Source organism: Nymphaea colorata, chromosome 1 (assembly GCF_008831285.2).
Source record: "Nymphaea colorata isolate Beijing-Zhang1983 chromosome 1, ASM883128v2, whole genome shotgun sequence".
Lineage (NCBI taxonomy): Eukaryota > Viridiplantae > Streptophyta > Magnoliopsida > Nymphaeales > Nymphaeaceae > Nymphaea > Nymphaea colorata.
Window position 1 is genome coordinate 9424438 of NC_045138.2, and position 123155 is coordinate 9547592.

The following is a 123155-nucleotide window of genomic DNA, read 5'->3' on the forward strand; positions in this document are numbered from 1 at the left end:
ACAACATGTTCAACACATTGATTAACTATAGGGATCGAATGAAAGACTTAAATCCTATTCGTATTGATACGAACTTGTGATTTCAATCCCTTAAATCAATCAATATAAATAAAACAAGTTCAACTCATGTTATTAACAATAAAGGAGCGAATCAATTGCTTAAATTTCATTCATATTCATACAAACGTTTCGTTTCAATACTTTTAACCGTTCAATATAAATGTAACAACAACTTAAAGTCATTGGATTAACGATAAGTAAGCAAATGAATGCATAACCCCCATTCATTTATATGAACTTGTGATTTCAATTCCTTAAATCGTTCTATGTAGACATAACAACAAGTTAAACGCATTCGATTACCTACAATAATACGTATATGTATAAAACACGTAATCTATGTATACGAGTGAAAGTATAGGATAATACTATAACTAATTAAACGCATTCAATTAACTTTACATGATCAAATGAATGACATTTATTTCATGCATATTCATTTGAACTTGTGATTTTGAAACCCTTAAATCATCAAATATAAGCGTAACATGTTCAACACATTGGATTAACTATAGTGAAGCAAATGTATTGATTAAAGTCTCATCTGTATTCATATAAACTTCTGATTTCAGTACATTAAATCAATCATTATAAATTAACAACATGTTCAACAATTGGATTAACTATAGGGGATCGAATGAAAGGCTTAAATAAATTCGTATTGATACGAACTTGTGATTTCAATCTCTTAAATCAATCAATATAAATAAAACAAGTTCAACTCATGTTATTAACAATAAAGGAGCGAATCAATTGCTTAAATTTCATTCATATTCATACAAACGTTTCGTTTCAATACTTTTAACCGTTCAATATAAATGTAACAACAACTTAAAGTCATTGGATTAAGGATAAGTAAGCAAATGAATGGCATAACCCCCATTCAATTATATGAACTTGTGATTTCAATTCTTTAAATCGTTCTATGTAGACATAACAACAAATTAAACGCATTCGATTGCCTACAATAATATGTATATGTATAAAACAAGTAATATATGTATACGATAATACATATAACTAATTAAACGCATTCAATTAACTTTACATGATCAAATGAATAACATTTATTTCAAGCATATTCATTTGAACTTGTGATTTTGAAACCCATAAATCTTCCAATATAAGCGTAACATGTTCAACACATTGGATTAACTATAGTTAAGCAAATGAACTGATTAAGGTCTCATCTGTATTCATACAAACTTGTGATTTCAGTACATTAAATCAATCGTTATAAATTAACAACATGTTGAACACATTGGATTAACTATAGGGGATCGAATGAAAGGCTTAAATCCTATTCGTATTGATACGAACTTGTGATTTCAATCCCTTATATCTATCAATATAAATAAAACAAGTTCAACTCATGTTATTAACAATAAAGGAGCGAATCAATTGCTTAAATTTCATTTATATTCATACAAACGTTTATTTGCATACTTTTAACCATTCAATGTAAATGTAACAACAACTTAAATCATTGATTAACGATAAGTAAGCAAATGAATGGCATAACCCCATTCATTTATATGAACTTGTGATTTCAATTCCTTAAATCGTTTTATGTAGACATAAAAACAAGTTAAACGCATTCGATTGCCTACAATAATATGTATATGTATAAAACAGTAATATATGTATACGAGTGATAAGTATACGATAATACATATAAGTAATTAAACGCGTTCAATTAACTTTACATATCAAATGAATAACATTTATTTCATGCATATTCATTTGAACTTGTGATTTTGAACCCTTAAATCATCCAATATAAGCGTAACATGTTCAACACATTGGATTAACTATAGTGAAGCAAATGAACTGATTAAAGTCTCATCTGTATTCATACAAACTTGTAATTTCAGTACATTAAATCAATCATTATAAATTAACAACATATTGAACACATTGGATTAACTATAGGGATCGAATGAAAGGCTTAAATCCTATTCGTATTGATACGAACTTGTGATTTCAATCCTTAAATCAATCAATATAAATAAAACAAGTTCAACTCATGTTATTAACAATAAAGGAGCGAATCAATTGCTTAAATTTCATTATATTCATACAAACGTTTATTTGCATACTTTTAACCGTTCAATGTAAATGTAACAACAACTTAAAGTCATTGGATTAACGATAAGTAAGCAAATGAATGGCGTAACCCATTCATTTATATGAACTTGTGATTTTAATTCTTACATCGTTCTATGTAGACATAACAACAAGTTAAACGTATTCGATTGCCTAAATAATATGTATATGTATAAAACACGTAATATATGTATACGAGAGTAAGTATACGATAATACATATGACTAATTAAACGCGTTCAATTAACTTTACATGATCAAATGAATAACATTTATTTCATGCATATTCATTTGAACTTGTGATTTTGAAACCCTTAAATCATCCAATATAAGCGTAACATGTTCAACACATTGGATTAACTATAGTGAAGCAAATGAATTGATTAAAGTCTCATCTGTATCATACAAACTTGTGATTTCTGTACATTAAATCAATCGTTATAAATTAACAAAATGTTGAACACATTGGATTAACTATAGGGGATCGAATGAAAGGCTTAAATCCTATTCGTATTGATACGAACTTGTGATTTCAATCCCTTAAATCAATCAATATAAATAAAACAAGTTCAACTCATGTTATTAACAATAAAGGAGCGAATCAATTGCTTAAATTTCATTTATATTCATACAAACGTTTCATTTCAATACTTTTAACCGTTCAATGTAAATGAACAACAACTTAAAGTCATTGGATTAACGATAAGTAAGCAAATGAATGGCATAACCCCCATTCATTTATATGAACTTATGATTTCAATTCCTTAAATCGTTCTATTTAGACATAACAACAAGTTAAACACATTCGATTACCTACAATAATACGTATATGTATAAAACACGTAATGTATGTATATGAGTGATAAGTATACGATAATACATATAACTAATTAAACGCGTTTAATTAACTTTACATGATCAAATGAATAACATTTATTTCATGCATATTCATTTAAACTTGTGATTTTGAAACCCTTAAATCATCAATATAAGCATAACATGTTCAACACATTGGATTAATATAGTGAATCAAATGAACTAATTAAAGTCTCATCGTATTCATACAAACTTTGATTTCAGTACATTAAATCAATCATTATAAATTAACAACAAGTTGAACACATTGGATTAACTATATGGGATCGAATGAAAGGCTTAAATCCTATTCGTATTGATACGACTTGTGATTTCAATCCCTTAAATCAATCAATATAAATAAAACAAGTCGAACTCATGTTATTAACAATAAAGGAGCGAATCAATTGCTTAAATTTCATTCATATTCATACAAACGTTTGTTTCAATACTTTTAACCGTTCAATATAAATGTAACAACAAGTTAAAGTCATTGGATTAACGATAAGTAAGCAAATGAATGGCATAACCCCCATTCAATTATATGAACTTGTGATTTCAATTCTTTAATTCGTTCTATGTAGACATAACAACAAGTTAAACGCATTCGATTGCCTACAATCATATGTATATGAATAAAACACGTAATATATGTATACGAGTGATAAGTATACGATAATACATATAACTAATTAAACGCGTTCAATTAACTTTACATGATCAAATGAATAACATTTATTTCATGCATATTCATTTGAACTTGTGATTTTGAAACCCTTAAATCATCCAATATAAGCGTAACATGTTCAACACATTGGATTAGTGAAGCAAATGAACTAATTAAAGTCTCATCCGTATTCATACAAACTTCTGATTTCAGTACATTAAATCAATCATTATAAATTAACAACATGTTGAACACATTGGATTAACTATAGGGGATCGAATGAAAGGCTTAAATCCTGTTCGTATTGATACGAACTTGTTATTTAATCCCTTAAATCAATCAATATAAGTAAAACAAGTTCAACTCATGTTATTAACAATAAAGGAGCGAATCAATTGCTTAAATTTCATTCATATTCATACAAACGTTTCGTTTCAATACTTTTAACCGTTCAATATAAATGTAACAAAACTTAAAGTCATTGGATTAACGATAAGTAAGCAAATGAATGGCATAACCCCCATTCAATTATATGAACTTGTGATTTCAATTCTTTAAATCGTTCTATGTAGACATAACAACAAGTTAAACGCATTCGATTGCCTACAATAATATGTATATGTATAAAACAAGTAATATATGTATACGGTGACAATATACGATAATACATATAACTAATTAAACGCGTTCAATTAACTTTACATGATCAAATGAATAACATTTATTTCATGCATATTCATTTGAACTTGTGATTTTGAAACCCTTAAATCATACAATATAAGCGTAACATGTTCAACACATTGGATTAACTATAGTGAAGCAAATGAATTGATTAAAGTCTCATCTGTATTCATATAAACTTGTGATTTCAGTACATTAAATCAATCGTTATAAATTAACAACATGTTGCACACATTCGATTAACTATATGGGATCGAATGAAAGGCTTAAATCTATTCGTATTGATACGAACTTGTGATTTCAATCCCTTAAATCAATCAATATAAATAAAACAAGTTCAACTCATGTTATTAACAATAAAGGAGCGAATCAATTGCTTAAATTTCATTCATATTCATACAAACGTTTCGTTTTAATACTTTTAACCGTTCAATATAAATGTAACAACAACTTAAAGTCATTGGATTAACGATAAGTAAGCAAATGAATTGCATAACCCCCATTTATTTATATGAACTTGTGATTTCAATTTTTAAATCGTTCTATTTAGACATAACAACAAGTTAAACACATTCGATTACCTACAATAATACGTATATGTATAAAACACGTTATGTATGTATATGAGTGATAAGTATACGATAATACATATAACTAATTAAACGCGTTCAATTAACTTTACATGATCAAATGAATAACATTTATTTCATGCATATTCATTTAAACTTGTGATTTTGAAACCCTTAAATCATCAAATATAAGCATAACATGTTCAACACATTGGATTAAATATAGTAATCAAATGAACTGATTAAAGTCTCATCCGTATTCACACAAACTTTTGATTTCAGTACATTAAATCAATCATTATAAATTAACAACAAGTTGAACACATTGGATTAACTATAGGGGATCGAATGAAAGGCTTAAATCCTATTCGTATTGATACGGACTTGTGATTTCAATCCCTTAAATCAATCAATATAAATAAAACAAGTCTAACTCATGTTATTAACAATAAAGGAGCGAATCAACTGCTTAAATTTCTTTCATATTCATACAAATGTTTCGTTTCAATACTTTTAACCGTTCAATATAAATGTAACAACAAGTTAAAGTCATTGGATTAACGATAAGTAAGCAAATGAATGGCATAACCCCCATTCAATTATATGAACTTGTGATTTCAATTCTTTAAATCGTTCTATGTAGACATAACAACAAGTTAAACGCATTCGATTGCCTACAATAAAATGTATATGTATAAAACAAGTAATATATGTATACGGGTGACAAATATACGATAATACATATAACTAATTAAACGCGTTCAATTAACTTTACATGATCAAATGAATAACATTTATTTCGTGCATATTCATTTGAACTTGTGATTTTGAAACCCTTAAATCATCCAATATAAGCGTAACATGTTCAACAGATTGGATTAACTATAGTGAAGCAAATGAATTGATTAAAGTCTCATCTGTATTCATATAAACTTGTTATTTCAGTACATTAAATCAATCGTTATAAATTAACAACATGTTGCACACATTGGATTAACTATAGGGGATCGAATGAAAGGCTTAAATCCTATTCGTATTGATACGAACTTGTGATTTCAATCCCTTAAATCAATCAATATAAATAAAACAAGTTCAACTCATGTTATTAACAATAAAGGAGCGAATCAATTGCTTAAATTTCATTCATATTCATACAAACGTTTCGTTTCAATACTTTTAATCGTTCAATATAAATGTAACAACAATTTAAAGTCATTGGATTAACGATAAGTAAGCAAATGAATTGCATAACCCCCATTCATTTATATGAACTCGTGATTTCAATTCCTTAAATCGTTCTATTTAGACATAACAACAAGTTAAACACATTTGATTACCTACAATAATACGTATATGTATAAAACACGTAATGTATGTATATGAGTGATAAGTATACGATAATACATATAACTAATTAAACGCGTTCAATTAACTTTACATGATCAAATGAATAACATTTATTTCATGCATATTCATTTAAACTTGTGATTTTGAAACCCTTAAATCATCAAATATAAGCATAACATGTTCAACACATTGGATTAAATATAGTGAATCAAATGAACTGATTAAAGTCTCATCCGTATTCATACAAACTTTTGATTTCAGTACATTAAATCAATCATTATAAATTAACAACAAGTTGAAGACATTGGATTAACTATAGGGGATTGAATGAAAGGCTTAAATCCTATTCGTATTGATACGGACTTGTGATTTCAATCCATTAAATCAATCAATATAAATAAAACAAGTCCAACTCATGTTATTAACAATAAAGGAGCGAATCAATTGCTTAAATTTCATTCATATTCATACAAACGTTTCGTTTCAATACTTTTAACCGTTCAATATCAATATAACAACAAGTTAAAGTCATTGGATTAACGATAAGTAAGCAAATTAATGGCATAACCCTCATTCATTTATATGAACTTTTGATTTCAATTCCTTAAATCATTCTATGTCGACATAACAACAAGTTAAACGCATTCGATTGCCTACAATAAAATGTATATGTATAAAACAAGTAATATATGTATACGGGTGACAAATATACGATAATACATATAACTAATTAAACGCGTTCAATTAACTTTACATGATCAAATGAATAACATTTATTTCGTGCATATTCATTTGAACTTGTGATTTTGAAACCCTTAAATCATCCAATATAAGCGTAACATGTTCAACACATTGGATTAACTATAGTGAAGCAAATGAATTGATTAAAGTCTCATCTGTATTCATATAAACTTGTTATTTCAGTACATTAAATCAATCGTTATAAATTAACAACATGTTGCACACATTGGATTAACTATAGGGGATCGAATGAAAGGCTTAAATCCTATTCGTATTGATACGAACTTGTGATTTCAATCCCTTAAATCAATCAATATAAATAAAACAAGTTCAACTCATGTTATTAACAATAAAGGAGCGAATCAATTGCTTAAATTTCATTCATATTCATACAAACGTTTCGTTTCAATACTTTTAATCGTTCAATATAAATGTAACAACAATTTAAAGTCATTGGATTAACGATAAGTAAGCAAATGAATTGCATAACCCCCATTCATTTATATGAACTCGTGATTTCAATTCCTTAAATCGTTCTATTTAGACATAACAACAAGTTAAACACATTTGATTACCTACAATAATACGTATATGTATAAAACACGTAATGTATGTATATGAGTGATAAGTATACGATAATACATATAACTAATTAAACGCGTTCAATTAACTTTACATGATCAAATGAATAACATTTATTTCATGCATATTCATTTAAACTTGTGATTTTGAAACCCTTAAATCATCAAATATAAGCATAACATGTTCAACACATTGGATTAAATATAGTGAATCAAATGAACTGATTAAAGTCTCATCCGTATTCATACAAACTTTTGATTTCAGTACATTAAATCAATCATTATAAATTAACAACAAGTTGAAGACATTGGATTAACTATAGGGGATTGAATGAAAGGCTTAAATCCTATTCGTATTGATACGGACTTGTGATTTCAATCCATTAAATCAATCAATATAAATAAAACAAGTCCAACTCATGTTATTAACAATAAAGGAGCGAATCAATTGCTTAAATTTCATTCATATTCATACAAACGTTTCGTTTCAATACTTTTAACCGTTCAATATCAATATAACAACAAGTTAAAGTCATTGGATTAACGATAAGTAAGCAAATGAATGGCATAACCCCCATTCAATTATATGAACTTGTGATTTCAATTCTTTAAATCGTTCTATGTAGACATAATAACAAGTTAAACGCATTTGATTGCCTACAATAATATGTATATGTATAAAACAAGTAATATATGTATACGATAATACATATAACTAATTAAACGCATTCAATTAACTTTACATTATCAAATGAATAACATTTATTTCATGCATATTCATTTGAACTTGTGATTTTGAAACTCATAAATCATCCAATATAAGCGTAACATGTTCAACACATTGGATTAACTATAGTGAAGCAAATGAATTTATTAAAGTCTCTTCTGTATTCATACAAACTTGTGATTTCAGTACATTAAATCAATCGTTATAAATTAACAACATGTTGAACACATTGGATTAACTATAGGGGATCGAATGAAAGGCTTAAATCCTATTCGTATTGATACGAACTTGTGATTTCAATCCCTTAAATCAATCAATATAAATAAAACAAGTTCAACTCATGTTATTAACAATAAAGGAGTGAATCAATTGCTTAAATTTCATTTATATTCATACAAACGTTTTATTTTGCATACTTTTAACCGTTCAATGTAAATGTTACAACAATTTAAAGTCATTGGATTAACGATAAGTAAGCAAATGAATGACGTAACCCCCATTCATTTATATGAACTTGTGATTTCAATTCCTTAAATCATTCTATGTAGACATAACAACAAGTTAAACGCATTCGATTGCCTACAATAATATGTATATGTATAAAACACGTAATATATGTATACGAGTGATAAGTATACGATAATACATATAACTAATTAAACACGTTCAATTAACTTTACATGATCAAATGAATAACATTTATTTCATGCATATTCATTTGAACTTGTGATTTTGAAACCCTTAAATCATCCAATATAAGCGTAACATGTTCAACACATTGGATTAACTATAGTGAAACAAATGAACTGATTGAAGTCTCATCTGTATTCATACAAACTTGTGATTTCAGTACATTAAATTAATCATTATAAATTAACAAAATGTTGAACACATTGGATTAACTATAGGTGATCAAATGAAAGTCCTAAATCATATTCGTATTGATACGAACTTGTGATTTCAATCCCTTAAATCAATCAATATAAATAAAACAAGTTCAACTCATGTTATTAACAATAAAGGAGCGAATCAATTGCTTAAATTTCATTCATATTCATACAAACGTTTCATTTCAATACTTTTAACCGTTCAATGTAAATGTAACAACAACTTAAAGTCATTGGATTAACGATAAGTAAGCAAATGAATGACATAACCATTCATTTATATGAACTTGTGATTTCAATTTCTTAAATCGTTTTATGTAGACATAACAACAAGTTAAACGCATTCGATTGCCTACAATAATATGTATATGTATAAAACACGTAATATATGTGTACGAGTGATAAGTATACGATAATACATATAACTAATTAAACGCGATCAGTTAACTTTACATGATCAAATGAATAACATTTATTTCATGTATATTCATTTGAACTTGTGATTTTGAAACCCTTAAATCATCCAATATAAGCGTAACATGTTCAACACATTGGATTAACTATAGTGAAGCAAATGAACTGATTAAAGTCTCATCTGTATTCATATAAACTTGTGATTTCAGTACATTAAATCAATCATTATAAATTAACAACATGTTGAACACATTGGATTAACTATAGGGGATCAAATGAATGACTTAAATCCTATTCGTATTGATACGAACTTGTAATTTCAATCCCTTAAATCAATCAATATAAATAAAACAAGCCCAACTCATCTTATTAACAATAAAGGAGCGAATCAATTGCTTAAATTTCATTCATATTCATACAAATGTTTCGTTTTAATACTTTTAACCGTTCAATATAAATGTAACAACAACTTAAAGTCATTGGATTAACGATAAGTAAGCAAATGAATTGCATAACCCCCATTCATTTATATGAACTTGTGATTTCAATTCCTTAAATATTCATCCATTGTCATATACACTATGTTTGTTTGAGGTGGACGTGAATCCATGATCGCACCAGCAAGACGATGCTTGGATTGTCATTCTAACTTAATCGATTCCCATCAAACAAGCCCAAGCAAACCTGCCTACAACTAAAGTTTGGATTTGATGTCCAACCCAATCAATTTCTCAGCTTCATATCCTGTTAGTACTTATGGTGGAACCATCACATAGAAAAATGTAACACGGATTATTTGAATCTTGAACTGTTAATTCCAAATCTGATTATGTACGATCTGGTAGTCTTCGACTCAAACCGGTTTCCACATGATCATTTCGGAAGCCGACTTCCCGATTCGATTATTGCCCGTGTCTTAGAGCCGTTTCAAAAGACAAAGGAAAAAGGGAGACCGGGCATTTAGTCATTTTCTTGTTCTTCAAGCTCTCTCTCATTCTCTTTCCCCTTCTCTTTGAGCTCATTCGCAGGGCGAAACCAGGAGCAGATGACGCAGGACATGGAGACCGCCTCTCTATCAATACTCGTTCACTTCTCCCGTTCGTCAGCGTAATCATCCCCTAATCCCCATTTCTTTGCTTCTTTCTTGGGTATCGATCTGGTTTTGAAGCCCTGTTTCTTGTTTTCCTGGGTGAAAAGATCTGAAAGAGATCGGGACCCTGATCGACACGGGGGCGTACACGAAGAAGGTACGCCGGATCGTTCGTGCCGTCTACCACACGATCACGCTGCACCGCAAGCTCACTGTGCCAGTCCTCTCGGCATTCCTTCACCACATCTTAGTGTCTGGGTCGGACGTCTTGGTTCAGTTATGTTCCTACCTTCCGAAAGTAAGTCGAATCCAGCACATTCTTTATTGGACTTTCAACTGGTTTCCTTGAGGTTGGGTTTTTAATATCTATGGGTTCTGTGTTTGATTAATTGGCTATTTCATTTGTTACTTGGGAATGATCTTGTTTCTTTTTCGTTTTTCCAGTAATCATTTATTTAGTTTAGTGAGGTAAAATCGATGTGTAGTTTCATGTGTCGACAGACGGGTATGGTTGCATTTGTTTGGGTTGTCTTTTATCATCGACCCTTGTTGTTATAGGTGTCAAATGTGACAATGGTTAGTTATGTGAACTTGGGTTAAATGTTTGCTTAACTAATGCTTGGTTTGATGGTTCGAAACATTGGATTGATTCTTTTACTAGTGTTTCCTCCAGATATCATAGAATTTTCAGATTTTCACAAAGCTTTTTGAATTGACGTTCGTAGTTCAGTTATCCCATGGATATGTGAGAGTGTCGTTCTGTGGATGTTTGAGTCTGTTGAAGTAGTAAACAGATGGATTTCTTGAGCAGTTGAGCAACCTTTTGGGCCTGTAATCTTTCTGTGTGCTTTGGTTCATATATTTTTTCGATCATGTCTGTAGAAAATGCGGAATGTAACCTTTTGGGCCTGTAACCTTTTGGCATGTAATCTTTCTGTGTGCTTTGGTTCATATATTTCTTGAGCAGTTGAGTTAAGTATTTTTGGGTAGTTTTTCTTTCAGATTTAATTGAATGCTTATCGATGTGTTTCACCCGAGTCTATTTGTTTAGTTGGAATGCTAACACTCGTGCTTATTGTGAGCAGTCTTCTGGGTCTTTTTCTGTTTCTTTTTTTTATTATTTTATTTGGATTGATTGGAATGAGGCATAGAATAACAGTCTTTGCACGATAGAGCTATTTATGTGATTTTAACTTTTTCTCACTTGTGTACGAGTGGCCTAAAGATGTAAGTATCTAGTGCTGTGGACCTAGAGCTCCTTTTCTCATGCTTTCAGTGCTCTTTGCCATGTTTGGACTTTTCCCCTTTGAATGGTATCTGCTTATGACGTTTCCTTGTTTCAACACCGGATAAGCTATTGTTTGTAATACTTCATAAAAGAATATGTTGTAAGGCAAAATGATCAAACAATGCATGGTAAGGCAAGGATGAGCTGTTTGAGGTTTTGCTGACATGGATAGTTCTTTACTTCTAAAGAAAACTGTTGGACCATGGTTCATAGCACCTGTGAACTTATCATCTATCTGTATTCTTTTGTTAATTATAAAGGCTTTATTATGAACAAAAACATGCTAAATAGTGGCTCTAGTAAGTTGCAGGAGCTTACACACATCAAGGCAAAAGCTTTCACATGTAAACACATTCCCATGATAGATAAACTGACTCTGTGTAAATCCACGATCCTTATTAACTTATATTATCACACAATTAACAGCGACTTTTATTAAAGCTGCCTATCTAGAGCAAAGGAATAAAATTAGATTGCCTATAGTGTGCTGACAAGCCTGACATATCATGCAAGCATGCTAGAGATAGTTTGGGTCTTGACCTAAATGGCTAAACCTGTTCAACTAAACAGAATCTGGACAAATATGGACAAAAGGAAAAGGCTCTGTTTCAGAAAGTAGATCCGAAGTGAATATGCAAATACTCAGTTTGAATTGGTTCTAACAAACGATCAATCCTGTATTCTTCTGATCCTGTATTCCTATGACTGATGAACTTAAAGAATCTACAAAGTTACCTAATGTTAGGTTGTGTATGATATTGACACAGTGGAAAGAGAACTGCTCCTCTACCCACGGTCAATGTCTAAATTAACTAGGAAAATCAAAAGAACTGCAAAAACAGAACAAAATAAGGAAACTCAAAAAAGATTAGTGTTTCATTGATTCCAAGACTACATACAGATGAGGCTCTAAACGTCTTTATATAACCTAAAATGGACCCCTGGATCTGGATCAAAACAAAGTAACAATCAATCAAACTCTGAAATTGAAACTAAATCTGTTTTTTATTCTCTGTTCCTGCATCAGATTTACCATAGATATGTTAGACATTATGGTCATTTGTACTTTGTGGAATTTGTCAAGAGTGGGATTTGTTTTTTGGTGCATTTGTCAGAACATGAACACAAGAAGGAAAATGGTGTTAGCCACTTCAAAATCTTGTTTGGAAAGTGGGAAGCAGGACAGGTTACTTTTTTGGGAAGTGATATGTGAGCTTGTTTTAGATGAAATAAGTTAATGCATTTGAGCAAAACCTTTAAGAATCAAATATGATAGTTAGAGGCCATAGTTAAGGCCTATAATCAAGATTTCACTTGGAATTGATATTCCTGAGGGGCTCCATTCTTCACTTCCTAAGGATCAAGAATAGTGCCAGTTCTGGACAGGCTTAGACCGGACCTACACTGTCATGTTTGTGTGTGTAAGTTTTTTTTTCTGGTTTCACCATGTCTTTGTATGCAGGATTTTGCCACTCAATGCAACCCCTTCCTCTCTTTCTCTCTACTAGGTTTTATATTTTCAAAGGAAAACAGTACTTCTGCTTAGCACTAAACAGTTAATTTGTTAGGCATTTGGGTCGATTGATTTTTTGTTTTAAAATAGAAAAATTATTATGTTTACTAAGCTGAGACATCTGTATCGACTAATGCATCTTGATGACACTCATAGGCCGGAATGCAAATATCATATCAATGTCAGTTGATCATTTGAATTCGCCACTTAGGAGTAAGTGTCAATCTGGACATGGTGCTGATGATAATGGGCTTGGTTAGGTTGATTTCTATTGGATCCAATGCTGATCCCTAGTTAGTTACTATGTTCTGATTGTTCCAAACCTAATCTAAAACATATATTATTCTTGTTTTAATTTTGTTTAACAAAATATCTAAAGATGAACAAGTTATAAAACACAAAAAATATGTTTTAGAAAAAGAAGAAGAAAAATAACCATAGCATGTCTGTCTTATTTGATTATTTATCAAATAATGGGCAGCATAAGTTTATGAGATATAGACACACACACACGCACACAAAAATACATCAATGCCTGCACCTATTCTCATCCTTTAGGATGGGTAGTACTTTAGTTTGTGGTTGGCACACATATATGTATGGATGGTGCAGAACTTGAGTACCTGAAAAAAGTTGATAATAGACCAACTCAGCATGTTTGTAATCAGCACCTGCCTCTTGTCAGGTCTTGCCTAATTTCTTACCCTGGACCAGGCCTAAGTGGGTTGGATAGCCAACTACCTGATGGTTACAACCCAATCCCCAAGCATATCCTCTCTGTCCTTAGGATGATCGTTGAATAGTCTTGCTTACTTGCTGTTAGTCTATAATAACTTTGACATGTTGACGTCTCTCTCCCTCTCTCTTTCTCTTGTTCTGCTAGAGTTCTTGCTTTACCTTGTTAATGTAATCCAGATATGCTGTTTTTTTTCCATAACTAATTTCTGAAATGATGCATACCAGCTTCTCTTTTTTTCTTTTATGGTGGAGGATTTACTGTGATTATCTTGTGATAGATGTTGTATGAAGAATTTTCTTTTTCCTGTTCTGAGGCTAAGTGAATCCGTGTGCTAGTAACCATGTAAATGGTCAACTTTGACATGGTAATTATATGTAGAGAAATTACTTGGACATTATGTTGCATAATGAGAGGCACATCTTTTATCTGTTGTCTACGAAATCCAAAATGTTGTACTTCATTATGTAGTTTTCTTGATAATTTATCTTTTATATGTTTTCTGCAGCTTGTAACTCGTTTGGTATTTGAAAGAAGCAATGCTGATGCAGACGTAAAAGTGGCTGATATCATGTCCACTGTTTTGGTTCACCAAGTGATACCAGCATGTGTACCACCAGTGTACCCTCCAAGATTTGGTCATGGTTGGGCTTGTATTCCCCTGATGCCATCTTCTGGGAGGGCCAGCCTTGACAGAAAATCCCGATCCAATGCTCCTGCAGAAGGCAAGGCTTCAATGCATGGTTTATCGGCCACATCACCTGTAACTCCAGCATATCCTCTTCAGCTCAATGTAGTCAAGCATCTTGCAACATTGTCTCCAGTGAGGGTTGTGCTGGCCTGTGTATTTGGAAGTAGCATATTATCCAGTGGCAGTATTTCTTTAGAATCAAAGTCCTCCAATGATTCAATAGCACAGTCTGTTGACAATGATAGACTGTTCTATGAGTTCGCTCTTGATCAGTCATACGGGTCTTAGGTTTAATATCAACTATTTTTGCCTATTCTTGTTCTTGTCTATGCTATTGTCATTTAAGTACATTTTTTCAATTTATTGCAGGTTCCCAACTTTAAATGGATGGATTCAGATGCAATCAAATCTCCATAGAGTCTGAATCCGCTGCCACCTGAAGATGCATAGCTGAAGTTGGAAAATCCAAAGCTGAGTCCAGATTTGCTATTAAGCGTTCTTTTGAGCCTGACAACGATACTGAGTCAGAAGAGGAAGACAAAGGCCATGTTGTAGTCAGAAGTCACGTATCTACATCTTTTTCAGAGCCTGATGCACAAAATCATGGCTCTTCAGAATCCTAACAAAGTGCTCAAAAGTTTGAAAATGTGGACCTGGAAAAGGCAGTTTTCTTTCATTGGATTGGGAGAACGAAGGACCATATGAAGAAGCTGTTGAAAGGTTTTTCTCCTTATTGTCTATCTTTTATAATGTTTTGGACCTACGCAACAGCTGACTTTATTCCACTGCAGTAGTATTTGTCTTGCTTTTCTCCTATCTTTTATGTTGGGAGGCTGGGCTGATTAGCATGACTGGATTATTATGGTGGACATTATTTGTTTCTCAAAATCTAATTATTATGATCTCTTGCCTGTTGTTGATATATGATAGAGGGTAAGCTAAAACTAGAGTCTACATGCTTGGTAGGTACAGTTTCTCATATATACTTAAAGAAAACCGAAAAATTCGTTCAAGTTTATACCATTTTCTCTTTGAATTTTTCCTTTTATGGAGACAAAAAAACTCATCAAAACTTTCAGATGAGTAGCCACATGAAGGTTATCACATAAACTATTTATAAAATTGAATTCAACACAAAACTCTTAGGAAGAAGCTCAAAATTATGCATGTTGTTTAGTTATCTATAAGCTTAGTTCTTAGGAGTAGGTAATGAATGTTCATCTTCCTCAACAAGACATATGTCCCATATGTGATTTTTTTTTTTTTTTTTGAAATAATCTTATATTTTGCAGAGAAGAATGCCCACATATACCTTTATAAAATGATGAAGCTAGCTGTTGTCTAGCCTCAAATGCTAGTTTCGACTAACCCAACTGTTGGACCTCTTCCTTCCTGTGTGCATGTTAGGGTCTCAACCCCCCTATTTTACGCATTCATTTTTCAACCCTTTGACTAATAAATTACTATATGTGTTTCCTAATTCGATTTATTGCTTCTCTGTAGAGATATTTTTCTTTACCATTGTCACAAATCCAACGGTTCTTCACCCTCCCCCCACCCCAACTCAAAAAATAAAAAAAGCAAAAGCAGGACAAAAAGAAGGTAAAAAAGAAAAATAGGAAAAAAATTATGATATTTGAAGAAAAATGAAAAACTAGAAGTATCATTTTTTTTGTTGTTTTCCCTTTTTTCAAAAAGAGTGTTTTTTATGTTTATTTAATATTTAATAATTATTTGAATGTTGATCAATCTTTTTGTAAGAAAATTAGTAAAAAAATCTAAAATATGTTATTTTTTTATATTTTTAATTGTTTGAATTCCCAAGAAAAACAAACTTCCCAATGCACACTTTAAAAGAAAATCTCGTTGTTAGGGACCCAAGAATTGTATCTGTAAGAACCTGGCCAGTGGATCCCAACCCACCCACAAGCAAGTCGGAAAAAGGCTAAGAACCAGGACAACTAATCATTTAACAATTCCCTTTATAAGTCTCGAACAATTATTTATAATTAAACTTTTGGGGAGTTACAATCTCCACCCTCCCCCTTTAAGGCACACGTCTTCGTGTGTATGCGACCTTAGGTTGAATGCTGAACCGACTTTGATACCACTATAACCACTTGGCTGGCATATTCCAACATACCCTCTAACAGTTTCGGTTCCACCTCAGAAAAGGTAGAATCAAGACAAAGTCACTTAATAACCCCCTTTATAAGTTTCCAAAGATTCTTTACAATATTGGATATGAGACTAAGGTGTTACAATATTAAATTTTTGAGTGTTACAATCCACACCCCTTAAGGCACATGAAACATCGTGAGATGAATTCAGCAATCTCTTTTTTCATCCACCAAAAAATTTCTTTTTATATTTGGATACATTTTGGTGCATCTTGGATATATGGTACATCTCGATACCTCTGATTAAACAATTTTCAAATATCAGGCCTTCTCATGTCCCAACTATTGTTTCATTCAAATTAGAACATAGAATACCCTCATGTATATGTGTCTACCCTAATAAAATCACAAAGTCTCTGTTATAACCTGATCACTTCATAGATCCCAAAACAAAACAAATATAACTAATATCTTTCAAACAATTTAATGCATTCTTATTACTGCTGGATTCTTGATGGTATAGTTTCTGTTTTAAGAAATACAGGTTGTTGTGATCTTGTTATATATCTCTAAATTTTGAGATTGCTTTGTTAGTTTTTGTTTAGTCATTTCTCATATTGTAAAGAATCTTGAGGGACTTACAAAGGAGGTTGTTATGTGATTGGTTGTCCTGGTTCTTAGCCTTATTTGGGCTGAAACCAAAATTGTTAGGGGGTGGATTGAGAACTGCTAGCCGTTTTCTTATAGTGGTATCAGAGCTGGTTCAATACTCAGACGTAGAGCCCCACAAAAAGCCGGCTTCTTATAGTGGTATCAGAGCTAGTTCAATACTCGGACCTAGAGTCCCACACAAGCAGACACGTGTGCTTCAAGAAAAGAAGGGGTGGTGGATTGTAACAACTCTAAAGTGTTAAAAATCTTAGGGGACTTATAAAGAGGGTTGTTAAGTGATTGGTTGTCTTGGTTCCTAGCCTTGTTCGGGGTGGAAAAAAAATTACTAGGGGTCAGATTGGATCTACCAAGTACCAACTAGGTCATTACAGTATTGGTGACAATGCTCTCTACCATTTGTTTATATGTTGATGTACTAACATATGAAGTAATTCTCGTTAGTGTATCTCAGTGAAATGGCTTATGTTATGTCTTATGCTGTTACTGTTGCTTTTTGGAAAAAATCTGTTCCTCAGTTTTAGCAATAATTTAGTAACATTGACATCTTCATTGTTTCACGTTTGGTTCCTTCAATTAGATGGGAAAGCTTGCTTTTGCTTCCAAAGTTTTCCCCCACGTCATCCTTTGTCTGATTAGAATTATAGGATGTTTATTTTAGATGATGGAAGTTAATACTGGACCAGATGAAGTATCTGAACTCTTAAGACATTCTGCTATTCAGATGATGCTGGTGAAAGTGCACTTTCTGTTAATGAGTTGAATAAGAACCATTCTAGTGTCAGTGTCCATCATATACTGTTCAGTACGTGGCCTCAGAATCCACTATCATATTCCAACATGCCCTCTAACAGTTTCGGTTCCACCTCAGAAAAGGTAGAATCAAGACAAAGTCACTTAATAACCCCCTTTATAAGTTTCCAAAGATTCTTTACAATATTGGATATGAGACTAAGGTGTTACAATATTAAATTTTTGAGTGTTACAATCCACACCCCTTAAGGCACATGAAACATCGTGAGATGAATTCAGCAATCTCTTTTTTCATCCACCAAAAAATTTCTTTTTATATTTGGATACATTTTGGTGCATCTTGGATATATGGTACATCTCGATACCTCTGATTAAACAATTTTCAAATATCAGGCCTTCTCATGTCCCAACTATTGTTTCATTCAAATTAGAACATAGAATACCCTCATGTATATGTGTCTACCCTAATAAAATCACAAAGTCTCTGTTATAACCTGATCACTTCATAGATCCCAAAACAAAACAAATATAACTAATATCTTTCAGACAATTTAATGCATTCTTATTACTGCTGGATTCTTGATGGTATAGTTTCTGTTTTAAGAAATACAGGTTGTTGTGATCTTGTTATATATCTCTAAATTTTGAGATTGCTTTGTTAGTTTTTGTTTAGTCATTTCTCATATTGTAAAGAATCTTGAGGGACTTACAAAGGAGGTTGTTATGTGATTGGTTGTCCTGGTTCTTAGCCTTATTTGGGCTGAAACCAAAATTGTTAGGGGGTGGATTGAGAACTGCTAGCCGTTTTCTTATAGTGGTATCAGAGCTGGTTCAATACTCAGACGTAGAGCCCCACAAAAAGCCGGCTTCTTATAGTGGTATCAGAGCTAGTTCAATACTCGGACCTAGAGTCCCACACAAGCAGACACGTGTGCTTCAAGAAAAGAAGGGGTGGTGGATTGTAACAACTCTAAAGTGTTAAAAATCTTAGGGGACTTATAAAGAGGGTTGTTAAGTGATTGGTTGTCTTGGTTCCTAGCCTTGTTCGGGGTGGAAAAAAAATTACTAGGGGTCAGATTGGATCTACCAAGTACCAACTAGGTCATTACAGTATTGGTGACAATGCTCTCTACCATTTGTTTATATGTTGATGTACTAACATATGAAGTAATTCTCGTTAGTGTATCTCAGTGAAATGGCTTATGTTATGTCTTATGCTGTTACTGTTGCTTTTTGGAAAAAATCTGTTCCTCAGTTTTAGCAATAATTTAGTAACATTGACATCTTCATTGTTTCACGTTTGGTTCCTTCAATTAGATGGGAAAGCTTGCTTTTGCTTCCAAAGTTTTCCCCCACGTCATCCTTTGTCTGATTAGAATTATAGGATGTTTATTTTAGATGATGGAAGTTAATACTGGACCAGATGAAGTATCTGAACTCTTAAGACATTCTGCTATTCAGATGATGCTGGTGAAAGTGCACTTTCTGTTAATGAGTTGAATAAGAACCATTCTAGTGTCAGTGTCCATCATATACTGTTCAGTACGTGGCCTCAGAATCCACTATCATATTCCAACATGCCCTCTAACAGTTTCGGTTCCACCTCAGAAAAGGTAGAATCAAGACAAAGTCACTTAATAACCCCCTTTATAAGTTTCCAAAGATTCTTTACAATATTGGATATGAGACTAAGGTGTTACAATATTAAATTTTTGAGTGTTACAATCCACACCCCTTAAGGCACATGAAACATCGTGAGATGAATTCAGCAATCTCTTTTTTCATCCACCAAAAAATTTCTTTTTATATTTGGATACATTTTGGTGCATCTTGGATATATGGTACATCTCGATACCTCTGATTAAACAATTTTCAAATATCAGGCCTTCTCATGTCCCAACTATTGTTTCATTCAAATTAGAACATAGAATACCCTCATGTATATGTGTCTACCCTAATAAAATCACAAAGTCTCTGTTATAACCTGATCACTTCATAGATCCCAAAACAAAACAAATATAACTAATATCTTTCAAACAATTTAATGCATTCTTATTACTGCTGGATTCTTGATGGTATAGTTTCTGTTTTAAGAAATACAGGTTGTTGTGATCTTGTTATGTATCTCTAAATTTTGAGATTGCTTTGTTAGTTTTTGTTTAGTCATTTCTCATATTGTAAAGAATCTTGAGGGACTTACAAAGGAGGTTGTTATGTGATTGGTTGTCCTGGTTCTTAGCCTTATTTGGGCTGAAACCAAAATTGTTAGGGGGTGGATTGAGAACTGCTAGCCGTTTTCTTATAGTGGTATCAGAGCTGGTTCAATACTCAGACGTAGAGCCCCACAAAAAGCTGGCTTCTTATAGTGGTATCAGAGCTAGTTCAATACTCGGACCTAGAGTCCCACACAAGCAGACACGTGTGCTTCAAGAAAAGAAGGGGTGGTGGATTGTAACAACTCTAAAGTGTTAAAAATCTTAGGGGACTTATAAAGAGGGTTGTTAAGTGATTGGTTGTCTTGGTTCCTAGCCTTGTTCGGGGTGGAAAAAAAATTACTAGGGGTCAGATTGGATCTACCAAGTACCAACTAGGTCATTACAGTATTGGTGACAATGCTCTCTACCATTTGTTTATATGTTGATGTACTAACATATGAAGTAATTCTCGTTAGTGTATCTCAGTGAAATGGCTTATGTTATGTCTTATGTTGTTACTGTTGCTTTTTGGAAAAAATCTGTTCCTCAGTTTTAGCAATAATTTAGTAACATTGACATCTTCATTGTTTCACGTTTGGTTCCTTCAATTAGATGGGAAAGCTTGCTTTTGCTTCCAAAGTTTTCCCCCACGTCATCCTTTGTCTGATTAGAATTATAGGATGTTTATTTTAGATGATGGAAGTTAATACTGGACCAGATGAAGTATCTGAACTCTTAAGACATTCTGCTATTCAGATGATGCTGGTGAAAGTGCACTTTCTGTTAATGAGTTGAATAAGAACCATTCTAGTGTCAGTGTCCATCATATACTGTTCAGTACGTGGCCTCAGAATCCACTATCATATTCCAACATGCCCTCTAACAGTTTCGGTTCCACCTCAGAAAAGGTAGAATCAAGACAAAGTCACTTAATAACCCCCTTTATAAGTTTCCAAAGATTCTTTACAATATTGGATATGAGACTAAGGTGTTACAATATTAAATTTTTGAGTGTTACAATCCACACCCCTTAAGGCACATGAAACATCGTGAGATGAATTCAGCAATCTCTTTTTTCATCCACCAAAAAATTTCTTTTTATATTTGGATACATTTTGGTGCATCTTGGATATATGGTACATCTCGATACCTCTGATTAAACAATTTTCAAATATCAGGCCTTCTCATGTCCCAACTATTGTTTCATTCAAATTAGAACATAGAATACCCTCATGTATATGTGTCTACCCTAATAAAATCACAAAGTCTCTGTTATAACCTGATCACTTCATAGATCCCAAAACAAAACAAATATAACTAATATCTTTCAAACAATTTAATGCATTCTTATTACTGCTGGATTCTTGATGGTATAGTTTCTGTTTTAAGAAATACAGGTTGTTGTGATCTTGTTATGTATCTCTAAATTTTGAGATTGCTTTGTTAGTTTTTGTTTAGTCATTTCTCATATTGTAAAGAATCTTGAGGGACTTACAAAGGAGGTTGTTATGTGATTGGTTGTCCTGGTTCTTAGCCTTATTTGGGCTGAAACCAAAATTGTTAGGGGGTGGATTGAGAACTGCTAGCCGTTTTCTTATAGTGGTATCAGAGCTGGTTCAATACTCAGACGTAGAGCCCCACAAAAAGCCGGCTTCTTATAGTGGTATCAGAGCTAGTTCAATACTCGGACCTAGAGTCCCACACAAGCAGACACGTGTGCTTCAAGAAAAGAAGGGGTGGTGGATTGTAACAACTCTAAAGTGTTAAAAATCTTAGGGGACTTATAAAGAGGGTTGTTAAGTGATTGGTTGTCTTGGTTCCTAGCCTTGTTCGGGGTGGAAAAAAAATTACTAGGGGTCAGATTGGATCTACCAAGTACCAACTAGGTCATTACAGTATTGGTGACAATGCTCTCTACCATTTGTTTATATGTTGATGTACTAACATATGAAGTAATTCTCGTTAGTGTATCTCAGTGAAATGGCTTATGTTATGTCTTATGCTGTTACTGTTACTTTTTGGAAAAAATCTGTTCCTCAGTTTTAGCAATAATTTAGTAACATTGACATCTTCATTGTTTCACGTTTGGTTCCTTCAATTAGATGGGAAAGCTTGCTTTTGCTTCCAAAGTTTTCCCCCACGTCATCCTTTGTCTGATTAGAATTATAGGATGTTTATTTTAGATGATGGAAGTTAATACTGGACCAGATGAAGTATCTGAACTCTTAAGACATTCTGCTATTCAGATGATGCTGGTGAAAGTGCACTTTCTGTTAATGAGTTGAATAAGAACCATTCTAGTGTCAGTGTCCATCATATACTGTTCAGTACGTGGCCTCAGAATCCACTGTCATTTTAATGATTTTCCACATATATTTGTTTACAGATTAATAGGTGAAGGAAAATATATAGATGCTCTTGCTTTATCTGATCGCTGTTTATGTGGTGGGGCTTCTGATCGGTTGCTACAATTGCTAGTTGAAAGAGGTGAAGAAAATCATTTACCCACTGACTTGCCACATGGTTATGGTATACATAGCGTATGGAGCAATAGTTGGCAATATTGTTTGAGATTGAAAGAAAAGCAACTGGCCGCCAGACTTGCTGTCAAGTATGCAGCAGCTACCCCTGTGTTACATTTCTCTTCTCCATGAATAACTTTTTACGCTTCACTTTTTTGTACAATAGATGAAGTCCTGGTGCACCTGATCACATTGGACTAATGAACTGATTTTTAAGAATGGATATTTGCTAATAGTTTTAAGTCGTGTAGATTCTCTGCTTGACTTAGGATTTGGTTCACTATCACTGCATAACCGTAATTCACCACTCAGCTCTATAGTTTCGTTGTTGGTACCACTTAAAGTCTCATAATTGTATGCATTACCTTCTGTACTTTACCAGCTTTGCTTCAAGTCTCATAATTTTTGTTCTAAACCATAATCCAGGCATTTAGACTTGTTTCTATTTGTGTATGTGCAGTGATTGATGCTGATTCATGGCATTCAGTACTTAATATTTTTTTAGTACTTGATCAATTTGCTCCATTAAAAGAAAAAAAAACAACTGATACTGCTGTATCTTTTACTGCATAAACCTCGTCATGCAAGTAATTTATCCTCTCCATTTCCCAAAGATGCAATTTTTATGCTTGAATCATTGTTACAGAAAATGTGTTTATTCAAAAAACACAAAAAAAACGTTGAAAACATGTCAGCCTGAAAAAGGGCAAAAAAACATTTTTTTTAAATGTCAAAATGAAAAACACAAAAAAAACATTTTCACGTTTTCTTTGCATTTTTTTTGTTTTTTTTTTGTTTTTTGCATTTTTGACATTTCGTATTACCAGATTTTTTTTACATGCTATTTTTAACAATTTTCCTTTTTAACTTTTTAAAACTTCCTGAGATTTCCTTATATTTTCCCAAGAAAAGCAACTCTACCCCCTTGCCATTTAATATCCGAAAACGATATTTGTGATAATGGCTTGAAATATTGGTTTACATGTGAGATGTATTAGCCACATTGAGACAGGACTAGTGGACAGTCCTTAGGGGTGCTTGAAGATTGCGAAGCATGCTGTTTTGCAGAGAAGGGGGATTCATTTCCAGTGGCTTGGAAAGGACATAGGACAAGGCCATGTTGAGAACTCTTTGACTACTTCAATAGGAAAACTATTGATAATTTAATTATAAATATCAATGGCTCTTCAGGTGCCAGCATGAAGGTCCATGTAAGCATTTAGCGAAGCTTTAAGCACTGTCTCTTTTGTTAATGGTATGCCCAATTCTTTTACTTTTTATTTCATATGATTTATTTGACATTAAAAAAATTGGAAGCTTTTTGTTATTTGAAATTATCACACATAACTAAAATCTTGTAGCTCTTCATCCTCAAATCCTTGATTAACTTGCTCAGGACTATAACCAATGATGGAGCAAATAAGTTCCAGTAATCATATCTAATTATGTAATTGTGACATAAGATATTTAAATTCAGTTCCAAGTCATGTTCCATGTATAACCTTCATAAAGAAGTAACATAAATGAGGCATCTCCATTTTCATTTTTGGTATCTTGCATTAACGTTTGCATGCATGAGAATAAATGTTTCGGCCTTCTGGATCATTAGTTCTTCATAATGGACTTTTCTTGATTTCTGAAATATCAATTGCAGATATCTTCATAGATGGGAGCTTAATGATGCGATGGATGTTCTCACCATGTGCATTTGCCATCTGCCGCACGGTGATCCTCTTAGGAGTGAGGTACAAAATCATTGATTGTTTATCTTGTCTTTCATCTTTCGAGTTATTTGTGTGGGAAAACCGTTTTAAGTCTCTTTGTTTCGGGTCTGTGTGAGTATCTTGATTATGTCTAGGCCACAACGAAATGGCTGCCTGATTTGTCCATCCACCTATATGAGGCCAGTCAGGCCATCAAGTTAGGGCATTGACACTTTATTTTCCTTCATTTCATAGGTTGGATGCTTCTTTCTCTAGGAGAGGACCTTACATAATACATTCCTCTAAATTCTATCATTTCTTTATTCTCTCTGTCTCTGTCTCTCTCTGTGAGAAGCTAGAAGATTGAGAAGCCATCGTATTCTCATGGGTTTCTGATTGCCTTTTCTTCCGTTTGGAAAACTATTGATTCTCTAAGCATTCACTTCCTTAGTGTATCATGTAAAAGTTATGATAATTCCAAAACAAAGATTTGTTTTTTCAAGCTTCATTTTTTTCTTCATTTTCTGCTCTTGTAATACTGCAGATCTTTCAAGAACTGATTTCTTCAGCTTTTCTGAAAATGACTCTGTCAGTGTGGTAGTAAGATCAAAATCCATGACGTGCATGTGCGTGTGTGCGCATGTTTGTTTACTCTCATCAAGAGTAAGGGGAACAACACAATGAGGTTGGTCAAAGAGGTCATCCAGGTTATCCTAATGAGGCTGAATATCCCTTTTGTGTCAGTAGCTTATAAGATGATTTAAGAGATTCCCTTAAATAGAGGAACATTGATAACACTGGATCCATAAATATTCAGTGTATCTTAAGTGCCTATAAGGACTTTTTTCGACATTTACCAAAATCGGGCCTTGCAGAGTTAGCACCGACTAAGAAACTTATTCAGAAGGTCTATTATTAATTTATTTGCTTATACTAATGGTTTGTCAATTTCTATCTGCTGGATCCTTTTATTTTAAATTAAATCCGAGAAAATGACTGGAGTACTTCTGGCTTATTATTTTACGTAACATTTTAATGAAAAACGAGAATACCATAATTGACTTCATTCCTACAGGATTCAAGCAGCAATTATGTCTCGATTCAATGAGTTGGTGATTGAGCTCCTGGCTTGGTAGTTGAACCTTTTAGGTTGTTCTATTCTATATCTGATTCCCAATGCCTGATTCTAGCATGCAAGCATGTACTTTGTGACTTTTTTACAGCTTTGAATGTGGGCTGAAACTGCACATACACATCAATCATTGTCTTCATGTATTAAAAAGGGAATTTGAACAATCTACAATTTTATGAAGAACATCATGGAGATTCTGGGACTTTTGTTAAGGTTGAAACTAATGCGGCCATGATCAGTTTCCATACTAGACTTTTCTGAAGAAATTAGGACCTTTGAGCAATGTTGTCAAAATATGATGAAGCTTTTAGTTAGCATAGCCTTTTTATGCCAATTTTTTCATACTTGTGAAAGCTGAAAATGTGCGTTGACATGGTGATAGCTATTTTTAGATTATCATTGAAGGAACCATATCGTAAGCGGAAAAGCTCAGGATTGTCTCCATCTGAAAATACTTCTTGGGAAGCAATGACCAATTTTTAAGAGGATCGTAGTTCAGTTAATGCACTTGATGGACAAGAAAGGTTTCCCTCTATTGCTACTTCTGAAAGATGGGTACTCGTAGGTGATAAAAATAAAATTGCTATACATTGGTTTTTAATGCTTTTCCAAAATATTGCATATTTTCCCCCCTTTTTTCTTTTTTTCATTTCTTTTTTTAATGTCATGATAATCTAAAAAATATCATGATATTTATGGATATAACTCCATGTAACACATGAAACCTTCAAGTTGGAATGGGATGATATCAGGTCCTCAGACAAGTTTTTCGCCCTTAAACCACTCTATTCATCCACCCGAAATACATGGAAGCATGTTGAGCATTTGAGGATGGAACATTCCAAGAACCATGATCAGTTATGGTCTTGGGGGATGTTTTTTTTCTTTGCTACCATTTTTATGATTAGTCAAAACAGTTGTCACAAATATCTCCATTTTTTAAGAATATAGTTTTAGCAACTGAAAATAAGAACAAAGTGGAAAACAAAAATATTGATTTCGTGAAAATATTGCTAGAACAAAAATTTATATGTTTTTGACACTTTCTTATTGCAATATTTTCATTTTTTCCCAAAAAAAGAAAATATTTTGAGATATATTTTAATATTTTGGGGGATCATTTTATCATTATATATTTTTGAATTTTTTCAATGGTTTCATAGGAAAATTAGTAGAAACTCAAATTTTTATATTTTTTCCATGATTTGCTTGATATTTTTAAAATTTTTAAATTCATTAGAAAATCGAACTTTCTAATTCGTACCCAAGAAAAACCTTGTTGAGAAACCCCAAGAATGGTGATTGAAAGTTGCAATCTCTATCTTGACAAACAACAAACAATGATGATGCAATGTGTTTGAATTCCAATGGTTTCTAGACATGACTTATATATGACAGTGCTTTGGAGGGCAGGGTTGGGAAGTTTTCATACCAGGGTATGCCATGTGAGACATGCCAGATGAACTCTTGACATCCTTTAACTTGAAGGCCCTTTTGGATGGCATGAGCTCCGTGTTTGTAATTCTTAGCTGGTAGTAGACCATAGTTTTACTTCACTTCAAGTGATATTTTTCTTGTGCTGTCTGTGCTTAGGGGACTACTTCGGCCTAAAATGTTATGTTTCTTTCTTCTTTCACACTATTTTTGTTTTTTTATGTTTTTTTATGTTTTTTTAACTTGATATATTATAGAACATGACTAAGCAAAATGATTATGTACTTTTGAACGATTATAAAAACTGGTTAAACAAATATGATTAATTAATTATAATTATATAATTGTTCAAATTAATGGCTTAAATCTCATTCGAATTCATAGAACTTGTGATTTCAATCCTTTAATTCATTTAATATCGATATAAAAATAAGTTAAACACATTGAATCAACTATAGGAGATCAAATGAATGACTGAAATTTCATTCATATTCATACGAAATTGTGATTTTAATCCCTTCAATCAATCAATATAAATGAAATGACAAGTTTAACAAATTGGCTTTGTAGAAATATGAACAAGAAGAAGATGAAGAGAAACAATGATTACGATGTAACGTGGAAAACCCTCAACACGAGGGAGAAAAAACCACGAATGAGGAGGAGTTGGTGCCCACTAGCAGCCAGACTCTCTCTCTCTTAAGATTATCATTAACACTTAAGGATTAGGGTTATAGAGCCCAAAAACGGGCTACAAGGTGGGTCGGGTATGGATCCGGACCCGAAACACACAATCTATCAACAGGCTTAACAATAGTGGATCGAATGAATGTTTTAAACCTCATTTGAGTTATTACAAACTAGTGGTTTTAATCCCTTAAATCATTGAATATAAATGTAACAACATGTTATACTCATTTGATTAATTATAAATATCAAATGAATGTATTAAATGTCGTACGAACTTGTGATTTTAATCCCTTAAACCTTTAAATATAGATAACAAGTTAAACCATTGGATTGACTATAAGAAAACAAAATGTCTTGGAATCTCATTCGAATTAATATGAACTTGTTATTTCAATATCTTAAATTATTCGATATAGATATAACTAGTTGAACACATTGAATTAACTCTAAGGGATCAAATGAATGTCTTAAATCTCATTTGTATTCATATGAGCTTTTGATTTCAATCTTTAACATCATTCAATATATATTAACAACAAATTAAACTCTTTCGATTAACTATAAGTGATCAAACAAATGGCTTAAGTCTCATTTGTATTCATACAAACTTGTGATTTGAATTCTTTAAGTGATTTAATATAAATATAAAAACAAGTTAAGCTCGTTACATTTACTATAATGGATCAAATGAATGACAAAACCCATTTGTATTCATGATTTCAAATCCTTTAATCATCAATATAAATATAACAAGAAGTTGGTCTCATTTGAATAAGTATAAAGGTGTGCATACGAACTTGTGATTTCATTCCCGTAATCATTCAATATAGATATAACAAGAAGTTAAAAACATTGAGTTAACTAGTGATGGATCAAGTCGATCATATTCATACGAACTTGTGATTTCAATCTCTTCAATTACTCAATATAGATAAAACAATATGTTAAACGCATTGGATTAAACATAAGGGATATAATAAATGACTTAAGTCCCATTCATATTCATATGAACATGTCCTTTTAATCCCATAAATCATTTAATCTAGAAATAATGACAAGTTAAACATGTGGTACTAACTATATCGGATCAAATGAATGTTTTAAATCTCATTCATATTCATGTGAACATGTGATTTAAATCTATTAAATCAATCAATATAGATATAACAATATGTTCAACTCATTGTGTTAACTATAATGGACGAAATGAATTACTTAAATCTCATTCATATTTGTACGATCTTATGGTCTCAATCTCTTAAATCAAATTTAACAAGTTCAACTCATTGGATTAACTATAATAGATCAAATGAATGACCTAAATCCTATTTGTATTCATATGAACTTGTGATTTCAATCTTCTAAACCAATCAATATAGACGTAACAACAAGTTGAACCCATTGACATAAGTATAAGGGATCCAAGGAATGACTTAAATCTCATCCGTATTCAAATAAACTTGTTATTTCAATCCCTTAAATCAGTCTCACAGCTTTGAATTGATGACTTGCAACCTCAATTTGCCATGCACGTTTGCAGTGTTCATAGCATATCAACAATCAACAATCAGGATCTAAAATCAACATAAACTTCAGGATTGAAAACCTAGGATCAACTATTAGTAAATTGAGAATTCGAGAATTCTAGTTTTGAATTTAGACCACCAAAAAAAAAAAGATGCACATGAAAATTCATCTAAGAAATAGATATATATATATATATATATAGATATATATATATATATATATCATTATTATATATGCACGTCATTGCTTCATTTTATGAGGCCTTCTTATGCATGGATTGAAAAAGAACCTGCTGCTACATTCCAAAAAGAAAATGTGCCCCCTCTCTCTCCTGCACATGTTTGCTCACTTACACGAACAGATGCAGGGAAAAATGACTCTCTTTTAAAGTCTAAACGTTTTAAAAGTTTTAGAGTTTGAGTAAGGTCTTGCCCAGGCACCGTCCACACTTTCCCAGGTTGTTACGGTGTACCCACGTAACAACACAGGTATCTGGCCATTCTTGCTTACTGATGTGACATAGAATGTAAAGTAAAAAATTTGGAAAGTTAGTTTTTAAGTTAATATACATAAAAAATCAGGGAATCAGAAAAAATAAATAAAAAAAAGAAAAGTCCAGAATATATAATTCCTACAAGATAAATCGTGTGACTATCAACGTAAACAAAGTTGCAACTTAACAATCATCAGTTTTGCATCTTTAGTCAATTAGTTTAACTTAAAAAGTTTTAACAGCAAAGGGAAAAGAGTCAAACCTCCAAAATATGATCAAGTATGCCCTTGCCATGTGATCCATGATCCATTTGCCACCTTTCCATCTCCCTAACCATCACATGCAAACGCAACAACACCCTGTGTAGAGAATAAAGTATTTTGAAAAGCAAGTGTGAAAGCTTTAATGGTTAAACATAAACCTTCATAACAGAACACGAAACTACCTTTCAGGCAGCTCTGCTGAACTGTGTTGTACATTGCTGCATAAATGGTGTTTCCAAGCAGACTCTGAGTACTATACAGAACTCCTTGAAATAGTCCACTAGGACTCTGCAGATGAAGCAAAATCTCAGGATCATACTAAGCATACCACAAAAGTGCTTGAACATTGAACAACAAAACAAAGTTACAAGTATCAGCACTTTTTGAAAACTTATTACAAAGGTTTCAATAATCAATACAATGCTAAGAAAGAGTGAAATCATGAGGGTACTGAAAATAAAACTTGTGTGTGCCTTCCTTGTGAAATGAGGCAGTCTTTTCCTGAAATCTGTTGGCTCCACCAAACTCATTAGGGCAACTCAACAGCCTGATAGGCAACTTGGGTAAGCTATGTTTTTTTTGTTTAGAAGAAGACAACTAAATGATGAAAAACTTAATTCATCATAGGTGACCATGGAAATTATAATGTAAATGAGTTCTAATCTAAGTCAAATGAACGCTTCATGTTTGCCGCCGCACCCTTTTATGTTCATTTTTTTACTGTTGTCAAATTTTTTTCCAGTTTTTTTTAACGTGTGTGATGACTGATGAATAATTATTTGCTCTTGCTGCAACCCTGTTTTTTTACATTGGATTTGTGACAATGGCAAAGAAAAATATCTCTATGGAGGAGCAATAAATTGAATTAGGAAACACATATAGTAATTTATTAGTCAAAGGGTTGAAAAATGAATGTGTAAAATAGGGGGGTTGAGTCCCTGACATGCACAAAGGAAGGAAGAGGTCCAGTAGTTGGGTTAGTCGAAACTAGCATTTGAGGCAAGACAACAGCTAGCTTCATCATTTTATAAAGGTATATGTGGGCATTCTTCTCTGCAAAATATAAAATTATTTCAAAAAAAAAAAAAAGAAAATCACATATGGGACATATGTCTTGTTGAGGAAGATGAACATTCATTACCTACTCCTAAGAACTAAGCTTATAGATAACTAAACAACATGCATAATTTTGAGCTTCTTCCTAAGAGTTTTGTGTTGAATTCAATTTTATAAATAGTTTATGTGATAAATTCAGTGTCTTTTTTTTTATGTTGTACACATAGCACACACACAAACACATATTAAACAAGTAACCTTCATGTGGCTACTCATCTGAAAGTTTTGATGACTTTTTCTGTCTCCATAAAAGGAAAAATTCAAAGAAAAAATGGTATAAACTTGAACGAATTTTTCCCTTTTCTTTAAGTATATATGAGAAACTGTACCTACCACTAATAAATAAATTTACTAAAAATAAAACCCTAAATTTCCAAACAGATGTTTTAGATGCATTCTTAGAACTCTATACTTTCGACAATGAATGAACGAGATTGTTACCACGATGGAAGTTCAAGGAAGGAAATCTAAATAAACAACGTTTCATATGTTCAAGATTCCCAAGTATGGAAAGCATGTGGAAATGTTATTAATGTCACAAAGAAATCTATAGACTTTGCTTAACCGTTTTAGAACCAAATGTTCATTTACCTATTCAAGAAAATACAAGACACAAAGAAAAAAAGAAGAAAGCGATTTAGAAAAAAGAATTAGCAGACTGGAAAACTATAAAGAAAAGATTGAAAAATTCATAACGAAAACTCAAGAACAAATTCAAGACTTACAAAAACAAATAAAAGAAACTCCCTCTTCCTATGCTTTAATGCATAAAGAAGTAAAACCGACGTACTTAATAAGTTTTCTTCATAAAGAAGAAACTTAAAAAAATTTCCACCAATATTAGTACAATGTAAAAATAACAATAGCAAACACTATTGTAGATACTCAAGCCTTAATTGACACAAGATGCACAAATACTATTTTAGATAAATCTCTAGTAGATCCAAAATACGTTAAACAAATGGAAAAACCTATCCTAGTAGAAACAATGGCAGGAATAAAAATATCCTATTCCGAATGCATTCCAAAACATATAGTTGAAAGTGCACTAAGTATGATGCATAACACAGATGTGCCCATGAATTTATGGACTGAAGCTTTTCATACTGTTGTTTATGTCATTAATCGTCTACCATTAACTCTACTTGAGGGAAAATCTCATTTCTTTGTTTTACATCAAGAACAACCAAATTATGATGAAATGCGTGTTTTTGGATGCATTTGTTATGTTCATATTGATGTTTTTATGATAATTAAGTTCTAAGATTGAGCTGTCGTATAGATTTGTGGGTTATGTAGAAAATTATAAAGGTTATCGCTGCTACAATCCAAAGACTGGACGTGTGCATATTTCATGACATGTTTTTTATGAGCTCAGGTTGAAGGATTTAAAGGGGACACAAGCAACACCCAATGCAAGAAATGATGTATATGATACATGGCTGAATGTTGAAATATTAAGCCAAGGAGCTGACACACACCACACACATGGTGAGAGGATTATTGATGAGTTTGAGACAGCCACAGACACTCAGATGAAAGACACATCTTCATCTACTCAGTCCAACAATATGACTTCAATCATTTTTCAAGAGTAGTGCATACTCGACGATTAGCTCCAGAAACTGACAGTACTTGTCCACGTAGATCAGAATGTGTGCGGCATCCCATTGATAGATGGGTAAGTTATGATAATTTCTCTTTGGATTTTAGCTTTTCATGACTGAATTAAGCAAAAAGGTAGAGCCAAAATGTTATGTGCACATGTGCAAAAGCAAATGTTGGGTCAAGGCCATGAATGAAGAAATGGCTGCCTTAAGTGAATGTCAAACTTAGGAGATTGTTCCTCGTCCACATGGTAAGAATGTAGTGAGCTCAAAATGAATTTACAAACTCAAGTATAATCCCAATGAATGCATTGATAGGCATAAGGTTAGACTTGTCGCTAGAGGTTTCACTCAGCAGTACGGAGAAGATTATGATGAGACTTTCAGTCCAGTCATTAATATGGAAACGATTAGGGTTATCATATCTCTTGCAGTCTCATATGGATGGACTTTGTATAAGCTAGATGTCAAAAATATTTTTCTTCATGGCTTTCTTAAGGAAGAGGTATACATGGAACAAAACCCTGGTTATGCTACAAATGATCCTGCTAAATAGGTGTGCAAGTTACAAAAATCGTTGTATGGACTTAAGCAAGTATCTCGTTCATGGTTTGATAGATTTTTCCTTTATATACAGCAAGTTGGTTTTCGCAGAAGTTCACTTGATCACTCCTTATTCATATATCATTCAGGTGAAGTTGCCACTTGGCTGCTCATATATGTAGATGATATAGTTCTTATTGGGAATTCTTCATCTCATATATCCCATGTAAAGGATGTATTGAAACGAGAATTCAAGATGAAAGACCTTGGCGAATTACGGTATTTCTTGGGCATAGAGCAGCTTGGTAGAAACGGCAACACATTAACTTTTACGCAACATAAATATACTCTTGATATTTTGGACAGAACAAGTATGACAAATTGCAAGCCCATAACTACACCTAGTGTTCGCAATACAAAATTGAATGCCTCTGATGAGAGTGATGCATACTCAAAACCTAGTTTCTATTGGAGTATAGTTAGCATGTTGAAATACCTCACTTTAAAACTCCAGACAGAGTATATGCAGTGAATCAAGTATCCCAATTTATGCATGCACCTACAGAAGGACGTATGGATGCTACCAAACACATTTTGCATTCCCTCAAGGCTACTCTTGGCGATGGACTTGTCTACACAAGACAATCATCTGTTTTACATGGCCACAACATTTCCACCTATGCTGATGCAGATTGGGCAGGTGATGCAGATGATAGACGATCAATTTCTGGTTATTGTCTCTTCCTTGATTCCAATCTTATTTATTGGAGTAGCAGGAAACAACGTGCAGTCGATAGATCTAGCACTGAGGTAGAATATAGGGCAATGGCTATAGGCACAGCTAAAGCTTCATGGTTATGTCATCTACTTGGGGAACTCTCACTTCCCATTGCTCAGTCATTTATATTTTGTAACAACTAAAGTGCGATAAAGATTGCTTTCAATCATGTTCTATATAATCACACTAAGCATATAGAGATTGATCAACACTTCATTCGTCAAAAGGTTGCAGAAGAGAAGATTGTTCTCACATAATCATGTCTCAACAAGTGGCTGATCTTTTTATCAAGGGACTTATAGGGCACCATTTATGGGAATTGAGGAACAAGTAGTATATATCAAACCTCATGCACAATTTGAGGAGAGCTGTTAAGTTTGTATGATATGGATTGGGTCACCCAAACCCGACTCATTTGATCCACATGGCCAACACATCATAGGAGGTGGCATACTTGTAAATCTTAATATTATTTTGTGTATTTTATGTTATATCCTAAATTATGATTAGTATATAATGATAACATGAGGCAGACGTCATTTGCTGTTGCTCTCTTTCATCTCTTTCTTACTTGGACGTGTAGCCTACTTCTCTCTTCCTCCTCTTACATCTAACTTCATCCGATGGTTTGGTATTAGATATCAAAATCTTACATCCAGACATGGTGACTAACACATATATGCCATAAAAAAAAAGTAGACATAGATGGATGCAGCCATATTGTATCATGGCAAAATATTATTTGCCTATATTTGCATGAGTATGCCTCTTTTTTTTAAATAAAAAAATAGTGATTGAACAAAGTCAAGTAAAATGTTCAATATTAATATTTAAAATTGAACACCCAATTTTGGACAAATACATAGTATTAAGATATAAGTCCAAAAAAGATTTTAGATCAAATCATAACATGAACAAGGATCCTACATAAAAGTTTATGAAATTGATCCATCAATGACTGCAATGAACTACTAGATCAAATAATGGATCAACAAAAAGAATCCTTAGCAAGGACCTCAAACATGGTACCATCATATCAAGAATGTATACATAATCCAGATTCTTAGATTGAGATCAATTTGATGTATTAAAATTGGATCCAAATCAACTATGATACCAAGTCAATTATCATATATATGAGCATTGAAGATCTGATCCAAAATCCAAATAGAAACTACATTAAATGTTGGGTCACCATGCATATTAGGAAAAAAAACAATTACATAAAAAATTTACATACAAATCTGGTCCAGAATCTAAAATAGAAATATACTTAAATTTATGTGTCCATTGATTCAACTGCTCAAGAGCATGACAGAAACATAAATGTTGCTAAACTGAAGTTGTACTAAAAGAGCATTTGAGAAAATTATGCATGATATCAGAGATCAAATCCTCATTTCAAATTAATCACAGCCACCAAGTTTTCTTAAAATGTTTGTTCCTGCAATGGCGGTTGGCCGACGGACATGGCCAAATGAGGTGCCATGTTTCTTGGTTAAGGATCAGCCAGGCCCGTCCAGTTGTTGCTTCAATAAGAAAAGAAATCATTAGCTCCACTAAGCAAATTGTCGCAGGGAGAGGAAGGAGATCAGATATGCAAGGAAGAATTGTCGACGAATTATTGGGAACTCTAGTTTCATTTCATGGTGATTCGTAAAAGGTTGGCCAATGTGGTTAAATTTTGTATAAAATGTGCCCTTTTCACGGATGATAAGTTAGGGAAAGAGAAGCCTTCGGATTGGGCTAAAGGTTATAAAAAAAAATGAAAACAAAGAAATGTAAACTAAAAGGTTGCAACCAACTACGAAAAAAACTAAGAAGGGACCCAAAATAAATTATAAAAAATCTAAGTGGACTCATTAGGGTCTTCTCCAACAGGGTCGGAGTTTCCACATGAAAAGTGCAGAATGGATTTAGATTTATGGCACCCCTTAAATCATCATACTTTTACCTACAACGGCTTTCCATCCTTTTAAGAAGAATCCGTTAGCAGCCCTACCATCAACTTCATTTCTCTATGCCCCTTAAATTTAATTTCTCTCCCTATTTGCATTAAATTTCAATATATGAATAGCCTCTTTGTTGAATTCTATCATACCTTTTCCATCTTAATTTTCTTCGAAATGAACAACTTGTCCCAATAATCGCAAGTGAACTGAAGTATGCCAATTGAATACCCACTTTTTGGCCCATAGTAACATTAGAATCTAAGAAAATTTTTTGCATCGAGTCACCTGTATGTTTATTACTTATTAAGGGGCGTAGACAAATCTTAAGATTTTGGTAACTTTGCCCAACGTCTTCGTTCACTTAATCAAATTTATTTAGAAAGCTGGCATTCCTACGTCTCCATATTTGCACAGTTCCAATTTTATCGGATGTCTCCAAAAGGCTACCTCCCTATTTGAAACATAGCAACTCAACGTTGAATAACTAGAAATCCATATTTCAGTGGTTTGATCATGTCCTCTATAGTGGTCATGTACATTTGGAAAATTTAATTACATTCTCGACTTCTTAGTACTTCTTAATAGTTGACGATAACAGATTGTTGATTATCAACTACGTTCACTCTTGTTTTCATGCACTTGCATGCTCCCACAAACACCAAATAATAAAATATGGTATGGATCTGATTCATTTAATATTAGATCCAAACCATAGGGCGTTCTAGAAAACATTATATTTTTCATACCAATTACTCTTCATGCACTTTTCTTATTATTAGTTTTTCAAAAGAACCGAACTCTAGCATTCAGAAGAATTCTTTAGCAGGAATATTATGTTAACTTGCATTCAATTTGCTTCCTGCAATTTACGTTTATAAGGCAATCTATCAATGTTTATTCCAGTCGCCTGGACACGAAGAGAACAGAAATTGATGGTAACTTTTTGTCTCAAATACGTGATTCTTGTTTCTATCAGAAACTTAAGGGAAATTCCCATAGTTGGGGGAGAATTATTAAAATTCCTCCCCCTACTCTCCTCTCCAGAAAAAAACGGCCAAACAAAAGAAACGAGGTTTACCATACTCAACTGAATAAACTTTCAGTCGAACAAGATCAATAGACCAACATAATGATTCAAAACTTTATCCACACAAAGACCGTTAGCTTTATCTCCCCATGAAAATATGATGTGATCCTTATTATTTGCTTACAAACAGTTATTAAAAGGACAAAAAAAGGCAAGTCTTCCAGTAATTTCTTATAGGTGAGTATCGAAACATCTTGTGTCATCAAGAAAAGTTGGCAAGAATTTCAGAAAGAATCACCCATGCCGCCCCGCCAGCAATGAGGCTGAGAGTTAATCTTCCTCCAGGAACTAAGGGGGAAGTGATCGGTGATGAAGAAGCTCTATTATACCTTTCCGACCATGACATGGCTGCAGGAAGAACTCCAAACAAAACCAAAACTAGTCGAATGCACCAAGTCAGTTACAAGACTAAAAATAAGGCTGACAACAATATTTAAATGTGCAGATTAGGCTACAAAGTAAACATGATCATGATGTCACAATGGCCATGAATGAGATGGTCTACATCATCAATCTGGTCACACACGCAATCATGTGGTATGTAAGAACGGTAGTTCAGTAAACACTGGAAAGATCATAAATAGATGAAAGCTCATACCTCCATACGTTCCCGCAAAGTCCAAAGCTCTGAAAAATATTTCTGGATCTAGAAAAGCTAAAACCAAGGGTGGGAATATAGTTAACAAATATGGAAGGGGTCTATTCTGTCCAGCAGGTTGCTTCAGTACTGGAAAAATAAACAAGATATATCTTCAGAAAATAGGCATTTCTGGAAGGTCAGGAAGCAGCAATAAGTAGTGAAAGCAGCATGCTGCAACTCTTATAAAGTGCAGTGAACACAAATCATAAAGAGATCACTGACGTTGACAGGTTGATGTCTTCCTTTTTTGGACTACTAGAGAGGAAAACTAGAAAAAATAAATTTCCTGAGAAAGTAGAGAAGTCACTGATTTGGTTTATGTTTGTTATGGAATACCAGTATAATTCAACCATCTAAAAAAGACCATAAGTTGAATTTGTCACATGATTTTTATCATTTTATGTTAAAATAGGAAATTATAGCATCAAAGAGAAGATAGTTCGAAAAGGCTAATTGCTACTCATTTACCATACAACAACATTAAAAAAGGATTCATTTCATAATCAGTTCAACAATAATTTAGTAACACTTTACTTTTGCAGTTTGTGGATATGTTCCCTTTTATTGGGGGAATTTGCTTCTTTTCAGTTGCAGTAAAAAACTGCTTTCTCTGTTCAGTCCACTTATAATACTGAATTCTCGGGTGTGATACAGTGGATCAAAATGCATGGTGCATGGTGTGATGAAGGATATAACTAGTCTATTCTAAATGTAAAAGGTCCACTTACAGTCAGACACAAAATCTGAAAGGCCCAATACAAATCCAATATATGAAGTTCCAATTGCAAGGAAGGAGAATAACTCAACAACCGGCTGTAGATAAAAATATCAGAATAGGTTATAAAGTGAGTGAACTTCCTAGACAAATTTTATGTAGGAACTCTGACAGCCATATATCAATTAATTAGGACTTACACCAATTAGACCGTTGTTGGACCTCAGTTGCTGCAAAGGATCCAGGACTCCACTGTTGCTTGCATCAAAATTTGGAACAGTTCCAAGAATGACAGCATCCCAGATAAGAAACAAAACAAGTGGAATAGCAGTTCCCAATATTATTGCTATCCTGGAACGCAAAGTGGAAATAGCCAACTTACTGCTTGAAATACTTAAAGGAGAAAAAGAAAAGCAAGAACTATTACCTTCAATTAGTTGGCTTTGCAAATAAAACAATTAGAATCTTGGGATGACCAGTCAATAGTATAAAAAAATGAACATGCAAACACAAATTACAAGCTAAAACATTATTTTGCTCCCAATGTAAACAAATTTTTTGTATTTGTTTTTTCATACACGTTCACAGATTTACCAATGTTGTTCCCCAAATGCAGTGTATCCCTCATTAAATCTGGAGACTAAGGATTGGACTGGTATGCTATATCTCTTGGTTAGTCAATAGGAATGTAAAGACACACAAGAAGTTATTCCTCCACAGTTTCACAAAATGTTATCAGTAGCACCAACTAAAGAACAAACTGCAAGGTCCTTCAAAAAATGCTCGAGGATAAAGAGGTTCAAATTGGCTTGAGAGGGGGAAAAAGGAATAAACAGATAACTGCAGAAGTGAATGATGTAATAGTACTAGGATATATATCATAAACATTTCACTTACTGACTTATAAATTGCTTTAAGGCCCTACCTAACCTTTGATAGGTTCCCCTCCAAGTTGGTGCAAAGAACTGGTACCACATTCTGAAACAATAAGCTAGTTTGGTCACTAAACAGGACGACCAATCAATCATTAACCTTGTAATGCTCACCTGGTAGACAAATGCAAGTGCTATAACCGGTATGCTTTGGGGTATAGCTTCCAGATGGAACTTCAAAAGAGAATTCAACTGAATATCACTACCAGCCAATACCTATAATTTAAAAGAAAATGATTTTTTTTATTTTTGCTAAATAGAAAATCTGGCACAAAATATACATTCAACACACCCAATGAGCCTTAAGAAAGGAAAGCAAAGAAGAACTTACTTGATTTAGGTACTTAAAGGAAAAAGACATTGAAATACAACAAAAAACTTTTAAAGATTTCAAAACATAGCATTGAATTAACCATATCAAGCGTGTGGCTTTTATTTTGTCAAGGCTTAGCATACTGCATAGTAAGAAAATGCTGAATACAATTTCAGATCATTTGCTCTGCAAATTGCAAAAACTTTTCTAACAACATTTCTGACACCAAGATGCTGAGCTGTAATGATGAGCCCACCTCCCATTTAGTACGATAGAAGAAAAGAGGGTTAGGAATTGGTGTGCACTGAAGATAATGGGTCAAACTTGTTGTTTAACCCCAGGAAAGGGGAACCCTCATCCTTATGCATTCTCTTAATAAGAGGCACAGCATTAGCCTTCTAGATTGTCTGAGCATTTCTCATTGCCTTTCCACTTTCCTTTGGTTTGAGTAATGAATATATATGGCATACCAAAATGGTTTCCATTTGATATAATGATCACTCTAATTCTCTTTTCCTAGTCAAATGCCATGACTCTCTGATTACTAATGATTGCCACAGAAGCACTATTAGTTGGCCAAAAAATTACAATTGCTACAGCTATGATTTATACCAACTACATGGGCAGAACATGCACAAAATTCTGAGGGATTCATGTGATCTGGTTTTGAATAAGATACGTATAAAAAATTTTAAATGTACCCATGTCAAACAACAAATGCTGACAAAACTCTTAAAAGGTGAACCTGGTTCTTAATGTTGAGAATGTCCAGTAAGTTGAATGGTGGTGATAGACTATAAGGGTTTAATAATCTTTTTCCAAAATGATGGTATATGAGATGGTCTATGCCAGGATAAAGAAACTCATAATGTTCTGAACTATGTAACTTACTGACAAGCAACAAGGACTCACAAAACAGTCACTGCACGTGAGCTGACACAATTCTGTCGAGGGTGTGCAAGTGAGGCTCCTGTGCAGCGATCAACAACAATTTGATTTCTTCTTTAGCGAATGTTTGATAGGGTGAAGGCTTGTTAATTGTTTACTTTGCTGTTTACGAACAATTTGTGTGTGTGTGTGTGTGTGTGTGTATATGCACCTGCATCCTGCACTTGTGTGAAATTGTCTATCACTACTTAACACTACGGTACCCAAATAATAAGCATCTATGCGACCAATTTATTAGACAATCATAAACTTACATACCCAACAAATTTAGTTAAAGGACTTCATTACTAGAAGAAGCTTACCACAAGAGTTGTAAAGGAAATCAGGATGCCGAAAACCAAGATCCCATTTACAGCCCCAATAAATCGCTGGCTGAGAAAAAAGGAAAAGGATAACTAAGATAACCTCGAATGGAACAAAGAAATCAGTCCCACCAAACTGATCACCTGCAGAAATTTTTCAGCATTTAGAAGACTGAAAAGTAGATGCCAGTTTTCTCTATTTAAATTTTAAACGCACAAGATTTAAAAGTGGCCTTTGTACACAAATATTGCAGCACCAGACAAACCTAGGGAATAGCTCTCCAAAAAGACCTGGGCAGCACCTAGGCTGGCCAAAAACAGTATATAAAAGGAAAAAGTAAGGAAGAAGAGGGAGGAGAAGAAGAAAATGAGGAAAAAATAAGAAAAGGAAAAAAATGAAAAGACGTACAAGTAGGAGGGAAAAAATTGAAACAATTTTCTGACTTAGGCATCTAAATGGCCTAGCCTAGTCAAAAAGGTGAGCCCACAGCTTAGGTGTGCTTTTGAGTACTAAGCCTTTTTATAATGACAGAATTTGCCGGAAAGGTTACATGTCAACTTGGAAAATGTAATTTCCTAACAAAGCAGAAAATGAAATACAAATAAAAACCATAGTCACAAAAAACATTCTCGCATTTTAAAGAGCGAGGTTTTTTTGGGGTATAATACAGCGAGCTTGAAAAAAATGGAAAAAATATGGTAAATTTTTAAGAATTTTATAAAATCCTAAAATTGGGAAAAAAATAAAATAAGTGAGAAAGTAATAGCAGACATCAAAAAGTAAGCAAATAAGCAACAAAAAAAAAGAAAAAAAGGCAGCTCAGAATTTAAAAACATGAAAAAAAACAACTAAAATGAAAAAAAAAAAGAAAAAAAACGTGCTCTTTTGTCACTTTTTTCAGTTTGGCTTTTTTTAAAAAAAAAGTGTTTCTTAAAGTTTTAAATGGTTGACTTATTTATTGTATTTTATATGCATTTTTTCTGAAAAAATGAGTTTTCTGTGACTATGACAAAAACCATTTGATGCAAAATCCAAGAGGTTAAAAAGGAATAGGCCAAATTCCTCAAATCTTGAAACACCAGAATGTTGAAACAAAGAAGCAAAGGGGTAGTATTCACCAGCTTTTGCTATATTTTTAATAAACTTAAAATCTAAGGTTTCTTTATTAGCCTAGACAAAAGCAAACAGATGCAACTAAATCAAAGGACGCCCATTATTAATATTATTATTATACTAATTGGTTTCATCTCCAAGGCATGGAAAGTAAGAGATAGAATCAATTTATGTGAGATAAACATCAAAAGGATTTGATTTTCCTTCAACTTAGATTGATATTATTCAGCGCAATTTTTTTATCAGCCTAAATTTCTCCTATGTAAAGATGTTAATTAGCTTCCACAATGAATTCTTGACCTTCTGCAAGTGCAATGCATTTGACTACTATTTCACAGTTCATTACATACGTGGAGCTTAAGAAGTGATTAACTGGTATATTTGCCACAGCTAGCCTAACCTCATAGATGACCTGGATATAAGTTTAGAGGGCATTCAAGGAAACATGTGATTCTCTTTAAGAATTAGACAGTAAATCAGTAATGAAGGACAGGCACAGTACCTTCCAAAATAACATATACTACCAAAAACTGATGTAAACAGCAGAGCGCTTTCCCATCTGCAATAAAATGTGCATCTCTGACTTAAATTCTGTCAATGGAAAACGAGAAGATGCACACACTGCATATTAATGTAGAATCCTTTGAGATGTAATGCTATCTACACTAGTCAAGTGAGAGAAATAATGTGCGGAAAAAAACCAAAAAGAAGAGAAAACAAAAGAATCTAAAAGAAAAAAAAAAGGAATGCCATATGCAACATGATGACCTTCCATTAGTCATTCCAATAAAGCACTTAAATCAGTACTAGAAATGTGTATATTTTTGAGCTTGTTTTGACGAATGACTGTAACAGACGGACCACCAACCTACTTAATCTGATACCTTTTTGTTCCTTAGAATATTTAACGTTTCAACAGAAAAAGGACAGTAAGAAAGACAAGATAATAAAATCACTGTCCTGATTATTTTCAATTTTTGCTTTGCATATCCCTACTGGTGAAACAAACAGTAATTTTTGTCCTCTCTGTGAGAGTTATATAATGTGACTGTTGAATAACATTTATGTTAGGTGGTGTTTTGAATATTTAATGGTTATAGAAACAACTCTTTATTAATAATTGCTTTAGTCTTGGACTTATTTTCTAATTTGTTGGTCTCACCCTAACATGAGATTAGGACAGATTAAGAAGTATCAAATTAGTTTCTCTCTCTCTCTCGACCTCTTCTCTTCTCCCTTCTGGCCTCACGCAACGTGGCATCAGAGCCCAATCCTTCTTGAGACTGACACCTATTCCTCTCCATCGCCATCCTTATCGTACCCATCTTCTTCCTCTTCTTCTATTCTATTTCTCGTTGTGGGTAAAATAGTTGAATCGTGCCTGTTGGGCTTGATCTAGGGTTTTCTTAACAAAAATAAATAAATCAATCAATCAATCAATCAAAAACCTAGATCGATGCCTTGTTGAAGTGGACGTGGATGCAATGTAGTTAATTGGTCTTCAAGTTGGATGGACGCCAAACTACATCAGTCGAGCAACATGGTTCGAAATTCCCACCAAACAGGTGTCTTCCTTTGATAAGTTTCGGCATGTCTCTTCTCTCCTTTCTTCCCCACCTGGTGTTCTCTATCGTGACTTCCAGCAGATTGTGGGAATAGCAGTAAGATTTAGAGGAGTCTAATCATGTCGATGTGGAATACGTGATCAAACCCTCACATGGTGGCGTGGCGTGGATGTTAGGTCTGTTATATGTGATCAGACTGTCGTGAACTACATGTGGAGTTAAAACGGAGAATGAAAATGAGTGAAGATGACAAGTTTTCTGTCTGCCGTGGACCAACCTTCTACGTTGTAAAGTGGTATTTTTTTTAATCAGCAGGAAGTTCTTAATTATTGCTGCCGCATGGTTCTTGTCAATCTGCGGGAAGTACTTATTTATTTTTGCATCTTCTAGTCAATCTGTGTAGTTCTGTTTTTTGTGTTTCACGAGGAACCTTGGACAGCAATTTAATATGGCAGACATCACTGAGATTGAGTCTCATAATGAATACAAAGTTGTTGAGAATTCCTTCTTTTATGGTTCTAGTGTGAAATTAGATGGTCACAACTATGAAATTTGGTGGAGTATGTTCATGATGCTTGTAGTAGGACATCAAAAAGACCACATCATTGAAGAAGAAGAACCAATTGTTAAAATAGGAAAGTATACCATATGAAAAGAAAATAATAGTATTGTTATGTCATGGATTATGAATAATGTGCAATCTGATATTGCTCCTACCCTTGCTTACTACACGACTGCCAACACATGTGGACATTCTTGAGGCAGACTTATGACAAGAATGTTTCAAAAATTTTACAATTTGAGGAGTTGTTCAATTATGTCACCTAAGTGTCGGGTGCCGGAGCGGCACATCTCAAAAAATTTAGGTGCGGCGGTGCGGCAAAGGTATTTTATTATTATTATTATTATTATTATTAAATTTATTATATATATAACAGAATAAGAATGTATATATTATTTTTACAATTTAGTTATTAATGTATATAACATACTTGCATAATGTATTGCATAGGAAAATATCATAACATATATTATATATAGTAATTGAGTAATAAGACATACTAACAGTCTAACATAAAACATAAAAAATTGATAGAATCATAGAAGCAGAAATTGAAAATTTGAAATTAAAACTTCAAAAGAACAAACACTAACCAAAACTGGTCGGCTGCATAATGCATATATAAAAAAGCTTATTTTATATATTATAAGTTTATAACATGATAATATATCACTATATTAGTTGCAAAGTATATATGCACGGCCGCTTATGTACAAGACTGACAATATATATTTGTTAGTTGAACTTTGAAACTTTTATAGTAGATTCAAGAACAACTGAACAAGCATCTAAAATGAAATGCTAAAATGTATACAACAATAATACCAAAAAATGGGACACATTTAGACCGGACGCGGGTTGACCGCACACGACTCGAGTTTGACGTGAGTCGGGTGCGTGTCAAAACTGGACAAATATAGTATGGTGCATCCGACTTCGTGTTGATTGGGCTCAGGTGCGAGTCGGAGCTGCACCCATGTCTGGTGCACCCGACTCGACACGACTTGGGTGCGACAGTAAAATAGAAGAGTCTGTGTGACTTAGTTGCTCAAACTGCAGGAAGGTGACTTGGAATTGTCTTAATAGTAATACTTTGCTTTGGTTAAAGCAACATACGAACGATTGAAGGCCCTTCGACCTCCTTGTCAGGCATGCTACAAGACTCATTTCGAGTTCGAGCAAACAATGGTGGCAAAGTTCTTGGCTGGTCTGCCACCTAAGTTTGAGATAGTTAAAGTGTTGTTGCTTAATGGAGCAAAGATTCCAAATCTTGCTGAGGCATATAACAGACAAATTGGTTGTTTGTCTCTCTCTCAGCCTCAGAGTGAGGCTCCTACTCCTACTGCTGCCATAGCTGTGTCTAAAAGGCATGGACAGGCCACAAGGGGAAGAGGCTCATGTCATGGTGTAGAGGGCAAAGAGCGATTTCAGTGTACATACTATTGAAAATTGGGACCTTTAGAAGATAGGTGTTGGGACAAACATGGTCGTCCTGTTTCCACTTCTCAGGGCAAAGGATTTAGTAGAGGGACCTTCACTTCTCAGGTTCCTGTATGTTTTGCCCAGGCCGCTACACCACTTGGAGAGACTCCTTCCAAGACGACTCCTGATAGCTCTATTATGACCATGAGCAAGGTAGAGTATGATCAACTTATGGCTCAGCGGTCTCTCCCTATCACGACATTTGCAGCTACCTCCATTGTTGTGATGGATTCTTCTTTATCTGTTGGTAATACTTCCCGTCAACTGTCTTCAAGTGAGCATCTGTTGGAGCATGCATGAACTGACTCATCACATTCACAACAAAGGTAATATTAGGTCTAGTGAGAGTAAGATAGATCAACTTTCCAACCAAGACATTGACACCTTCCCTTGGCCTCTTCACAGAGAGGTTCTCCATCTCTAATACTGAGCTTGTGTCCAGCATCCAGAGGAGTAGAGGCGGGTCTACATGCCAGTTTTCCAGTCTCTTTTAGTGAATCTAAAGTATACTTTCGTTGATTCAACACAAGGCTCCTGCCTGATCTAGGGATTTCAATACCAAGAAAATATCTTAACTTGCCAAGGTGCTTGAGATCAAACTCAACAACCAATAACTCCTTTAATTTTGTTATTTCATTTTCATCATCACGTGTAACAATCATATCAACATAAACTAACAAAAAGTAACTTTATGTTTCTTCCTCTTCACAAAGAGAGTATGATCTTTATTTCCTTGATTATAACCATGTTGTCTCATAACTAGTCTGAGACGCTCAAGCCATGCTTGGGGAGATTGCTTGAGCCCATACAACGCTTTCCTCAGTTTGCAGCATTTTCCCGGTTCCTCATATCCTGCGGGCATACACATATACACATCCTCTTCAAGGTCTCCATTGAGAAAACATTTTTAACGTCAAGTTGGTACATTTTCCACTCCTTTATCACTGCTAAAGAGATAATAACTCTAACAGTCTTCATCTTTGCAACAGGAGCAAAAGTCTCCAAATAGTCAATCTCATATTTTTTACTGAACCCCTTGGCAACAAGGCGAGCTTTGTACCTATCAATGCTCCCATCTGGTTTGTACTTAATGGTGTAAACCCACAGGATCCAATCAGGTAAGCCGCTTCATGGATCTTTACCACCTCCCACGTCTTGTTTCTGTTCAGAGCTTCCATCTCTTCTTGCATTGCATAAATCTACTTGGAATCACTCTGAACCTCTACGACAGTCCTGGGAATCACAACCAAAGAAAGCAATGATATAAAATACTTGTAGTCTTTGCTCAATTTAAAATATGATATGAAGTTACCAATAAGGTGTTGAGTACATGACCTGACACCCTTCTCAGGGCGATGGGTAGCTCTTTATTGGCAACATCTATCTAAAACTCTTTCTCAACTGACTCCTTCCGAGCACGACTTGCGTCATCCAGGGAAGGTATAGCATTGGGATTGAGAGTATAATTCTTCCCACCAGTCACTTCATCTATAGGCACTCTTCGCCTAAACTAAACCTGCCCAAAGAAGTGGTTACGTTCCTCCTCAATCCCAGTAGAACAACTTTCATCCTTCTCATAGTCAAGAACATATGTGACTGTACCTTGACTTTCTTCTCTTTTGTTTTCCAAAAAATCTGTGAATTGAATATCTTGACTATAAGAATACTCTTCTTGACATAGACTTCTCCCCCTGAAAAGAATTCTCACCAAAAATAGGAGACATGTTCCAGGAAAGTGACATCCTTGATAACATAGACACGACTAATGGAGGGATCAAGACACTTATATCCCTTTTGAGTGAGAGAATAGCCAACAAATACACTCTTAGTTGACCTTGGATTAATTTTTTTAACATTAGGATTGTGATTATGAATAAAGCAGACACATCCAAAGACATGAGGTGGGAGAGGAAATGGTTGACGACTCCCTGGTAGCATAGAATGGGGGTCCGTCCATTTAGCACACGAGTAGGCATACGATTAATCAAATATGCACTAGTGAGAACAACATCACCCCAATATTGTTTTAGAAGATTCCTTTGAAACAAGAGGGTCGTGGTGACATTAAACAACTTATGATTTTTCCTATCAGTCACCTCATTTTGGGGGGAGGAGTATAACTACAAGACATTTCATGAACAATCCCCCTTTTTCGAAAGAAATCATCAACAGATTGACACGCATACTCACGAGCATTGTTAGACCAAAATGACTTAACAGATCCTCCATATTGGGTCTCCACAAGAATAATGGAAGTATCTATGACATTAGGCATTTCACTGCGGTCTTTCAGTAAGTATACAAAAGTATTACAAGAGCAATTATCTATAAAGATCATAAAGTACTGAAAACCATGACGAGAATGAATTCCCGAAAGCCCCCACACATCAGAATGGATCAAGAAAAAAAACTTCATTAGTAAGATTGGTGGAAATAGGGTATGAAACCCTAAAATGTTTAGCAAACTTATATACATCACAAGATATCATAGTCATATCCTAATTAGAACATAAATCAAAGAATAACTATTTCAAAACTCGAAAAAGAAGATGCCCAAGATGTTCATGTCAATACAAAAACAACCGAAAGAAGTCCTCTCTTTTCTTCAGTTTTGCTGACTGTTGTCATGAGAGTTGTGGCAACACGCATGGGTAATCGATATAGGCCTTCAGACACCAAACCAATCTCAATCCTCTTCCCTGTCACCAAGTCTTGCAAAACACAACGATTGGTAGAAAATATAAGTTCACAATTCAACTTTTTTGTAATTTTGCTGACTGACAAGAGATTCAAGGGAAGATGAGGAACATGTAAAGTATCATGTACTAAAAATTTGTTTAAAAGTGAAAGACTCCATTTCCCAGCCACAGAGATAAAGGAACCATCTGCAAGGAAAACACATTCCTTCCCTGATGAGAGCTTATACTCATGAAAGAACTTCAGATTGCCAGTCATGTGATGGGTGGCACCACTGTCAACAATCCATTCAGTCATACAAGGATTACCTTTTTTCTCCAGAAATGGAGAGGAGACACGATTAATTTTCACATCATCTAATGTCTCAGCTTGGCAAGTTTCAACCTGGCTCAAGTATGCTCGGAGTGTAAATCAGGCCCAAAGAGACAAATACTTCAAGTAAATCAAACTTGAAGCTTCCACCAACAAGTCAAACTCACAAGCGCTCAAACAAGAGGTGAAGAACTTGAATTAATCACAATAAGAGATACATAAAGTAGGCTAAAAAGTCATGAAACAATAGAGAAGCTGCCCTATTTATAGAGGAGAGGGCCAAAGAGAAGAAGGAGGAGGCAGTCTTAACGGCTAGAAATCTAGCCGTTGGGACTAGTCTCCCTCTAGGTAAAACAGAAAAAGGAGAGGGATAAAAGGGGAAAAACAAAAAATAAACTAAAAGAAAAGATACATAAAGAAAGTAAAAATTACATAAGTGTCCTAAGTACCCAAAAGATATAAAATATATATACATATAAAGCATATATTAGATGACTAATATATGTGATATATATAAATATATATATATGTATACATTTGGGATACATACATTCTAACACCCCCCCCCCTCAAACTTACGGTGTGATAACCGAAAGTTTGCCAATGAGAAATTTGAATCTGGTAGCAGCAAGAGCTTTAGTGAAAAAGTCACCAAGCTGATACTCTGATCAAACATAGGAGAGATCAATGTTTTTCTGCAAGAATTCTTCACAAGATCTTTGATGAACGATGCCTTTTTTTTTTAGAAATTGTTGAAATTCATTTGGCATAAATTCTCCTCCCGAATCACTTCTAAAGATTTTGATATTTGAGCCAAATTGGGTATAGATCATGTTGTAGAAATTCTTAAAGTTGGTGAAAACCTCCAATTTATGTTTGAAAAATTAAACCCAAGTATGCCTAGAATAATCATCAATAAAGATCACATAGTACAATAATCCTCCTTTTGACATAATAGGAGCGGGTCCCCGCACATCCGAATGCACTAAATCAAAAGATTTTTGGGCAGTAAAGTTTATATTATCAAAAGGTAATGCCTTCATTTTAGCCTTAATACAATCATTACAATCAAAGTTCTTTTGACAAAAATTCTCCATGAAGGGAAGATGAGACATTTTTTCTATATTGGAATGTTTGATGCCAAGTTTGAATGTCACATTCTTTGGAGATATTGCAAGATGGTCTTGAAAGGTTCAAAAAGTCTATGTAGTAGAGATCTTTTGTTCTAAAACCTTCCCCAATCGTCTTCTTGGATACTCGGCCCTGTATCAAACATTTGGATTGTGAGAAGATTATATCAAAACCAAGGTCGGCTATTTGAGAAACGGACAAGACAATAAAGTTAAACTTAATTTAGGAATGTGTCTTACTTGAGGTACTTTTAAAGTTTTGGATCCAAAAGCTAGGTCAAGATTTCCAATAAAATCAATTTCAAGAGAAGTATCATCCGTCGTTTTCACAAAGAAATAAGAATCATTTTTAGTGCATTCGGTGAGAAGGGATCCACAAGGAGTCGTATGAAAAGATGCACCCGAATCAATAATCCAAGAATACTTACTTGAAGAAGTAGATGCCACGGTAGCTCCCAAAGTTGAAGGTGTGCCTCTTCCCTTTAGAAAAGGTTGAAGAGCACTTATGAGTTGGTCAAGTTGGAATGAGCTTGCTTCTTTTCTTTCTTCTTGAATTGGAGCCGCACCATTGCTTCTTTTGTCAAAAGTTCTAAGTTTTGGACATCCTGGCTTGGTATGTCCTTCTTCTTGACAATGATAGCAAATAACTTTTCTTCTTGGTCCTTCATTTGTACGATTGAAGTGAGAAGGTCTATAAGGTCTCAAATGGGCCCCCGGCCTAGATGTGGCAAGCACATTGTTGACTTTCTCTTTATCAAGACAAAGACGATTTTCATCCATTTGAAGCTCCGCAATAGCCTCATTCATAGATGGTGTTTTAGAGCGATGTAGTAAAGTTGTTTTAACACCATCAAATTCAGGTCTAAGACCTATAATAAACTTGTAAAACTTGTCACGTTGTATTTGCTTTTCTCTAAGAATAAGTTCTTGTGTCCAATGTGGTTCAAAAATACTTAATTCATCATACAATTGATCCATTTCAACCACATAATCTTTAATGGATCTATCTTCTTGTTGAAGATTGTGAATTTTGAGTTGAACATGATGCATATAAGCAACATCTCTCAAATATGAGTTTTCTTTAGATACTCCCAAACTTCTAGGGCAGAATTTAATTTAGAGATTTGCCAGTTAGTAGCTTTGTCAACACAAGTCAAGATCCAAGTAATAATTTTGTGATGACCAACACTCCATTCTTCTCATTTCTTGTTGTATTCTGCCACTACTTTTTCTTTTTCGGTTCCATCCAATTCCATAGCTCTTCCATCAACAACTTTAGTAAGGACTAGTTGTGGTTCAAGTTTTGTCTCATCAACTAGTCCCCAAAGGCTTTTACTACGAATAAAATGTTCCATAGTTCTAGCCCATTGTATATAGTTTGTTGATGAGAGTTTGGGAAATGGAAGAGATGAGACTTTGTCATCCATGATCAAAATCAACAAGGTAATTCCACTTACAAGTTATGACGAAGCTGGCTGCCACGTGAGAAGAAGTCCACGACAATAAAAGAATCCAGTCACCCTTCTTCTTGTATAACACTTGTATGTTTGAGATGACGAAAAAATGAAGAAAAACAGCCACAATCTTCACCACCAATAGAGGCCAGCAAAATAACACCTCCGCCACAATCTTTACCACCAATAGAGGCCAGCAAAACAGCACCTTCTTGTGTCAATAATCAGCTAGCAATAACGTCGAGCACTTTGAGTGCTTCACGGCTCCAAAGAAGGAGTAAAAGCTGAAACTTCAAACTGAAGGACAACAAGATGAATAGCCAAAACCCGGCTCTGATACCATGTAAATTAGGCCCAAAGAGACAAATACTTCAAGTAAATCAGCCTTGAAGCTTCCACCAACAAGTCAAACTCACAAGCCCTCAAACAAAAGGTGAAGAAGAACTTGAATTAATCACAATAAGAGATACATAAATAGGCTAAAAAGTCATATGAAACAATAGAGAAGCTGCCCTATTTATAGAGGAGAGGGCCAAAGAGAAGAAGGAGGCAGTCCCAATGGCTAGAAATCTAGCCATTGGGACTAGTCTCCCTCTAGGTAAAACAGAAAAAGGAGAGGGATAAAAGGGAAAAAACAGAAAATAAACTAAAAGAAAAGATACATAAACAAAGTAAAAATTACATAAGTGTCCTAAGTACCCAAAAGATATAAAATATATATACATATAAAGCATATATTAGATGACTAATATATGTGATATACATAAATATATATATGTATACATTTGGGATACATACATTCTAACACGGAGCTCACGAATCTGTTCAGCAGAGATAGATGTTTTTCCTCCACTAGGTTCAGTCACACCAGAACTAGGCTTCTTCTCGCTAGAAGACTTCCCACGACCATTCTTCTTTTCATGATGCAAATGCAAGATTTTGATATCTAATACCAAATCACCGAATGAACTTAGATGCAAGAGGAGGAAGAGAGAAGTGGGCTGCACGTCCAAGCAAGAGAGAGATGAAAGAGAGCAGCAACAAATGACGTCTGCCTCTTGTTATCATTATATACTAATCACGATTTAGGGTACATCATAAAATACACAAAATAACAATAAGATTTACATGTATGCCATCCCCCATGATGTGTTGGGCATGTGGATCAAATGGGTCGGGTCTGGATGACCTGATCCATATGTACAAACTTAACAGCAAATCCCAACAAAACTCTACAGTATGACCGGTTTTCTTGCAGTGAAGACATTTACGGGAAGATCGAGTGGCTCCCACAGGAGCCTGGCTAATCAGGGCAGACCTCTCTGTGTATGAGATATGGGCCTCTTTCCTCCCTGTAATAACAAGTCGTCTTTGCTCTTCAACTTCAACACGAGAGTAGACATCTTCAATGCTACACAGTCCCTCTGAATTGATAATCTGACTCCTTATGCCTTCGAAATCATTGTTGAGCCCTTCTAAGAATACAAACACCCTGTTCTTCCATTCTTTGGTCCAATAACACAGCTGGTCCTGAGGACAACTCCAAGCATCATCGGAGAAGTAGTCGAGTTCTTCCCACTTTGATTTCAACATCGCATAGAAATCAGTCACGGAAAGTTCCGCTTGTCGTGGGGCACAGACATCGTTCATTAACATCAACACACGAACATCCTTCTTCATTTGGCCATACATTTGTTCTAAAATGCACCACATCTCTCTAGCAATCCTCTTACGAAGAATAAGAGGTTGAATATTAGAAGAAAAAGAGTTATCAATTCAAGTTTTTACTTGATTGTCTTCAAGAAACCATGTATCCCATGTTGGGCTAGTCCCAGGAGGTTCAACTTTCTTCTCATTGACATAGGCAATTCGCCTCCGACCAGCAATCCTCATAGTGATAGTAGCGGACCACTGAAGATAATTATCCTTAGTAAGACGAATAGTAGTAACCTGAACAGGCATATTTTCAGTTATAGGGACCCCAACATCTGCCTGGTCAGTATTAACAGAAGAGGAGGCTGATTCCGCCATCCCTGCAGTAATTTGACAGTCAAGGATCGATGAAAAATATGCCTGAGACACGCAGCAACGAACAAACCATAACAATAACAGAAGATAATACCAGAGAGAGGTCACTTGCTGAAACGAGGACAAGGAGGCAGCACAGCAGATGGGTCGCATGACTGCAGAGCGAGTCGAGTGACGTAGAGGCTCAAGGAAGGCGAAGCAGTAGGATAGGCAACTCTGATCAGACAGACGATGTTCATAGACGCTGAGGACATTGGCAGCTCAGGCAATGGACAGCGACTGAACGCTGTGCAGTAGGTGGAAGCTATGGAAGATGCTGTCGTTGATCAGAGCAGGGCACTCGCTAGACAAGGCGACACAGCAGAGAGCTGCAGCAATAGAAAGTGGCACCGGCAGGGAGTGGCGATGGCAAGGAGCGTCGTCTGGCAGAAACGCAGAAACAAGGCGACCCTTGGCGAAGCACTGCAGAGGCCCTGCGATCGACTCACCTAAGCTCCACAATTGAGACATCTGACGGCAGAGAACACAAGAGACACCAGCACACACCGTCTAACGATAGGTGAAGAGAGCCTGGGCGACAGCAGGTCAGGCAGCAGAACAAATGGCCAGCGACCCACGCGACAGCTGAAGCATGGAGGCGACGATGGAGGAGCAGGCAACACTTGACGTTGGCGACGTTAGACGCTAGGGCATTTGGAGGCGAACAGCAGGCGACGGGAAACAAAACAAGCTATCGCCGGCGAGAGGAGACACGATGGATGTCCAAACAAAATCCCAAAAACTTGTTGGCTCTGATACCATGTTGAAATAAAAAACGGATGGAACAGCAATGTAAAGTGGAAAAACCCCCAACTTGAAGGAACTTGAAGGAAAATACCACGAATTGAGGAGGTTTGACACCCACTAGCTGCCAGACTCTCTCTCTCTACTAAATTTTCATTCACACACTGAAAATAGGATTACATAGGTATAAATAGAACCCAACAAAACTACAGAGTGGATCAGATCTAGACCCAGACCCGATAACCCAAAACAACCAAACACGTCAACCGCTTGAAACAAAGTCCTCGTGCTTGGTTTCACAAATTCTATAAAGTTGTGTTAGAATGTAGCTTGAAGAGGTCTCAATTGGACCATTCTTTGTTCATCAAAAAAGGATCTAGAGGTATAGTTGTGCTAGTGGTGTATGTTGATGATATTATTTTGACATTCAATGAATGTAAGCAGGAGGTAGCTCTAACAATGAAATTTCTACAAAAACACTTTGTTATTAAAGATTTTGGCCAGCTATGGTATTTCCTTGGCATTGAAGTTGCTTGTAGTAAAGAAGGAGCACTGTTATCACAAAAGAAGTATGTTCTTGAAAGATCTTTTACAGGACACAGGGATGCTAGGAGATAGACCTGCAACTCTTCCTATGAACCCATGGGTACATCTATATGATGATGAATCAGAAGAGATAGCTTCACAAGCCTACAGATCCTTGATTGGTAAGCTTCTTTATGTAACAATGACTTGGCAAGATATTAGCTTTGTTGTAGAAAAATTAAGTTAATTCATGTACTGGACCAAAAAAGTCACATTAGGATACAACTATGTTGATTGTCAAATATTTAAAATCATTCTCTGGCAAAGGCCTTTTCTTCAAAAAAGGCACATCTCTTGATGTTGAAGGCTTGAAGCTTATAGCATTGTCACATATATCGTGTACGGGCATTATACGGCGAGGAATTTCTCGAGTATAATACGACAAAGTTGTATATATCGGGAAAATCTTGGCAAATTTTAAAAAAAAATAAAAAATTTAATAAATCTTGCAAATTATAAAAAATAAAATTTAATAAAAAAATACAAAAAAAGCAAAAAAAACACATATAATATGTATTTTTTCATGTTTTTTATTTTTTGGCTTTTTTCTAAGAATATGTGTCTACTTGCCGTTTTATACAGCTGTCTTATTTTTCAAAAAAAAAATGCGTTTTTGTGACAATGGCTTATAGTGATGCAAATTATGCAAGCTCAGTTGATGAGTGGAAGTTTACCATAGGTTTTGTGTGTTTATGGAAGGAAATCTCATATCCTGGACGAGTAAGAAACAAAATACTGTTTTTAGGTCCAGTGTGGAGTCGGGGTATCGCGCTATGGCTCAAACTGCTGTCGAAATGACTTGGTATAGATCTTACCTGATAGCCTTGGTATTTCTACTTCTATACCTATGAAAATGTTTTGTGATAACCAGGCTGCCACCTACATTGTAAATAATCTCCTATTTCATGAAAGGACAAAGCACATTGAAGTAGATTGCCATTACATCTAACACATGGTTTAAGGGGGAACCATCTCCACTATACATGTAGCCTCAAAAGATCAAGCAGCTAATATCTTTACTAAAGTTTTGCCAATTGCGGAGTTTTCTAGATGTTGTGAGAAGTCGAGCATGATTAACATCTATGATCTAGCTTGAGGGGAGTGTTGAATAACATTTATGTTAGGTGGTGTTTTGAATATTTAATAGTTTCAAAAAGAGCTCTTTATTAATAATTGCTTTAAACTTGAACTTATTTTGTAATTTGTTGGTCTCACCCTAATTCTCTTTTAACATGAGATTAGGGCAAATTAAGAAGTATCGAATTAGTTTGTCTCTCACTCTCGGCCTCTTCTCTTCTCCCTTTTGGCCTCGTACAATAGTGACAAAGGAGCATTTATCTCTTGGAAGATCAATTTCTAGGGAGCAATTTCATCATGATTAATCATTAAATTTTATCATGTTCAATCATCAAATGCTTCCAAGTTGGGTTCAGGTCAATGTGGTCCCCTCTATGTGAAAGGGAAAAGAAATACACATAAACTAAAATGTCTACATGAAATAGGTTTACCACATCAAATTTTTTGCTAAAAAGATGTTAGTGCATGACCTAGAGAGTCTTCCTACCTGTCTGAAAAGGAAAAATCAATATTTGAATCGTCACAAATATCATTCTCGGGTTTTTATTGGCAAAATTGTTTTTTTCTTGGAAAATCTCAAGAAAAACTCAGAAAATTTAAAAAAATAAAAAAATTAGGTATAATGAAATAAATAACAAACTAATAGGAAAACATACATAAAACTATGTAAAAGTGATAATAGGAATGTTTTAATGATAATAAAAATGATGAAAATAATTTATTTTAAGTTTACGTTCGGATCCAAGATACTATCAATGCTAAAAAAATAGAAAAATGAAAAAAATCGTGATAAATATTTTTTCCCGATTTTTTCAAAATATCACGTTTTTTCTTTTTTTTCGTTTTCATTATTTATGATATTAATATGTGGCACTGGTTTGAATCATAGATGATTGACAGAATCAATAACCTTAGAAAATAAAGAGAAATACTAGATTTTCCAATATTTCAAAAAGCAAGTTATTTGGCCAAACAGGAAAATTGAAGGAAAAGAAAAAGATTCAAAAAGATGAAGGACATTAAGACAATGGACAGCTAAGACACGCTCATGGATCAGTCCTCTTCCCTTAAGTAAAAGATTAAAAACTTTGGACATCATTTCCCCAAAAATTGTATCTAGACATTGGTCAAGGTCACAACTACAATTGATCTTAACCAAGCAAATAGCAGATACATATGACCTCCTCAACTTAAGTACGCAAGAAGGTTAGTTCTTCCTGAATTTGCATAACTGCTGAAAAACAAGAATGTTAAGCATGCCAGCAGTATTTCCAAAATGTTTAAGGGGCTAAATCACTATGATTCAAAATTATAACCAAACAGTTGTCCAAGAATCATTATCACAATATCATTCTTGGGCTTTTATCAGTAAGATTTTTCTCGAGTTTTTTAACAGCAAGTTGTATTTTTCGGGAACTTAAAAATTAAAAAATTGGATATAAATGGAATAAATGAGAAACTAATAGGAAAACATAAATAAAACTATATAACAGTGATAAAAGGAATGTTTCAATGATAATAAGAATGACGAAGATAATTTAGTTTAAGTTTATATTTGAATCAATGATACTATCGATGCTAAAAAATAGAAAAATGAAAAAATCACGATAAAAACGCAATAAATATTTTTTTCTGATTTTTTGAAAATATCAAAATATTTTCAAAAATACCACGATATTTGTGTTAGTAGCCGGTTATGTGATTTGGATTGGATCCCATTTGGGTTGGACCCAAATAAGTCTATAAATAGGTTGAAAGTCATAGTAGGGAGGCATCTGGTAATTGAAGGTCATTTCCTCTGGGAAGAGAGAACCCTAATCGGGGATTAGGGACTGTGTGGGTGAGTTTTGAGGTTTTTGTCCGTGTGAGCATTGCTCTTGTAAGCAGCTTGTTCGTCGGTGGCCAACAAATGGTATCAGAGCCTGTTCTAAGGGTGCAGTCAGCAAACATTGTAGATGCTCGATTGGAGAAGAGGAGATTTCATCAGCAAGGATTTACCAAACAAAAAAAACAAGCATGAATGAGATGAAGGAGACGATAATAGCATACTACAGGCAGATGCATCTGATGCTTGAAGAGTTCCTCAATAAGGAACTGACTGATGATGCTTTTTCAGGAAGGGGAGTTCACGCACAACGAAGGACTGATTCAGAACCTTCCGACAGTGGACCTGAATAAGACGATGCTCATATATCAACCCTAAGAGAGAACGCAAACCAAAGAGATGTCGACCGTGGATTTGCTAGCACAAGGCGGTATGATGGAGACACTAGTCCTCCACTTCATGTCCTGCCATAGCAGACAATCGGTCATGCAAATGAGCACCAAATCAAAGACGACAACAAAGTGTTGAAGCTAGAGGCGATTTCTCAAGAGAGGTGGACAAAACAAACGACGGCTCTCCACTCCCATTCTGCTCAGAGAGCGGAGTCCTCTTCCATGGTGATAAACAGAGTATGCCATCAAAATATGAGGCGATTGTCACCTACATCGTCGACCACCATATCAGCAAACATGGCACCTGCAAAACCACTAGAAATTCAAGAGGCAGGTGGGCTAGAAACAGAGTGATTCTTCGTCCAAATTCCAGCACATCAGGAGGAGGATCATTTGGCGGGGATTAGAAAATAGGAAGTGTGACACCAACATCTACGTCCCTTCCATAGACGATTTCAAGATATGCTATGTTTGGAGGCGAAAGGTCTAGCACACCGCTTCCTGTAGATGGTGGAGTGCCAAGAGGAAGAAGCAGAAGGTTGATGCGAGGGACTAGTCAACCAGCGGGGAAAGCCCCCATGGCCACATACTATGGACACATGGCAAGGAACAAGGCAAGTAAAGGGGGCTACTAAGTTATACTAACTCAAGGAGGAGTCACAAGATGGGGATCAGTCGAACAATAGTCATCGGCTAAGTCACACGGGTGTGCCAACTATGGTGGCACACCAGCACCGATGCAGGTGCGGGTGCGGCCCAACACGGCACCCGACTCGATCAAAGCAAATCGGGTGTTGCTGACCGCACCCATTCTTCTTTCTCTTGTTTTTTTTCTTTATTTTTCCTCTTCTCTCTCCCCCTTTATTTTATTTGATAAAACTTTGAATTTTGTATGAGATTAAGGTTGATAAAGAAAGTTTTAAAATGTATACAAATAACATATATATATATATATATATATATATATATATAATATATATATATATATATATGCTCTCGTCGCACCCGCACCCAATTTTCCTTCACCCCACACCCATGTGACATAGATCGTTGGTCTAAATGCTGAGGTTTCAGCTCTAGACCAAGTACCCGCAATTGACTCTGAAAACAGCCACGATGGGGTTCTCTCTCTCTCCTATGAATAGGACAAAGGTTTAATACAAGAACTTGAGTTGCGCTCTGGAGACATCGAGACAAGTAGGGTCCAAAATTGGTGCCCAAGATGACGGCACATCAAGCGAAGGAGCAGAGGAGGTGCCCTATGGGTCTTTGGGAAAAACCCTAGATGATGCCGACAAATTGAAGAGGAAGAATCGTGAGATCAGAGATGAGCGATTTGGCGAACTTAACCATGAAGGTACTGGTGATGATGGCACATACGCAAAAACTAGAGAAGAAGGAAGGATGGTCTCTGGAGGCAACAGGAGTGAGGACGCTGCAGACTGGCCGGGTTGGAAAGATCGATATGGAAGGTGCGCATGAAAGAGACGTCTGACCAACAGCAGTGCGGGGCAATCCAAACGACAAAGCTGCTTTCGTGCAAGGTTACTTTGGTGCCAACAGTCTGCAGCATAATACCCTTGTTCCACCAATAAATTCAATAGGGCCGCTTGCCATCTTTGCAGTAGCTGTTGTGAAAGGCGACAGACTTCGACAAGGAGAGTAGGAGCGCTGGTAATAACAAACTATATATGGGTCTATCCACACTCCGCTCGCCATCACAAAAAGATCCAGGTGTGCATGGAAGTAGGGGTTACAACAAGAGGTACTGCCAGTTCAGCCCAACCCTCAGTTGCTCTATGACCTTCTATATCTACTTCCCTCCCTCTATGGACTCTCGAAAGCTTCCCGTGCTCTACTGGTGGTCTGGACTCACATGCTCGGTGGAGAACTTTATCATCAAGTCTGAGGCTCAACTTGCAGATTCTATAGAGGGTGTTGCATTAATTGCACCCAATACATCACCAAGAGGTCTGAATGTGGAGGGAGAAATAGACAGCTGGGACTTTGGTGTGGGTGCTGAATTTTTTATGAATGCTACACAAGAGAAATGGAGAAACTGGCGAATGTATGTTTATGTTGTCAATGAGCTGCCTAAGCTTTTGACTGATATTCTTCAGCAGCCATTGCTAGGACAAGATATAAGTGATTTCTCTAAGAATAGAACACCCCTGGTGTTTTGGAGAGGGACAAGGATTGCCACCCTGATTCCATTCAGCAATAAAGATATGGGCCTGGGATCCAATGCTCACGAGCGATGGGTTGGTGGCCAAGAGTGTGAAGACGTGTGCCACTTGGTAGTAGTGATGCACAACCGGCTTCGACCATACAACTATATTCTTTTTTATACATCTCATGCAATAGATAAAGGATTTCTTTTGAGATTGATGTTATTGTGGATTAACGCTCTACCAAACAAAGTATCAACCCAGATACAGTTTTTCTTACCCAAAGAAACTTGATTGCAGTTTGAATTTGGAGTTGACTTTTGCATGGATGACATCTCAGTGAAGTCAATAAATGTCTTGATACATGTTGAAAGGCGAGGCACTGTTGGAAATGCTGAAGGAAAATTGGCAGATGTCAAAGTCGCCTCCCTGTCCTCTACTTTCCAAGTTATATTGAATGGTTATCGGGAGGCAGCTACCTTCCTGTCTTCAATTTTTAACAAAATTGTTACTCACAGCAGGACCAATTTTACGATAGAGTGTATAAGAGACTCCTTTGGTATCCATTCAAGAAACTTGGGGGTTTGGAGACGTCGCTAAAATATCCAAATCTACACTCAGTTATGGCCAAGTCAACACACTATACTTATTTTTGTAAAACAACAGAAAGAGAGCCTCATGAAGCTGATCAGACAAAAGACAAGATCGGTCATGTTAAAAAGTGTGAAGCATCTTCTCGATTTTCTTCTACAGCTCAACTCATGCTCTGCATTAACCTGAAGTGCAGGCTTCCCTGCAGCTATTCAAATATGACAAAATGAGGAAGCTATGGAATGAAAATTCCATTAACTCAGCTGCTGGCTTGCATTTACCTGTGGTGCTGCCTGGTGTTAATTGTAAGGAGGCTTCTGAGAGCGAGCAGCAAAATTTCAGGTGTGCACTTACACTATGCAAACTCATTGACACAAGTTCTTACAATTGGCAGTCCACCTGAAAGCAACGAAGGAACCTTCGACGTCAGCATTCATTTGTCATGCTCACACCTTGAGGTCAAGGTGTTTTTCAAGGGGGGGTATTGTTAGTAAGCGATTATGTGCTTTGGATTGGATCCCATTTGGGTCAGACCCAAATAAGGCTATAAATAAGTAGAAGGTCTTAGTAGGGAGGCATCTGGTAGTTGAAGGTCATTTCCTCTGGGAGGAGAGAACCCTAATCGGTGATTAGGGTGTGTAGTTTTGAGGTTTTTATCCGTGTGTGCATTGCTCTTGTAAGCAGCTTGTTAGTCGGTGGCTAACACCATGACATTGCCAAGAACCAATGCAAGAGCTAAGAAAAGAAGTTGAAATAGAATATTAACCTCAAACATTTGACACCTTTTTGGGGATGGAAAATAGAATAACTGCAGAACTTTAAGATAACTAGAACTAAAGTCTATCCCATTTCTACTATTTATTCCTACAGTTAACACAAATACAACCCCACACCCCCCCCCCCAACCCTCCCCCGACTGGGCCCCCCACCCCAACCCAAAAAAAGGAAGGCATTGTACACTTGGCAAGGTAAAGAAATGTTCTACTTCAAGTTCGTTCATTTATTATGCACAAAGAAAGCTAGTGAGATGGAGACTACACAATTGATAGAACCACTTATTTCAATCTTTTACAGAAGCAGGAATTTAAAACCTTACATGTTTGAGCACAATTAATCTGCAAATTCTTCTAGTAAAATTATTTTAGAATTGCAATTTAAATGTAAGAAAGAACATTTGCTATTAACTTTTTAATAGAAGGCCTTGAAGTCATACAATGGCATGCCGAAGGAAGTCACCAAGATATCAGAAGAACGAGCCACATATGCCACAAGAAGAGCATAATGGATGAACAGATACGACCAGCTGCAAGAGAATAAATTGCAAACATCACAAGTAAATCCCATGAAACCCCTGCAAATATCAGCCAATCTCTAATGATAGTCAAATAATAGAAAGACCAGCCATATTCAAAATTTCTGCCCTATACAACTTTGAAGATACATGAGAGGCTCTTATAGGGATTATGTAACGCTCGGCTTTTTGTAGGTCGAGTGGGGCCAGGGTCCAGACCCGGACCCGAGCTCCACGCGCGTAAGGAACCCGACGTTGTCCCCTTCTCCCTCGTTTCTCCATCTCCCTCGTTTCCCCTCTGCGTTTCTCCCTCAGCCACAACCGCAACTCAGAGAAGAATAGGGCGGTGGGTTGAGCAGCAGCGACGGCAGCGGCAGCAGCACGCGGGTAAGCTCCCTCTCTCGCCCCCTCTGTCTGCCTCTCCCCTTCTCTCCTGCGCATTCTTCCCTCTCTGCAGCGCTCCCTCCTTCCACGCACGTTGTCCCTCTCCTCCTTGCTCAAGCTCTCATTCCCTCCTCTCGCCTCCTTCTCCATCGCCTTTTCCTCCTTCCTCTTCCTTCTTGTCCTCCACCGTCCTACGCAGACACTTCCCTCACCGTCTGAACCCTCTATCTCCGACCGTCTCTCCCCTCTCTGTCTGCCCTACCCTCTCAGCCCATCTCTCCACTCCGTCTGAACTCCCTCTAGTCGATTTTTGACTCGTTTAGGGCTTTTTGGTCAATGTGCAGCTTGAGGACGCATTTGTTTCCCCACATAGCAGCGGGGTGAAGGCATTGGTGGTGGCAGCATTGAGGGATTCTAGCTGTTTGGGGGCCTTTCGAACGCTTGAGGCAGCTGCTAAGAACATTGCGGCAGTTTGGACACTAATTTTGGGGTGAGCAAGGCTAAATGAAACCTAAATTGTCGAATATTTTCTGTTAGAGCATGTATAATTATTGTTTGAGCATGCTAGAAGTTAGAATTTGATGTTTAAGGAGCCATGTTAGCGACTTGGCTTTTTGGGGAAGGTTTAGGATTATGTTGGAGAAGCGATGATTCATGTATATATTGATCTTTAAGCTTGAGGTGTTGATTTTCAAGGCAATAGGGAAGCATGGTAGAGATTTGATGTGGGTGAGAAGATTTAGAATCGTTTTGATGAGCATGTGGCACAAGCTTTTGTCAACGGGCGTATTGCGGTGTTAGTTGAAGAAGATCATGTATATTGGGAGTATTTGTGGGGAAGACGCTTTAACTATAGAAAGCATGGGAGAGTGTGTTAAGGATGGATTGATCGAAGCATTGGGTTTTGACGTTTAGTGGGAACGGCAAGAAGTTGGTAAGTGGCCTATTAGAGGGCTTGTAGGTCGACACTACCCGTCGACACCTTCTTGAGGCGATGACCTGTGCCTCAAGGATTTTGTTTTATATTTGTTTGGATCGATAAGCTAATTAGTAGAAATCTTATCTTTGTTTATGTCTGCAGGTACACCGGGCACGTCCCGTCGACCTTGAGCTACCAGATTCAAAGCTCGAGGCATTTTGAAGAGTTTTGTGAGCGCGCCACAGGTATGGCGGCATTCCAGGCAAATCCCTGCCTGGGGCAAATGTGTGAATGTGTGTTCTTAGGATTGTGGGATCCTAGGGTTGTGATGTGAATTGATTGATTGTTTTGTGAATGAATGTATGTATGCATGCACATGATTTGATATATGATATGAATTGCTTTGAAAGACTATTAGTAGTTTGGTTTGAAAATGTGACGCATTTGCATGTGCATGCTAGAATTGATAATTGTTTAGGACAGATGAGGTGGGGTATCGAGTCTAGCGTCTCATCGACCCCAATTGTGCATTAGAAAGCATCCTAGAATGATAACTGTATAGGACAGCTACGAGCCAATCGCAGATCGAGACTACTCTCTGTGGATTGGCTAAGTTTTTCAAAGATGTGATTGATGTGATAATTGATGTGAATGTTGTATTTGGTTGCATACACATTGTCGTGGGCAATGATGCAAATGGATGAATTGGAGGGTAGTTGTACCCGTATTGTATGACGGCTAGCAATGACTGTTAATGTTGTGTATAGACCTCGTGTGGAGGCAATTGGAGGTGTAGGTGCACTCGTTAAGTGTACCAACCTCATGAGCTAGCCAGTCATCTTGTGAACGTGTAATTATAATGATAAGAATGAATGAATAAGAGATGAGAGGCCAATGGGATGTGGCTATGTGTTGGGAGACGTCCCGCTTTTGCCACTGGTCTCGCCTGTTCGGAGCGCAGGCGGTGCAACACCCCAGGGTTCTGTTGTGTGTTGTGCTTGGAGCGTTGGGCTCCCGCCTTCCCAACCTGGGTGTCCTAGGGAAGGCTGAGTATCTTTTCTTGGAATTCACACATCCATGAATGAGTGCTCTACCGCTGCAGCGGGTGAAATGGATCCATATTGTTCTGGGTCACCACGGGGGTTGTCTCTCGGCTGTAGGCCGTCCGCAGTGTGCACGTGTCTGTGTTGCACCCACAGGAACTGTTAATTCACTAAAGTTAATGAAAGTGTAATGTATATGATTGAATGTATGAGATTGATATGCATGTGAATGTTGGGCTTATGAGTGCAAATGAAATGTTTAAGCATGCCTTGCATGTGATTGAAATTGTGTTATTGTAGCCATTGAGTGGCCTTTGCATGTCGTGCCCTGACACGACATGATGATAGATGGTTTTGACATTTGTTCTCATGTTTGAGCCCTACCTGAGAGGGTTTGGCATTTTTCCTGGCTTGTTGCCATACGGTAAAGGCTAAGCCTTCAGTTGTTTCCTTTTTCAGGTTTTGTCGGACCCGGGGCAGCAGACTGAGCAGATGGCTTCACTCATGTCTTACTGGGGAGGTTTTGGGTTTTGTTTTTGTAGTGCCGACGCGTCTTGCTTTGCTTGTATTGATGTCTCATTTTTGTTAGACATCAATGATATGGTTTGGGGCATTTTTGTCATATACCTAGAAGTGATTTTGTATGAATCAAAGTTATTATATAAATAAAAGATTGCCCCATTGTTTTGAATTGTTTGGCTCATCTCTTTTTGAATTGTTGTATCGTCACACTTCAACGCTTTATGTTAACAAAAAAAAAATTGTGAGAGGGTCGAAAGGTTGGGATGTGACAGATTATGTTGCTAGTAGCCATTAAACCAGAAGTACATATGTCTGCTGCATTTGCATGATTCTGGAAATGGAAAAGAATTAAATGGTGTGCCTAGTGAGTGAATCAATTATGTGAGATGGATACAGCTGCAAAGATGGAGATATAGCATGAAACCTCTAATATGACAACTCTATAAGAGGATATAAGGTGACAAAAAGAAATGAAGATGTAATCTTGGTGCTCATAACAGTCAAAAATTTCTTATCCTTTATTTCCAGAATTCACTGAGATATTTATTATGATTTATGAGGCAGATTTTTTATTATAGAATTTAAGGAAACCAGTTCCTAACAAAAAACTCAAGTACATGTTATCATGCAGACCACTACCTTAAGGCCCAGAGTATCATCTCCAAAGGAAGAAAGAAAAAATTGATTATTCAACAGCATAATTACCATTTGAGCTACACAAAGAAGGGTGCAAAAAGATTGGATTGGATCACTTAAATTCATGGATCCAAATTAGATTTAGTAAACCAGAATTTTGCACCTTCATTGCAAACAACAAAAGAGCTAAATGGAAAAGCACAACGAGGCATAAGCAGAAATTTCATTAGTCAAAATGGAATATTACAAAATATAAAAGACCTAACCTCTATACTTCTAGAAGCCCTATTTATTGGGGTAGATACAAGTCTATTGACTTGACTGCCACTAAAACACTATGCATAAGACTGCTCTGGATGTCACACGATATAAAATAATGAAAATGGAAGCAGCAATGACAGGCAAGAAAGGGACTGCATTGCTTATTCACAAACAAAGAAGAAATGGAGAGCACATCCATCCACATGAGAGAAGAACAAGAACTAATGGTCACGATTAGTCAACGAATCTCTGTTCTATCCGCAGAAAGTATCCTTTCACTTGACAAGATACAATTTGGATTTGTCGTTTGTGCAATCTTGTCAATTGTGCAATTGCCAGAACATTCAAACACCTGGTCGACATACAAGAGCTAATGGCCATCGATAGTATCAAAGAAATTAGACATTTTTAGTGTATGTCCAATGACCTCTTCCTCATCATGTCCCTTGATCAGCGAAATGTGGGAAATGTTATCATTGTTCCCTTAGATCACAATGTCTAGGTGTGTCAAAGACAAGCAGTTATTGAACAAAAGGAGGCTATAAGTATATATATATATATATATATATATATATATATATATATATATATATATATATATATATATATATATATATATATATATATATATATATATAAGCATCCGTTTGCAATCAACGACAACTGGTTTGATTTCTATGAACTTTTGTTTATGTTCAAGAATGTCTAATTAACTCATGATTGTAATTACAACTTATTAGGAAACCATCCAAGGTGCTTTTACCTACCAAGCAACCTGAACTCCCAGTTTCCCAAGTGTCCGCATTGCCATTGACACCTAAAACAAAAAACATTTGAAAATTAGGCAATGTTATCTTAGAATCTAACTATTCTTAGATTTGAAGTCCCTTGTTTTCAAGTGAGAAAACAAAGTACAAGGATTCAATTACACTAAATTATATATTCCTATTGAGATTCAACACATGATGCGACCATGTTTAAAAGATTTTGTGTTCCTCAAAATAAGGCTATCAAACTTCTGTAGGAATCAACAACTTAACATTATTGGAAAGTGCAATAGACCAAAATAACGTTAGGGTGAAAGGGAGTTTTCAAACAGTATATACAAATGAGTATAGAACCTGCTATCTCACACTCAGATCATTCAATGTACACTTCGGATTTTATTTGGATTTGATAATTCAGATTTGTTATTTTTTATAATGGATTCAATTCACACCAGTTCAAAATCTTGCGTGAATTTGTTTTATATGAATTTGTTTTTTGCCACTTCTAATGAAATTCATGTTCTGGCCAGCTTTTATCGGATGCAATAATAACATAAAATCTTCTGATGAGGATTAAGCTAGAATGAACTAAATTTTTCATATGTGGATCCAATGGTTCCGAAGAATTTGGGCATAACAAAATTCACTTTGTATCTGATCCATTGTGCACCCAACTAGTAGAGACATGGTGCAGAATTATCAATGCAAAAGGTTTCAATACAACAGTGCTTTTTGGTATATCATAGCCTATCACTTTATGCTTCTCAAAAATTTTGTCTGCAACGGCTCTGTATACCTGGCTAGGTGAACTGGCTCAAAGCCTCCAAGCCAAGTAATACAAACTCTTCAAAAAAGTTTTTGTACCCAAGTCAACATGACTCAGGTTGGATGGGGTACCAATAGCTTACACGACAGACAACCAGAACAAGTTCGATAAAAATAAACTTTTTAGATCAACAAGTCTGACATGTCCAAAAAAACTTTTGGTGTTTCCTCCATTTTGCACGGGAAGTTTACTATTGGTTTGACTTTGATTCTGAACAATGACATTCTTTAACTATTTCAAGAGTGCATACTCGACTGTATGTGCCATGTACTACAAATGACAATTTAATGGGAAAGCTTGATGCAAGAAGTAAGCAAATTGAAAAGGACAAAAAGAAGGGGATGTAATTATCTTTTATAAGCAGTCTAATCCTCCACAAGAATTGGAGGAACATTTGTCATTGTTTCTAATATCACATCTAGACTCAAACCCATGATCACCTGCAGATTAGAAGTAATGGCCAAGTCGACCCTTGTTGTTCTTATGTGAAGGGCCTCCACTTGTGGATCCTTTTAATCGAGAAGTGCTGCAATAAGACCAACTATGAAAAAAACTAAATACTAGAGCATCGCAAGAACATGTCCTATGAAACATGTAACAAATCGGTCTAAAACTGACACTGTGCCACTATGATGGATCCTTACCGTTTGTAGTTAGCTTCAATTCATACTTAAACAAGGTTATAAATCAAGACAACTAGTAGTAGTCACATAAATCCCTGAAGAGCTTTCAAAATCTTTGACATAAGACTACTATCAAGTCCTCCCACACACATTGGGTGTTACAATCCACCCCCTTCATGTGTTGGATAAGTTTGAGTTGTTGAACTTCACCCCCATACCAACTGTACCAACCCAACCAAAATTAAGTGCTTGTCATAACAGATTCCTGCCCACCCCATGATTGGCTTCAATTTGCACCCAAGAAAGTCTACAAACCCTAAAGATTTTTCAACGTCCTTAAAATAACATTTTTAAGTGCCCCCACATACATGGGGTGTAACAAACATCCCTTCTATTCAGATATTAATTTTCTATCTAACTTGAATAAGTTGTTGAGTGTTTCTCAATCTAATAGTTTGCCGGAGTTACAACCTAATCAACTTAGTCATCATGAAGGCTCAAAATTAATGTAAGAAAACAAAGCAGTTATCTCCACCAAAACCTATTAACCTGTCATGGTTTCAAAACCAACAGTGACATCGATGTCAGGTTACAAGCTATTACAGGCAACACTTTGCTTAGCATGTGCAACCCACATGGACACAATATGACAAATGGTCCAAGAAACTTTGCGACCACTGTCAAAGTAATGTCAGATATAGTCACTGCTAAAGATTGTGCATCAACTTTACCAAATGTCCTTGTATGATCTTGGTTGCTTATTTTATATTTTCACTTGCATAATTTTCCCTTCACAGTCTGTTGTTAGATCCATTGTATTCTGACTTAAACTTAGTTGCAGAATTTGAAATCCATCATTAGAAGATTTTGACACTTGAGATGGTGCTCATGTTATATTACCTCAAATTGAGAACTGTCTGTGATATTCATGTCTCTACATCATAGTTTAATCTTTAAAGAACCCACCAGTTTCAAAGGTCTTCATGTCACGTCCTATTTCCGCAGTTGTTAAAGAGTTGAACCACATGATTACTAAAATAAATGCTCATGGCTAGTGGTAATAGTACCAAATGGTTGTTAGATGAAAAAGGGCAACAGCTTCTCCCATAAGGTATAAGGTCACTGCAAATCAGACTATTAAAAAAAGGTTGAGAAAATATGAATTTTTAAGCAGCCACAGTATGAAATGCTTGCTTAATTCAATCTTAAGAGTCATGACGTTTACAGAGGGTAAATTGACAAGACACCAGCAAAGTTTTCCTTCCTGCAGCTCTACCTATTCATCTGAGCAAGTGCAAGGGAATAAGAAATAGGAGGAAGCAAACAGAACTAATATAGTCGTTCAGATAGGTTATTAACCAACATGGTAAGATTGATAGATGAATAGTTACTTGGCTTTGACACCATATTTTTGAAGAAGTGGATGATAATGATTCAAAACAGCTACAAACAGAGGTAAAGGTAACAGCATTTCAAATAACAATCCAGGCTCTACATCATGTCCTGAAAAGGCAAAAGAATGTCCCAGAAAAAGAGAATGGAAATCAGATTGGATAGATGAATTACTAATGAAACACCGCCAGAACCAAGTTCACACATGGTGTTGACATTTACTTCTGCAATCAACAAGCCTGTAACAACCTGCAGTAGCCGGCATAGCTAGGTAACATATGACACGACCTAAAGCTGTGAAATAACTTCATAATGCCTAATTAAAAAGGTTACCATGTAAAGCCAGCAAAATACACAAGTCATTGAGGAGGCAAGAAACCCAGATTCCTGTGTCACTGCAGGGATGGCTAGTATACCAGCACCGACCTATCAAATTATCATGGAGAATTTTAAACGTGATAAAACACAAATTTTAATGTCGTAGAACAAGAGAAACGGAAATAAACAGCCTGCCGCATTTTTATGCTTCAGAATAGACAATTATAAATGTCACGACTCACGACACAGAAAATAAACAAACATTTGCTTGATATGAGTATCCAATACATCAAAGCAATGTTCTTCATTATGAAATGATGTGTAAGGACTGTCCTACCGTGGTTCCAGCAACCAGAAAGACGGCACTGCTCAGGCTCCCTAGAACAAGCAAAGAACAACGAGAAGATAACATCAATGATGGAGGAACAACCATATTTTTGACAACGATGAACTTTAGCATATTACAATCGTACATAAGCCACGTATATTTTAAAATTTTTAAGCATCATAAAAAAAATCCCTTTGCTCAATTAAGGGAGTGTTTACATGCTTATTCCTCACTGGTCGAATAATTAGAGATGCGTCCACCTTCTGAACTCGCAACATTTTGTTGTTGTGGACAGCTTCACGCTCCATATTGGGATGTCCCAGCTTATTCCTTCCTTTCTAGAACATGGGTTCCTCTGGGCAGCCAATACTACATTCGTGCTCAGAATCCCGTTCTCTATGGCTGTCTGATTGAATTTACCTCGGTTTGCGGGTGATCTTCAACCGATCACGTCCAAAGCACATAAAATTTCTGGATACATCGGAAATATATGTTTCCTCTAATTGGAAAACATCTATCATCTTGAACCCCATTTTCCCGAAATCAGAAATCAAAGGAGAGGAAAACAGGCGAAAGTTGGAGAAGAAGAGTAAGCAGCTTACCTGGATCTCTTTTCAGGGTTACTTGGTTGAGGTTGGAAAAGAGCCTCTCAAATTCCTCTTTCTCTTCTCCTCTTCCTCCCCGTTCCCCTCCTCCATATTCATCTCTGCTTCCTGCTCCCTGAGATGAAAACTTTATCGTCTTCAAAAGAGAAGGACGAGGAATCCAAGAACCACAATTACGGAGACGACAATTGACCAGAATGCTGCTTCCATGACGAGTCCGTGCATTTCGAATGAGAGGAAGAGGAGGAGAAGCAGACCGCGCGGAGAGAGAAAGCAGCATCTTATGATCTTATCTCTCGCGCTCCCGCTCTCTCTGTCTCTCCCTCTCTCCTGTTTCTCTTGTTGTGGGAGCTTTGAAAAGAAAAGGTCCGTCTCTTTCCATGGTGACCGTCGGATGGATAAGCCGTCTCCGTGGATTGGGTCCGATATTGGGTCGAACCGAGTAAGACCCGATACGAATCGCCACAGAGAAAACGTTTCTTCATAAGATTACACGGTCCTCGTTCAAATAATGTGAGGTTGTCTTCAGGGGCCATGTTCATGATTGAACATGTAACGTTCTCCTTTTTTTTTTTTTTTGTTCCTTTTGCAGTTTTACGAGGGGGAGCCGTCCTAGACTACTTCGTTCTCCCACCCCCATTCCGACTTTTGTACTATCGAAATTTGAATAACTGGCCACTGAACCAGCCAACTGTGCTACACCTCTTGGTTGCAAACCTTCTTTTGGGTTGCGTATTGGGTTGCGTATTAGATGCCTTTATCAGCTAGTAACTTATGCAAGATCATGGTTCATATATAAAATTAGCTGAAATAAGTCCGTCCGACTTATTTGAACTGGTGAGTGAATTCCTCTTCTCATATTTTAAGTGTGTTTAAGCTCCAGCTTGATTCGAACTTGCTCATTAAACTAGACTCAAGCTCGAGTTGTTTAACGAACAAGTTCGAAGGGAGAAATGAACTCAGTCAAATAAGTGAGTTGACGTCGAGCTAAGCGAGCTCGATTTGTTTGAATTCGATTAAGCTTGTGAGTCATGATAAAAATATGTGTAATATGCTTTGCAATATTTTCACACAAGAAAGATAATTCAAGTGGGTTTTCCATGTGCCTTACAAACATGAGGACTTGCAAGTCCCTTTGTCGGCATCAACTGTCTCAAGCTAGCCGGCTTGGCTAAGATCTCAGCTCGATCTTAACTGAGACGGGTTCAAGCTTTTTAAGCTCGAATCGAGCTCTAGCTGGTCAACTTGAGCTTGTAAGTTGGAACCTGGCTTGTGTTTAGCGCTCCTTATCGTTGAAGCCCTCACTGCCTTATTTTTATTATTTCTAGCTAGGGCCGAAGCAAGGGGGAGCATGCATGGCTCTCGTGAGATTTTAGGAAAGGGAAAAATATGCCATACAAATATTGTTGGGCTCAGTATAAAATTTCAAAAAATATAGTTTAATCCCATTAAAAAAAAAATCTAGCTTGGCCCTTTCCTCTCTCTATGTCAAACCCCCATTAACGACCTTAACCACCGTTGGCCACCTGCAACAATGGTGTCATCTCTCTCTCTCTCTCTTACCATTCGCAGCCCAAATGCAACAGCAACCACCAGAATTGCATGCGAAGCAACCCTCATATTTTTGTAGTCATCAATAGTTTCCAAGGTTTTTCAAAATATGATCAACTTGTCTATCTTCATCATAACGTATAACAACTCAATATTTCAGTTGTGCAGGAGAAATATTTCATCCTACCGCACTACAAATCATAGACCCCATTATTATGGTCCATATTTTCTTAAAGGTTGTTTGATTGTTGTCAATTGGGATAGGACAAATAGAATGTTTTGTCCATCACACTATTACACTATTGTCATGTTCTCATAAACAATGATGTTCCTTGTCCACTGTTTGACGTTTTTAAGAATATAACACTATGTTTCTCTTATCTGGCGTTTGTTTCACATGTCTGTTCTGTCCGTTATGTCCGCCTTGTCTGGCATTTGTTTCTGTTATGTTTGATCTATCTATTCTGTCCAATGTTTGTGTCTTCCATAGTCTGTTATGTATGTCCAGTCTAGTATTTGTTTATGTTCTGTTAGAATTGTCTGCTCTATCCGGTGTTCGTGTCTTCTATAATAAGTATTGTCTATTATATTTGTTTTGTCTGCTATATGATGACAAGAATATCTTATTATTTGAACATGTTATATAAAAGCAATATAAAATTCATATCGGCAATTCAATACATTTGATAACACGATCCACAATAGGATAGAACTATCCGATAATTCAAGTCCCCAAGCCAAATAATCCAGCTAAATCAAACACAAAGATAGCATTGGTTTAGTCAGCAGATTATAGAGAAAACTCAAGCTGGAATCTCAATTGTTTGAAGAAAATCAAAAAGTTATGTCAGTTCATCTGTTCAAGAGCACCAAAATTGGAGACAAAAGTTATTACTCGCTCGGTTACTTACTCATGGTCAAGGATTGTCTCAAGAGAGTTGTTGTCACCTAATCCATGGACAGGAGGGAATCGAGTATTCCTGAGTAGATATCTCCATGATATCCGAGTTCCTTCTTCGCACATTGCCCTCTTTCTGCCCCAATGTTAAGTGACTACAGACGAAGCAAAAGCTTGTTTTCTGCACCAACATGCTAATTGAAATGTAACCTTGAAACCTCCATAATAGTTCAAGAGAAAAGGTTTTTGGATTAAAAGCAACTCTATAGGCAAACAAAACTTTCAAAATTAACTAATTGGGAGTAGCAAAAGATCTTACCTTGTTTCCAAGGTAACCCATTAATCTTTTCCCACGCAGGAGACCTTCAGGTTCTTAACATCATCCCTTATATCACTCCTCACCCAAACTGTGAGAAATATGCCAACCATTTGCTTGCTAGCTACCAAACAGTATCAAGAATGGCCTGTTGATCTATATCTGTCCTCCCCCATGGAAGGGGGCACACCATAAGGCAATGGTGAAAAAATACATGGCACTTGGAGAATTACAACCAGCATTTTCATCGTCCGAAGAACCTGAACGAAATGTACCATCATAATCATTCGGCATGTTTCCAAACATAACTCTGTCACATACACTGAATTTGTGTTCAAGCCTCAGTTGACCCATGGAAATGTCATTACCCATCCTCAAACTTCGACTAAGGGACTGGAGAGACCGTCGATTAAAGAAAGACGAAGTCTTTTGCCTTGTTGAGCCTTCAAAATCAAAGTCTAATTCCGTAATGGGATCAGGTATAGGTGAAGGCATTTGGTAGCCACCAGTTCCACTCAAACTAGGAAGATTGTTTAGAGTTTTCTATATCAGTGATAACCATTTGATAGTAGGGCCACTGTCCTCTAAAGAAAAACAGAGATTCAAGAAAGGAATGCATGATTTAACGTGGTTCAGTGTAAACTCATACCTGCATCCACAAAGGCAACTATCATTATTAGTATTGATAGGCCTAGATCTTCCTTCTATTTATAATAGAATTACAAGCACCATTATTTCCTGAATTACAAAATTTGTATCGATCTTTACAAGAGGAAACAATATCTAATTTACAGTTGTTTGCGTTACTGCCTTTGTAACGATCACAATCTTTACTTCCTCCATCATGGTGGCTGGCTTGTGTTTCCTTCTTGATATTGCCATTGTAATGATTGCCATTGTTACTTCCTTCAATATTATGGTTGACTGACTTCCTCATATTGCCTTTGTAACGATTACCATCGTTACTTCCTTCCTTAGTGTGGCTGGCTGGTGTTTCCTTCTCTATTCCCTTGATATCGCCTTTACTGTCTTTAGCTTCCCTCAAACTAGGCAGCAATATGGAAAGCACTAGTTTACCTCTTAAAAATTTGAAGGTGGTCTGGGAGAGAGCTTTGGTAAAAATGTCGGCCACATGTTGGGTTGATGGGACAAATTGAGTTGTAAGAAGGCCGAGCACAACCTTTTCCCTTAGAGATAATCTAATTCAACATGCTTCATGTGATAATGAAAAACCGGTTTGATAGACACTTAAAGTGTGGACAGGTTGTCGCAATAGAGAACTGGTGGCGCTGGGAGATAAAGTGATGTCTTTAAGGATATATGTAATCCAAGTTAATTCAGCAGCAGCGGATGCTATTGATCGGTACTCAGCCTCGGTGGTAGATCGGGCCACTGTGGGTTGCTTCTTTGTTGTCCATGAGATAGGATTAGTGCCAAGAAACGTAACAAAACCAGTAGTTGAACGATGTGTTGCTTGACAACCAGCCCAGTCGGAGTCAGAGAAGGCATGATGTTGGAGTTGCTCTTGAGGATATAAATGACATCTGATATCAATGGAGCCACTAACGTATTGAATGAGTCTTTTAACTAGTTGGACGTGACTGACCATGGGCGTTTGCATGTATTGACTAATGAAGTTGATAGCAAAAGAAATGTCAGGTCATGTGAAAATGAGGTATTGTAGTCCTCCGACTAAGCTCAAAAAAAGTGTTGGATCTCAAAAAGGTGTGTCATCAATCGGATTTTTGTAATTTTGAATCAAGGGAGTAATGGCTGGTTTGCACAATGTCATTGTAGCTCTTTCTAGTAGGCTATAGACATATCACTTTTGATTTAGAAAGAGCCCACTTGAAAATTTAATGACCTCTATTCCAAGAAAGTGATGAAGATAACCCATCCTTCATAGAGAACTCTTTGCTAATATCCCGAATGAATTCTTGAAGAAGCATATGATTGCTGCTAGTTAAGATTATATTATTGACATACAATAGTAGAAGTATGATACCATGTCTTTCTTTATAGATGAATAATGAGGGATCAGAGATGTTGGATGAGAAGCCTTTTGATAGAAGATAAGTGCCAAATCGATCGTACCATGCTCTTGGAGCTTGATGTAAGCCATAGAGATCTTTATGTAACTGGCATACATAACTTGGTTTTGGTCATCAATAAATCCTGGTGGTTGTTCAATAAACATAGTTTGATCCAAATCACCAAGTAAAAAAGGCGTTTTTTACATCCATTTGTCGAATATCCCAATTGTGAGGGAGAGGCACAATTCTAATAGTTGTTGGTTTTATAACAAGGGAGAAAGTTTCTAGAAAATCAACGCAAGGCAGTTGGTTGAACGCACGAGCCACAAGTCTAGCTTTGAGTCGCTCAACCGTTCCATCGCTCTTGGGTGTTGTTTTAAAGACGCAACGAGTTGAAACAACATTCATACTTGGTCGGCATGGAACCAACATCCAAGTGTGGCATTGTTCCAAAGAACATCACTCTTCATTCATGGCAGCAACCCAACTTGGATCCTTAAAAGCATGCTTAACAGTTTTAGGTTCAAATGGTATCGTTAATGCCAAAAAATACTTAGGATTTGGTTTTAAGATACCAGCCTTAGCCCGAGTTACCATGGAGTGAATATTTGAGCTTTCTTGGATTGACCGTCTTTCTTCAGGCTGTTGACTTGTACCTCATTGTCTGGTGAAAGCATATCATTTTCATCTCTACCATGTGTCTCTTGTGCTGAAATATTGTAATCTTTACCATTTGTCTCTTGTGCTGAAACATTGTCTAATGAGTCATCGTGCAAGAGATGATGATGATTGATCACTTGGTATGAATCATCTTTGTTATCATCTTGAGAAAGATCTGGACAATGATCTAATGTCATCCAATCACTGTATGTCGCTCTGGTTTTGCAGGTTGATGTAGAAGAAAATAGTGCTCCATGCTATTTATAAGGGAAGATACTTTCATCAAAGACAACATGTCGGGATATATATACTTTTCTTGTATGTGGGTATACACACTTGTATCCCTTATGTGTATTACTATATCCCAAAAATACGCATGGTAAAGATCTCGGCTCAAGTTTGTTGAGAGTGTAATCTTTTAGATATGGAAAACATCTAGTCCCAAATGTTCGTAAACAAGAGTAAGATGGACTTTTCCAAAAACCAATTCAAAAGGAGATTTCATCTTCAACGTTGGAGTGGCCATTCTATTAATAAGCCAAACTGCAGTGGAAAAGGTTTCAACCGAGTGCCGAGCTGGTATATTTGCATTGAACTATCATTGCCAACCCAAGTTCGACAATGGTTCTCGTCCTGCCATTCCATTTTGGGGTGACTTCTTAGGATAAACTTTGTGATGATGTATACCATTTTCTTGCATATATGTTGTAAGTTTAAGACTATTGAATTCACGTCCTTCAACTGTTTGAATCTTCTTAATTTTCTTATCAAACTGATTTTCAACATATTTATGAAAAATCGTAAACACTTGATATAACTCTGATTTATAGTGCAAGGGATAGAACCAAGTGAATCGGGTGGCTTCATCAATAAAGACAACATAAAATCGGAATTTAGCAACAGAAATAATTGGGGTTGGTCCCCATAGATGACAGTGCACTTTGTCAAGAAAATTGTCACAATGTTCATCCACTAGTAAAAAAAGAAGGCAGCACATTTTTGTTATTGCAAGAATGTTTACTACCTCACGATGAACATGGCCCAGATGTTGGTGCCATATTTCTTTATTCGCTGCTTGAAATCTTGTAGAGAAATATACTTCATGAATCCGGTCGCTGCCTTCTCCCTTATTTTCGACTGCATAGAGATTTTTATGCCTCTTCCCCGTAATTACCACTTTGTTGGTCATCGTTTCCTTCACAGCAAATTCATTAGTTGAAAGTTCAAAAATATAAGGAAGGTCAGACGTTAAATGTCTGGCGGAGATAAGGTTTTTCTTGATCTTGGGAACGACTAAAACATTATCAAGAACAAGTTTTTGTCGCCCATTTGCTATAGTAGACTGCTCTATATGAGCAATATCTAATTTTTCTCCATTTCCAACCATTATTTTATATGCCCCATAATATTTCGATAGAAAATAGAGATTACCTACGTTAGACGTCACATGAGCCGACACACCGGTGTCAGGAAACCATTGTTGGTATTGACTATCAGGTGCTTTCATAGTGGCTAAAGCTTGTGGGACCTTTTGTGACTGAAACACTTGATTGAACCTATGCCAGCAGTTGAGAGCAGTATGGTTCCTTTTGCTGCATATTTGACATATTACACCTTTTTCCTGAGCTGATTGGTTCTGATTGCAGTCTTTATTTTTGTTGTCTGAATTCCATGAACCACTTTGACTAGCTTGCAAAAAAACACGTCCTTTAGAGTTGAAGTTTTGATTTTTGCCTCCCATGTACCTTCGATTTGGTTGACGATGACTGATAAATGCAATGTGGGTGCTGCGGGGTCTACTTCTAACGTCCTCATGGTTTCATGATTTTGAAGAAGAGCAACTACCTCAAGATATGAGGGTGCTGGTGGTTTCAACATGGTTGTTAGTATGGTTGTTCGGAAAGATTCATAATCTTTTTTGGAGGCCAGTGAGAAGCCAAAAGACTTTAGTTTTGTCTGCAATAGGCTTTCCAATGGCAGCGAGCTCATCGAAAATTTTCTTGAAGCTGCGAATATATTCATCAATGGACGAGTTCCCTTTCTTATGCATTTGAAGTTTTTGCCTAAGAAACATTTCTCATTCCTTTGATTTGTTAGCAAAATGCTGAGTTAGGATGGTCCATACCTTCATGGCAGCTTGTTGCCCAATGATAATGCCCAAGATTTCCTCAGCAAGAGTCCTAGTGATCCATCCTCTAAGGAGTCGATCTGACTTTCACCAGGCGAGATAGTCAGGATTCAGTTATGTGACTGTACTTCCAGAAAAGGCGGTGAGGAACTGTGCAGGCGACTGATATTCTCCATCTAGAAAACCAATCATATTCTGGCTCTCAATGAGCCCCATCATCTGCGTTTGCCATAGCAGAAACTTACTTTGATTGAGCTTGATTGACACGAAGTTGGCAACATTTAGGTTGTATGGGTAAGGATATTTGCTTGAAACAGACACTACGCTTGAAGAAGAATTGCTCTACGCCATATGGTTGTCATGCTCTAATACCATAAAGAAAAACAGAGATTCAAGAAAGGAATGCTTGATTTAACATGGTTCGGCATAAACTCACACCTACGTCCACAAAGGCAGCTATCATTATTAGTATCGACAGGCCTGGATCTTCCTTCTATTTATAATAGAATTACAAACACCATTATTTTCTGAATTACAGAATTTGTGTCAATCTTTACAAGAGGAAACAATATCTAATTTACAGTTGTTATTTCCCTGTTTAGTTGTTGCGCCTCTCTGTTTGAGAACTGCATTAGTAATCGTTACTTCCTCCATCATTGTGGCTGGCTGGTGTTTCCTTCTTCATATTGCCATTGTAACGGTTGCCATCGTTACTTCCTTCAATATCATGGTTGATTGATGTTTCCTTCCTTATATTTCCTTTGTACCGATACCATTGTTGCTTCCTTCCTTAGCGTGGCTGACTGGTGTTTCCTTCTCGATTCCCTTGATATCGCCTTTATTGTCTATATCCTCTACACCCAAGACATTCCCCTCATTCAAAGGAACTATTTCTTGAAAACTGCAAGTGAAAACCCAACAATGAGAATGAGAGAAAGAGAAAGGGTTAGGGCAGCTCGAGACAGAGACAGTGGTGGAGGAGAGAAAGAGAAAGGACGAGGGCAGCCCAAGGTCGAGGAAGAGGCTGCGGGGGGAGAACGAGATGTCCCTCAAGGATCTGTTCCGTAGTAAATCACCGAAAGCATTGGAACATCTCGGCCTTTTTATACCTGTTGTTTTTGTTCTGCATATTCTGACTGTTTTTTTCCGACGTTTGCATCGACTTTCCTAAATAGAACACGTTCTGTTCCGTGGTGTTTCAATGAATTCAAACCTTCCCCTCAAGAAACTAAGCCTACTTGTAATGGCTGAATATTCATAATTAAAGTAAATTGTTGTTTTCATGTCTTTGCAATGCATGATGGATGTGGTCTAAGAACATGTTTTGTCAATTTGACTTTGCATGTTGTGCTTTATGAATGCGACCTACAACATGGAGATTCAAATGGCATGTATTTAAGCTTCAATCAAATCCCAACTCAAATGAAACTGCCGTTGATTTACTTAAAAAGAAACAATTTTTTTATATGAAGGCAACTAAAATGTGTTATATGATAGTAAATCATTAACTTAATCCTCAAATGGTGAATTTTAAAATGTAAATAATTGTTGACATATAAAATTTTCATTTTGTAAGTAGACTGTATAAATGAGATAATTCACCTATACTCGCCCCGACTTTTCAAATGTGGGAATCCAAGAGATGGAGGTGAGTATAGGTGAATTATCTCATTTATATGGTTTACGTGTAAAATGAAAATTTTACATGTCAACAAATGGTGGTCTCAATGGGACATGTCTTTGTATGACTAGACCAAGTGTTCCAATTTTTTAAATGTTGTCCTACCCTTATGGCTACATATGTATCCTCATGATTCAAGTATGTATGTTATTTGTGATGTGCATCATGACTGAGAATTGAGAGGATTCTTCCATGACCACATAAATATAGGGTTACATACTACCTCTCTCAATTTAAAAATTGTTTAATACAATGTTTATCCCTCTCCTCGATTTTGAAGTCTATCTTAGGCCATGTTACATTAATGCCAACTAAATTTGCACATTTTTCAAGTTTTCCCATTACCTATGTGTCACAATCATCACATCCGGGAATACTGTCTGTATGCATTAACTTAGGGTGGTTCAATGATTATAAAGACAATAGTTAACGCTGTTATGTTGACCAACGCAATATGCAGCTGGAGTAGGTCTCTCGTTCCTTTTATTGAAAAAAAAAAATCAAAGAATTAACACAGACCAGGGGCGGAGATACACGAGGGCTGGTGTGGGCGTATAATGACTTTAAAATTACATGGAGAAACCCACATAAAACCTATTTGGTGACTGGGTGCCCCCTCAATCGAAATATTTTAGCTTTCCGCTAACATAGACATATTTGAAACTCAAAAAACTAACCAAACATGAGAATAATTTAAGAAAAACATATCGCTATAGACAAACGTCAAAAATTTTATATGGATTAGATTAGATGGAGACATCTGGAGCGACACTTTATCATGGAGACATGACAATATATTAGATGAACTCAAATACAAAGGGAGGCCATTGACATGAGAAATAAGTTTCTTCAACCATTTCGAATGAACATGTAATTGTTAAGCAAGGGGTTTATCCTAACTGGTCAGTACACAAAAGGTCAGCTTCTATTTCTGTGGCGTTCATTTCTAACGTTAAACCACAATGGCAGAGGGAAGAGGACGTTTTGGATTTGTTACCGAAGTTTAAATGTTTTTTTTAAAATATATATAAAGGGGTAGTTGGATGAAATTTTAAAACTCGGTTTTCAGAATATTAGGTGCCATCCAAACCAGGTTTAAGAAAAACCCAATTTTGACAAAGCCAGATTTTGCAAAAGGGAGTTAAAAACTTGACCCCATTATTTATAAAGACTGAGTTTTGGATGCGTCACAAGAAAATTAAAAACCATGTTTCAAAAACTTAATAAAAGCTTAGTTTTCATAAAACAACTTTTTTATAAAACTGGTTCGATGAGGGGTGCCATCCATCCAAACGCCTCTTAAATCTTTGTTAGCAATTACATATTATAAACAATAATATAAACTAAAATTGTAATAAAACTTTTGTATTTGGTGCTAAGGTGGCAGCCAATAGCAGTTGCATCAAGATGAAATTGGTCGAGTCGGCTCGTACCAATTTCTTATATAAAAAACTTAGGGACGACTATTATTTTCACAGTACCACTAACAAAGGCATGGAAGAACCTTTCATTAAAAAAAAAAAACTATAAATTAAATTCATTGGCATATTTTACTTTAATTCTAAAAAAAAAAACAGAAGAAAAATGAGTTTCCCTTATATATCGTGTCCATGTGTGGAAGAGAACCCCATGGCTTAGGTGAGAGACCCACGCACTTTTTTTCCCTTACCTTGAAGGTCTAGATCTATGTAGGTTAACATGTAAGGACTTTTTCAACTTAAAGTAGCATTCCTGCCAAGCCTGCTGGGTATGCTAAATCAGTTGTCTAGTTGGTCCACCCCAAACCCAAAACATTTTTGATTGATCAACGGAATAAAAAAAAGGGGGGGGGGATTTTTATTCAAGGGCTTGCTTTTGAATACACAAATAAATGAAAGAACTTTTTTTCTAACACGCTCGAGAACCGTCCAAAAAGAAGGCGTTATATTTACGCTTTCCTTATCAAAAAGCGTCCTTGATATTTGCAAAAAAGATGTGTCGCCTTTTTTTCACGAACCAATTATTACAGAAAAAACCAACGGAAAAGGCAGCCTCTTAGTTGACGGCTATTAGCAAAATTGAGGCTCGTCGGCCGTCGCTAGATGCCCTCGCAAGAAGCGAAGTCTATTAATGGAACCATACAAAACGCTGTGCCGTAGAAAGAGATTCTATAAAATTTTACAAGGAAAATAAGGGTTTGTTTTCCATGGACGGCTATAAATCCCTCCGATTTGGTTCCTCTCGTTCGCTTCCTCCGCTCATCGCCATCCTTCTTCTCCTTCTCTCCCTCTCTGTCTCTCTCTTCCTGTTCTGTGCTCAGCAATGGCTTCCTTAAGGATGGTGGACTCGAGGGTGGGGGATCTGGATGGCGTCCTGAAGGAGCTTCGGTCACAGAAGTCCGACCGGAAGTTCCTCCTCTTCCTCGCTGACATCGATCCCTCCACCTCCCGCAGCTGGTGTCCCGGTAACGCCCCGTTTCTCTCTTGTTCTCTCCCTCTCTCTTATTCTACTTCTGAGCTTCTTTCTCATTTGGATTATTTGGTTTTGACGGGATGCGGTTGATTTATAGATTGCGTGAGGGCCGAACCCGTCATCTACCAGAAACTGGAGGCCTTCTCCGGCGACGTCACCCTCGTCAGGGCCTACGTCGGGGACAGGCCGACGTGGCGCAATCCAAGACATCCCTGGAGGACCGATGATCGGTTCAAGCTGAGAGGGGTTCCTACCCTCATGCGTTTGGACGAAGATGGTGCCATCGCCGGCCGCCTCGAGGACCATGAGGCTCATCTGGAACGCCAGATCGACGAACTCATCCGTTGACCGCTCAGCAGCGTCCTCCCTTTCTCCCTTCGTGTGAGGGGCGACCGGACCTGTAAACGTTCTTACAATACTTTCTGCCATGTCTCTCTTTTTCTCTTGCCTCGCTCTTTCTACGCTATTTCCGACTCTGTTTCCTTCTTCCTTTCCGTTTACCAACTCATCTGTGGAATCGAGGCATCTGTGGAATCGGGGCTTCCTATCATGTTCTTGAAGCCGTAGACAAATTTAAGATATAATGATTACAGATAGATGCTTTCTTGAAATTTTTCTTTTCTTATCTAGCAAACTAAATGTATAGTATAATTAAGCATGAACTATGAATCTAAATAGAAGAAAATATCTTGCCTTCCGTTAGCTGCTGTTCACCTATTGAGTAAAGAACATATATGCATCTATTGGAACAGTTGCAAAAAATTCAAGAAACCAAGTATGCCATATTACGGAAAGAGGTCGTTGGAAAATGATGCAAGCGTGGGATGAGCGGTCCTAGGGACAGGAAATCATAAATCCTCAAAAAGGAAATAGAAGTTATAACAGTAGGCTAAGATCATGAGAAAATTATTTCATGCCAAGCTGTGGCTAACAGTTACTTCATATTTATGTGTTAAGAGTGAATCCAATTCATAGCTTATGTGTTTCTAGAGGCGGATTTTTTTGGACATGTGTAATTTTTATCATGATTTCTTATTATCAGTAAGAAAACAGGGAAAGTTTTGTGTTATTTGTTCTATAAAAAAAAGAAGAAAATTTTTTTTGATTCGTTCGTGGACTTGGGAGAGTTTTTTTTTTTTTTTTATTAACCAGTTTTGCTTGTGAATCCTGGGTATAGATTTAAGTTGTTTTGTTATCTTGATCTACCCTTTTAAATATGAGAAATTAGAAGTTGATTTGTTCAAGCATTTGAAGGGTAGATCAAGATAACAAAACACGAATCTGTTCACAAACCTTTAACTCAAATCAACTTCTAATTTCTCATATTTGAAGGGTGGACTGAGCATGTTTTGTTTCCACTATGCCTAACAGTGGCTTCCAACATAAACCAAGCGGCGATCAGTCTGAGTGTGTTAGGTGTTTTAATGCAGTGCTATTGCCGCAATATGATCTAAAGGAAAATACCCGTATGTTCCTCCTGATCTGAAGATCTTAAAAAGGTACTTTTTCTTTGTTCCATGATAAAAGACTTTCTCCCAAGTAAATACAGTAGTTGGTAGTGGATCCATGAGTACCCCCGCGTGCTCCCCAGTGTAAACCCTAATAGGTAGGCACGCTCAACATAGAAGCAGACATAACTGGGGTGCGTTGGCAAGTGCTATTCTTGAAGATGGTGGATGACATGAACTCCTGCTTCCGTTAGTGGTTGTCTATGTGACTGCATAATCCTACTCGAATTTTGTTCTAAGAATACTATGTGGGCAGGTAATGCAGAGATCAGATAAATGAGACGATCCACGTAAAAATTTGCCGGCTTAGCTCCTAAGATGCCAAATTCATGTAAGATCTCAAGAGTGCATTTCCATTGGGCAGACAAACCCCAAGTCTGGACCATGCTACCTCAATACTTAAAATAAAGAGAGATGTTCCATGTGAAGCTGCTAGGTCATATACCCTTTGCATTGTAAGGTGTAAAAGTCATTGTTGCCTGCTACAATTAAGTCATCAACCTATAGGAAAGTGATAACTTAAATGACTCCTGAGGTATAGATAAATAACAGATACATCTGCACGTAGGTGACGAAATTAGTAGTTTGTATGAGCAACAGAGAATTTTTGCAACCTACCTACTGTATGGGATTTGTTCAATATACTTGAGGTATCGTCTCAATTGACCTCCTATATTTTCAGTTATGGTGGTATCTGCCTGGACATCTTAGTAAAGATGATGCCAGAGGGTAGAATGGGCATCCATTTATTGAGAGTCCAATTCTTGATGGATGCGACAGTCAATAGTCAATCAGTTAGAGATCATTTTTACAATTAGTGCAAAAGTTTCACTACAACTGAGGCATGCTTTCTGAAAGTAACTCTTACCAACTAAATGGACCTTATATCTCTCAGTAAAGCTACTTAATTTACATTCTATTGTACGTTAATATGCAACCCAATGAGCTTGACATTCTTTACTATGGACTTTCAATTATTACTTACCTCCAAAGCATGTCTTTTTTACCTTGACTTCTGACCAACAAGGTTCTTTAATGGTTTCGTGGTCGGCTTCAGCTTTGAAAGTATGTAAAATATAAAATAGAAAACATTACGAACTAACGACTAACAAATAGGCGATTAAGAGACTAGCCCTTAATGTTTGAACTTCAATGAAGAAGCCCCCAATATTTTGAGGTTACTCTCAGACAACTCCTTTCTATTAAAAATATTAAAACAATAAAACAAAGTACACGCTTACTTCTATTTAAAAAGATATTATAAAAATCAACAAATATTAAAAATAGAAAAATTATCATTGACTATCAACAAGTGCAATAATTTCTTTCGTCATTTGATAGGTGTGTCCCAAGGCAACATCGTGAGGGTTTCTGCCCTTCTCCCGGGCTAGCAATATTCGAGAACAAAATCGTGGAATCATGCATTGACGGCATCTAAAAGGTAAAGCCCTTAAGGAAGGTCCACTTGCACAAGGCAATGAGAAGGCTTTTGATTTGAGATCGAGTTGTGTGCATCCTCCTGTGCAAGAAATTTTGTGCTTGCATGGGGCCACAAATTATGTTTCAGTAGTGTCCACATTCAAAAGAAATAATGTATTGTATTGACCTAAATGTCTTTAGTGCATGAACTCAATATACATATATATATATCTTCTTGACCTAAATACCCTTTTAGTGCACGGTTGCATAGAACATGCATTTTTTTTTATCTTACCTTTGGGCTTGTTATGAAAAACTTGGGTTAAAGAAATCTTGATCATCAAACACAAATAGTGGGAAGGTTGGAAGAAAGAAAGAACAGCTTCATAGCTCACGGTTGAGAAATAAAACGAGAAGCGCAAAGTAGAAGTGAGTATATATCCTTCCTGGATCGTAGTTGATCATTCTACTTGGCAATCAACATTTTTACAATGTCAATGTGTTCTACAGGTAGGCCTGCACACGAACTGAGTCGAGCCCAAGCTTGGCCAGCTCGAGCTCGACTCGGCTAAAATTACTACAGCTCGAACTCGACTCGAGCTCAAGTCGATCTTCTTATAGCAAGCTTGAGCTCGACTCGACTACACAAAGTCGAGCTCGAGCTCAACTCAATTAACCCAAATAACTAGTTAACTTGTTTAGCATTTACTCGTTTAACTTTAACTCGTTTAGCTCGTTTAGGCCGCGCTCACTAGTTTAACTCGTTTAGCGCTGACTCATTTAGCTCGTTTAAATCCTTCAGCTCGTTTACATGAAATTTTGCTATTTTTTTCACTTCAATGTTAGTATTTTAGATCTGAGGCAGCAGCAACGAAAACGACGACTGATATTGTCCTCATAAAGCCAGTTCCAGCAGTGGAGCATAAAAGATATTTGCTATCAACATCCAAAAACAAAAGAGTCATGGGACTGAAAGCCTTTTGCCATCAGAATCTTACCAGGAACAGAAGTTCATGAGTGATAGATTTTGTCAACCTGAAAGAACTGGTAGATGACCCTACCATCCAAGGCATGACAAAATAAAAACGTGGTCGTCTAAAATGGGAATTTACACATTCTCTAATAGATGGAGAAAAATAAAATTTACAATATAAGATAATATAGAAACACAGAAGCCAAATTTGTTCAAATTCACAGCACAAGGGGCAAATTTGGAGAATAAAGGAACAATTCTCTGCCCTCCAAAGCACAACTGTTTTCCTCCAAAATATCTAGTATGTTTTTCATCGGTAAGGAAACATGAGGTACACCCACAACATATAATCCACAAAAAAGATTTTTATCTTTTATACAATTGCAGGCTGCAATAACTCTTTAAATGGCACTGATCAACAATGGAAGATAAGACTTTGTTTATATTGTGATGTAACCGCATTCAAAATCAGGGATTCTGTATGATAAATTGCATATAACAATTAAACATTTGGAATGGTTGGATTTAAAATAACATGAAATGAACAGTAAAACCAAATAAACTCTGTTGCTACAAGTGACAAACTACCATCTGAAGGTTGTTGTCCTTGATCTAGGACCAAACATGGATGAAACACTTGAGGTGCGACATCTGAAACTGACCCCAATGAAGTCTCAGAGGTTGGAGGGCAGGTTTATTGGGCCTATCAAATCGGGCACATATAATTCTGAAACATAATTGGACAAGAAATCTGTAATTCATATTGCAGACTGTCAACTGGTTTAAACAAAAAAACTGTGATATGATAATGAGCAATCCATAGACACAAAGAATTTAACAAATAACAACTAGGTACTTACAGAGCAACCAATGGAAAGGAAGCCCAACTAGTTGGAATGGTGCCATTGATATATAGCTGAGAAGGACAAGAAGAACAAGGTGAGATAACTAAAACTAAAAGTCAAGTGAATCATTTTTTCCATGTCAACATGATACAATGTTCTCAAGGAGAGGAAGTTTGCAGCATCATCGTACCATCATGTCATGTTATCTCATCTTCAGCAGTACCCTACAAAAAAAACCAACAATAGTTGATCAATAAACAACTTCTATAACATATAAGCACAAATAAACATGATAAACTCATAATTTTGTGACATCTCTTTTTACTGTTGTCCTTGAAATGGGTATCCAATTTGGAAAAGCAAGCTTCAATAAAAATCTAAACCAATGCTCAACCATATCTACAAGAGTGATCATGCAAATCTAGCCCTATCTACAAGAGTGATCATCTACTTTATATATATATATATATATATGCTAGTTATATAGTTCAATAGTGCACATCAAGCCAAACAGAAATCATTACCTGTCTTCGTCTAATAGTCTACCTCGCAAACACTCTGTTTGCTTGAATCCTCCTCAGCCTTCTTTCCTCTCTCTTGGCTTTGGCTTCCCTCTGGTAAAGGCAGCCTGCTTTGCAGTCTTGCAGACTTTTTAAGGCTTGATAGTCCTACAATATACAAGTACGGAAACAAGAATGTTCATATATCTTTACATAGATCCTTCCTTCTTGCGGAAAAAAAGCTTCAAATGCTTGTTGATCCTTCCAGTACACAGCAAAGGGGCTAAGTGTGGTGACATGCAGAAGCTAAATAGCTAAGATGACTACCATCAGCTCCTCAAACCTATCAACTAAATTATACAAATAAAGACCTGTCCAAAACCCAAAACTTGGGATCTCAAATTCTCAATATCATCGTGTAACAGTAACAACTCCACCACAATAAAATAAAAAAACTTGCGATTTTTATATAGCAGCCTTTTGAAATAAAATCAAAGAGTACTGGAAGGATGAACAAGCATTTGAAGCCTTCTTTTGGGGATGATGAGTGTAGTACAATCCAGTTTTGCTTGCTGTTGCTTGGTTGTGCAAAGTTTGTGAGCCTCTGAGTATATGTAGACCAGTGGCTGATGTGGACGTACTGTGTTGGCTTATATGTATCAGTGGGTGCTTCCTTGTGCATGAGATTGCACCTATACATTGGTTTAACTTGTGCCAGCTCTCCTTTTTTGTTTCACAGCTTGCCAATTTGGTGGAACATCGGGCACCACATGGGCCTTTGTGAACTGTAGTTTAAGTTGACGATGATATACTACTAATGTGTTATATATTTACAGCAAGAAACCAACAGGATGTCAGAAGTCTCGGTCAATTAGTTCTGTCGAAAATGATGTAGATGACTAGCTGAGCTATCTAAACATATTGCTGGAAAAAGAAAAGGGGCGAAGTTTTCTTGTTAGAGTTGGTAAATAATTCAGGCAGCCTGGCAGCTTAGGCCAGTTTGGCTACTAAAAAGCTGTGGCCGTTTTTGAGCGACACTGTAAGGTATGTATTGTGTGAGGGTATGTGCGATTGCTTCTTAGTGACTTTCTATCTTAATTTCTAGTTCATGATCACATGTGTTTACATGTAAATTTTTTTATTTTACATAGATTATATAAATGAAATATTTTACTTCTATTTGCCTAAGTTTTCCATATGCAAGAATTTGAGAGATGAGACCTCACTTGTCGGTACGAGGTCTAATCGTTCCTATCACCTTTATCAACATAGTCAGACCAAGGACTAGGCTACATATTCCAACTTCTAAGTCTAAAAGTCGTCCAAAACCTAAGAAGACAAACATGCCCTTATTTTGAAATGGTGTAAGTTTTAAGATCTACTCGGATCTCAAAGTGAATATATGAGCCTAAAGAAATTGATATGATGTTTGTTCATGTCCAATTCATCAATGATCATGCAGATCAATAAACTAAATTAAAATGATGCATGCAAAGTAGATCATATAGACTTGGAATCCAGTTTTTACTTGTACTCACGTGAGGAACGTGGACCTATGTCTTGGAAAAATTACATCCAAATCTGAATATTTAATATGAGCTAAAAGTTTTTAGCTTAATTCTTTATATTTCCATGAAATTCTTGTTCTAAATCTGAAATGCAAGCTATTATAGAGTTCCAAAAAGTTATAATATAGTAATTGATGTTTATAGTTCGTGATCAAAGCTTCCAAATCTGAAAGCCAATAAATTTGTTCTTTCATCCACAGTCTTCTAAGATCCAAAGTCAGATAGGATAAATCTAGATTTAATGATTAACAAGGTTTAAAATCGTTGATTTGAATGCAATTCTACTCGGGTCGGCCTACAGTTTGTGATCTAACTTCCAAGATTTGAATCCAAAATCAAAAGCAATTTATGGTTTAAAATCTAAATCCAATGCTTTTGAATCATATCGGAGATATGGATGAGCTAAATGCTAGGCCAGTCAAAGTGTTCAAGCTTGATGATCTGAACCTGGATAGACAGAGTTTGGTTTAGGGTGCTTGGTCTTCATCATTAGTGATTAAAACTTCCTAATTGGGACTTATTAGGAAATCTCCCCTTTATGGGACTAAACTTTTAGTCCCCCCCTCTCCACAACACAAAACTTTATATTAAGACACGTTTTCAATTGAAAAAATATTCAATGTGCTTAAAATTGAGATCAAATTCCATTATGTGAAAAGCATTGCGTGCATGGGGAAGTGTTGATTGATTCATGGTAAAGGATTCTTATTGACATTAAGTGTGGAGAATGGAGTGAAGAAACACACATTTAAAGTTTATATTAAAACGAACATATGATAGAAAAATGGTCATTCCAATCACATACATATCTCGATTCAAAATTTTGTATGTGCTAGTTTGCTCAGCAAAGAATGTTGCATGATTCTTGTCCTTTTGTGCTAATTGACATTAAGCACCGAGTATGACAATGTATTACATGAATATAATGTGCATTAAACTCACATGTGGACCCTAGATCTAGATTTATTACTAGGATCTGTATTTGGGTCAGATCTGAAGAAGATTCTAGAATATGAATCTAGATATGATTTGAAGATCTGGATCATGAGATCTAAAATTTAGAATAATGGATCTAGATCTATAAAAGTAGATCGCAAATCTGAAATTTGAATATGACATCCAGATTTGGAAGTTGGATTTGAAATCTGGAAATGAGATCTAGAAATGGTGTGAACATGGACCTAGCTTGATCTGGGATAGGTGGGTTCATGATTAGTTACTTGTATTGGCCTTAGATTGGCTTTAGATTGAAAATGGGTTCGGACCTAGGCTAGGTATAGGGTTTAGTGGACTTAGTCTTGGTTCTATTTTTGGAAACCCAGTTTAGTGGAAATTTAAAGTCGGCTCAACATGGGCTCAAGCCTACTGGGTTCTTGTCTTTAGAATTTTACTATCGTAAAAGATCTACTCTATCGCTAAAAAGTGTGGCCAAGCAAGTGTCGTCTCAAATGCACATTTAGCAGTAGTTTTTAACGACATAAAATTTTTCAAAAAAAAAATAAAAAAACCATCCTAGTACAGAAATAACCTGTTTTTCAATCTCTCTCTCTCTCTCTCTCTCTCTCTCTCTCTCTCTCTCTATATATATATATATATATATATATATATATATATATATATATATATATATATATATATATATATATAATATACGAATGTATATATGCATAACATATTATACAGATATATATGTACTATATTCTTCGTACAAACATATAGGTATTCCATTTGTACATATATGTGAATACTTTCTGTGTAAAATGGGAATTTTGGTGGGCATCCGGCTTCACTCTATATATATATATATAGTGGCACCAGCCACGCATTTTAACATGTGCTTCCAGTTTTAACATGCTCATGATGAATCGACTTTACACATAAAGCTAGGCATACATGGAATCTTTTCCCGAACTAGACTTTACTTGGGCTAAAACAAGAGTGGAACCAAGTGCTCATCCTGCTTGCAGGAAACAAACACACCAACTTTCCAAATTAATTTGGAGCTAAGATTTAAAGCCTAAATAGGATTCACAGCTAAACAAGAGTTCACTTCTCTCACTATCAGGTTGTTCATCTTAAAACGAGTAGGATTCCAAATTTTAAGTGGTTTTTCTCATCAGTGAAATTGCGGTGAGATTTCAGTTTTAGCTGAGCCTTTGCAAATTCTATCTTGTTGTCTTCACTTACTATCTGTCTGATATGTTTTATAGACTGATGATTTGGAGTTCGTCTAATAGCTTCTTTGGTTATATTGTAATAGTAATGACCAAACTGCGATAAATGAAACAAGAACAAAAGCAAGAAATTGGCAGCAAAATCAAAAGAGAAGAAAATTGTGCATATTGTTGTAATCTTTTTGTTTAAGAGGGGCACACTGTGAGCCCCAAAGATAAAAGATAAAAATGGTAGGCGCATTTTATATTTTTCCATGGGTATAAAAACACATGCACACATCAAATTTTTATTGTAATCTAAATACCGTGGGCCTTCATTAGTATTACATTTAGCTTCTCTGAAAAATTTTGCATTAATTAATAGAATAAGTTAAAGTAGTCATAGAACTAACAACTTCATCCTCAAAAGTGACTTAACTCCTTTTACGTTATACCTGAAGTCACAACATCTATTAATATGATGCTCCCAAATTATTCCAAAAGAATAAAAAACTATGGTGACATCTGTTTCTTTTTCTTCCACAAGTAGGATGAACCCAAATCATGTGACGAATTGTATTAAGAAATCTCTAGAAATGTTAGCAGCCAGGAAAAAAGAGAGGAGGAAGGAGGGGCTAGAATATCACGTCTTACTTATTAAAAAACATTGCCCTAATTGGCCAAGTAACATAATAACCTTATGAAGAATGGATATTTACATAAGTGTACACATGTAAGACTAAGACTAGATTGGATTCATATCCAGATACAAAACAATAAAAACGACAATATACAAAGAATGTGAACATGTGTTGACATTGTGATACACCTTCTAGAAAAGCACCCCATCCTAAGATCAAAATGGCCCTACTACCATGTGAGAGCTCTAAATATGTTGACAGCAAGGAAATGAGAGAAAAGGAAAGAGATGCCAGAATATATTCAAATGAGAGCAATGGTGCTCTGTTTCATTGCTTATATAGAAAGAACATTGTAGTAATTGACCAATTACAGTAATGCCCTTATGAAGAAAGAGTACTTACATAATGTGTATACATGTAATACGTGGATGGGATTGGATTCAAACCAAAATCTCAAAAATAAAAGACAAACAATATACACAAACTAATATACATGTCTCCTAACAAAGTGAACCTAACTCGGCCATGCGCAAGCTGTTAATATGCCTATTTGTTGTTTTGCCATCGCCTGACTAGATATCCATACAATAAAAGTAGATATTGAGAAATAAGAAATAGAACACTGTAGTCACTGTCAGTATTATCTATTGAAGAACTAAATTGGCACAGAAAGCAATCCTTTTAGGAGTAGTAAATAAGTAATATCACATTATCAACTACAACTATTTGTTCGGCCATCACTTGACTGGACACCAAATGCAACACGGGTAGACATTAAGAAACAAGAAATATAACATTGTAGTTACTACAATTGTTCTCTATGGAGATAGATACTGACAGAAAAAGCACTTATTATTTAATACTAAATCAGTTAGATCACATGTCAAAAAATAATAGAACAGGAAAAAGAAAAACGGAACCTTAGGTTGCAGACCATGTTATTATGTTTAGAACTAAGCAGAGGATATAAAAGAAGACAAGGTAAAGGGGCACGAATTGGAACAATCACCTTTTGAGCCTAACAATTGTGCTGATAGCATGATGGTCTAGGAGTTCAGCAAGTGCATAGAGCTTAATAGCAAACAGCTACTAGTGCAATCAGGTAAGCATTGAGAATGATGGAAGATAAATCAAAAGAGTCAAGACTCATTAACCCTAATACCCAAGAGTAACAAGGAGACTGTAAACAATGAAAAGGCTCTTACGTAATAGAAAAATATATAACCCCAACTAAAGAAGAAGCATGGTGACATTTGCATTAAACCAAATGGTAAATATCTAAGACCATCATTCTTAAAGTGTGTGTAGATGATGCATATATGGGAATAACTTGCACATACTTCAGAAAAATTGGCAGCACAAATTCACAAAGTTACATCTCCAAAAGATAAGGGATTACTTGGGCAGTGTATGTTATAAACCAAGATAGACATAATATGTGTTATAAACCAAGATAGACATAATATGTTGTCCCGAAGTCCCATCATTTGGAGACCTTCTCTGACCTTTCGATCCTGGAAGATCTTTGAGGTATTTATGTCATCATTATGTGACATGTACTATGCAGCTTACGGAAAATACAGAGTTACTAGAAAAAAGAAGTATTACCTAATACCTGTCCTTTGCAAAACTAGAAACATGTGTGAGTGAATAAGAATTGATCTTCAAACTTATGCATGATCTCATTAGTATGGTATACCACTATTGTTACCAGATATATAATGTATAACATTAACTGTATTATGGGCTTATCATAATAACGTATATAGCCTGCACTATGTAATATATCATGTATAATTAGTGTAATCTGTTATAGTCTATGGTGCCTATCTCTATTGGGTTGATGCCAATAGAGATAAGCACTATTATATGGCTGTATAGTATCCATATACACATATGTATATATGCACTATATACTATTACATACAATACAATTAGGGTACCTATAAAGCTGTATATATATATATATATATATATATATATTATCATATGGTCATTAATGTATAGTATGGGTTGTTACATATTGTAACCCAAATGATAAGTACAAACAATGACCATGTTAATCTTTATGGTATCATAGTACAACTTTCCCATAAGCTCTTTATGGTATCATAGTACAACTTTCCCATAAGCTCATGATATACAGGTAACAATGGCTGATGATATTGCATAAAAGCCCATTGTAGTAACCTATATTGTTTGTGCTAAGGGCACTACTGGTAATATGAACACTCATGTCATACAAAGGGTTATAGGTAACCCCTTATAATGGGTAAGGTCATATGGTAAGGTATAGTTAAATAGGGTAACTATTATTGTACGATATATTGTTATATTAGACGTACATATAATACTGTTATTATATACGTACGTATAATAGTTATTATGCACTACATGTATAGTGCATATGGCCATTTATAATGGTCCAGTAGTGCCCCTATACATTAATAACAATGCTACTATAATATATGTTACATATATTTTAATTATGAAACCTTAGGGTTGAAGCGCACGTGTCCCTATGTGCCTCATTTGGTAGACGCGTACGATCTGTGATACGTTCAATGCTTGAGGCATACGCCTCATGGACAGTTTAGTTTTTTTAATTAAAAAAATTAAAATTAAATAAAAATAGTCCTAATTAACCACGTTTGTATCCCTAAATCCCCTATTTTCAATCCAAATCACCTGTGAAATTCAACCACCGTTGCTGCACACTATGAAATTGCTAGAGGTTGGAGGCTGGAGCTGCAGCTGGTGGAAGTTTTGGAAGTTTGGAGCCATCGCCCAACGTCAGAAATCCAACTGTAAGTTTCTTTGAATCTCTTTCTCTCCATGGCTGGCGTTGACCATGGCCACCCTCTCGCTCCCTCAGCTCTCTGGCGGCCAGAGTTGTCGTCTGTCGGCATATGTTGCTGAGTGCAAACGGTGAAGAAATTTTACAACGAAAAGAAAATGGGTTTTGCGCCAAACAGCCCCTGCCTTATGGCTTTGTTGCAAATGGTATCTGAATTTGTGTGGTTTTCAAATTAGTACCGATCTTCATATCTTGGGTGTATTTCCTTCTTCTTTAATCTAGCTCTATCTTTCTTGTATGCGTCGCCCCATTTCCTGTACACGTCGCCAAGCATTGGTGGTATTTAAGGGTTTGCATATGTTGTGTGTTGTTCTTTATTGATATGCTTAGTATTGTAGTTTTATAAATATTATATAATTCACAAATTTGTCCGTGAAGCTTACGCTTCAATTAACCCCTCGCCTCGTCTCATGAGAGGCTGAACTCCTTGCCTCGCTTTCTCGCCTTTTACAACACTTTTCAAAATAACAGTGCTAGGTCTGGTATATATATATATATATATAATATATTTATATAACCCCTATACAGTAACATAATATGGTTATATTTAGGTCCTACCATACAATATGCTCATGAATGTATGTGTCGTAAACTAAGTCACATGGATACTTCAGCAAGGTCCACGTACTCGTGTCGCCGTACCCGTACCCAAAATGGGTACTTTGACACTTGGGTACCTATAGATCCAAACTGCTTAATTTTACTTTGATTTAATTTTTTCCGCCTTATTTTTTATTCTATTCTTTGGATGTGAAAATTCGATTGATGTTCATATTTGACTAAGGGGCTCTTTGGTTGTCCATATGTTTAAGTTTTTCATAGGTTTCTTAAACACACTACTGCAAGAGCCGTTGATATATATTTTCTATGTTATTTATTTGATTACGTTGATATATATTCTTTATTTTGATACATATTCTATAAGTATTTCTTATTGTTTGTATATATATACGGCCATACCCTCGCACCCAAGTTTTTTGAAAATGGTCAGTACCCGTACCCACACCGGCACCCGTACTCGTACCTATGTGACATAGGCCGTAAATAACTAACTGGTTACATATATATACTTAGTAGTGTAACCGATGGACTAGAAAACGTACTATATATGTACTCTATCATATTATTAACAAGGATACTGACAATAAGCAGTATCTTATAATATATATAGTTCATATGATCTTTACACTGATAGGTTCTAGACACAGTACAAGCTTACACTACCCTCTAATCATAATCTGTCAACCTCATTGGAGATAGATCACAAACTATACCTTTCACCCTTTGCAATGTTTATTTTTCCAGACTAAATATTATATTATATACATATAATATATTACATGTATAGTAATATGCATTATAACATGTATAGTATTATGTACATGTATACAACACATAGTAAGAGAATATTTAAAAAATACATTATATAACATATGTATTATATAATGTGTACATATAAATGTACATAGATATTTCTACAATAATATATATACATACATACATACATACATATATATATATATATATATATATATATATATATATATATATATATATATATATATATATATATATATAATACGCATATATCATGTATATATATAACATAATGTATATAATATAACATGTGCATACATATATGTATATATGTACATTTACATGTTACATATATTATACATGCATAATAAAGGTAACATATTTCAATATATACATACTAATGTAATATACATGTGATACACGTATATAGTATTGATGTACTACATTATAATATATAAATAGTAGCGATGACTATAGTACGATAAGGACTTGACCATACAAAGGGTATATGCCTAAGACCTACGCCTGTAAATATATACCATTATAATATTTACTAAACACCTATGATATGGTATGAACAAGCATAAGATTATATGTATGTAATATGTTATTACTATTACCAAAACATATGTACACAGGGTAATATAATAATAGTACACAGCATGATAAGGTAATTACAACCTTAATATATACCCATGTTAGTGCATAATGAGCTACTTCTAGGCATCACATATTATAAGTTTATAACATGCATGTTATAATCCAGTAACATACGGTCCTCACTTAAGAACTACAATGTATGAGTTCACCTTTGTATTATAGTACTAATCTGGTATAAATGGTAACGTTAAGTTGTATATTATAGGATATATATGTGATAACTATAATGTACAACATGTACGTCATATGGGACCTAACGGGCTAATATTCACATTGCCCTTGTATACTTATAGTATATGTTTGTTATAACATATACTATAACTATTAAGGCATTGAGTATGCCCATAACATATATTATAACATAGTACTATATTATAACATAATATACCTATGATGCTTTGTTATATATACAAATAACACTATGCAATACCCATATACAGCTATTATAGTGTATATTTATACAGAGGTACTGGCCATAACAGGGGGGTCTATGTGCCCCTATATTATACATCATAGTACTGTGTGCAGTACTGTACATTGTACTACATATAATCCTTCTTGGTTTAGGGTAATCACACCTATATATGTATTTGTCAGCTAATATATGGCTGTAAAGTATATGGTCAACTATATAATAACATTATAGAGGTGATATACCCTTTGTTTGTCACATTAACTACACAACCACTTATAGCTAATAACGCCACTTACAGTACTGCACATAGCTTACATTATAGTGGGGGTTATATGCTTGTCCCAATATGTATTATCAACTAGTGTATATGGTTATAGGCAATAACAGCCATATATTATATATATAGCTGGACAATATAGGCTATAAACAATAATATTATGTATACGTGCACAATATGATATAACATGTATGGGCTAATGGTTACCTCATACATTGGGCTATTACGAAATAAATTTCTTCTTAATGATTCGTTATAATTTGATTTACATAACTAAACGAAAAAGGCTTTTGATTAAATAACAAAACCATTAGGCTTAAACCTTATCCAGAGTACATCGGTAGCCTAAACCTAAACCAAAGGTTGACACACAATGGGAAGATAATATGTATAAGCAAAAAGATAGCTAGATACTGACAAATTAGTGATATAGTCTTCCTCCCACAAGGTTTTCACAATCTCATTCCAAAATGGAGCAAACTTGGCAGCATATGCCATGTCTCTCGGAATATAGTCCTACACCAAATATCATTAGCCATTAACTATAAAATTGAAACTAGAATGAAAAGAAGAATGAATCACCTGAAAATATGCAGATTTAAAGAATCACATGCCATCGTCCATGGATGCTCCATTCAGATACATCATTTATAATAAATGCAACCCCACAGAGATGAGTACATAAATGCAAGGATAAATAAAAATCCTACTGCATGGAATATGTGCATGTGATGAAACCAACACATATACAAACCACAGTAAACAACATGCATACTCAGATACATGAATCAAAATTGATGCAACTGTAAAGCCTGAGGTGGCCATTGTGTACAAACGGCTACTAACAGACCACAAGCCTTCTAGTTGAAATGCTATACAGCCAAACACATTAGGTGGAATTCAGGCATTAGACTATGTGATTTTAGGTGCTACAGAAAACACAAAAGAGAGGTCATGATTCAAATGTTAAAAACTTAAAATCATCAAGAAACATTCTTTTCTGCCTGGACAGCATAACACATATCATAATTGTGGACCACATGCATCAAACACAAACAATTCTACAACTGAAAGATATAAACCTAGAGAATAGTAGATGACAGATAAATCATAAAAAAAAGAAGAGGGTAAGGTAAAGTTCCTTGTCTTCATTTAGGTGAGACTCGATTTTTCTGAAATCAGATTCAGGTAATGACTCTGATCCAGTCAGGTGACAAATAATTCACCAAAAATTCATAGAGAGAAACTCAAACGCATGTGCCCAACACTTACAATACATAAACACCTGAAAGGGCATGTTTAACACTTGTACAACCTTAATAAGGTAGATATCATATTAGTATTTCATAGATGCAAGCATGGCCTATATTTAATTAGATTTCAAGGTGGGTCCACACATGAAATCTTGAAAGACATGGACAGTTTAAAATGAAAAAAAGAGAACCTGCACCCAGAAATCCAACTCTACTCTGAATTTATGTAAGTATAATATGTTATCATCTTTTCCATATTTCGCAAATCCAAGATCCATTCCAGAGCTCACCTGTATATTTCCCTACCAACTCATGTTACACGTGTGGATGGGGCCACCAGTCCAGAGCATTACAGGTCATTGCATATATGTATGTATATATATATTATGTATATATATATATATATATATATATATATATATATATATATATCCTATTATACTCCCATTTATATATAGGCTTATAGCTTACCTCACAGCTATGTGAGGAAGGAAATTTTATTTTCAAAAGAGAAATTAATTAGATGCTATGTCACACAGACTCTTCAAAAAAAAGGCCGGCCGCACCCATGTCAACATGACGCTGGTGCTAGTCCTGGTGCAGCTCCAACACGCACCCCAACCGTGTCCTTTCTTATGCAAGTTCAAAATATTTTCCATTTTTTTCATCTCCCTGTTTCTTTCTTTATGCATAGTAATAAAAGTAAAAAAAAATAAAGCTAAGAAACAATCTAAAATTATATATATTATGAATACACATTTATATATATGTAATAAATATATTATATATATACAATTATACACCCTCGCCACACCCTTGCCGATTAACATGTATTCTCATTTAATTGTATTTAGCCACACAGATATATGGGGAAAAGAAATTTAAGTTTCCAAAACAGAATTAGTTAGATGTTTTGCTAATTAAGCATGATGGTCTCTCTCCCTCTCTCTCTGTGATGACCAAGAAAGAGTGAGTGAAATTCCCATTACAAGATACTCAAGTTTATAGAAAAGTATTAGTAAGATGATATGAAGTCCTCTCTTCCAAATGATATTTACTACTAAGAGGCCTTTCCAAAAAAAGTGAGACCTGCACAACATTTTCTAAGGAAATGAACACTAAAAGATATTTAAGTCTCCCAAAAAAAATGAGTTATAAGATGACCTAAATGCATCTCTAGAGCTCAACAATACAATAAAGACACTTGCAATTAAAACAGAATACAAATTGCTAAATATATATATATATATATATATATATATATATATATATATATATATATATATATATATATTTTGGCCCCAAGCATAAAGTATAACCCGAGTCCAGCAGCTCATTATGGACGTGAAACCCTTCAAGGCATCTCCACGTATCACATAGCTACCAACAAAGCTCTCAATACCCTTATAAAAGCATGGTTGATGTCTTCAAGTAACATGCAATAAAGAAAGCTCCCAAGCATCCCAGACAATTCAATTATATACAAAAAATAAAGGATAAGTCTAACACACCAAGTCAAAAAATTGAAGCATATTACATGTGGAATCATAGATATTCCATCTTTATTCATAAAAAAGTGTTAAATATAACAGCAAAGATTGCATAAATTCAATTTGAAGAATACATAATCACAACGCTCCAAATATAACTGTCAACTCACCTGATTGGAAGCATACAAAGAACTCCTGCCACACAGTATTTTGGTAAGCAAAGGAAGACAAGGCACTAAAATGCAGAAAAGAAGGTTGGTCATGCAATGAAACATGAATTTAAATGTGAAGACTGAGCAATGAGCACTTACTTTTTGGTTGGCACATGAAGATACTTCATGAAAGCTTCAGGAAACTGCTCAAAAAGCTCATGAACAGCATCAACAGAATGAATCTGAAACCAGAAAGTGAAAATGTTGAAGGAACAGCAGATTATCAATCTGGAAGGAAAAGTAATAAAGCAAGCACACCATACTAAATTTATAACATTAATTATTTCAGACACATAAAATAACTTGGTGTAAAAATATCAACTTAGAGCAAAAATATCTCAAAAAACCAAGCAAAACTCATGATTTTTCCAAGCAAAAAGCTAAACACTACCACACTAAGATAATAAGATGAACGGCATACCTCGGCTAGACCATCACTTGCCCCAAGCAAGAAGCCAACAATTGCAGAAAAGAGTGTATAGAAAATCTGAAAAAGAGTGTATAGTAAATCTGAAAATCGAGAAGATAAATCTGCAAATAATAGCATATCAGTACGAGACAGCAGGAAAAAGAACTATTCAAAATCAAAGACAATGAGCCGCTGCAGGACATTTTCATGAATTACACTGTCAACGAAAACGGGGGAAAATGGTTCTACAACCAACAATATGGAAAAATTTAACCACCTGAAACAAACTTTTTAGCTAACACACAGTCATAAGACCCCAAACTATTAAGCTTATGAATTTGACGGTATCCAAGAACCAGAAACACCCTATTCTCCTAAATCACAATTCACCTACAGAAGTTTTGACTTTGCACACCTTGACTAACCGCATAACATTAATCAATAAAATCTAAAAAATGCATGGATACAAAAGAATCATCAATAAAGGAAATTAACAAATTTCAAGCAAAAACCGAGCTGTGCGAAACATATTGAGGTATATACAGCACTATCTGTAAAGAACTGCATCCATGTAGTCTAAGGCTCTCCAAAACCTAACGAAAGCTTAGCAGTTGATGTTCCCTTCAAAGCCAGAAAAGGTTTCAAGTACACAGCCAACAAAATTTCAGCGAACTTAAGGCACAACCCCATCTCCACACTTAGGCAACCCAAGCTAGGGCTTTAAAAACATAACACATGTGTACAGACACTCCAAAATCTGCTACACCACATGCTATCATGAATCATACCTCAATGTAGCATGGCCAAGCCCTTAGCACCAGGCCATGCCAACCTGCTAAGTCGCTAACTTGCTATCAAATGGCCATTCCATCATTGGCCCAATTCAACATCTGATGTCCACCCCATTATTCCAAGTCTTTGCCAACTGCCTTCATGGTTGGCCTTCTCATAGGTGTTGCGGGTGCTACATTCTCAAGTGCCTCAGTGTATGTCACTAGAGAACTAGACGAAGCCGAAGCAATGAGTAGACCCTAGACCTTAGGCATGCCTAGGCTGGACTAAGTGCTCTAAATGAAAAATAAATAAAAAATAAAAATGTAAAAACTAATAAAATGCAACCAAAATATTATTATATACTGTCACATATATAAACATATACATGATTATATACAGTCACAGAAAGACTGACAAAATAATACAAAACTAAAGATCGTTAAATAATACAAAATTTATTCATATAAATACACATACAATAACATCAGGTCTCTCTCTCTCTCTCGCTGGTTGGTCCACCAAAGCTATTGTTATAGACACCAAAGCTGCTTGCTTGTAATTGTGTCTCACTGAAGGATCTATAATTTAGTGGAAGAGTTGAAAGGGGAGAGGAAACAGACATTGGCCACCGACAAGGCATTGAAAAAGGAAAACCAAGAACCTAAGACAATAAAGCACCTAAACAACCCATGTCACAATGAAAGTGAAAACTAAACATGACACTATGCAGGAAACCATTAAAGCAGAAAACAATTGCCCAACTCAACATAATCAAACTAAATCAAAATCGGATCCTACTGAATACAAATCAAACCAATGACCTTAACCGCTGGGCATGTGCAATAGCTAACTAAAGGATCTATTCAACTAACCTAACACTAACGTGATACAAGAGAAACTGAGCATTATCCTCGTCTAAAACCATGAAGGACCTGAGGACATAAAACCCAAAACCCATGCAACTTCGATGAATAGAACCTTTCAAAAATTGATTGGTCCTTTTGAAAAGAGATAAGAGGTGTTCCATGACAAACTCAACCCTAAGTCTGGGTTATGTTGAAGACACTCGGTTGGAATAATGGGTCAGGCTTAATCACTTGTCCCAAATGATATGCATTTCTTGAGACAAAGAAAATGAAATTAGTCACACTCAACATGAGTTGACTAGGTTCGTGGAGTTTCATCTATTCCATGAATGGACTAACAGTTTGGTAATAGAATAGTCAACATCTTTCAAGGCCAAAGGGGATTGAGAATGAAATGACAAACATATTTCAAGACCAAAGGAGATTGGTTAGTTCCTCCTATGTCCAGAGATGTCAAGTTTTTAGTTTGAAATAGTTCACAAATGATCAATTTAACTAATAATCATGAGTGCTCGTGTTGTGCAAATAATATGGCCTTCATTTACACATAGCACATATCATACAAGCATTAGGATTCATTTCGTGTCAACGTCGTCAAATCTCTAGAAGGTATGCCTTTCAATTTCCAAATTATGAACATAAAGGAATCATCCTCAGCATCTTAGGTAATCAAAAATAGGAGAAGATATTGACCCTAGGACCACACATCTACCAAAGATTTTCACATTCAATTCCTGCGAGTTCAGCCTTCATGCCTTTCATCTCTTGGCAGACACCTTTTGCTTTTTTTTTCTCTTTTTTTTTTCTTTCTTTCTTTTGCATTCAGCTTTTGCCTTAAAATTTTTTTTTCCTTGATTTTTTTTTAGGCCGACCTTCACCTTTGAGGGAATACCTCACCACCCCAAAGGCTACTACGAAGCTCCACCGCTTTGGTGGTTATGTGTAGCTTTGTCGCATATCCAACCCACTTCACCTTGTGGGTTTTCGACGAGCCAAAGGTTCACAAGTCGTTATCTTCGCGGTATAGACATAAATCACCTATATGTCCACCCGGTACTCTTGATTACTGACCCAGAGGAACGACTACACAAGCCTCGAGCCAATCTCTCAACTCTCATTTTGCTACCTGCTAAGATCTTACAAAAGATTTTGACTTCTCTCTCAAGATATCTTCCTGTTAAATCCTTGCAAATGCTTGATTGCCAGAATCAATAGCATTTCCTAGTCTCGACTTTCTCAACTTCACATGACCTTTCCTTACTGCTCATATTCAAGATCTTTTCAGTTTTTCTCTTCCATTGTTTGGCAACAAAAATTTGAAATTTTATCATTTTGCTCAAGGAGGTACTAAGAATAAAGAAAAGCCACATCATTGTGTGAGAAAACACTTTTAAAATGTTTTTAAGCAAAACTCAAAATAATCACTTTTACAAAAATTCTTAACATCAAATGGTATATCACCAAGATGAAGGAATTGAACTCTAAAGAAGAGGGTGAATGCAAAATAGCATAGATTGGTTGGATAGAAAAATGAACTTCACCAACTCTCCTGGAAACTTCTATACGAAAGGTTGGTTTAATAGTGATGATTTTCCATAAATGTTTGAGTCCTCAACTGATTGAAAGTTTTAGAAATGGTTTAGGTTAAGCTCTTATCTTTTCCCAAAGGAAGCCCGGGATAAACCAATCCTATGTGGTGGGTTTTGTAAAATCATCAACTGCATGATAATGACAACTACGGGATTGGACTCTATTAGACTCTAAATGTACGACTATCCAGCAAAGTTTGATCAGTCTTGTGCCCTGGTTACATGATTAAACTTCAATTGCACAAGCTAATTGAAGTCCACTGTCAAAAAAAAAAACAAAAAGTTTCTTAAAGGCAAAAGAATACCAAAGTACAAAATGCTTAGGTTTATAATAATCAAGAAACTCCAGTACTTGCCAAAAAATCGTCATGAAATGTAACCATCAAAAAGAAAAACTAAATCAAAGTATGAATTTAGTGTGAACTGTCTCCCAAAATTATTCAATAATAGCCAAATTCAGAAGCACTTAAAGTGATCCTGTATGTGGAACAAAATACTTATACAATAACAAATTAATCAGAGAGAAATTGGCCACCAACCTGCTTAGCAGCAGAACACAACAGAAACAACATCAGTGATGAACTATCATATCATGAGGCCTGCAGGAAAGGATTCAGGAAAAGAGCATGCACTTTCTCATGAGCCCACCTCTTATATGTGCTCCTGCATGTCTCCACAAAAAAGAAAATGCTGCAGGAAGACTACAGAACACTTCAAAAATATTAAAACGTACAACAGGCACAGAATTTAAAAGGCTTGCTTAGAGAACTGAAAACTACCACAAAAACATGCAATAAGTAACCAAAAAAACTAAAAACAGTACTGAGTTGGTTCAGTCTATGGGTTGTAGAATGTAAATGCACATTCCGAAGGTGTGTTTGCATGGTCGAGAATAATATCCGCAATATATACATTTCATTTCCACTTTGACTTAATTTAGCAAAATATGTAAAAGATGAACAAGTTATAAAACAAAAAATGTATATTTAGAAGAAAAATTAAGAAATATGTATTACAAGATTTTGTTTGGCTGCTCATTAAGTAGTGAATATCTTAAGTTTGTGAGTTACTAAAGCAAAAAATGTCTTCATAAAACTCAGGCATTTGAAAAAGCTTGACACACAACTGAGCCTAGTTTGTTTAAAATCAATTTTGGCTAAATTTAATACCCAAGTTCAGCTAAAACATATTAGGCATCTGAATCTGATTGTACGAGAGGCACTTGGCCCTATGCTCACTGAGAATTATTATTTAACCATCAGCTGGAAAACAACCACTTAGTTTGATATCTGATCTGAAAAGAAAAGCACTTTTGTGTGTACAAAAATACTGCTCAGTGGATTCAAATATTGAACCATTGAAACGTGTGCTGAAACAGTCAAAGCACTATACAGAAGTGCATGTGTAAAAACATATGAGACTATGAGTAGTCCTCTAAATTAGTTAAAGAGTCAAAGTCCATGGTTTTCCATTTGTGTTTACCTATCCCGTATGTTCTTTTTTTTTGTGTGTTTATGTATTAGGTTTTGTATTGTAAATGGTTTCATTAGTGAGGGCAATCTGGTCTTTTATTGTTTATTCAGTGAACAAGTTAGCATCACAACCCTCATATTGAAGTTCCGTTCTAAGTAGCAAGATGTTAAGTGCTGTTGTTCATGTACTGAAGACTAGATGTGAATAACAGCACACTTATCATTTTCTTAATTTGGTTTTGCAATATTCATCATATCGCTGGGAAGTGGGAACTTGATGACAGAAAAAAAAAACGTTCTCATGTACATTAAAGGCTGGGTACATATGAATGGACCAGATTTAACGCCACTTTGACTCCATTATAATTTTCTAGATTTGGGTTGAGAAAAAGTTTGCTATGGTTTCTTTCATGTTTGACTGAATAACTAGCTAAAATCTGGGTTAGGCCTGATTATTATTTACGTGGGGGATTAGGGTCAGGTGCAGCCACAAGTGGGCTACCAATCCAGCCCATTAACAACCTTAGCTACTATTGTTGTCAAACCCTGTAAAGTTACCCTAGGGTACCTGAACATTATCACTGGCCCTTTATGTGATGTTTTACCTTTTTGTTTCCTTTCTATTTTCTCTTGGCTTCTTGTTTGGTCCTGACATTGTTTTTAGATGCAGTATTCATGCTCTTGCTCTGATTTCTGGTAAGAAAGGGGCATTCTGCAATTTCTCAACAAGATATCATTGATGTTCTAGATAAGCAGTTGCTTGAGGGATATCTTTGAGACGTTCTCTTCCAAGCATTTAAACAACACATGCACAGGTTAAGTCAACTAAACAGTGCCTATTTTAAAAACCAAAAACCTAAACCCAGCTTTGAAACTTTTATTACCATACAAATAGTTTGACATCGTCATCAAGCATCATTCAAGAGTTTCCAGCACTCAGCTAAGTTTTACATCTAATTTCTGAAATATACCAAGATGTTGGTGTAAAAAAAAAAAGAGATTCACTAGAAGAAAAAAAGAAGGCTTTGATATTCCATCCCACTCATAGGTATGCATAGTAAATAGTATTCTTGGACAGCACCATCCTTGTGACACTAAAGGCCAAATGACAACAACAATATTCAGGGGAAACTTAGTCAAGATCAAGAAGAATAGAGTTATGAAAGGTCCAACTGATACAAAACAAGAGCCAGGTGTGACTGTGTGAGGAAAGACCCTCTCCTATCTCCATAAAGAGGACGTCTCCTACTAGTTTTGTTACCAACCACTTGAAAGCAAAACAATCAGCTAAATATAAGAAGTATGAACAACAACCTAAATATGAGAAGCAGAAGTATGTTTCTTTGGTTACTTAATACAAATAATTTTCCCAGTTCATTTGCTAAAAGATCAATCAGAATATGTTTATTGAAACACTCTCATTCGTTTGAAATACCATATAACTCTATATTTGATCAAGGAACATGAGAACAGAGCAAACAAACAATTTTGACTAAATGATAACAAAGTTCTTGTGATGGTCACAAAATTACTTCTGTAATTTCACACACCATAGGATGTTTGTTAAATTGTAAAAGAATCACTTATAACAAAAGATTTAAGATTTATCTAAGATAGGAGATTGTACATGCAAGAAAAGAGAAATTAATGCCAAAGGAATACTTCATAGATGACAGCAAAAAATTAACAGGCAGAGAGAGAGAGAGAACTCAAATCTAAAACACAAACTAAAACAAGAAAAGTATCATATTAGAACAGACTGATCCAACATAGCCTTGAAACTATGAAACTTAGTCAAGCTATGAGTATCAAAAGGCAAATAGAGAAACCTGCAAAAAGACACCTGACGAGAACTCATAAGCAACACACGTATAATACATGTGTACATGTAATATACAAACGTAATACATGTGTATATTACATATATTTGTACATGTATATATATATAGTGCATACTGCATAGTACATATATGTCATACGTATGCATACTATATAGTATATTATACTATATATATATATATATGTGTGTGTGTGTGTGTGTATCATTCTTAAACTACTTCCACGTGATTACATAGTCTAAGCCAACCTAGTCCCGACACCCTTTCGACATGAAATATGTTTTATGCAGATAGTCTGGCAGAGATAATCAGATTAAAAGGAAACCTCAAAATGGACTAAAATCCACCAACTAACTTCCATTGCGTCACTAGCTTCCTTCTTTTTTTGGTATTCAATCCGTGGATGCTCATCGAAACCCACGTCATCGCAGCAAAGCATTTCACGTATAACAAATGTAGGAATCACGCTAAACTTTTGTGTTCAGATAGAGAGAGGGAGTGTATCGATTCGATATGCTTTGAGAACCCATGAACTAAGCCGATCTCGCTCAAATGTTTGATCCGCCTATCCTCTTCTGAGTCCGCCAACATCTGGACGATTGCGAAACATTCAATATGGACAAAGGGAAAAATACAATGACAGACGCTAATTTTTATGTGTATGAAGTGGAAATGCATGCACACAGAGTAAACAAGAGAGAGGAGGGGTGTACTGGATGCGCTCGTTGGCTCTGATACCGCTCGGCTTTGATCCTCCCAGTGCTCTTCCGGATCAACGCTATCAAAACGTTGAAGGAGGCATGACGATGCTAAGCTTTAGTTATATGAGACAAATATGAGAGAGAGCGAGAAGAGAGAGAGACCGACGTTTCCATGCTTAGCTGATGAACTCCGCCGATCTCGTTGCATTTTGTTTTTTCGTTCTTCTTTGATATCAACAAGACCTGACGCAGAACTTCTACCGCGAGTGGAGGAAAAGCAGAAACAAGAACGCCAAATTTTAGCGATTATGAGATGAAAAAAGATATCAGAGAGTCAGAGAGAGGACGCTCACCAATGGCGACGCTGAGAACGAAAAGGTTTGGTGAACTCCGTCGATCTCTTTCTTTTAGTTCCTTCGTTCTTCTCCGATATCATCAAAACCTAATGCAGAACTTCCGAGGCCGAGTGGATGAAAAGTACAAACAAGAACGCCAAATTTTAGCAATTATGAGATGAAAAAAGATAATAGAGAGTCAGAGAGAGGACGCTCACCAATGATGACGCTGAGAAAGAAAATATCTGGTTCTCCGTCGATGTTCCAACTCTGGTTCAATCACCAAGCACGTTGAACCATCATCACTTGAACCAGCTTCAACCATTCCCTCCATCAGGGCCTCATCTAAAACAACAGTCTCTTTTCCAAAACCGACGTTTATACACGAGGCAGCACCATTGGGGTCTTCCCTCTTAGCAGCAGTAGAACCCTTGGAGCCTAACGTCATGAAAGGTTCTTCATACACCCGCTCACCAACCACACCACTCACAGAAGCCTCAACCATAATGGTATCCATGGAAGGTGAGTACTTCACATGTTCACTTGTTGCCTCAGCCTCTTTGTCAAACTTTCTACTAAAAGGTACAGTTCGTTTCATCTCCTCTATGCTACGAACCTCATCTCCATCAACTCCAGCAACATCTACGTAGATAATGGACGAATCTACTTCTTCACGACCAAGTTCTGCAATTACCCTGGTGCCACCAGCCACTTTGGTCTCTATTGATCCCAACTTCCCGCCATTATCCTCTACCTCTAGAGAGCTCGTGCCAAAACAACCAAGGGTTTCAGCAATTGGGCCACTTATAAAATCAGATTTTCCCTGCCCACCGTCAAAAAACTTCATCGTTCCGCCCGCTGCACCACTCTCCTTCCCCAACCCTACCCCTTCCGACGCCCAGCTCTCCTTCTCCTCAAACCTACCACCCACCAACCCCTGCTGCCCTGTTTCTACAGGGATTCTAAGTACACCAATGAACCCATCATCCCCATCGCTAGAAATGCCATCCCGAACCTCACAATCTTCGTCTTCTGTCTCCGACGTCAGCTTCGCAACTGGCACCATCGTAACGGCCGGGCCGTAAATGGTGGGAGACGACGACAGGTCGTAGCTTCTCACAATTGGGACCCGACCACCGTCACCATCCTCCTGTTTCTCCTCCACAAGCTCATCTTCGAATCTTTTCGACGCATCCCAAGGCGTCTCCGAGGCGGTCTCGAACTCGTCGTCCCTGCTTAAGAAGCTTGCAGAATCATCGCTGAAATGGCTCGCCACACCTGTTATAGTCGTGTCCTCCAAAAGAATGCTCAACAACAATAAAAGAGGGCAAACCACCACAAAACTACTAAAAACGGAATCACAGGGCAGCGAGCATAAGATTGAATTTTCGACACCAATATTGCAGCAATATATATCAAAATATATACTATAGATGCAGAAAAAAAGGAGACACCAATTTACGTGAAAAAACCCCCAATAATGGGGTAAAAAACCATGGGCAAGAGACACTTTCTATATATCAAGAAAGGGAGCCAAATACACGAGCAACAATATCCCTACTGTTTTAAGAAAAACAGTGAACTCAAGAGAACAATAACACTCTCTTATGCGAATGAAAGAAAGATCCCCAAAGATTCAAGAAAGAAATCACCCAATGAAGACTCCCTTCATTTTTCCTTCTTTGTCTTTCCTCTTTCTTCTTGGCATGCCAATCGACTCACGCGCCTTGCTTCTCTTCTTCTCTTCCTTGCCTTCCTCTTCTTCTTCTTCTTCTCCTTCTCCTCCCATATGCAGCCACAAGAGGTCCCTTCTCTTTTTCCCCAAAAGAGAACAACGAGAGAGAAAGATGTGAGGGGCGTCGTGAGGAAGGGGCACCATCGGGTGCCCTTCCTTTCTCATGCCCGTCACTTAAGTGACGGGCTAGGTCAGGTCTTGAGGCTGGACCCGACCCAACAAACTCCCACTTCGGCCTCAAAATAGGGATCAAACCTGCAAAATGAACAAAATTAATACACTGTCTTAAAGGCAGTCACCCCAACTAAGTCTCTACACATGTCATGCTTCTCTCCAGGTAGAGACTTCGTCATCATATCTGCAGGATTCTTCTCAGTATGTATCTTCTCTAACTGAATCAGTTTCTGCCCAAGTACATCACAAATCCAATGATATCTGACATCAATGTGCTTAGTCCTTGAGTGGAACGCTAAATTCTTCGCCAAGTGTATAGTACTTTGGCTATCACAATGCAACACATAGGTCTTCTGACTAAGGCCTATATCATGAAGAAAACTCTTCATCCACAACAACTCTTTACAAGCTTCAGTTGATGCAATATATTCTGCCTCTGTAGTGGAAAGAGCAACACACTTTTGCAACCTAGACTACCTTGATACAGCTCCCCCTGCAAAAGTAAAAACATAACCAGAAAGAGACTTCCTAGAGTTCAAGTCACCTGCCATGTCTGCATCAACAAATCCTTGTATCTCTGGATTAGATTCACCAAAACATAAACAGTAAGTGGAAGTACTTTTCAGATACCTTAGGATCCACTTCACTGCTGCCCAATGCTCCTTGCCTGGATTTGATAAGAACCTGCTAACTACACCAACTGCATAAGCCAAGTCTGGGTGTGTGCAAACCATAGCATACATGAGACTCCCTACTACGGAGGCATATGGAACATTCTCCATTCTTTCTTTCTTATTTGCTGAAGAAGGACATTGCTCATTTCTCAATTTAAAATGTGTTGCTAAAGGTGTACTTACAGTTTTGGCATCTTTCATGTTGAACTTGCTAAGCACCTTCTCAATGTATTTCTCTTGTGATAACCACAACTTCTTGGTCTTCCTATCACGAGCAATCCTCATGCCTAACAATTGTTGTGCTGAACCCAAGTCTTTCATATCAAATAACTTGTCCATATCGATCTTCAATTGACTAATCAATTGACAATCCTGTCCAACAATAAGCATGTCATCTACATATAACAACAAGATAATGAAGTTACTTGATGAGAACTCTCTGATGTAGACACAATGATCTACGGCTGACCTGCGATACTTTTGATTTATCATAAATGAATCAAATTTCTTGTACCACTGTCTAGGTGCTTGTTTAAGTCCATACAAGCTCTTCTTCAACTTACAAACCACTGCTCCAACTCCAAGTCTAGACAAGCCACCAAACCAAGTATTACCCTAATAGATGACATTTTAACAACAGGAGAACAAATTTCATCAAAATCAATACCTCTTTCCTGCTTGAAACCTTTCACCACTAACCGAGCTTTGTATCTCAACTTGCCTTGACCTTCATTTTTAAGCTTGTAGACTCACTTGTTCTGCGACACTTTCTTACCCTTTGGTAGCTCTACCAAATCAAAAGTGTGATTCTTGTATAAAGAATTCATCTCATCCTTCATAGCTTTAATCCATTCATCTTTATGCACTTCATCTAGCACCTCTGCATAGCATTCTGGCTCTCCACTATCTGTAAACATAATATATTCATCAATAGAATATTTAGTAGATGGTATACGTGTTCTTTTACCTCTACCCAATTGCTCCTCAATTGGCTCTGAATGCGAAGGAAGCTCCCCCTCCAACTCATGCTCATAATCAGTTTGAGTCTCCATAGGGCTGTCATCTGTATACTGTTCATTTATCTCTCTTTCCTCTTCCTCTACATCTTCATCAGTCTCACCATGCTCAGATGAAAGTTCTTCAGGTTCTGCATAGGTTGGTTCATGAACACCACTAGCATTCACACCTGACTTCGTGTCTCCCATGACATCTTCAATAGTATGATCCTCTCTGAAGACAACATCACGACTCCTGTAGATTTTGTCATTCTTTGGATCCCATAACCTGTAACCAAATTCATCGTCTGCATAACCTAAAAAAATTAGAAGAATAGCTTTATCATCTAGTTTGGTCCTATATTCTTTAGGTACATGCATAAATGCTTTCCAACCAAAAACTTTGAGGTGATCATACTTAACCTCTTCATCTGACCAAACTCTCTATGGAATGTCTCCATCTAAAGGCACTGAAGCAGACCTGTTTATTAAATAAACTGCAGTACGCATTGTCTCTGCCCAAAAATACTTATGCAACTTAGAGCTAGGTAACAAACTTCTAACTCTCTCAATTATTGTTCTATTCATCCTTTCTGCAACTCCATTATGCTGTGGAGTATAGGGAAACTGTCTTTTCATGTCTAATACCATGTTTTAGACAATACTCTCGTAAAGAAAATGCTACGTACTCACCACCGTTATCTGTACGCAGTCTCTTCATCTTCTTACCAGTCTCGCACTCAACCGCTGCATGAAAAGTCATGAAGATGCAACTTACTTCACTTTTGCTTTTCATTGTAAAAGCCCATACCTTCCTAGATGCATCATCAATAAATGTAACAAAACAGGATGCTCCACCTTTAGATGTTACATTTATAGGTCCACATACATCTGAATAAACTAAATCTAATACATGTTTAGTTTTTGAAGAGCGCCTTTTCTGAAAGGAAACTCGATGCAACTTACCAACCAAACAATGATCACATGGAGATATCTGTGCACCATCTGCCTTTGGTAACAAATTCTTCTTGGTGAGCAAGTCGATTCCTCTTTGACTCATGTGACCTAACCTCTTATGCCACAAATCTGACGAAGTACCACCAGTAACTGCATTGACATCCACACTACTGATTCGATACTTCATCCCATACAAAGAGCCAAATCTGTCACCTCTAGCCAACACTAGTGCCCCCTTGGTAATTTCCAACCTGTCTGACTAAACGAAGTACAATATCCATCTTCACTTAGTCTTCCTGCAGAAATCAAATTCATTCTCAAGTCTGGAACATGTCTCACATCTCTCAAAGTCAACTTGCATCCTGTGCTCATCTGAATGCAAACATCTCCTATCCCAACAATCTTCGAAGTGTCACTGTTGCCCATGTGAACTACTCCAAAATCACCTGCTCTGTAGGATAAGAATAACTCTCTACATGGTGTGGCATGATATGATGCCCCTGTATCTAAAATCCATGTAGAATCACCATTCTAAACTGTAAGACAATCATTTTCTTCAGATAAAAATAACACTACCTCATCATCTGAAGCAACTGCAGTGTACTCTTTTGGCTTCACATTCTCTTGAATCTTCTTTTTCTGCTCTTTTTCTTCTTTCAATTTCCTGCAATCAATCTTCTTGTGCCCTGGAATACCACAGTGAAAGCATTTACCTGTCATCTTGAGTCTTGATTTGGACCTAGAGTTTGACCTATCATGCCATTTGTTACGCCCCTGTCTCCCATCATTAGCACTTGCGAGCTACCAGTACCAAGAGACTTTCTCCTTGTTTCTTCATTTAGAATGTTACTGGTTACATGCTTCATCGTAAGCACACCATCTGGAGCGGAGTTGCTCAAAGAAACAACTAAAGTCTCCCAACTGTCGGGAAGAGAACTAAGCAACAAGAGTGTCTGTAACTCATCATCTAATATCATTTTCATGGCTGACAACTGATTGATTATGCTCTGCACTTCATTCAAATGCTCTGACACTGGTTTTCCCTCTCTAAGTTTCAGATTTACCAATTGCCTAATCAAGAAAGCCTTGTTCCCAGCTGTTTTCCTCTCGTAAAGATCATGCAACTTCTGCCATAACGACTTCGCGCTCGTCTCTGCGGATACCAAATGAAAAACACAGTCATCTAACCATTGTCTGATGGTGCCAATGGTTTTCTTATCCAATAACTTCCATTTTTCATCTGTCATATTCGCTGGCTTCTTGTTCTCAATGGGTGCATATAAGTCTTTACAATACAGCAAATCTTCCATTTTTGCTTTCCATATAGTCCAATTGTTCCCATTTAAATAGACCATTCTAGTAGGGGTCGACTCCATCCTTTAATAAGAATGTACACAACCACCCTGGCGCTAACTTGGTGCTAACCTGGCTCTGATACCACTTTGTTATAGTCGTGTCCCCCAAAAAAATGCTCAACAACAATAAAAGAGGGCAAACCACCACAAAACTACTAAAAACGGAATCACAGGGCAGCGAGCATAAGATTGAATTTCTAACACCAATATTGCAGCAATATATATCAAAATATATACTAGAGATGCAGAAAAAAAGAGACACCAATTTACGTGGAAAAACCCCCAATAATTGGGTAAAAAACCACGAGCAAGAGAGACTTTCTATATATCAAGAAAAGGAGCCAAATACACAAGCAACAATATCCCTACTGTTTTAAGAAAAACAGTGAACTCAAGAGAACAATAACACTCTCTTATGTGAATGAAAGAAAGATCCCCAAAGATTCAAAAAAGAAATCACCCAATGAAGACTCCCCTCATTTTTCCTTCTTTCTCTTTCCTCTTTCTTCTTGGCGTGCCAATCGACTCACGCGCCTTGCTTTTCCTCTTCTCTTCCTTGCCTTCCTCTTCTTCTTCTCCTTCTCCTTCTCCTTCTCCTTCTCCTCCCGTATGCAGCCACAAGAGGTCCCTTCTCTTTTTCCCCAAAAGAGAACAACGAGGGAGAAATATGTGAGAGGCGTTGTGAGGAAGGGCACCATCCTTTCTCCCGCCCGTCACTTAAGTGACGGGCCGGGTCGGGTCTTGAGGCTGGACCCGACCCAACAACACCATCACTCTTGGCGCTAGCCTCGCTGGAGTAATAATCACCATCGTGATCATCATCTCTATCTCTAGAAAGGGGCGCCCTGATGGGCGGCAAGGGGGAGCCTGACGTAACGGCAGATGACGAAAGCGTCCCCTTTGCCCTGTAAAACGCAGCTGGGAGCCATGCATCCGTGGTGGTGTTCCTTTCCTTTCCGCCCTTCCTGGTTTTGGCTTTGGAGCGCAAAACATCAAGCACTTATAAAGAGGACGTGAAATCCTTTTCCCATTCTTAAACTTTTCCTTTTTGTTGACACATTTCTCTCTCTCCCCTCTCTCTCACATTTTATGCCTCAATGCTCGTAAGGCAAGGGCTTATAAACTCTTTGTTTAATTTTTCATATTTTATGTTAAAAAATGATAACCGTACATTTTGAAGAAGCTAATTTGGTAGAGGGCATGTACTGACATGGCGTATATAGACAATTTTTTAGTCCATGAATTGAAAACTTTTGGGCACATATGATTGAAAAAGACAAGCACAAGCATAATGAACAAATTTCTTTGGAAAAGTAAAAATAATCATCATGTCATCGGCATGAAAAATCAATTTCAGTAAGCTTGAATTCAGCTATCAGCAAGCGATTCAGTCTTTCAACTTTAGAAGCTTTTCGCATAAAATCTGAAAAAGGATTTAGCTTGAATTATAAGTCAGCTTATTCAAATCGACTTGGAAAAGAAGAGATGTAATTGCTTGCTTTGATATTACTTCCTTTATTGTTCGTTTACTCTGTTATTTCACAATTATGCTTCTAATTGATTAAACTTCATAACTCATTATTTACTTCTTTCATATTATTTGCGAAAGCTTAGCTTTAGTGTTTCCTTAATGTATATTTTTTTGTATTTAAAGAAATTTAAATATGTCAAAATTTCAATGGAGAAAGAATCCAATGTGATTCTAGGCTTTTCATGATACGAGTTTATCAAACAACAGCTTTTAATAATCATTGGGATAGATTAAGTTCACCATGAATGCTTTCCGCAGATTCAGATTGTCGATAGATAATTGTTTTCCAATATCTTAGGCCAAAGTTTGCGCTGGATTCTACAGTTCCTAGTTGCCTTAGGAGTTAGGATTCTCAATATCCATTAATGACACTCAGCATCCTTAATGTTTCTTAAAGAGGCACTGCCGTTCATCATCTCTGTGATTTTGAACATTGGTTGTCACTGCCAAATTATAAGTCTATGTTATGCCTACAATATTCATAAAAATCACAAGTTTGACTTAAGGGAAAGACGATGCATATTTCTTGGATATCTATATGGTCAATCAACTTACAAGGTTTATAATCTTGAAAGTGGATCGTTATTCACCAGTAGAGAGGTCAGATTTTGTGAAAATCATTTTCCTTATAAACATGACATGCACACTCAGAAAAATGAACAAGTGGTTCTTCCTTTACCATTCAATGATTCTGTCTCAGGTGAGCATGAGTTTCTTTCAAACCCAAAAGACCTTCTTAACAATACCCCATCCAATCTAGAACATGAGTTTCTTTCAAACCCAAAAGACCTTCTTAACAATACCCCATCCAATCTAGATGATGAGACCAACCCTGATCCCATTCCTCAATCAATAGAGCATACCCATTGTGATTCAGTCAACTTCACATATCTACGCGACCTAAGCTTATACCGACTTATCTTAAGGACTACAAATGCTTCTCAGTCCTGCCCAGTTTCAGCCATTTGTTGAAGAGTGATAGGACAAGCCTCACAAAAGGTACTCGTTACCCGATTGCACAATGTGTTGATATCACTAACTTCAATTCCAATTACAAGTGTTTCCAATTACAAGTTTTTCATGTCTACCCTCCTTAAGCAACATGAACCTTCATCCTTTGCCCAAGCCATGCAGGATCCTAGATGGCGTGATGCTATGAAGGTTGAAATTGATGCATTAGAAGCCAATCATACACGAAACTTCCTCACGGCAAAGTTCCCATAGGCTACAAATGAGTATTCAAAATCAAATACCAATCTGATGGCTCTGTCGAACGATACAAGACCCGTTTAGTTGCAAAGGGGTATTACACAAACAGAAGGAATTGATTACAATGAGACATTTGCTTCTGTCACCAAGGTCTATACTATTCGATGTCTTTTGACTATTGTCGCTATTCAAAAATGGCACATTTTTCAAGTTGATGTCAATAACGCCTTTCTATATGGTGATCTAGAGGAAAAAGTTTATATGCAATTACCTCCTGGTTTTAGCCGACAAGGGGATGAAGGAATGACATGCCATCTAAATAAGTCTATATATGGGCTTAAGCAGTCATCTCGAAATTGGTTTTCCAAACTTGCTAGCTTTCTCAAAGACATGGGCTAGATTCAATCCAAGGCAGATTACTCATTATTCTATAAGATCGACACTAGAGGACATACATTTGTTGTAGTGTATGTGAATGACAACATCATTGCAGGGGACGATTTGAATGCAATCAATTCTCTAAATATATTGATGAATGAAAGGTTCAAGTTGAAGGATTTAGGCAGACTCAAATATATTCTTGGCATAGAATTAGCTACTTCAAATGATGGTATCTTCTGATCTCAAAAGAAAATATTTTCTCAACATACCCCATGAGACAGCACACATGGGAGCAAAACCATGTGAGACACCTATGGAACAACACATAAAGTTTGACAATGAAAAGGGAGACATCCTCAAAGATCCAAATCACTATAGAAAGGTGATTGGAAAACTAATATATCTGACCATAACAAGGCCAGACATTGTTCACACAGTTCACATCTTGAGTCAATTTATGAGTCAACCACGAGTGCCGCATAAAGAAGCCATGAACTGTTTATTAAAATATCTAAAGGGAATTGCTAGATATGGAGTTATGGTCATGAGAGGAGCTGATTCACTTCAAAGCATATTGTGATTCAGATTGGGCTTCATGTCCAATGACACGAAGTTCTACAAGTGGATACTTACAAGCGGATACTGCACCATGATTGGAAATAGTCATATTACTTGAAAAACCAAGAAGCAAACAACAATATCTAGATCATGTGCAGAAGCAAAATACATATCCATGGCCCTCACCACATGTGAACTTATTTGGCTAAAGACATTACTTAAAGATCTCGGGATTGTCCAGAAAGGGCCCATTACGTTATTCTGTTACAACCAAGCTGCAATGCACATTGCAGCCAATCCAGTGTTCCATGAAAGAACGAAATACATCGAAATTGATTGTCATGTGGTGAGAGATAAGGTTCAGAATAGAGACATCCAAAGTCAATTCGTTCCCACAGCTAAACAAGTTTTTGACATGTTTACTAAGCCCTTGGGACAAGAAACATTCCACAATTTAAGAAGCAAGTTGGTGCTTGGCAATCCAAGAGCGTCAACTTGAAGGGGAGTGTTGAAAAGTCGTGCCTTATCAAGATAAGGAAAATCAATCTTTTAAGAGATCTTATCTTAAGATGAGCTAATCCTTGATCCTAGGCAATATTAAAGGTTTCAATGTATATCATTAAAAACAAAGAGACTATATATTGAGAAGTCGACAATCAATAAAGATACACTTTCTCTCGTTTTTCCTCTTTCTCTCTGGTTCCCTTCTTTCACAAACTTTAATACCATTCTTCCTTGTTCGTATAAAACATGGAAGATGTCATCGAGGATTCTGTAAGATAGAACACCGTTGTTGCTCTGGATTCTTTTGATGATTGTTCGAGGTCAAACGAGAAAAGGGGCACCTGTTTAGCTTTCTGCCAGGGTGGAGGATATTAATGTCATTTTCTGCCGACAATGATGAGGGCATTTATTTCTTTGAACACCCCTACCGAGTAGGTTGGGAACAATGTTGGGGTTGAGTCACAGTGTTACACATCGAACAACATGATTTGCTTCATCCAGGTAAAGCATCAGACACTTTATCACTCCAAAATATAAACCATGTTCTAAGTTAAATCATTTTTATGAGGGTTTTATTTTTTTATTCAACTCATTGCTTAGAAGTTAAATTAATGCAAAATGTTCAATACTTTCGAATAGACATTTTTCCGGTGTCTAGATGTAATTTCATTAACTAACGATTTAAATTTGATGAACACCAAATATTTTAATTAATCCATTTTATTGGATTTGTGAAAATCAATTTGAAATGGTAGAAAAGGTCAAACAGCGTCGACGTCTATCCAAAAGTAGATGGCATTAACCAAATCCATTTGTATTTGTTTGCACATGCACATGTGAAAGAAAGAAATGGCAACTGCATCATAAATTCCATAATCATTTCAAAGCATTATTTATGTCCGACAGTTACCTCTCTTACCCACCATGTTGGTATATGCAATTTCAACACAGCGCGTCTGCACGCGTGCTTACTTTTTGCCTGAAATTCTGATGTTTCTTTACTTTAAGCCTATAACACAAGGTCACTCACACTACTAATATAAGATCCAAATCATTCCTATGAGGGTTTTATGTTTTCATTTAACTCATTTCTTAGAAGTCAGATGACTGCAAAATGTTCAATACTTCAGAATAAAGACATTTTTCCAATGTCTGGATGTTATTTTACTGAATAACAATTTAAGTTTGATCGGCATGAAATGTTTTCAGTAATCCATTTTATTGGATTTGCAAACATCAATTTGAAATGGTAGAAAAGGCCAAACATCGTAGACGTCCAACCAAAAGTACATGGCGTTATCCAAAGTCCATCTGTACTTGTTTGCACATGTGTGTGAAAGAAAGGTTACGTTAGACCGTCACCTCTCTTACCCATTGGTATATGCAATTTCAACACAGCGTGTGTCAGCACGCGTGCATATTTTTTTCTTGAAATTCTGATGTTCGTTTACTTCAAGCCTGTAACACAGGGGTACTCCTTGTTCTCCTCAAGGATATGGTCATGTTTCTACATATTGACGAAGCTGCATTCATGCGCATTGCAGGCTTCAGGAAACTAAAACGTTCTTTTAAGAGATGACTAATCATTTGTTACTGTGCGCATGCGCCACACAGGTACGGGAGACACACACAGACCATTTTACTTTGTCATTGATGATATTGCCTAAAAGCAAGCTGGCTTGATTACTTGGTTTAGGCTGGATGTTTGCTTGTGAAAATTTTCAAACCCCAAATATGGCAGAGTGAGCATCCCATGTCTCCTGCGCTTTTTCCATCTTCCTCACAGTCAAGGATCACATTTCTTTTATTATAGACACAGTCAAGGATCACATTTCTTTTATTATAGACTCTGCAGGACACTCGTCCTCTGCCCTCCAGTTATTGAAGAAAACAGCAAAACCTGTCTCCTCAAGATAGTATTTGTGTATAATTTTGAACTCATTGTAATATTCAGGTGTATGACAATGAAAAAAATCTCCACTCCTTAATTGTGCATGACAGTGTGTCACGACCTTAACCGAAGGTGTCTATCGTGGCATCATGGCAACAGTTAGGTCATAGTTAGTGTTCAGTTGAGTTGATTTCAGTTGTTCCAAGAAGTGGGTTGTTCCACATTTTTAGCGATGAGTTATCCCTGTTAGTGGCAGAGTGGGTCTGCCACGATCCCCTGTTTTGAGGCTTCCACTTCTGCTAGAGGAGTATAAAGCCCTTAGTTGTGAATGGAATTAATATGCTTTTGATCCCAATTCTTCCTCACTTCTCTCGTCTCCTCCCTACTCTGCTCTCTCCCTCAAGACTTTGTTTAAACAACCAAACTGCAACAAGTGGTATCAGAGACAACACGACGACTACACACTCCAAAACCACGGAGAGCAAATCGCCAGATGAACTGGTCCAAAGGTTGGAGTCCTCCATGGTCGACTTTCGCCAGGAATTCAACCTTCGCCTTCAGGAATCTTGGCAGTGGAACTGTATTTTCAACATGCCGACCAGAGGTTCACCGAATTACAAGAAGCAATCGCTTCATGTCCTACTGTTGCTAAGGACTCTGATAATCGAGGGCTCTTAAGTGCACCACCGAATTACAAGAAGAAATCGCTTCATGCCCTACTGTTGCTAAGGACTCTGATAATCGAGGGCTCTTAGGTGCACTACCTCCCAACCCCACCACAACGGTGGCAACAACTTCCATCACAGCGGCGTCCCCCGCCTCCCCCACCACAATACAAACCACCGTCCCACCTATGGTACGGCGCTCTGGTGATATCTCGTTACGCCTCAGTTTTCCAGAGTTCACTCTTACTAATCCTAGGTATTGGATTCAAAAATGTGAGCAATACTTTGACGTTAATGACATTGACGAACACCGCAAGGTGAAGCTAGCCAGCCTCCATCTCAACGAAGAAGGCGACACTTGGCTATACAATGAACTGCTCCAACACATTGACCTCACCTGGGCTCAATTTGTGGAGCGACTGTGTGAACGATTTGGCGTTCAAGATTCCGACAGTGTGATTGCAGAATTCAACCACCTCAAACAAACAGGAACTGTCGCTGATTATATCAAACGCTTCGAGGACTTAAAAGGATAGGTGTTACGTGAAAACGTCACCCTCTCCGATAAGTACTTCATTTCCTGTTTTATTGGCGGACTCACAGACTCGCTTCAGTCCCTCGTTCGGGCTCACGCACCTCTCACGATTCGGGAGGCCATGGCCAAGGCCAAGTTTCACGAAGCTGCCTTGAAGTCAATTGCAAAGCACCAACAATTTCGTAGCTCGACGCAGCCCCAATTAAATTCCGAAGGACCTAAACCTCCACGGGATCCACATCTAGTCAAGAAGGATCCCACATGCTACCGCTGTGGCGCCCCCTGGTTTCGAGGACACTCTTGCAGACCTCGTCCGACCAATGAAGCTCATGCCTTCGACGAAACAAGTTTGGACGATGGCGAAGTCATGGAGGACAACCCAGTACCAACCCAAGATGAGCAACTTGTAGAGCTCTCCATGCACGCCATTAATGGGAGTACCGGTAGCGGCGCATTGAAATTGAGAGGACACATCCGTCACAAGCCGACCCTAATTCTATTAGATACAGGGAGTACCGTAACTTTTATTAATTCCAAGTTCGTTGATGCTCTTCACTTAGATGTCTAGGACTGTTCGTAAATGACCATTGCCCTTGCCAATGGAACCAGAGTCGTGTGTTCCAAAACTTGTCCTAACTTGGGCTGGGAGATGTGTGGCAGTCACTTCCGACGTGATTTTCGCATTCTCGATCTTGGTACTTATGACATTGTCCTTGGTAGTGACTGGATGCAGGAGGTGAACCCCATAACTTTCGATTTTGTGCAATCCCAGACAACAATTAAGAAGAATGGGAAGGAGGTCATTCTTAAGGGCCATCATGTGGACTCGAAACAATTGGAGGAGCTAAGTTGTCTGATAGCTGGTTGTCCTCCCAAACACATCAACATCCAGTATGTCGAGCAATTGGATTGGGTATTCGAGGTGGATGAAGGCAACAAGCTGACAACACTTCCAAAGTCGAATTCTATTGAATTTGATACTTGCAGAGGATCGGACCTTCCCATGGAATTCCGAGAACGGCTACATCTCCGCTCCTTCGCCAACATGTTTGAAGAACCCAATCAACTCCTACCTCAACGTTCTCATGACCACAGGATCACGCTAGTACCTGGGACCTCACCAATAGCCGTCCGC

At 36.3% G+C, this 123155-nt stretch overlaps 2 protein-coding genes, 1 long non-coding RNA gene and 1 pseudogene across 14 annotated transcripts; 2 read left to right on the top strand and 2 right to left on the bottom strand.

The window, feature by feature from the left end:
* The first annotated feature begins 10599 nt into the window (after nucleotides 1–10599).
* On the top strand, nucleotides 10600–35020 carry LOC116258022 (uncharacterized). Of its 7 annotated transcripts, none has more exons than XR_004173583.2 (8): nucleotides 10600–10741; nucleotides 10832–11022; nucleotides 14770–15240; nucleotides 15322–15672; nucleotides 23076–23300; nucleotides 24866–24956; nucleotides 32948–33250; nucleotides 33869–35019. It is a non-coding gene; the product is annotated as an uncharacterized LOC116258022 (long non-coding RNA). The 7 variants fall into 7 exon arrangements; XR_004173584.2 differs by having other exon boundaries at nucleotides 34285–35016; XR_004173578.2 differs by having other exon boundaries at nucleotides 32948–35020.
* Nucleotides 35021–37510: 2490 nt separating this feature from the next.
* Nucleotides 37511–71425, bottom strand: LOC116246216 (uncharacterized). Of its 6 annotated transcripts, XM_031617971.2 has the most exons (15): nucleotides 71260–71424; nucleotides 71064–71181; nucleotides 70471–70511; nucleotides 70149–70241; nucleotides 69990–70064; nucleotides 66975–67024; nucleotides 62365–62454; nucleotides 43003–43059; nucleotides 41387–41456; nucleotides 39938–40039; nucleotides 39817–39869; nucleotides 39092–39242; nucleotides 38905–38989; nucleotides 38135–38263; nucleotides 37511–37914 (listed from the first exon to the last, which is right to left on the bottom strand). In XM_031617971.2, exons 1-15 carry the CDS (start codon nucleotides 71344–71346, stop codon nucleotides 37739–37741), a joined length of 1377 nt encoding a protein of 458 aa, XP_031473831.1. In that variant the 5' UTR covers nucleotides 71347–71424; the 3' UTR covers nucleotides 37511–37738. The 6 variants fall into 6 exon arrangements, with proteins under 6 accessions (XP_031473831.1, XP_031473829.1, XP_031473828.1 ...); XM_031617969.2 differs by having other exon boundaries at nucleotides 39938–39997; nucleotides 71064–71425; XM_031617968.2 differs by having other exon boundaries at nucleotides 37511–37884; nucleotides 71064–71425.
* Nucleotides 71426–73291: 1866 nt separating this feature from the next.
* On the bottom strand, nucleotides 73292–79781 carry LOC116256129 (type IV inositol polyphosphate 5-phosphatase 7-like; annotated as a pseudogene).
* Nucleotides 79782–82506: 2725 nt separating this feature from the next.
* LOC116263770 (thioredoxin-like protein Clot) lies at nucleotides 82507–83395 on the top strand. The gene is made up of 2 exons (XM_031643553.2): nucleotides 82507–82776; nucleotides 82882–83395. Exons 1-2 carry the CDS (start codon nucleotides 82635–82637, stop codon nucleotides 83130–83132), a joined length of 393 nt encoding a protein of 130 aa, XP_031499413.1. The 5' UTR covers nucleotides 82507–82634; the 3' UTR covers nucleotides 83133–83395.
* The last annotated feature ends 39760 nt before the right edge of the window (nucleotides 83396–123155 follow it).

Bases quoted from the DNA above. Each gene is read 5' to 3' on its own strand.
- LOC116246216 (XM_031617967.2), bottom strand. From the start codon at position 71,346: ATGCTGCTTTCTCTCTCCGCGCGGTCTGCTTCTCCTCCTCTTCCTCTC. The intron at 70,512-71,063 runs GTAAGCTGCTTA...TGCTTGTTCTAG, and splicing joins AACCCTGAAAAGAGATCCAG to GGAGCCTGAGCAGTGCCGTC. The intron at 41,457-43,002 runs GTACTGTGCCTG...CTTTTTTCTCAG, and splicing joins AGTATATGTTATTTTGGAAG to CCAGCGATTTATTGGGGCTG.
- LOC116263770 (XM_031643553.2), top strand. From the start codon at position 82,635: ATGGCTTCCTTAAGGATGGTGGACTCGAGGGTGGGGGATCTGGATGGC. The intron at 82,777-82,881 runs GTAACGCCCCGT...GTTGATTTATAG, and splicing joins CTCCCGCAGCTGGTGTCCCG to ATTGCGTGAGGGCCGAACCC.